The sequence below is a fragment of the Archocentrus centrarchus genome, chromosome 6 (assembly GCF_007364275.1).
Source record: "Archocentrus centrarchus isolate MPI-CPG fArcCen1 chromosome 6, fArcCen1, whole genome shotgun sequence".
Classification (NCBI taxonomy): Eukaryota; Metazoa; Chordata; class Actinopteri; order Cichliformes; family Cichlidae; genus Archocentrus; species Archocentrus centrarchus.
The window spans coordinates 28,921,947-29,043,388 of NC_044351.1; the positions used below are offsets into that span (position 1 = coordinate 28,921,947).

The 121,442-nt window shown below is 39.2% G+C and overlaps 1 protein-coding gene across 1 annotated transcript; it reads left to right on the plus strand.

The window, feature by feature from the left end:
- The first annotated feature begins 38,226 nt into the window (after positions 1–38,226).
- tmtc2b (transmembrane O-mannosyltransferase targeting cadherins 2b) lies at positions 38,227–121,212 on the plus strand. Its single transcript, XM_030732156.1, has 12 exons — positions 38,227–38,682; positions 73,944–74,520; positions 93,241–94,087; positions 95,768–95,882; positions 96,384–96,469; positions 98,413–98,597; positions 99,611–99,689; positions 102,489–102,610; positions 106,988–107,069; positions 109,578–109,692; positions 113,668–113,731; positions 118,577–121,212. The coding sequence occupies exons 1-12, from the start codon at positions 38,600–38,602 to the stop codon at positions 118,754–118,756; spliced, it is 2,535 nt and encodes an 844-aa protein (XP_030588016.1). The 5' UTR covers positions 38,227–38,599; the 3' UTR covers positions 118,757–121,212.
- Positions 121,213–121,442: the final 230 nt, after the last annotated feature.

Here is a 121,442-nt window from a genome sequence, read left to right on the forward strand (position 1 = left end):
CTGACTGAGCATGTGCTGCTTGCATTCAGAGATCACCTGAAACAGACTCTTTAAGCAAGCCAGTAAGCAGAGTCTAAAGAACGGTACTGTTATTTTCCCATTTGGACCTGAAAATCTTTTCCAGCCTGATTGAATTGCGATAAGAAGGATCTATTTGACTTTGATAAAATATTTTTCATTTAATATTTGAGAACTTGAGCCTTGCAGAATCATTTTCCCAGTTTCTTACCAACTGTGGTGTCTAAAATACACCCCGACTGCTTTATTTTTAGCCTTTCATAACCTGTGCATGTGAAAACATTATTTTTTTTTGGCCCAAGCTTTCACAAGTCGTGTTTTACAACCCACAGGAGTGAAATTCTGTACCCAAAGGAAGAAAAAAACCAACAATTTTCTGGCCAACACAACTTCAAGATAAATGCTACTTGCAGAAATGAAATGCAGGTGTTATTTCAATCATAGACCTGTTTTGCGATGTTGACTGAGATTTGTGTTAAAGTGCATTAAAGAAAGGGAATACACCCAAAATTAGAATTTTTCAGATATGCTCAGTGTGCATTTTGTGATGTTTGTCACACCTTTTTTTTTTTAATAGCGCTTTTTATTTTTTGTAGGTTGCCAGAAAAGCCAAAAAAGAAATGTGGTAGAAAGAAAACCAAACCAAACCAAACCAAATCTTGCTGAAGCAGCTTATTGTCATTATGTTTCCTATATTTTTCCCTCTTCTTTGCTACATCGTCAGTTTTGCATCGACAGTCATTTATTTTGGCCAACAGAATAAAATGGCTCAGCTGTAATTAACATTCTTACTGTATATTAACAACGGATCACATGACTATTTGCATTTGAAACTTCTAATGATGAACCTGAGAATAATACATCCTAAATTCAGACATGTTTTACCTCCTGTGTTTGAGCTGCAGCTATAAAATAAATGGAAGACAGTTTAAAGCTTTGATTTTTATGGTAAGAAGTACACAGTGTAACACAGTAACATCATTGTATATAGTAGCAATCTTTATGCGATAGTAAACAGTTCAGTTTGGAAACTCTTCCCAAACATATAGGCTAAAAGGCTAAAATGAGAATTGTTCATCTAATCTGGGTTTTCTGTCTTCGCCATTCCTTGTAAGGGATGGAAAGTAAAGCTGAAGTGCTTTAAATCACTGCAGGTTACAGCATTTGATGGTTATATAACTTTTTTTTTAAATGACAGAAACGTTATAAGGCAGATTTTAATCATTTTTGTAATGGATAGATATGTATTACACATTAAATGGTTACTTAATTAGTTACATATCGCTAGTTGGTTGGACCCCCTTTGCCCTCGGAGCTGCCTTCATTACTTGTAGCATAGTTTTAACAAGGTGCTGCAAATTTTGGTCCACATTAACATGATAGTGTCACGCAGTTGCTGCAGATTTATTGGCTGCATGCCCATGATGCAAATCATTTCTTTCACCACTTCCCAGAGGGGCTCCCGTGGATTGAGATCAGGTGACTGTGGAGGGCATTTGAGTACATTGAACTCACTGTCATGTTCATAAACCACTTTGAGATTATTTGAGTTTTGCAACATGGTGTTTTATACTGCTGGAAGCAGCCATCAGAAAAGATAGGTTGACTGTGGTCATAAAGGGATGGATGCGATCAGCAACAATACTCACTTGTGGTGTTTAAACAATGCTCAGTTGGTACTAAGGGACCCACAGTGTGCCAAAGAAAATATCTCCTGCACCATTACACCACCAGCAGCAACCTGAAACATGGATACTTTGTCTTCTCTGACCCATGGTATCAACAAGACATTTTCACCCAGAGAACAGCTGCTTGCTGGGTATTTTCTGTTTTTTGGACCATTCTCTGTAAACCCTTGCTATGTGGGAAAATCCCAGCAGATCAGCAGCTTCTGAAAGACTCAGATCAGCCCATCTGGAACCAACAACCATGCCACAGTCAGAGTCAGATAAATCACCTTTCTTCCCGATTTTGATGCTCAATTTGAACTTCAGCAGGTTGTGTTCACATTGTCTATATTCTTAAATGCACTGAGATGTTGCCATTTGATTTGCTAATTATATATTTCTGTTAACAAGCTGTTTAACAGATGCATCTATTGATGTGGCTGAAGAATGTATTTTTTAATTTGTATTTTCCAGAAATCTCCTACAGAATGCAAAAATAAACTAATTGTTTAGGTTTTTCTTTAGTAGGGATGAAATTATAGAAGAAGTCAGATTGTATAATACACTTTTGTTTTGTGGATGTCCTGCATCATGTCATACACCAAATGATTCTCAAAGTTCATCTAATTTATTTATAGTTTTGCATGTGTCAATGCAGAAAAAACACTTTCTTTCTCTTGTGAGATATTCCAGAATGAAATGGGTTTTAAAGCTCCCTGAATACATTTAATATCACCCTGAAGTTCAGCAGAATAACAGTGTGGTGAGAACTGTATTGTCCTCAAGGGATCACGGGCCTTCAGTTAAGAGCTACAACTCCTTTTCTACAGCCAGGTTCCTACTGATACTTTCCATTCTGGCTCTCTGTTAAAATGTGATCTTGTTCACATAGTGAAAGTCTGGAAAAAGGACAGCACACACAAATAGCAGAGCAACCTCAGAGAATTTGAGCTCTCTGTGGTGGGGGGGTGGGTGGATCAGGTTTATTATATCTTGAACCTTTGGAGACACAAAGAATTTACCTGTAGACATTTTCAGATAAAGCATGTAATGAGACATACAGACAGAGACGGAGAAACTGGACCTCCCACCGTTAATCACTGTGCTGAATGGGCACTGCCTTCTCGCTGGGTGGCACATCTTGTAAATGCCTGCTCTAACCAGAAGGCAAATACCACAGGAGTCAAACCACGTGCTTGGCTGGGCTCTCTGAAGGCCATGGCATTAGTCAGTTGGAGGGGCAAGCTAAAGAAGGTTTCACAACCTCACACAGGCCTGACCGGACAGGCTGATGCATAGCAGGTTGTTATTATAACTATCCTGTGGAAGGATTGAATATTTGGGCGACTTTCTCTGGTCTGTCAAATGTGAGTTCATTTAAATATGGCACTTTGATAAAGTACATGTTGCTTTAAAGTTGATGAAAGCACTTCCAAATATTAATTCAAGGATATCATTCAAACCAGAGCCGAATTTCATCTATGTTATCCATTATGCATCCCAATCCTACACTACAGACTTGATAAATTTCCCATTCATATATCATTGTTGATGGCAGCAAGGCATTCTGTGAAGTCAGCTTTTTTTCCAGGGAGATTTTTTACACCAGAAACATTCTGTTATTCACACAAGTCATGATTTAGGATAGTGTCAATTGGTCCAAGTGGAAACCTAAAAGATAATTTAGAACAATTGAGTATATTATGTTTTGGCTTAGGATAAAAACTGTAAATGTTAACTAGTGCTTATAATTCAAACTGTTCTTTTAGCTTGACTTTGCAGCAGTGGTATATGCAGTATTTTAGAGATGAGATGAGGATCTCTTCTTTCTTTCTTGTTTGTGACCTGGAGAAAGCTTCTTCTTGTACTGTTAAATCTCCAGTGAGCCAATCTCCTGCCAGTTTCACAAAATGTTACAGAGGAGCTGCAGGGTTGGAAAACGATGGCATACTTTTATTCATCAGATTCGGGTCACTGATTTGGATCAGACTGGAATCAGATGGTGAATATGCTTCATAATATTTTATTAATAACTAGTATTTTGCCAGAATTAAATCCTACCACCGTATTTATGAATTTCTTATTTCTTATCGCCACTGCAAGTTACTCATTCAATCAAGTACATATTGATTACATACTACCAAACAGAACTCAGCAGAAGTGAAGTTACATTTGTTTCCTATGGCAATGCCTTTAAACAGTTTATTTTAAGATATCTCCAAGACTTGTTTTAACCATTCATTCATAACCTATCCTTAGTAATACATATTCAAAATTAATAGGGTAGGTCAGATGTATTGCATATTTGAAGAGGGTAACACAGGCCAGCTTAAGTTTTGTGATATATGCACATTATCGATATTTTAATGATAAATTGCATTTTCAAGTCAATCATTTCTCAACATGTAAAAATGTAATTAATTGTTTTTGTTAATAAAAGCAAAAAATGACAGACATTTGTATATGTAGCTTGTACCTTGTCAGCATTTATTTGATTTAATTACAGAATAAGTTCTGAAGTGTTACTACCACTTTCATCCACGTGTACTACCCAGTACTTGAAAAATATCTAAGCCTTCCCTTCTTGTCAGTTATAACTACTTTGTCCTTCATTGTAATTTCTTTAAGCAGAGAACTTGTGCTATAAATTACAGGATGTGTTAGGAAGAATTAGCAATGTGCTCAGTGGTGTGGTGGTTAACACATTTGCCTGGCTTGAAACTGGGAGGAGATGAACACCCATTCTCAGAGGGTCACAAGCTAGTGTACTCCCAGCGCTGGTCACAAGCCTGGATAATTGGGAGGGTTGCATCAGGAAGAGCATCTGGTGTAAAAAATCTTTGCCAAATCAATCATGTGGATTCATCTGCTGTGTTGTTCCCTTGGGAAATAAGGGAGCAGTAAACTGAAGACTGATTTGAGCTCAAGAGTCAGATCTGGCTTGAGACAAGTATTCTTTTAACCTTAACTAGTATTGACTTCATGAATTTCTTCACAGATAAAATTTTAACTATTAAAGCAAAAATATTCACAGCCATCCCACAGCTGTGCCATTAATTCAATTCAATTTTATTTATATAGGTTAAAAACCCTACAATAATTACAGAGAAAACTCAACAGTCAAAACGACCCCCTATGAGCAAGCATTTGGCAACAGTGGGAAGGAAAAACTCCCTTTTAACAGGAAGAAACCTCCAGCAGAACCAGGCTCAGGGAGGGGCAGTCATCTACAGTGACCGGTTGGGGCTGAGGGACAACTCAGCAACTATGATAACTACTGCTATTTCCTAAATCTCCTTCTCTCCTTTCAATTTTTCTGAGTTAACTTCAATAACATTCCTCTATCAAATATTCCTACAGAGTTTCAGTCAGGAGTGCATCATAGTACTGAAACGAAACAGCACTAATGAAGGTTACAAATTATCTTCTTGCGTTACCCTACAAAAGTTACAGTGATTCTTCCCCATGCTGCGCTACAAGAGGTATATGAATGATGACATTGTCACTATCCACAATCCACTCTTTTGTGCATCCACTACACAAAGGTCAAGTCAACATAGCATAGGTCAGTCAGGGTGAAAGAAAAGGGGATGAGGACTTTGTTTAAGGTGAGATTCAATTACAATCAAGAAACAAAAGTCTAATCTAAATGGGCCAAAATTTTTTACAGTTTCAGCCAACACTAAGCTATTGTTAAATTGTTAAAATTTGAAATTATAAGTAAATCTTCTGCTGTATTTATGCCAGGCACCTGTGTTGAAATCTGTTGGCTATGAAGCCAAGTGGCTTCAAACACATAACACTTAAATGGTTTTGCCTCTCAGCCCTAAGAAGCATAGATTGTCTCAGTTTATTATATTCAAAGCATATATTGCTAAAAATACAATTCTTGGTCAACTTGGTGCAATAAATTCTGAATCCATCTAATGCTGAATGCTTGATGTGATTTACGCCTGTCAAAGTGTGAAGTGAAATGGGAGCTGTCACTTCTTGGTATCTCAAACCCAGACCACTTACTGCTGCTGCCATTCCTGCATGCAGTGAAATAAATCTAACTATAGTGCCTTTTTGGAGCCCACATTCTGGAACTGTTGCAAATGTTCTCATGAAAAGACAAAAGTATTCTGGTACTTGTTAGGGATTATTTGAATAGATTGCCATGTCTGTGTCAACACAGATTTACAGAGTTTCACAGTTTTTGCTCACTTCTTACAGTTAACTCATGGAAACTGTATTGTGTGAGTCATGGCGGTGAAATCATTTGTTCTACAGGAACACCAGACAAGGTGCAGCAAAACAGACTGTACACAGTTTGATTCAATAGTATGGTTACACAATTTGTGCAGTTTTGCCTCTGCACACCACTACAGTGGATTTTCAATCAAACAGCCAAGATGCAGTTCAAGGGCAGACTTTCAGCTTTAATTCAATGTGTTTAACAGTAAAAAGCTTGCATCAACTGTTTAGGAATTACAGCCATTTCATACAGTGGCCACCATTGTCAGAATCTTTGCTGTTTCATCTAGAATAGTGGTTCTGACACTCACTCGTCCTCTGCCTCCTTCCTTCCGCTTAGCGTACAGTCTCAGGGTGCTGGATTTGGGGTGAAACCCTCCATGCATGGTAAGGAGATTACTTGTCTTGACATCAGTGGCTTCTATTTCCTCCTTTGACCAGCTTATTATCCCAGCAGGGTATCTGACAACTGGCAGGGCATAGGTGTGGCTTGCCTTGATCTTGTTCTTCCCATTCAGTTGACTCTTCAGGACTGGCCTTACTCTCTCCAGCTACTTGGTGGTTGCAGCTTCCCTAGCAGCCTCTTCAGGGTTCCCATTTGCCTGTGGGATTCCAAGGTACTTGTAGCTGTCTTCGATATCTGCAGTGCTTTCTCCTGTTAGTGAAATCCCCCTCGGTTCTGACTACCTTCCCTCTCTTTGTTACCATCTGACTACACTACTCCGGTCCAAATGACATTCTAGTGTTATTGCTGTAGATCCTAGTGGTGTGGATCATTGAATCAATATCTCGTTCACTCCTGGCATACAGCTTGATGTCATCCATGTACAGGAGGTGGCTGATGGTTGCTCCATTTTGTAGTTGGTATCGGTAGCCAGTCTTGTTGATGATCTGGCTGAGGGGATTCAGGGCTATGCAGAACAGCAGTGGGGACAGAGCATCCCATTAGTAAATCCCGCACTTGATGGTGACAATTGTGCAGTTGTCACCATCAAGTGCAATTGGCTTGAAGTTGGCCTCTCGTGTTGTTCGCCACATTCCCATTGTGTTCTTGATGAAGGCTCTTAGGGTTCTGTTGACCTTATAGTATAGTTCTAGGCATTCCAGGATCCATGTGTCCAGGCATCAAGTCATAGGCTTTCTTGTAATCAGTCCAGTGCAGACTAACTGCACTCCCAAGTGCAGTCTCATAGTGCCACTGAGAAGACACCTTGGATGGTGTGGAGAACATCTGGTTTATTCTCCTGGCTTCTATCTATACCTTTTCAGATGGTTAGCCAAGGCTGTGTGTCTTTACTTGGCAGTTTCTAAGGCCTCAGGTATGGGCAGCTTGCTGTACTTCTTAGGCACCTCTGTCTTCATCACACCTTTCTGCAACTCTGCTAGCTGGCTAACTTCCCGCCATGCTCTTAGCCTCTAATCGTCTTTTCCATGGAGGGTACTGGTCCTTGTGGCTGTTCATCTTATGGCCAAGCATCTTGAGGATCAGCGCTGCTGATATAGATCAACTGAGTGGTTTCAATGATGGTTGAAGGTAGGGATTGTCCATAGTGCTGCATTAGCATGGCTTCAATCCTATATTTCTCACTCATATGGGTAGCATGGGGGGTTTAGCCTGGGGACCTTTACTGGATGCACGCCCTAGCCGGGATATGAACCTCTGACTTCTTGCTCCAAAGACGGTGATGTTTCCATTATACTATCCAGTCAAAACTAGAAAGTATTTCTTGAAAGTCATTTCTTAATCTGTAAAATGATCGCATAACAGCTAAATAATGGCTTCCCATCAGCTGTATCACTCTTTAAAACGAAAGTGCATTCATTTGGCATCAGTATGCAGTATGATTTTTTTTATATACCTATATCTATACAGAAATTGCAAGACTGCGTTAAATGGCATTAACTTGATTGATTACTGTACACAAATTGCCAATTGTTAATTTGACAGTCATGATTTTTCATGCTATGGTTTCAGCCCCCTTTGAAACCAAATATTCCTTCAAACAGTTTTTACTCATACTTTCACATTGGTCCAACATGCCAGATATTCTAAACATGTTGTGCATTTAGCCCTGACATAAAACAAATGAAACGAGTGTAATGGATGTCTGTGTAGGACAAATGCTGAGCACATACACATCACACCCTTCCAAGTAATCACCTCAAATGAAATCATTTTTAAATGATGATGGATGGCATGTTCTTGACTTTAGTTTCTGCTCCTTAAGGTTTGTTAATGGCAGCGTTTTGCTGGCTCCTCACAACATATTAATCATTTCTTAGTGTTGCTAGTACAGAGAATGCTTTGGAACTGGCTTTAACTAAGCTCTAGTTTTGGCAGAGGAAGTGAAAACTGTGAGAAAAGAATAGTAGGAATCATATTCTGATAGTGGCAGAGAAGGCAGCTTTGGCTTTAGCTGTCTTTATCCGGCAGTTTCTGTGAAAAATCCATTCCACCACAATTCTTTTGCAGCTAGAGTTGGAGCTCACTGGAAAGTTATTGAACTTGTTCTTTGTAATTCATCCACTCTATAGTAAGATATTTTCCCAATCCTGTATCAGGAAACATTTCTTTAACCCTAAGCCCCATTATTCCCACAATGTATCTCTGATTATGATCAGTCAACCTGTCTTTGGGTAGATTTTTACACCATTTACTTGAAATACTAGTTTGTAGTGACTTATTAACATAGTAATTTCCAAAAGTAGTTAGTTAAATTTAAAAATATTGACATAACTGTTCATTACATAATTGATTTTTTTATTTTTATTTTTTATAAAAGAAATTGATATTCTTAGGTACATTATAACACTTTTAAGTGTTTTTTTTTCTCATAGAGGCACAATAGTTAGATGACAAACCTTAAACTGTGTTGAAGGCTAGTGTGTTACACTGACTTCAGGCTTCAAACTACCTCAAACCATATTTATTGATGAATGGGGGGGAACTACTAATCAGTTTTGGTTCCATGTTCACAAATTTATTCTTCTGTTCAATTTATGACCTATTCATTGGGTCACACTTGAATCTACCCTTAGCTGAGTAGTACTTTATTTTCCTCATGTTGATCATAGAGCACACTGATAAAATTACTAGATTAACAATGCATTTGAAAGTGCACACATTTTTGTGGCTGATCGTGGAGAGCACAGCAGGTCATTTTGGGTTTATTCCATCTTGCCATATGTTTCCATTTTTTATTGTTTTGGTTTTGTAAAGCAAAGACTGCTCTCTCTCTCTCTCTCTCTCAAACACACACACAAGATAAGAGCCATCAAGCTGAGCAAGACACTATGAATCAAATGTGCTGTTTTTCAGGGTATGATATAGTATTGTTTAAATCTGCACACCACATGGTCAATAAATTCTCCTGGACTATACCTGGATAAAACAGCTGCGTTCTGCGTGTAATCTCTGTTTGAGGGGTCGGCTAGGAGCATAAGGATTGTTTTACAAATATCATGAAAATAACAAAAACCTGTTCTGTAATGCTCACATAAATGTTGTAATACTCATTTAGTCCTCCCAAAACAATCAATTTGATGATCCGTCTCAGGCTTCTTGTTGTTTGATTGGCCTAAGGCAGTGGTTCTCAAATCCAGGCCTCGTGGCCCAGTGTCCTGCAGGTTTTAGATGTGTCCCTGATTCAACACACCTGAATCAAATGGCTGAATTACCTCCTCAGTATGCAGTCAGGTTCTCCAGAGTCCTGCTAATGACTTCTATATTTGACTCAGGTGTGTTGAAGCAGAGACACATCTAAAACCTGCAGGACACTGGGCCACGAGGCCTGGATTTGAGAACCACTGGCCTAAGGTGACCTGAGGATAGATATGATGGATTGTGCAATTCAGTGTTAAAAACAATGACATTTAAAACCACGTGGGATCATTCTGTATTGTCGTGACAGCCAGTATTCAACTGAATTTTGCATTAATGTAAATAAATGTAAAGATGTTTGCTGCTGCCTTCTGTTTCTTTTTGGGTTTTTTTTACAAGGAATTAGTGCCAGATTGAAGACGAGGAAATTATGCTTGAAAAGTAAAAGTATGTAGAGTTACGTTTGGCTTTAACCAACCTTAGAAATGTATTAATGCAGTGAAGATTTGAAGTAGAACTGAAAGCTCAACAACAAGTGCATTGGAAGAACCCTCGTGTTCAGTGAGCGGAGATATTTAAAACAACATTAGCTCACATTTACAGAAGTAATATTATTTTCCCATGACAACTATACTTAAAGACATATAATTAAAGACCTAACTCTGGTTAGGAGGAGCTTTGAATAAGGAAACGTTCATAAGATGTTAAATGCTTGCATGCATGAGAATCACTACTTACCATTGTGGGATATTGTATTGCAGCTATCATGCAAGAGTCGATCATTAAAAACAAGTTTGGGGGCTTTTAAGATGTCAGTCACTGAAAGCAAAACCTCTGTAAGTAGGAAGCTAACAAGTTTCAGATGGTAACACTAAGACATTGTGGCTTTTCATGAAGTAGGGAATGTTTTGGCCGGCTATTATGATCGTGTGGGCCCACCATATGTATGACAAGCAGTTGTTGTCATACTTAAGGCCATCATTACCATCAGACTAGATCATTTAAAGTATGAATGTTCTTTGTTTTGACAGATTATAAAAGTGTCAGTGTCAAATGATCCATGCTCCAGACATGGAGACTTCTTCATTATTACAAAGAGAGCTACAAAAACATTAGCAGGAAAAAAGGAAGGAAGAAAGGAAGAAAAAAAAAAAAACAGCTGACATGCCAGTAGCTAATTAGCATAGCATATAAAATTTAGAACTGAAACAATGCTGGAGAAATACAATTTTATAAATGGGATTCTGGCTTTGTGACATAGTGGACTATCACTTTAGGCACTGTGGTACTGTAGGTGCAATCAGTGCGGTGTCTGACATACCAATATCCTTACGGTGTATTTAACTTTGAGAAGCGCTGTGGTTGCAGTATTTCCTCACATGAATAGAATTCACTATTCAAACCATTAATTATAATGAGTAATGTCTTTGTTTTTATGTTTTGAATTCTTGTTTTTGTAAGAATGAGGACATGCTGGGATAGATTTATTATTCTCAAAGTGTTTAGTTTGATCACGCAAGTGAGTTGCATCCTTTTTAATTTTCTCTTATTAATGCCCCTTTAAACTGTGACGATGATGGAATGTGTCAGTATCAAAGCAAAGGGGGAAATATGGCTTCTTTTAAGTTTACATCAGCTGTCATCTGTTCAAAACTTAAAGCCAAAGTCCACTGTAATAATGAATCACAGTGAACCTCTTTGTGTTTTATGGCCAGTGTTTATAATTAGCAGGTCGTTATGGGTAAACATCAAGATAAATGAAATGTGATACATCTGGGTGTGTAGTAAATTAAACTTGGTTCACAAGCAGCTCATCTGCTCAACCCTCAGACAAACACATATACAGGGTGAGGAGATCAAACAGTTCTTGGTGTCTGCTTTGCTTCAATACAGGCACCACAGTGGAGCATTTCACAGAGGACACCCAGCACACTCTGTCTAAATAGTCCCAGATGAAATTCACGTTCTGATTTATTTTTTCCATCACATCTGTCTCATCTACACGGATGCTCCATAGCAAATAGTCGTGGAAGCTTTTTTTTTTTTTTTTTTTTTTTTTTTTCTGGCACTTTCTGGGGAAAATGCAAAAAAGAAGGAACAGGCATTTTAAAAAATAATAAACTTTTAAGTCTTTTACTCATAAAGGTTCACTGTGAAATTAAACTCTCCCAAACACAGGAAATTGCACCATTTTAGGTGGATTAAGCATATATATACAGTTCTACTTGTGATGTATTGCACATGAAGCTAATGAGCGAGGGGGCTACTGATTATGAGTCATTGCGTTCGTTCTGCAAATACAATGATCTTACATTTGATATTTGTCTGAGCACCTCATCTCCTTCCAGATTTGTACTATTGTACTAAATGTTATAAGTGAGTGCCCTTCTTGCATTACTGAAAAATGTTGATGTTGAGCTGCTTAATTTTAAGCAAATACAAAAGTGAACAGTAGGATTAAAGCTTTAGAAAAAGTCTTAGCTAGCAAAGACTTTAGCCATGAATGAACTCAAGGCAACAAATATAGTACTAACTGATCAAAAAGCAAAAAACAATGGTATCTAAACAGGACTGCAACATCACTAGCAGCATCATAACTGCCTAAACATAACAAATTAAGGGGTATCAAATTTTACTGCCTTGAAAGTGTAGGCAGACAATTAGAAATATATGGTTGAGGTTTTGGACATGATTTAAACATCCATTAACATCTGTTTTATTGTATGCAAATCTCCAAACACACGTCACTGGTTTCTTGTCCCTAAGATTTCTGTCTTCCACTGTATTTCCTTGAACTGAGAAGTAAAAATTAATAAGAATCAACAAATGGTATGGAAAATAGTGTCAGAATCACTGTGATAGTCATTTCAATACCATTATTTCTTACCCATTTTTTTATTTTCTTTTTTTTTGTAAAACATGCACGGCATATTCAGAAACCACAAACACAACATATCTTCAGGCTTAATACCCAGCAATAGTATCCTGAGAGCTAACTCAAATCAAATCAGTACAATGCATACTTCGTAGACAGAAGACAGTTTCAAGCTGATTTTTGAAGCTGAATTTGGACAGGGTCATCATAAATCTAAAGACATTTTCTATTTTTAATCAAATCATTTTTCTTCCTTAAGCGTTTATGTGCTAGTGGGCCACTGAACTTTCGCAATTAAGTTTTCAACACTTAAATGAAAGCAAATTATCCAAAGTTGGTATTTGTGTAATATCTGGAACTGTTTTATGGACATCTTGAGTATAACACTGCAACCAGCTAGCTGTGTTTAAATAGAAATAGCCTACTTTACAGTTTAGAAGCATTTGGTTCTGCATAATATTAACTGTGTAGAACTTGTAAACTGTTTGCTTACGTGTGTCCTCCAATGCATCTTCTCAATCCCCTCCATCTAGGATGAATGTACCACTGCTGATTTGGAATAAGCAGTGAAGAACAGCAGAAAAAAGAACAGCAAGATTCCTACAAACAAGTTTTGACAAATAAGAACAACACACAACAAACACAACTGGGAATCACCACAGATTAAACTCTGGTGAGTCCTAGTAACAATGTCTTACAGACAGATCTGTGTATCCCTCTAGCAGCACAGTCTTAGGCACTTTGTGTAATATGTATGGACTATTGCTGGTACCGAAATATGGAAAAACAACATCTAATTGCCCTTACATTATTTAGTAAAGACCTTACAGTGTTAGAGAGAGAACCCTTTATCTCTGATGATCAGATCAAGCATTTGACTTGCTGGGGAGGAAAAAATCTGTTTTAACAGGAGAGACCTCTGGCAGAATGAGGCTCAGGTGAATGGAATCCTCTGTCATGGCTGATTTGCAGGATGCGGTGGAAGAGAAGACAGTAACGAGGAGCATAGAGAGACAACAAAAAGCAAACAGGGCAAAATCAGACAAGAGAGAACAAACAAAGTTAATGACCTATAAGAGTGCTGTTTAAATGCATGGGGAGTTAGAAGAGGGAACGGTTAGGGCAGCAGCCTGAGCCTATAGCCTTATAATTCAGGGTCATTCCATTTATCTCACCATAATCTTTATCAAAAAGGAAAGATCTGAGCTTAATTTTAAAAGTAGAGAAGGTGTCTGTCCTCCAAACCCAACCTGGGAGCTTGTTGCACAATGGCTGAAAGGACAGTTTCCCATTTTACTTCTGGAAACTCAAGCAATCCTAGTCTGATCATTAAGGACTTTATATGTGAGGAGAATTAATTTAATTTAAATTCTGGATTTGAATAGGCAGCCAATGAGGAGTAACTAATATGGCAACTTTACTAGTATAATATCTCATTCAAGTCTATATTAGCAATCACGCCACAGTAAACAGTATCATATACTGTGAGACCTCAACACTATTAACAAGATAATTGACAGCCAGCACTTTGAGTATGACATGGCTGTACATGTCCTCACTGATGAGATTAGGCAGGGGTCTCGAGTGGTCCTGAGATATTGTCTGTGGATAAATTATTAAAGCACATTTTGCAATTGTAGATTTCTTTGTTGCCAGTCATAATATTACTGGTGAAGCTTCAAATAAACTCAGCAAACTTTATTTTATTTAAGACAAAAGATTCATTTCAGCTGTACAGCTGTACAGCTTTGCTAGCATCAGAGCACTTTACTTTGGAAATGTCACCACTGTTCAGTTAACTTCTCTCCTTTATTGAAGATAAATTCTAATTGTGAAGCTTGAGACAAATTGTTTGTGCATCCAAGCAAATCCAATTAGGAACACATGACCTCCATATTGTAGATGACTTTGTGCAATTTAGCTTGTTTACCAGATGATGCTGTGGGGCTCCAGCAGTACTCTACCAGATGTTGTTCAATGAAGTGATTATTAAAACATAGTTTTCCACCAGGGTTTGTTGAATGTTTTTTTTTTTTATGTCATGTTTATTTTTCCCACAGAGAATCCATGATTTGCATCAATAGCATCCAGATACTTGTTTTTGTTTGATAATCTTGCAGTCATAATATACCCAGCTATGATCAGTATGTCATTTCAGTTTAGGAGAATGCTAGCTGAAATTCAGTCTTTATCTTCGAATTGTTAAGGGCCTTTATTGAACATATGGGGTTGAATCTTGATGACTTTACTGTTACATTGGCTTTACCTCTAGTGCCACCATGAGACTCACATTTGTGGTTTTGAGGGGAGTTTATCAAAATGTATTGAACAGATTGCACTATATAATTTCTTTAGCCTCATAGCATAATTGCCAAATTGAGATATCTGCCTAACTTTACTTTGCTAATACTGTAGATTCACTCTTGATAATTGCCTAAAAATGAGTTGGGCAATTATGCTAGGAGGCTAACGATTTGACAGACATACAGCCTCAGCTTTACAATTTGTAAATGTTAGCATGCTAGGAGTCTAAATGTCATGTCTGAACTCAAGTAAACAATGAATCATTATAAACATTGTAGTCTGCTAGTACGGCTGCAGGCTCTTTAAAGGAATCGCATGTCTTATTTGTTTTAAGTCATTTGTCAAGTAGAGAATCGTAAACTCACAGCTCGACAAAAAAAAAACCAAAAAAAAAAAAAACCAAGGAGATGTATCATCAGGACATTGCACCAGGTTATCATCCTTTAAAACCTGCCTCATGAATCAACATAACATTTATTGTTTCTCCTTGCGCAGTACATTCAGACTCGAATGCATATTTTTTCTGCACCTCGGATGATCAGGTCAGATTGTAAACAAATCACCTTCATATAAATGTTTAGATGTAGCATTTTATGTTGGAAATGATATCTAGAATGAGTCATTGTGCATTAATCAATGCTTTGACCTTTTCTCGAGTTATAGTCCAAATCACTGGAGAACAGCAAGCATCACAGGAAACCTATTACAGTTCAGAGCTTACTGCTTTTGAGGCCATTAGACCAGGCTGTGCTGCTTACGCAAAGGGAACTCTCTTTGTCATGTAATTACTTCATAAATGCTCACACCTGGGGCCTTCCTGTTTCCAAACCTGGTGGGGATAAAAGCTGAACCTCTTCTCATGTATACATGAAAATCACACAGTTCATCTCATGTTCTCTAAAAAGCATAGTCCATTTCTGTGTGGATGTATGAGTGGTAAATTATGGACATGATGTAATTCCAAATAGAAGTGATGGCTCCCATATGGCCTGTGATTTAAGGTTCCTTTTGCAGTCTGTTTGCTTTGTTTGCATGTCAGATGATCTCCTTATTTGAGATACTTGTTCTAGCAAAGCTGTGAAGATTACTCTGAATGAAATATCATTGTCAACAGCACATCAAAATCTCACTCAGTATATAGTATGATATATTGTCCATGCATTTACCTTTTAATGCAAAGGCACTTCAAAAGATAAAATTAAAAAGACTTAATTGCCAACATACCATAGCCAGTTGGTTCACTGAGACTACAAATAGAAACCAGAAAGCTCTTGGTACCAAAAATCTTTTCTGTTGCCATGTGACCATGGTGCAGGCGGCCCGGGTTCGCATCCGACCTCAGGAGCTTTCCTGGCTGTCTTCCCCATCTTTCTCTCCCCACTTTCCTGTTTCCTCACTGTTCAATATCCAATAAAGGCAGAAAATGCAAAAAAAAAAAAAAAAACTTTCCGTAATCTACTGGTTTTAGGAAACAGTGGACTTGCTTGACATAAAAGGGATATTTGCATTACGTCCAAAGGCAATACAGTTTAATCCAATTGAAGAAATTTCATTGCCTGTTTTTTTTTCATCCATCCTGTCGGGGTTTCATATCCTTGTTAGACTGTTGCTCCATCACATCCTGTTTTATTTTGTATTCATGATTCTCTTGCGTCCTATTTCCGCTGCAGCATGTGAATATATAATATATTATATTGTTTGTATTTCTCTTGGATGGGTGTTTCTGGAATGCAAATTTCATTATATGTTTACATATAATGGCAAATAAAGTCTTCTAATTCTAATATATTGTGTTTGTTTTTTCACTTATTACAAATGATGAAAAATATATGAAAATAGCACACAAATGGACAAGCCTTTCTTGAACTTGGCTCTTTTTTTTTTTTGGAAGTCTGTGACAGAGTTGAATAGCTTAGTTTTTGAAAGAATTGACTGGCGCCAGTTGGGATGCACATTCAGCCAACTGCATAAACACACATACACAAACATAGAGATAATGGAGAGGTAATACATCTGTCAGTATAACATTTACAGTAATTACAGAACACATTGTAAAGGCCTAATTACTGTAGAGAAAACATTCATCTCTGTGTGTCCTTTAAATGTCACGAGGCTTGTTGTGTCTGCTAGACACAGCCCTGCACCTAAAGTGCTGAATCCTGATGGTTTTTTTCCTGAGGTAGATCGAATGGGTCAGCTCACTTCAGGGTGCATTACATTAGCATGTAGTTTGCATACATTTACACCAGTTTAATCATAATCACCTGGGTCTCACTGATCAATAGCGCCTTTATACAAAGGACAAAAAGATTTGTCACGAATCATTGCTTCCTTTTGTTTTTACTATACCCACTGTCAGTATGCTATTGCTTCCTAATTTGAATTCATCTTTGTGTATTTTTCAGATCTCTCAATGAAAGTTCAATTTGCCCAAATGTTGGCTGATTCATTCTAAAATAAAATGTTTTAAAGAAAGAAAAGCTCTCAAATAGCCACAGCTAATTTCTTTACATTTTTGTTGTGTGTGGAATGTGGAACCAGAATGTAGACTTGGATGTCAGCGTGGATAAACAAAAAGTGACCTTTATTTTGGCAAAAACAGCAAATCCAAACAACTGAGGAAACACAGAACACACAGGCAGGCAAGTAGAATCAAACGGTATGATGGGACAAGGAACTGAGACAAAGTGAGGCATTAAATACACACAAGGCAATCAAAGGAACTGGACAGGAGGGTGACAAGACACAGCTTAAACTAATTAAACAAGACAAGGAAGTAAACCTGGACACAGGGCAAAATAACACATGACCATCAAAATAATACAGGAAGTAATTAAACAGGGAACACGGGGAAGGCAGGATAAATGAAAAGAAGGAATAACCTTAACCATGAACAGAAGCTAGATAGCAAAACTAGTAGAAATCAAAATGCAGGATTACTATCAAAACAAACTCAAAAAGCAAAAAAGATAAAACAAAAGCTCTGGAATAATACATGAAATGCAAACCTAAGAAACAAACCAAAGATATTTAATAATTAACAGAATTTGAAACTTAAAAACATAAACATAAAACAATGGGGAACAGACTCAGGACCGTGGCAATGTTGAGCCTGAGTTATCTATCATTTCCTGAATGTACTTTTAACATGTCTTTGTAGGTTCTGAATCATCCAGGTCATAGCAGTCTTAAGTGCGTGAGCTGAATGCAACAGGTTTTCCTGTTGTTCAGATTTACTAAGGAGACAGTTCATGTTTACTCTTACAGGCCAAATGCAGATGAACACTGAATGTTTTGTCTATCACGAGGCACCTCAAAAATATCAGGAATCGGCCTTTTTCAGTGCCAGGTCCCATATTCCCAAATTCGTTTGTTACGCTCTGGGCACCTTTTGATGTTTATCTTTTAACACACTTCTGCTTTCACAAAAGCTCCTGGCTTAGGTAGGCGTTTTATTTATATGACCCTTCAAACACTTTATTTTCAGCAAAAGTCTAAAATCGCTGAATGTGCTGTATTTTGATGCAAGCCAGGACCTACACCTGTTTGCGCTTCTGAAAATATGAAACGTTGGAGCGCAAACTGTCAAAGTGAAATGTAGTTTGCATGCAAGAGACTGTGAAACCAAGGTAAACGAATACCTGTCTGACACACACAAAGTCATAAGTTACTCAAAATCCAGCAGCCAATGCCGACCTGAGCTTACTGAGTCAAACTCCTATTTGAAGCTTAGAAATGTGATGTCTGGCTTTGCGGAACTTTCCACTCCTAAGTCATTTGACTGTTTATTGGCTGATCCCTCCTCTCTGGTTCACTCACAATAGTGTGTGTATGCATGTGTGCATTTTTGCATATAATCCAGACCTTTCATGTGTGTCGACAGATGAACCCAAGCTTTATAGAACGAGATATCTGTGACATCATGGATCTGGGCCTTGTACATGGGACTTGGGTGAGTGAGGTCAGTGCCTGTGAGATGGGCTTGTGTATTTGAGTGTGAAGATGGGCTGCAGATGGTGAGATTTATGGATGAACAGTGGCTTTGTAATGTGAATGTGTGGGATGTAAGAGAGATCAGTGATCTCGGTGCTGCTACCTCCACACTGCAAAGAGTGTGTCTCCATATAACCCCAAAAGGTTTACTTACCATGAAACTGATTGCTGTGCCCTTTTCTGGCACACACGAAACTGTAAAAAGACTTCTAACAATGAATGGGAAATAAATCCTTTCTGTTGTAAAGATTCATCCTAGTTTTTCAGCTGTGAATGTTACTGTCTCACTGTATAAGATGGGCATACTGTATCTGCCGTGAAGCCACGCACTCATTTGTGCACCAGTGTTTTAAATGCTCATGTCGGACATTTTTGGCCACTTGTTGGATTTAGAAATAACCATGTTTGGATGTGAGGGTGGAGTCCGTCCTGGTAGTTATTAACTAAGGGTGGCCAGATTGGCCAGCAAGATGCATCCACTGAGTGTATAGGTGCATCACAGATACCTGCAAATCACAGCTACACCTTACAAATAAAATTCAAGAATTTAACTAATCAAAAAAACCCAAACAAACAAACAAAAAAAAACTGGAAGGCTGACTTCTTTGAATACCTCATAGTATAATAAACTTCACAGCATTCTGTAATATATATAGAAATGTTCTGCTTGTCACCAGGCAAGTCAGGCAAATGCTAGGGGCGCCAGGCCAGTGGTGCCCCATGTAGTTTAAGGGCTGACAAAACTTAAACTACAGCAGTGGTGATGTGCAAAGGAGAGACATGACTTCTCTCAGAGGGCCCCACTTGACTCTACTCACTCCCATTGCAAATGGCGTGCATTATTCTGTTTAAATAATCCCGATGACAACAACGGAAGCCACTCAATGAAAATCACTTATTTTTTGGAGTGAAAACAAAAAAGAAAAAAAGAGGAATAGGACGGGGGGGGGGCAAGACAGTGGTGAGTGATAATAACCATTTGACATAATGCTCAATAACTAAATGCTGCTAGTTTAGTCTTAAATGTGGGGGAGAGACATTTGAATAATGTAACTTCCACCAGCATCCCATAATTTCTTTTATTTTGAACTTTAACAATAGCTATCTTAGCTAGCAGCCTAATGTGTCCAAACACTGGCAGTTGACTTGTTAGCTTATCTAGCAACTTCATAACGAGTCAACTTGGTCTAGGGCATTGTTACAGAAATAAATATGCTTTCTGCCATTTCTAGAGTAAAGTTTTGCTTGTGGTTTTATTAGACTGTTGTTGTTATTATTGGTGTTGTAGATTGTTTATAACATAATAGTGATGAATGGTGGTTGGAGGGGCCCTCTAATTATTTTTTTCCCTAAAGCCTCAACAGAATCGCCACTAGGTGTCTGATATGGGTTTTCCAATGAAAAAGTGCAATTACCTGTTTAGAATGGCTTAAAATGATGTTTGCCTCCTCCACCAATAAAAAAATTAGAATATTCAAATATGCAAATTTTTACATTTCAAAGGTTTAAATACTGGACAGGTAAATTCTAGTTAACTGAAAGCCCATTCCCAGTATTAGCTTCAATTCTCCACATTTCACTTGTGTATGCTGCTTCCTGAATATCAGAGCAAGTTGTGACATCATAAATGACACTTGAATACCATTCTCTAAAGTAAAGCTCAAACATCAATCAAAACATATTGTTTAAAAATATGCAGTACCAGTCAAAAGTTTGGACACACTCAGTGTGTCCAAACTTTTGACTGGTACTGTATCTCCTTCTGCTTTCCTGCCCTGTGGACAAACTATTAGTCTTCATCATCAAAAGATTTAGCCAGGAGCTAATAGGCTTCTCATGAACCTCAATCCACACTTTCTGGGATACTCCATAGGGGTGGAGTGTGCTCATTCCGGCCTGCCCACCACTTCTAAAGGAGAGAGGCTATACGAGGGGGAAAAGAAGCCTTGATCTGATTAAGCGCTTCAAGATGTTCACATGTTGGTTTAAAGCTGAGCGAAAGAGGGCTACTCAGGGCATTGCATTGTCACATCCTGTTGTTTATAATGCTGCTATCCCACTCCAAGGGCTTTGTGTGATGCTTACAAAAAGCATGCAGCTATACAATGGCCACTGTTATCGATTATCTCACAGCAATAAACAAATCGCTTCCTGCAGGGAGTAAAAGAAAAGTTTGAGTATTGGAATAGATGTTCTTAACAACTTGCACTGAAACCACAAAAGACTCTTCATGGGAACGTGAGGAACTTGCTGTACAAATACAAGGAAAGAATAGATTTACTTGCTGCCAGAGGTCTGGGTATCGTACTGGTAAAGGACAAGACTTTCACCTTCATTCATGGTCTTCAAGCAGTAAGTTATACATAAAAAACTAATGTGGCTGGGTTAGTTCATATTGGGCATGCAGACCTCTGTACTGTACTGCACATACATAGTGATGGATGTTGGCTTTGTCAAATTCACTAAAAAGATGGATTAGATTAGATTTCCCAAGACTCCACAGAAGCCCCCCCCCCCTTAAAAAAATACAATGATTTCTTTGTACTTATTTATCAAGGCATTATTGCGACCAACCTATATTTAGATGATGCTCAACAGCACAAAGTAATGAGAGAAATGGCAAGAAAAAAGAAACACAAGGTTATGAGAGGACAATGTATTGTAGCCTTCTGAGGAGATGGTTTGAATTCATGGCTAAAATGTGGACAATCTCCATCATCAGCATTTAACTTTTGCATTTGTCCCATTCATTATGTATCACCAAAATGATAGCAGCAGTATTGCCATGAAAGTGGCAGTATAAACAGTGGCAACCCTTACCTTACCACAATATTACATGGCATCATGCTACGCATTGTAGTAAAAATCATATGATATGTTAGTCTATGGTGTACTATAATATTATCACATTGGTTTTTCTTTTTACATATTATACAGACTTTCTGTATGCTACTACATAGCTACATAGTTATATTTCTACATGCATTGTATATTTTACTTGCACTCGGCACCCACTTCATTAGTTACACCCATTTAACTCCATGTTAACACAAATATCTAATAATCAATCGCACGACAGCAGCTCAGTGGATTTAGGCATGTAGATGTGGTCAAGATGACCTGCTGAAGTTCAAACTGAACATCAGAATGGGGAAGAAGAATAATTTATGTGACTTTGAATGTGGCATAGTTGTTGGTGCCAGATGGGTTTAACTGAGTATTTCAGAAGCTGCTGATCTACTGGGATTTTCTTGCACAACCGTCTCTAGGGTTTACAGAGAATGGCTGGAAAAAGAGAAAATATCCAGTGAACAGCAGTTCTCACAATTTGCACCGGGCTCATCAAAATTGTACAATAGAAAGCTGGAAAAATGTTGCCTGGTCTGTTAAGTCTTGATTTATGCCCTCATTCAAATGATAAGGTCAGAATTTGATGAAAACAACATGACAGTATGGACCCATCCTGCATTGACTCAGTGGTTCAGGCTGGCAGTGGTGGTGGTAGTGTAATGTGTGGGGGTTATTTTCCTAGAATACTTTGAACCCCTGAGCACCAACTGAGCAAAGCCTACCTGAGTATTGTTACTGACCATGTTCATCCCTTTATGACCACAGTGCACCCATCTTCTGATGGTTGCTTCCAGATGGATATCATGCCATTTTCAAAGCTCAGATCATCTCAAACTGGATTCATGACATGAGAGTGAGTTTACTATACTCAAATGGCCTCCACAGTCACCAGATCTCGCTCCAATAGCACCTCTGGGAGGTTGTGGAACAGGATATACAAATCACTGATGTGCAGCTGACAAATCTGCAGCAATTGAATGATACTATCATCTCAACATGGACCAGATCTCTGAGAAATGCTTCCAGCATCTTGTTGTCTTCTTGTCATGCTTCATACAAATTGACTTTGGGCAGCATTTTCTGTTTTTTCATAACTCTTCATAGCTCATCTCCCCATTACAACAGCAATTTGTTCAGCTGAACTTTGTGTAACCTGCACTAAATGATTGCGGGAAGGACAAAGGGTTGCTTAAAAAAATGCAACGCTGACCAACCCTCTAATCATCATCATCATCATCATAATAATTAACCTCCCATTGCTTTCAGAAAAGCACAGTCTGCAAGTCAAAGCCTACCATTAGTGTTCAAGGCAACACACCAAGTGATCACTTAGCAACACTCAGACATTTACAATTTGACATTTACAGCAGTTTCATTAATGACCACTTAGATTGCATGAGGACCATTGATTATGTTTCTCTATTACTCAGAAACACTGGCTAGAGTGTGGTTTGTTGCCTCTGTGCATTTGTATAAAGATGTTGACCATTTTGTGTCATTTTTAAGACAGTGTTTTAAATTGGGGGAGCGGAAACAGATATATTTTATCATATATATATATTATGATAAATGGAACTTTGTCCTCCCATAACCTTACAAATGTATCTTTGTCTATGTCAGAGTCGGAATTCAAATACAATAAGGGTATTTTGTAGGAAGTGAATCTACTTGGCATATAATTTGTAAGGGCACAGTGGTTCCAACTGAGTAGCAGGGAAATTCCCTGCTGAAAAATCCCCATTGACTGATTCACAAAAAACTCACAGCTGAGGACAAGCATTCACATTTCTTTATTAGAATTCAACATTAAAACACAGCAGTGTGATGGTTTTTAAAATTTTTAAAATCTGTATCATAGAAAAAAACCATAACAGTCAATTAAAAACATTGATAAACAGAATACAAACACACGTGCCCACATTTGATTGGTTATAACAAAGAAAAGAAACCTTTATTTGAATCACTTCCAGATGTCCAAAGCAAAAATGAGCTCAAATAAACACCGTGGACCTGCACATCACAATCTCCTTGAAAACTGAAATGTTGCGGAAAAATATCCAAACACGATCAAGCCACTGTTTATCACCAGTCAAAATATTTTCCTCGACATCCTCCACATCTGTCCCCACCCATGTCTGCTGCATGTGGCTGTTGTGTTGAAAAGATGTGCAGATTAAAGGGGCCATTAGAGCCTCAGTGACACTGTATCCTATATCACAGGGAAGTGTGGTGGAATTGCAGAGCAGAGGGTCCATGTAATCCAAGTTGATGATATAAACAGTTTGAAATATCACAGCACCCAAAGCACTGCACGGGACAAAAGACATCATTATGCGTGTGGAAAAATTTCACCCATGGTCATTACTTGTGTTATGAGGCCACTGAGCTGCAGTATCAGAGCACTCTGTAATTTCAGATTGGACTTGGAGCCATTTCCCTCCTCTTATTATTATTTCCAAGGTTTTGGCAATTAGCAAGTTTGTGACTACACTCTCAGAAACTCTTACTTATTCACTTCTGATTAACAGCAATGGGTGATTGGATTTACCACATCAGTAAGCTGGATGTAAACACAGCACAGTCTAATATCAGCTCTACAGGAATGTCCGTAGGCTGTATGAAAAAAAAAGTAGCAATCACTCCTCAGTACTTGTGATTTTTAAAAAAGTATTTGGTGTGCTAAATTATCAGCTGATGCTAGCAAGCATGGTTACATCCATGACACATTGCTCAAAAAATTTAAATAACACTTTGAAAACACATCAGATCTCAATATGGGGGGGGGGGGGGGGGGGGGGGGGGGGGTAATAATCCTGAACAGCTCTACTGATATGGACTGGCTAATGTGTTAGGAACAAAAGGAAGACACAACATTTTATGGAAATAAAATTTAACAACCTACAGAGGGCTGAATTCAAAGACACTCTGATAATCATAGTAAAATTAATGATGCTGCAGGCTAGTCCATTTTTCCAAAATGTAATTGCAGCAACGCAAAACAGTACTCAGCAGTTTGAATGACTCCCCCCACCCCCCATGTGCTTGTATGACTGACAATGTTTGGGCATGCTCCTAATGAGATGAAGGATGGTGTCCTAGGGGATCTCCTCCCAGCTCCAGACCAGAGCATACTGTATTTAAGCTCCTGGACAATCTGAGGTGCAAGCTGGCAGCGTCGGATGGACCAAAACATGGATCTGCCTCCCCAGACCATCGCTGACCCACTACCAAACCAGTCATGCTCTATGACGTTATAGGCAGCATAACATTCTCCACAGCTTCCCCAGACCCTTTCGTATGTCACATGTGCTCATGTGAAAAGCAACAGGGTGTCAGTGTTGGACCTACCGATTCTGGTATTCTATGGCAAATGCCAGTCGAGCCCCACAGTACGGACAGGGCCCTCTAGAGGATGTTGGGTGCTCAGACCACCCTCGTAGAGTCTTTTTCTGTTTGTTTGTTCAGTGACATTTGCATCCTGTTCCTCCTTGTACAAAGGAGCAGATATCACTCCTGTTGATGGCTTAAGGACCTTCTACAGCCCTGTCCAACTTTCCTACAGTAAATGCCTGTCTCCTGGAATCTCCTCCATGCTCTTGAGGTTGTGCTGGGAGATGGAGCAAACCTTCTGGCAATGGCACGTATTGATGAGCTATCCTGGAGGAGTTAGACTACCTATGCAATCTCTGTAGGCTCCAGGTATCACCTCATGCTACCAGTAGTGACACTGACCCGAGCCAAATGCAAATAAAGTTTCACCGCCTTACAGTTGTCATAAAAGAGGAAATTAGCCACAGAAACCAAAAACATTTTTGATATCAGACTACAAATGTGTTTATTTGTTTATTTTTATATGTGTTTATTAACACAGGAGTCTATAGGGATTGACTCACTTTTGGAGCCTGTCTCAAGTGGCTAGTTGAGGAACTGCATCATTTGGCACTTGCACGTTGGCTTCATTTTTCACCCTGGAGGTTGTTGCTTCGTGTGAATCTTTTTTAAGACAGATTACTTAGCAGTTGTTTTTGAAACTGGAAATAATGCTAATCAGCAGCAAACAACTTCTACTGCACCTCAGTCATTGTCACTGAAAAACAGTCTTCTGTTCATTCAGTTATATCTCTTTGACATGCCCAAATATTGAGACACAGAAAAAAAAAAAAGCATTCATCTAAAAGGATATAGATCATTCTTTTTTTTTTTTTTTTTTTTTTTCACTGACACATCAACTAAAATTGCCTCACAGTCAGAATCTATCTACATAAGGCAAGGCAGATGTTCTTGTGTACATGCAACATTTAAATCCAATTTCATTACATTTGATGGAAAATATGTCGAAGTTGCTTGTGGTATTGTGGTGTTTTGAGCATTCAGCCTTTGTTTAGTATCTGTCATCTTTTGGCCTTGCATTGCGTGAGCTGGCAAACATGAAAGCACTGAGAGCCTGAGTGCTTGTTGTCCTTAGCTTGTTTTAGAAAAAAAAATGCACTGTAGACTAGAGATTGGTTATTATAAGATTTGGATATTTTTGCACTGATGACTTATTTTTAAACTAAGGCAAAGGGAAAGAAAACGTTATTTATGTTTTGCAATGTCTTATTTTCAGTCTCAAGTTGCTGAAGTCATGTGATCTGTTACTACAGTACACAAAAGCTAACTGCAGCTGTAGTCACTGAGGACCACCCCTGCATATACAGTTTTGTCTTCTGTCATTTCATTGTCATTTTATTTTGACACTGCTCTGTGCCGTAATCTCTGAACAACAAATCCATGTCTTGTTTGATTACGTTTTAGGTAACAACCATTACACTGATAATCTATATTTATGGCAACATAAAAAAGACAAGATCTGTACAGAATATCATTAAATTGTAGTTTTAGCCAAACAACACATGAAACTTATTAAGTATTTAGTAGGAAAACAGCTGATTTTATGCATTTGATCCCAATTGTTTGTCTCTAAAGACATTCATCTTTGTGGCATCATACATGTAATGCACATTGTTACCAGAAAAAAAGATGCTGGTTTTCTCTGAAGTATAATAACACATAATCACCCAAACCACATTATATGGACAAATTACAGCTTAAGTGCATTTCTTTTAGTCCTAAACAGTGGGTACTGCATGTCTCCTTCCCATCAATCCTTCCTAATGTCCTGGTGTGTGGTACCACTTAAACACTGAAGCACCATGTGAATTTCTGGCTCTGAATACTATACTGGAGCTGAGAAGAAAATAAAGTGGTAGAAAGAAGGACAAAGGCACTGGAGGAATTGGAGTAGCTTGCCTTCCTTAGCTTATGTGTTGTCTTCACTAAAAGTATTCCAGTATGTAGAAAGCAAGACTGCGGCTGAACATTTTGTCAGCTGAGTGCTGTCTCCTGAGAGAAAGCATGAAAGTAAGTCAGAGCGACAGCAAGGCAGAGAAGAGAAATGGAGGCAGAGGAGGATAGAAAGAGAAATGGGGCGACAAGTGTGTTGGCAAAGCCGAGAGGAGCAAGACATTTGTATGCAAGGCTTTACTTTGGCACATTAACATTCAGTGACTAGTCATTCCCAACTATGTGTTCACTCCACTATAAATCATAGCACATATTTACAGCATAGGACCGTACTGACAGAGGTGGTGTTGCTGATGCAAGGCCTATCATGAGACCCCTCTGAGTGCTTCAAATTCTTATTTTATGTGCAAAGATGCAGTCTAAGCTGGATGGCTGTAATGATGACATTCAGAGGAACAGCTTGATAAAAATATTTGACTTACAACTGACAATAAATCCTTGTTTCCCAAGAACATTCCAGGAATTCATTTACCTGATTTTACTTGTGAGTGCTAGTAAATACTTTCGTGATATTGCCTGTCTGGCTGCTTATCGCTACTCTGAGCTAATATCAAATTCAGATAAAGCTGAAAAAAATAAACTTTGAGGTTAAGGACAGTTGCTGAATTTTATGGAAATTTTGTGGGGGAGAAGGTTTTCCTAGAAGTCAAAATGATCTTACATATGATGCAGATCTAGAGGTATAATATAAGCATACATTTTATCATGTGAATACTCAAATTTGAAGACATGAACACATGTGTTACAGTAAAAGACCATCTACTCTAAGGGAACAAAGTGAAATTATGCACAGCCTCCCAAACTAGACAACAAGCAACCAGGCTGATCTCGAGGCCTGCACAGAGGCAAAATAAAAGATGCCAAACAGGCAGCTGTCAGGCCAGCATGCTCCAAAAAGGCTGCATTTCTGAGGGCTACCCTAAACAATGCGGCCTCATCAAAAAATATCTTATACTGGGGACTGACTTGGACAGCTGACAATAAAAATCATGAGGCACTTTCAAAGAGTGAATAGTTGCCAGCACTACCTCGCCAGTTTGTGAAGGTTCAGCTTGGCTTCATATCTTCATACCTGACAATGGCAACTACACAAAGTACAAAGATTATTTGATATTATTTATTCTGGAAATTAATTAAATTAAGAAACATTACTTTTAAATTATGATGACTGATATGGGCCATCCCTCCATGAATCGCCACCTCATCATGATGGTTTGTGAGGCCCAATGATCACAGGGGCTACTGTATGTTGTCTGGGGGCTTTTGCTCCCTCGTAGGGTCTCCTAATGGAAACTGGTCCTTGGTGAGAGGTCAAACAAAGAGTGATTCCAACGACCTTAATGGCAGACACACCAAGGGAACAGTTTAACCTGCCCAGGATAGGGTTACCAGGACTCCATCCTGGGGAGGGTGCTCAAGGAAAAGCGCCTGGTGGCTAGGCTTTAGCCCGAAGAGGAGACATGGGCCCACCCTCCTGTAGGCCCACCACCTGCAGGAGGTGTCGTCAAGGTCAGGTGCAGTGTGTGTTGAGTGGCGGTCAAGGGTGGAAGCTCTGGCAGACGATCCTTGGCTATGCAGACTGGCATTTGGGACATAGAACATCACCTCTCTGGTGGCGAAGGAGCCTGAGCTAGTGTGTGAGGTTAAGTGATACTGGCTAGATATAGTAGGGCTCACCTCAGTGCACAGCCTGGGCTCTGGAACCAGTATCCTGGAGAGGGGCTAGGATGCTGGACAGACCTGGTGTACCTAAATGTATAGTGAGGCGGTGCTGGGAATGCCTGGCAGAGGCCCCAGCCCACAAGATCTTCAACTCCCACCTCCAGCAGAACTTCAATTTCAAGTGAGGTTGAGGAATGAATGAGCATTGAGTCTGAATGAACCATGTTCCACACCTCCACTACTGTTGAGGCTGCTGCATGGAGATGTGGCTGCAAGGTGGTTGGTGTCTGTAATTGTGGTAATCCCTGAACTAGATGGTGGACACCGGAGGTGAAGGTAGCCATCAAGCAGAAGAAGGAGTCCTATCGGGCTTGGTTAGAGTGTGGGTGGTGGTCCCTATCTTTAAAACGGGGGACTGGAGGGTGTGCTCCAATTATCGGGGGATCACACTCCTCAGTCTCCCCGGGAAGGTCTATGCCAGGGTGCCCAGACAGTTTATCTGTTAGTTGAACCTCGGATTCAAGAGGAACAATGCGGTTTTCATCCTGGTTGTAGAACGCTGAATCAGCTCTTTATCCTCTCAAGGATATTCAAGTGTGTGGGGGAGTTTGCTCATCCAGTCTACATGTGCTTTGTGGACCTGGAGAAGGAATTCAACTGCATCCCTCTGGGTATCCTCTGGGGGGGGGGGGGGGGGGGGGGGGGGTGCTACAGGAGTATGGGGTGTCTGGGCAGTGTTATGGGCCACTCAGTCTCTGTACAAGTGTATTGAGAGCTTGGTCCCCAAATAAGTCAGACTCATTTCTGGTGGGTGTTGGACCTCCAGGGCTGCCCTCTGTCACCAATTCTGTTCATAATTTATGTAGAAAAAAGTATGGCAGAAGTCTTTACTTTATTACATTTAGCAGGTGCCTTTATCCAAAGCGACTTACAATGATGACACAATAATACAAAAAGCCAAAACAAAAATAAAACATTAAAAGAGTTAAACATTAAAAAACAATGGCACATTAAAAATGTATGTCTATACACATCAAAAGTAATTGTCTTAGTTAGTGCAGGTATTCTCCAAAAAGCTCAGTTTTTAGGAGTTTTTTAAAAACGGCGAGGGACTGTCTTCTTCCTTGGTGGCCTCAGAATGTCATCTCTGCATTTTGCAGATGATGCAGTCCTGGTCAAGTGGCAGGCCTAAAAAAACTATCCAGGAAAGACCTGACAGACACAGATCCTGAGAGATATGTCTGACCCTTCAGTTGATTCACCTGCTGTTCACTATAGGCTCATTGGAAATGGTCATAGTGGAAGGGTGGCTCAAGAACCCATTCTTAAAGAAGGGAAACAGGGAGAAAAAGTTGAGGTATACCAAATTACACAAGAACTGAATAGAATACGTACATGTATGGAGGAGGTCAGGAGAAGTATAACAGTGAGTGTCTATATGTCCCTAGACATCTGTAAAACACAGTGGAGGCTCTATCACAGTTCAGGGGCTTGTAAATGGAATTTTTTTAAAACCACATTTTTTTCTTTTTCAAATGTCAAAAATGATGCTTCAAGATCCAAAATACATTTTGCTGCTTTAATTTCAAGGTCTTTATATTTTTCACAGTTTCATTTGATGCATGTACATTATGTGGCACAGTTTATGTTGTGGATGGAACTCAGATGCAGACTTGGCATAAAAGTTAACAGGTTTATTTACAATGAAGCAAAAGCAAGATTTTGACAGCTGAAGGATTTCCAGTTAGCAAATCCAAGGCTCCAATACTGACAGGTCCATGGATAAATATCTCCACAGGGGAAACTCTCTCTTGGTAACTCACTCAGAAGCAGTGCTGGATTCCTGCGCAGAGGAGCACAAACAGGTGAGGCAAAGGCACAGAGTAGGAGCAAGCGTACGTTCTGATAGAAGGAGCCAACTTCACTGTTTCCAAATTAACCATCAGGCATTGACTGAAGGTCTTCCTTCAGATGATTAACAGCAGGTGAGTTAATTAATCCCAGGTGTGCAGGACTGTAGGGCAGAAGAAGAGGTAGGACTCACCCCTGAAACACAAGGTGTGGTTAACTCAAACACCCACACTCATACACACATAGACAAAGGGAGAGGAGAGAGAGAAATGGGCAAAGAGAAAGCACAGGAGGACTGGAGGACCATGACATTAATAATGAGTAATACCTGCACTTTTCCTACCATGACTTGTTTCCAGATTTTTGGGCCAGTTTTTAAAATGTGTGTGTGTGTGTGTGTTTTTCTTGGTGCTATGTAAGTAATTGGTCAAATAATGTGTGGTATTCATGAACATGTTTCCTTTTTTTCCTTCTCTGTGTCAGCTAAAAAACTGTTCCCTTATTCAAACATCTGCCTAACTGCAGAAGAACCAAGAGACTCGTGACAACAACCCTGTAATTCTGCGTAAGTCTCAAGACATGACATCAGAAAACACAGAGTTCCTTGTCATTACCAAGACGTTTAGTCATAGTTAGGTCTCCTCTGGTGCGCATTTAGCAGATACAGAGAGCAAAGGGGGTTGCAGGAAGAAGAGACCTGAGCTGATGTTTAAGGATTCCTCGACTCGGCTTTCTTCGTCAATCCTCTGCTTAATGCATTAGCTCGGATCAGCTGTGGTTCTCATCAGAGGCACTCAGGCTGAGGACCAAATGTTACACTTGGAAAAAAAACTGAAGTAAACACACGCTCTTATAAACAGACACGCTGGTTTATGTGCATATCATATCTAGATACTCACAATGGAACAACACAACTATAGTCCTGGGATTCACAGTTTAGGTTGCTGGGACAGATTCAGCCGTGTCTTCAACGAAATCATTATAAACATCCTCTCATAATATATTTATAGGATTTGTGTGACAGATTCACTAGCAAATCTTAAAATGCTTGTTGCCTCTTATTAGGGTAGTCTTGCTTTTGGGTCAGTGTTATTCTTTATTTTCCTTCATTAAAAAAAAAAAAATCCCAGTGATCTTATAAGAAAAAAGATGTCTGGTATCAGATTTGGCTACAGATTATTTTCTATTTGCAGTGCCTGGATTGAAAGGTACAATTTTAAATAGGTCATAAAAAAGTATTGTACATGTTCAACATACTAGACACAAAAATGATAATAATAAAATCAAGTATACATACACACTCTAGCAAAACTCCCAACTACAAACAAATACATTGAAACTTCCAACCCCAATAACCAGAAAATCCCAAACCATAAAAATCTATGCATGTTTTCAGACTGTTGGGGAGTTTGTTCTACACCTTTAGAAAAAATAAGTGCCTTAATGTCCCTTTTAAAGGTATAGTAAATTATTTAATATTTTTAAAGAAAGTATATTGTACTCATGAATATATCTAGATTAGTGTGTAATTGCATTTTCCAACAAATGATGCATTCTCACAAATGTACATATAATTAATCTATTAAAAATATATATCAGCAGGTTTGTGGTTTGTGGAAACTGCCATGTTACCCCAAGATATTACAGTGGCTGGGAAGGACATGTTCCCTCCAACTATGTTTTATATCTGTGGTTAGAGACCAGCCACATAGGTAGTACTCCAAAGGTGAAATAGAAGCCGCAGGTGTTAGCCTGCCATGAAGTGACATTATACATTCATACCTGCACCTTCAGACTCAAGATATGAAGGCTCATACCTATGTTTTACAGTTGGAGAAGGGGTCCCCTTCATCAAAGAAGTGAAAATGTGAAGGAAAGAAGCAGTGCCACCAGTATCTTAATAAAACATCATCCTCTTTCTCCTCACCTCAAGCCCTATCTCCTGAACTGAAGTCAGGGCTCTAACACATGAAAACATGCATAAATTTGCTTATTTATTCCCAATATCGCTGCAATTGCTTATTGTCAGCAGATTAGACATGTAACCCCCCCCCCCCCCCCCCCCCCCCCCACACACACACACACACACACACACACACACACACACACCCCCACCCCCCCCATTATGCCGGCTAATGTTAGGCTTGAGTGTCCTAAAAATCTACTTTAAAAAGCAAGAAGGTCTTGGGTTTGATTCCACCTAACACAGGGCCTTTCTGTGTGGAGTTTGCATGTTTTCCCCGTGTTTGCACGGGTTTTGTCTGGATACTCTGGTTTCCTCCCACAGTCTGAAGACATGCACTTAAGTTAATTAGGGTTAGGTTAATTGGTGATTCTAAATTGCCCATAGGGTGTAAATGGTTGTCTGTCTTTCTGTGTTAGCCCTGTGACAGATTGGCAACCTGTCCAGAGTGTACCCTGCCTCTTGCCCTATGACAGCTGGGATTGGTTCCAGCCCCCCCTCCCCACAACCCTGAAAAGGATAAGTGGAAGAAGAAGGATGGATGGGTCTGTAAAGTGATCTCATTGCTTTTATAGTTGTCTCCCCAGCTTGAGGCCAGCAAAAGATGCTACAGTCAACATGAGAAAGTTTCATTGCATATAACATGGTCATGCAAATAAAATGGTGGTTTACTGTTCTACAACCCACTACTTGCTTTTTGTGTATAATTTTAAATATTCCTTATATTGCTTTAGTTCACTTATTTATTGAGACTTTTTAGAGGGCCACAGTGGAAGGTCCATTAAACTGTCTTAAAATCTGTTTCCAAGAAAATCATTGTGTCTGGTTGCTTGAGTATCTGAGGGACAATACCAAGAGAAAATAAAGATTACTAAAGCAGAGGGTCATTTCTGTACCACGGAAAGACATAAATGCCCTTTGTTCATTTTTGCAGCTCTTAAAGGTTAAACAGGATCCAGTTTGAATCCACAGCTATATTGTGCAGTGGAGTCAGTCCAGTACCAGTCATTATTGAGGCAGCTATAACAAAGGTTTCAGTGAATTTCTCTGGAGTGGAGATGTTGATTCATCCGTGGAAAGACCTTGCTGCGGGTAATTTCATTATGCAGATGAGAAGGAGTACCTCTGTGCCTGTGCTAAAAAGGACACAGGCAGCATGCTGCTGGCAGGACACATATGGGCTGGCACAGTAATCTGTATACCACTGCCACCACAGTGATCTCCTGATCAGTTGCAGTTATCCACTTTCCTTGGGTTGAGTTAACAGGAAAAATGGCATTCGCAAAAAAGCCGCAGCATTCCTCTGACAATGCTTATGTCTGTATGGCATAAACAGATGGAAGATCTTGGCTATGCTGAGCCTGGGCTTAACTTTACTTGAGGAACTATTGTTTTTCCTTTTTCTTGTTTTTTTTTTTTTTTTTTTAAAGCATAGCAGGCTGCTGCTGTTCTGGCATTTTACTCCTGTGGAGAATTTGGTTCCTAAACAAAAAGAAAGGGAAATTACAGAAGCCACCATTCATTGCTAATGATGAAAAAAAAATTAAAGCAGACATGTAATATTATGTGTTTCAAACAGACTGTTGAAACAAACCATGGAAATGCTGCATTTTGTCCCTGATTCTCTGGATTTCTGTTCTTGTAGACAGTTTTTATTGTTCTCCTTCCTTTATAGCTTTGCACCATAAAAAAAAAAAAAATCCCCCTCCTTCTTTCATGCTGGCATTTCAAACCATTTCTGTTGTTGTGGCAGATGTTTCTAAGCTTCAAGTGTGTGATAGGTTAACGATACAAATATATGCTATATTTTCTCCAGCTTTTGCGTTATCAATAGAAGTGGGTTGTGATATGCATGTACAAAAAAAAAAAAGTTTGTTTTTTTAAATCAGTTTTTCATTTGTAGCTTGTTTTAATTTCACATGGCAAATAACAAGAATCTGTCTCGGAACGCCTGGCTTTAAAGAAAAAAAAGTTCTCTTCTTTGCTAGAGATCAAGACTTTCCTTCTCTACTTAGACTTGAGAAAAAAAGAGGCGAACAGCATGCCTGACACTGCAGGAGGCATCAAGGTTCAAAGAAAGACGCAGAGTATGTGTATGGACTCCTAATTTGGCTGTGGTTACTTGATGTGAAAAAGTAGTGCAGATCTTTAAAAACAGTGAGAGAACCTTGGGTTATGCACCTCTGATTTGGGCATGTTCATCCTAAAGATAATAGAAAATGCTTGCTTCTCTGCTCACAATTTAATTGCTTTTTAAATTGGAAATGTTTCTGTCTATGTACCAGCCCCCCCCCCCCCCACCGAAATGTGCTGGAGAGAGAATCTATGTGGGAGAGAACTGTTATCGCCATATTTAGAAGAGGTTCAGTGTAATCTTCCTGCCATCACCCAACCAAGCACCTTGCAGTAAATCACCCAAGACCAGTACTCCATACAACACCATCCACTGCACAAAGTCCATCAAACTTCCTGTGTCACAGTTAATGAGCCTGCCACGTGGACAGACTTGCTAACTCCCCAGTGAAAAAGAGAACAACAAATTATATTAACTGAAACGCCACTCCTCTGCATTTGATGGACACCTTCCTTTTTTTTTTTTTTTTACTTCCACTCAGCATTATGTTTCCACTGAATGCACCATCAGCTCTCAAGTGAAAAGTAATTTGCTCAAGATAGTTTACTGCTGAGTAAGCAGTGTCAAGATGATATTCAGAGTTAATATCTCAAACTAATGATCTCATATATGCCTGAATGCTAAAAAGCTGAGGCATGAGATCCTTATAACAGGAAAATGCAGACAAAAATGGGGGTGTGCGTGAGGAATATTATTTGGGGACCAAAAAGTAAGGATTTTTTTTCTGTTTTCATTCCTACCCTGGTCAAGATAATATTCGCTGCATGCTGCTGATATTAAATGTTTTCTCATTTGATATTCAGCTGAATATGCATTCCTCCAAAACACCCACAAAGTGGATTAAGCTGCTTGGCTTCATGCAGAGCCATACTTAAGAGGGCCTGCATTTAGTACCACTTTCTGCTTTAACACACGCTCATTTGCTTCATTAGTTTTTTTTTTTCCATGCACGGGTGAGTTGCGGCTCAAACGTAGCTCTGAACCTACAATCATTCGTGTCCTTGTGATTCCTTTTACCGTCCAAGAACCATTCAGGGAGGTCTTCTTCTGTCACATACATCGGGCAACATTCCCGCTCCCACCACCCCTGCCAGGATACTCTTCTTGCGCTCATTCACCCACACACACATATGTTTTTACTTTGGTGAAACCTTTACATGTGTGAAGTTGAGAGCTTACCATCACAGTATATATATATATAGTTATTATGACTCCCTCACACAGAAGTTCAGACTTCTAACAGTAAATTCCATCTATAAAAATATTATGAATATATGAATCTGATCAATTTGATTCCCTAAATCAATCAAGGGGTCATTTCTATATGATATATTATTTATATATATTTCTTATTATATTTATATTTAACACATGTGCCAAAATGTATTGTTTCCTTGTCTTAAAGTAACTTTTGGGGCGTTTAGTGAATGTTTGGACAAGACAACAACAGAACTTGAAGATATCGCTCTGGGTATTTATGATGGGCATTCCTCACTTACTGGCATTCAAATCACAAAATCAATTACTATAAAATCAGTGTTTGCAAGTCTGTAAAACATGTGAAATAAAATGCTATTTTAATATAAATGCACATGTAATGAACAATAATTTAACAATCGCTATGGCCTTACAGAATTTTTCATTTTACTACTTCTTTGTTTGCTTCCCAGAGCTGTAGCCAAATGAGGCATGCAGCATAAATATTAAAAGGAAGAAGAAACATGCCTGACAGCTATTCAAATTACGATATTATTACTATCACTAATCACAGCCAGGTTTTTGTTACACTGAGACCTGCGATCTGTGCTTTGAGCCCGATTAAATTTTAAAAAATAATTAATTAAATAAAGCACAAATAATCGGTCAACAGAGAACTGTAGACTCTAAGCCAAAAAACAGAAACACTTTGATCAGTCTAATTAGTTCCTTAAATGTATTACATCACAGTGTCCTACTGCTGTCTGGTGAAAGGCTACATTGAAATGCTGCCCTGACAGATGGGCTTTGTCTACTGAAACAACCTTGAATCAATAGCACTGGGCCAGAATACTTACTTTGTCTGCAGCAGTTTTACAATTATTCTTTTCTTCTCTTCCTCCTTTGCTGCTGGTGTAATACATCCTTGTATTGTGCAATATCCTCTTTAAGGGAGTCCAAGAATCTTTTAATCGTCATGATGATAATTTAAATTTCAAGATGCAATGTATTGTTTTTGGAAATCTGGAAACATGTTTTTCATGTAAAACAGATAATAAGACCCAGTCCAGGAAAGTCTAATAATTACCAGACTCTGAAGTTACTTATCATGAAAAGCACCCAGTTTTGTTTTTTTTTTTTTTTTAATTTCTAAATTGGCAATTTTGTACAATCATTGGAAATTTTCTGTATTGAACCAAGGACAATACATTCAGTTGTACAGTTGTAGAGGCTGAAATAACTGAACTTGTTTAGTCTCCTCACCTCAGACACATTTTTGCCCTGTGGGCCCTCTAGTGGTCACTTTACAGGTCTTGTTGAGCTGAAAGGAGTTGCTGAAATCACCCTGTACTGTCTCGGCGTTGCAGCGTGATACGTAAGCATATAATCTACTTTTCACTTCAGAAGCAGGGAAAGATTTTCCCTTTATCGTATATTTAAGAAAGTCAGCCTTTTGGTTCAAAAGGACAAGATCTTGTCAGTGGACTGGTATAACTTGATATAATGTAGCTTTTAATAAGCAACTGCTAATTTTCCACGTATTTTCTCATAGAGCAGCAATTAAGGGAAGGACATAAAATGTTTGTGTCTGCTTTGGTTGCTGTTTCCTGTAACTGTGATATGGATAGTAAAAGTGAAGCCACATTTAAAGCTGAAGGGAATATTTCCTACAGCAAAGCAAGCTTTGGGTTTCTTTAATTATTCCTAAGTAAGCAATAAGAGATACATTCATCTAGTATTACATATTATTCCGGTTTGTAGATGGTAGATGATTATCGTCAGACCACTGATTACAGTGATATTCCTTTGGGATTAGTTTTGTGAAATTTAATATAATATTCGTTCATGAAGCATATACTCGAACTTCACTCTAAGGACCACCTTGACATTATGGACTACTGTTAGTGGTAGCAAGTGACCCCTATCACAGCTCTCAGCATCATGTAGTGTGATTTATCCCCCTATCTGGAGGAGGGGAGCCTGCGCATGCGCTTGATTTCTCACAAACCACATGCGTTCAGGATCACAGCTTCGTCAATTTTACAGAAATGTTAAAGTTTAGGGCGGAAGTGAAGCGGATTTAGCCTCCTTTTGAATAACAAATGATGTGACCTTTAATCTGTATTAGAAGACTGAATCTGGATTAAAAAAAAATCCTAAATGGGGACAGCTCGTAAAAGACTCATTGAAGAATATATAGCTTTGCTAAAATTAACCTGAAATGGGGTCAAAAGGCAGTTGTGTGTCTTCAGTCAAAAATTTATCCTGTGCTACTCTCATCTTGTTTTATCTATTACTCTACATCCTAATAATATATCACAAGACTTTTATTTTATAACGCAACCATCTCCTTTCCTTTTTTTTTCAATCTTTATATGCACGTAGACACCTGTTTTATCTTAATATAGCCCTGAAGGGTTTATTTTGAAAGTTGATCCGGATGTTAGATATTTCCCAGCTGTCTAACTTGACCTCTGTCTCAATCACGACGTTTAGCCAGCAGCGGCCGCTGAGCATCAGAGGCTGATCCTCCTCCGTGTCAGGGAGGCGTGCTGCGTGTGTTGTCACAGATTCACTAAACGCTGCTCGTGTTTTATTTCCTGCCCAACTCCCAGCGGGATAAAAAGCTCTCGGGCTCAGACCCAACATGGGTTAGAAAGAAAGCCACCTATGGATTATCCACTTTGTGCACTTCAGCGAGGATGATGGGGGGGAGAATGGACTTGTTTTCGCAGAGACATCCTGACAAAGACGGGGACTGAGAGGGAATAGAGACCGGGACTCGCTGCTTCTCTCTGTCTCGTTTTGTATTTTTTGTATTTAATTTAATTTAATTTTTTCTTATTGGCCAGTTTGTTTAGTTTGGTTTTTTGTTAGTATTTCCCCGCGCGTGTGCGAGGCAGAAATGTTTGCAGAATTGCTGTGCGGCGCCGTGGCTCTGGTCCTGTATGTCAACACTCTGGGCGCCGATTTCTGCTACGATGACAGGTACTTGAGTTAATGAATGACACCCAGACCCATGGTACTGTATCCACTTTACTTCCTCAGCTCTGTCGAGCTGTGAGGAAATAATGACGTACTCGTCGTTGTGTTCTTATAACTTCGAGTTCGGAACATTTCATTGCATCAGCATCACAGCAGAGTTGTTTGATTATCGCAACAAACAGTCCGCCTGAAGGCAGGTATCAGGTATCAGTAGTTTGCTCTGAGGAGATGCTGAGTGATAGAAATGTCCCACTGCTTTGAAAGTCACTGTCAGAGCCCACACTCCAGACACGTGTGCTTGTTTGTGACATGTGTGGCAGCTGTCTTGAAAGATAATTCCTTTGGGCTAATATTTCAACATTCCAGCATTTCCAGCTGATCTTTCTTGGATCACTGCTTGTTGTTTTCCATAAGTTGAAAAGTGTAGTCAGACGTAAATAGGCACCACGCCTGTACGCCTCAGTACTGTCTCCAGTCTCCAGAGTCTGGACTTGCTCAAAGTCCTGAGATGTGTTGAGGAATTAATTGATCCCAACAGGAGAAAATGTGTCTCATATCTGTGCAGCAGTTCCACACATGTCCAACTGTGCAGCCCGCTCAAACTCGGAGCAAAGCGTTTTCTTATTAATTTACTTAAAATAGGCAAAGTTGACACACATTTCACTGGTTTGTGGGCTCAGTCGCTGTAATGCAGGGAAATGCATTACTCATAGCTGGGCTTTTGATATTTGATGGCTGAATGCTTGTCAGTGCCTCCAGCTCCTTGCTCTCCATCCAAGCCTTGATGTAGGTCAGTTGCATGCACATTTTATTCTCCTATCACTATATCATCATCCCATCAATATTAATACAGCCAGTATTCATAGTTGTTAGTCTGAAATGCTTTTGCTCTGAGCAGAATATTGTGCAGTGCTGTGCATTTTTTACAGGTGTTTTACAACAACAACAAAAAAAAAAAAAAAACCCCACAGAGGTTGCATCTTAGTGTACAAACAGTACGGTGCATTAACACCCCACACATCAACTAGTGGTGTATTTCCTGCACATCTCTGCTTACTGCTCTGTATATAGAACATTTCCTGCTGAGCACATTCCCCCCGGTCTTTTTTTTTTTTTTTTTTTTTTGCTGAAAGTCTGATACTTTTTCTTTTACAGTTGTGTGTTGCTGTGGATTTTGCACTTTGTGCTTAGGTCAGGTGATTCACGCACTTATATGATAGAGAGGTGGAGAGGCTGCTGCTGCTGCTCCTGCAGCAGCTCCAGAGTCGACTCCTGTGTGGCTGTTGGATAGCCTCTCCAAGTTTTAATGTAAGATGGAAAGCCAAACCCTGATAATTCTGTAAGGAGATGTTAACATAATGTTATTTATTATCGCAGGAGTTTGGATCCAAGTTATTGCAGGCGTTTTTTGTGAACCAGATGAATGACAGAATTATCCCAGCCAGGGCTTTGCTCTGACGTATTCTGTCTCTGACATCTTGTTCCATTGCAGGCTATTTGTCATCCAGCGTTATCTGTTTTTAACACCATGTGTTCCAGGCTTGCAATTAGCAGCCGTCTCCTGTCCCCCTGGGCTCCACTGAGAGTGAGGCAGGGAGGAGAGAGGAAGGGTGGGTGCGGCAGTGCTGTATCATTTTAAGCAAAACAGCCCTGGACATACAAAGTGATCTGACTTCCTAATGCTGGGTTAGTGTTGGAAAAAAAAAAGTTGATGACTTTATGCTGTCATTATGGAAAATACTAAATTTGTATGGCAGTAAATCACACTATGAGCTTGCCATTACTAAATACCCTGAAGCCTTTAGAATGGATTTATTTAAATTGTGACATTAATTTATGCGTCATTCATTCAGATATTGTTTTTCATAAACTAAAAGGATACCAGAGTTACAGAATATAAGTTCTGCATGCTCAAACATCAAGATTTATGGCTTCCATTGAATTTTTTTTATGATAAACAGCTGAGAGGAATAAATATAGCTGCTTTTCACAATGCAACATTGATTCCTCTCTGTGAAAAGACAGATTGTGTTTCTTCTTTGCTCCTGGCTGTGAAACTAGTGCAGAGATTTAAATCAGCTTGTGATTTAAAGTTAAAATTCAAGCTTGCAGTGTGTGTAAAATGACTAGGAGGCACAAAGCTGCCATAGAAAAGACACCTGAGGATTTGTAGTTGATTGGGTCGTAATCGCTTTATGGCAGTGGAGTACTTTGTTTTTTTTGTTTTTTTTTTTAAAGTCATTCTTGTCATGGTAACGGGAGTGTCTCAGTTACATGCTTCTTATCACGTGTGTATTCAGTAGTTACACATTAATTCAAGGACGCTTTATGCCTGGTAACCAAGGCCACAACAAAGAAATGTCACATTTAAAAGATTTAAAAAAACAACCAAAAAAACCCAATAAAACTGTTTATGCATATTATTGGATCATTTTCCTCCAGGCTCTAAATAAAACAAAAAATTTAAAAATCCATGCAAGTCCGTTTTCTGACCCTGCACCGGGTCATGGCCTCTTCCTTGATAAAAATGACAGCCTGGAAGAGTGACCTGCTGTCCGGCGCCAAATTGCCAGAGGGGCTTTTCCTTTTCCTCCCCTCATCATTAGCACACACACAGGTTTGACACCTGCACGGGAAAATGGGAATCATACGTCATGTAGTTCATATCAGTACTGCTGTAATCTCCAGTTAAGGCCGAGCAAAGGAATGGGAGACCTCAGAAAAATGTCATATGTGAAATACTGGTGCAATATTCTATGACTTGCTGTAAGCCTGCACACTAGAAACTTGCGTTGTAATGAAAAATCTAGCAAAAACATGCCTGGTTTGATTGTAAATAACTATATTTTATTCAGTTTATAAAAATAAGTTAATCCACAGGTTAATCAAGTTGACTGTTTATAATGAAGTTGTTTTCTCCATTTAATAGCTGAAAGCACTGAACCGTTTTCAAAGTATTTTCACCTCACCCCCCCACACACTGGCTTTATGGATTATTGTTCACTGTCAGGAGCTTGATGGATGTGATGAACTGCACCCACCTCATTTTTCCACCCTCATGTTGTGGCGTAAGATTTGACTGTGTGAGGATGTGTGAAGGTTGTGGGTCACACTGAAGGACGCAGCCTCCCTGGGCGTGAGCAGTGATTTATAATGGTCAGATAGTTGGTAAAAGCAAGTCACCACACAGCTCCATGCCCTGAAAGTTTTATTAGAGAAGTTGGGATTGAGGGCAGAGCCAAAACGCCGTTTTGCTGATGCAGTTTATGTGAGGTTTGGTTGATGTTCATGATGTTTTGGGTGGTGACTCGTGTTGTCTAGTAAATAAGGTCAAGGAAAAGAAACAGTATTGCATTTTTGTTTTTTGATGATTTTTTTTAATATAAATTTTTCAAGTATCTTTTACTCCTATTGTGTGTCTTACATCTATGTGACTTCAAAAATGTGGAGGCAACCAAAAAAGCAGACCCTATATTTGCCTACTAGCTTTTATCTGGCCTGTGGTGTCAAAATCTCCGTGTGGCCTGTGTTTTGGCCTACCTGGCTCGATGTAGTCTTGTCCACAACCATTGCTGTCTCTTCTCTGGCACAGTGACACTGCAGTGATCTTGAACCCTACTCTCATAGCTTATACTGTAGGATTGGCTGCTTAGCGTTGCGGTTATCTTGAGGGCCCAAGGGCGGCAACCCAGCGGCCTGAATATCTCCACTTTTTTCCCAGTCAGGCTTTCTTTGCCTGCGCCCTGTAATTATCGTCCTGCCTGCAGAGAGGGACTCACGACATGGTTTCGTAGATGTAGATACAGTACGCTGCCGTTTCTTTCTGTCTTTTTTTTTTCCTCTGTCTGCCTTCCTTTCAGCTACCCCCCAAAAGCCTTTTAGGCCTCTAGCTTCTATCATCCAGTGTCTCCAGACGGTCGCGTTTGGTAAGCAGTTTAGGGTTTTTCTCTCCTCACCAGTTTGAAGGGGAGCATTTGAAGTGGATTCAAATGGAGGTTGTTGTGTTTGCTTGTAGTTGCCAGGACAGAGACATCAGAGTTCGTGCTGACAGAGACAGTACGGAATGAAGATGGCTTCATGACAAAATAATACAACTCGTTTACAGTAATTCAGTTTTTCAAAGGAGCTGTAGTCAGTGTTTAGAACAGATAGAATCTGTGGAATGCAACCAACGTGACAAATTTACACATAATTTATCACTTTCCACACAGCTTTCCAGCATTTTTCAACTCATTACCTCGCCCACCGATAGGTGGAGAGAGGTTATGTTTTCGGTCGCATTGGTCTGTCTGTCAGAAAAGTTGTTGGGGGTGGTACAAGGAACAACTGATTATATTTTGGTGGTGATCTGGATCATAATCTGTATTCAGGAATTTTTAAAAACATTCTTTACCATTGTAAGATAAGGACAGTAGCCACATATTTGAGGATTACTCAGACAATTATGAATAGAAAATTTCTGGCACAAGAACATATGAGTTTATTTTTAAATTCAAAGATCAAGGTGACCAAAAATCTTTACAAATAAAATAAAATCTCTGTCTCAAAAAGTTAAATCAAAATTGATGAAGTTTATGGAAATATTCCTTAGGAGCCCAAGAACATATGATTTCATTTTCAAAGGTCATGTTCACTGGCAAAATTTAAAAATTAATATTTCACAAAATTTTGTGAAATCTGTCAAATCTTTATTGCTCTTTTTTGAAATATAACTATTGAATTTATTATTGTTTTTAAAAGTTCTTCAGTGTAAACGCACAGAGACAAACTTTAACCAAGTTTTGTGTTCACAGTTTGTTTTCATTTACAGGACTGGTCTATTAAATGCAGTTAAAAAGGTGTTTGAATATGTGAATGTAATCTCCTGGCTGTTGTTCTTACTGTTTGTTCTTTAGATGGGGCGAAGTTCCACACTCAGCCAGGACTTTGGGTCAGAGAGGTTTTCTAACATGTGGTAACCGTTTCATAGGTCTATTTTAACCCAAGCTGGGATCCTTTACTAAATCTAACCAACTAGTTTTGTTGCCTAATCCTAACCAAACAGCGAATCATAGTCTCAAACAAACATGAACCCCAGTCTCCTGGGTGAAGGTCCTTCATATTTGACTTCCATGATGGTGAAGTTTTTTTTGCCTTTTAATGTATGATCCCTCACATATTTAATATCCCTCATCTTTTAGATGTCAGGACATGTTAACTTTAATCAGTTGGCAAGTTTAAAAAAAAACAAAGCAATGATATATAATAATAAAAACATAGATGACAGTGGTGTAATGGCTTTCTTCAGTGTGTAATGACTGTTGTCAACAGTAGGATTCTTGTTTCCTGCATTTCCCCCGTCAGACTCCCAGACTGAACAATCTGCTGGCAGGAGAGGAAGGAGATATATGCGAGGTATCCTGCCCAATCCTGGTGACTGCACATTTTCTCTAATAAATGTTCTCACATGAAAGAAAGAGAATGTTTCTGATTATCATTTACAGATTATAAACATTTACTGTGCTCCAGCGTGAGTATGTTTGAGCCTGTTTACATTTCATGTATGGGAGCCGCCAGTGTGCAATGAATGTGTCAAGTTCTTTGAAATCTTCATTAGTGTCTTTCTCATTTATTTTAAAATGCCTAAGTATCAGAAAGAGGAAAAGAAGAAAGCTGATTCTTCTTTTAGAATATGACTCCTTTACACCAGCCTGGAAAGATCAGTTCAGTTTTACAGATAGATTGGATCTCCATTTTCCTAAGTTCTCATTTTCCAACAGATAGCCAATGAGAGTAGAAACTGTTATTTTCTCTCTCACCACAATTGAAAGATAAGCTAGCCCAGCAGAAATTCATTTGTTTCTAAAAATACCATTAATGAGGGGTTCTGATATGTTTGTGAGTTTCTTTCCTTACCAACAAAACCCCACAGAATTGCTCAAAGCATGTGTCTTGGATGGAGTGAGTTCATATTTAGGTTAATAGGAAACAGCTGACTAGATATAGTGCGATGCTTCTCTCTCTCTTTCATGCTGTCATCAGGCCCAGAATATGACCATGCTGTGCTGCATCTTTCTTACTGCACTGAAACTCCTAAAGTTTGTTTAAAAATTGTTGACCCCTATGCTGCATTAACTGCAGCGAGGGCAGAAAGGAAAAAAAAAAAATCTGAAACACCATTCCTAGCTGGAAAATAGAGATTAAACTTGAAAATGTGTTTTACTGTTTGACCTCCTAACCTGTAAAAAGTGTGGAAACCCACACAAAACCCACACAAAGAATATTCTGGTGTTTGCTGAACCAGTAAAATAAGCTCATCAAACTGCCCTGTGGTTGTCATTGGGAAGGCAGCATCTGCTGATGCACTGAATGGTACAGCCACGCTGTCCCCTACAACTTTTGCAGTCTAAGGAACATTTTTCAGATACTTTATCCTCCACAATACTTTGTATAATTTCCTGTAAATCAGCCACTGACAGTTATTTAAGTACAAAGCAGGTTTCAACAAAGTTGAAATAAGAATGAATTTTAGTTATGACTCGATGGACTGCTATGAAAATAGTTTTTTGGATTCTCTGTGCTTAAATGATAAATTCAAATGATTTTTGCCAATCCTGAGTTTTCGTGTAGTTTCGCTATCAGGAGTTTTTATGAATAATATTTCCAATATCTTACAGTGGCACAGCAATCTGGTAGTTAGCACTGTCACCTCACAGCAAGGAGGACCTGGGTTCAAATCCATTAGCCAGCTGGAGTCTTTTTGTGTTGAGTTTGCCCCCCCCCCCCCCCCCACCCCCCCCCCCCCCCCACCCCCCCCACCCCCCATGACGGCATGGGTTCACTCCGGGTACTCGGGTTAATTGTTTATCCTAAGTTGCCCATAGGTAATAGACTGGTGATAGACTGGTGACCTGTCCAGGGTGTACCCTGCCAGCTGGGATAGGCTCCAGCCCAGCATTTAGTGCATAGCATTGCTGTGCTGTGAGTACAGCCTCAGAAATCAGCTAGCATAACTATAGAGTTTGAAATGTTTGTTAAAGCTATGATAACAAATGGGCCTTTAATTTCTCAGGCTATGAGGTCAGTCAACAACTGAAAAATCTAGTATTCATTATGAAACGTTAAGGCATGCAATGTGCTACAAACTAAATATTCTAAACCTATTTCTTAAATCTGACTAGTGTGTGCACAGCAACAGGCTGTAAGGCTAAGCTACAGCCATTTCTTAACCCAATATGTAATCCTGACTGACATTTTACACAGGGAACATGCTCTTTCCACTCTTCTGCCACACATAACCTCTAGGTCCAGATGGTGTCTAGACATTGGAGAAACATGATACATGCACTAGTCTTAAATACCTCTAATAGTTGATATGCTACTGATTACGTAGTACTACCTGTATGCAAAAATGCAGGGAAGGGTATAAAGCATGTAATTGTACACTTGAACAATTGCTTCACTTAACTGTCATTTGTGACATGCTTTTGAAGCGGTCCATCATTTTTACTGTGGGACTGAAGCTGATGAACAGACACCAAACCCACCATTTCTTGAAAGCCACTTCTGTGGTCTCACCAGGCCAGAGTGAGCTGCTTTAAAGCTGCATTAATCAGGCTCTGATGCACAGTAATCACCAAACTGGTATGCAGTGGGATGAGAAATGGGCCATATGTAGCTGTCTAGTATGCTGCCTGATGGCAGGGTTGAGGCATTAGAGATCTGTCTTTACATTACTACACAAGATGTTGACCTTAGTCCTCTTTGAGCATTCTCACTGCCTTGCCTGGCTGTTTAATTAAAAGTTGATAGGTTGTCTTGTTTAATATGCCCTGCACAGACAGTGTACTGCAGACAGAAACACACACATGTAATAATTGCCTTAAACAATGTGTAGTAGCACGCTAAATCCCACCCATGGTCAGTTTGTGTGGCAGACATTCAAGACCACAATTCAATAAAGTGACCCGCTGTCAAGAATCAGTGCACCAACTGATAAAGAGAAGTTATAGGTTTTGCTGCCATCATTATAAATAAGTCTCAGATGATTTGACTCTGTTGGGCTAAGTTGCTAATAAGTCTAGACAAGGGTTTGGATTTCCAGGGCTAATGCTGGCTGATGGCTCTTAAGCCATGGCCACTCTCAGGCTCTTGGCCCTCTTCATATTAATGGGATTAACAGCACTATGGATGAGGGCGTGTAAGCAGAGAACCCCAAGCCATTAGAAACAAAAACTCCCCTGTCCCCCATATCCAACAGGGATGCTATAGTTTGGCCTTTTCAGTAAGGAAGAGGAGAAGGCTTCTTTTCATTTTGCTTCACCATCTCCGTGGCAAGAAGGACTGGCTCATTTCGATAAGGTTGTGACACAAGTTGGCCAGTTCGGAGGCAATGCCTTTGTTCATTGTAAGAAGAAAGCTTTGTGTGCTCCCTCTGTTCTCCCTGGACCCAGTGAAGGCGACCATTTGTCGCCAAATAGAGGGGAATTAATCCCTGGTTGTGTTGTCCTGTTTATGAAGAACAAAGAATCAAGACCCCAGAGGTCACCGTTTGAACAGAGCAGAAAACTGCTGCAGCATTGTGCACCAAACCTGTCAGAACCAATTGGGCAAACTCATTATGGTTCATACATGCTCTCAAAGTTCTGGCAATTTTCAAGTCGCAAGACAGAGGAATGAGGTCAGAGGGTTCACAGTTGGTGATCTAAAAGAAGCCTAACTGTATTATGAATATGCCAGCGAAATTGTTCGGTATTGGGTGTCTCAGTTATACTGCTTTAAAATTCTGTCTCTCAATGAACTTGGCAACTTCCAGATTGAAAACTGGCCAAAGTTGGTGGAGGTTTGATTTGTTTATTTATTTTTTACATTTGTGAGCAAAGCAGTTATAGTCTTTTTCATGTGTAAACCATGTTTTAATACTGAATAAAGTTAAGTGTAAAGTTTAATAAAAGTTGATAGCCTAAATCTAGATGCCAGTGCTTTAACTGTTCTGGTTCTGAGAATGGAATTGATGTTTGTGAAGTAACCGTTGCTGCGTTCACACGGTGTGTTGCTGCAATGTTCTCACTGTATTATCCACTTGATAAAGTTTCTATCTCTCTGGTCCTCTAGGAGGACATTGCCATAGAAAGGTTATTGTTTTCAGAAATAGTACAACAACAGCAAAATGTGGAGATTTAAAACCAAACAAACAAAAAAAAAACCATCCAGACTAAATGAAGTCAACAAAGAGTGAAAACTTTCACTTATTTTAACATCACATGGTTGAGGATTTCTTTCTGTTTCTTGTCAAGTTCACGTTTACTCCTTTAAAGGAAACGAGTGTTAGACATTCACTGACTTGTATTATTATTGTGGTTTAAGTGGTTTTCACATATGATTACGTTATCTGGTGTTTCCTAAGTGTAGTAAGTGAGTCAGATGCAGTGCAGTAGAGCCTGTGGTCTGGCCAGTTGAGCTACTGTGGGTAACCTGCTGCTGCTGCTACTCCCCTTGGACCTTTAACACTGGAACTTAACTGAAGCATATATTCTGAAGTTGTGTTCTCTGCCATTGAGCTGAGGTTGTATAGAGGACAACTTATTGTACAGTTCAGCTGAGAAAAAGGAAATTGAGAAGGACTGGTTGTTTATGTATTGTTGCACTCTTTTTCTGTACATGTGGACAGACAAGCTGACAGAGCAAATTGGAGACTGAATTCTTGTGGACCTGGACAGTCCCACCAGTACGAGTTGCCTCCTCCCTCCCTCTTCCCTCACTTCCTACCTCTTACCAGACCACAGCAATGGAGGAAGCACATCTTTTCACAAGCTGCCTCTAATTGATACTGTTGAGCCCTGGGAACCCAGAGTGTGGTTTTAGTACTCTGAAAAAATGCGTGCAAAGCACAACAGCCTGCAGTATGCCACCCTCTGGGACACCACAGGTTATTTACAACCACATGACCAGTCTGTTCCAGGATCTCATATAGTTTAAGTAAATGAAAAAAAAAACAAAAAAAAAAAACACCACACTTGGATGTGACCCTTGCCAAGCCTTTCATCAAATAGCTTCACTGGGAGAGGGCAAGAGTTGAATCCAGTCCAGAGCTGTAATCTTAGCCTAAGGGGGCTATTCACTAAATAGTTGTGTGGGATATGAAAGCTCTATACAAGATACAGTAAATAAGTAGGTTCCTACTGCTGGTACTTTTTTTTTTTTGCTACTATTTCATTTCATACATTTCCTTTCCCCACCAGCTACACCTGCAAAATAATCAGTTTGTTCTTTTAAATAAAATCTTACTTTTGAATACAGATGTGGGGCCATCAGGGCCGTATTTTTGTGTTAAGAGGTGATATTACCAAATCCAATCAAATGTGGTGTGAATTGACTGCTTATAATGTAGCCTGTCGTGGCTTGGTGAGGCAGACGAGTCTGACATCTCTCCAGATGGAGAACAGCTTGTGTTGTATAGTATTTCACACACGGAGCCAAGTCCTGATTTCGCTGTTTCTCGCTCTCTCAATCCTCTCTCTCTCTTTGTCATAGTGAATACAGTCAAACCAGTGACTGATTGATGGGATCATGATTGTTTACAGTGTTGATTTCAGTGGTTTATTTTAGCTTATAGCTCTGACCCTCTGCATTTGTTGCTGCAGCATTTCTCTTCGTTTTTGACCTTTTACATGTGTGGCTTCCCTTTTTAGTTGTTCTGCCAAGTAAGGTCTTCATCTGTATCAGGAGGTGGATTCACACAGTTGGCACAGGTTTATTTCCTAGTCAGAAGAGAAGAATTAGGTTAGTTTAGGAAAAGGTGTCCAAGACAGCTTTTTCTTTCTCCAACCACAGATAATGAGCTCTCAATAGTATGGCATTAAATGGAAGTCTGATTCTTGATTGTGTAAGTGTGGCGCTACAGTAAGTATCCATTCGGTGTTGTGTGGAGGTCTTTTCCTGATTATGAACTTTACCTGCACAGTGCCTGACAAACTTCACCTGATGAAATGTTAAGAGTGCCCAAAACTGAACCCCTAAGTGGCTCCTCCAGAAGAGTCCAGCATTTACAGCAGACACACTTCTTGCCACCACATGGTAGAAACATACTGGCTCTTTTAATTAGGAAGCAGTTTAAGGGAAAATCCATCCTCAGCTCTGCTGGCTTGCAAGCTTTGTTTTCATTAGTGAGAGTGACTGCTGGGGTCCCAGATGAAGAACCGAAGCAGACACGTGTGTTCAAACAAATGGTCACTCAAACACCTCCAAGCTTCTCTCTTTGCCAACATTTTTTTAACCTTAGCAAGTTTTGTAAGCCTCGTGGTTCGGATTAATGTTATATTTTTCAGAAACTTACTGCACTATCTTGGAAAAAGACAAATCACGCCCCAAGAAGAATGAGAGTTTTAATAAGAAATGTCTTGAGGCAAGTCCATTTCTGTCTGGGAAGAAGTGAAAAATCTTATCCTGTTGGCAGAGTTCCTCTACACGTGTAAAGAAAAATACATTATCAGCACTAAACATACGATAAAATGACTTGTACAGCACTTTAACTTCCTCCACCGCTCATTTAGTTTTACCCCGAAACATTTCCTAATTCAGTGTGCCCATCACTCCCCTTGACTGATGGGATTGGTGACTCTTACACAATACAGCTAAAATAAATCAGGCAGGTACACTAACTTCCCCTTGGCCCCTTTTCTTTGAGGAGAATAGACCTCGATTGTTGTCTCTGTTTTGTAACCATCTAAACAACACATTCTGAAGCTCTTATGCACTCAGTTTCCTCAGGAACTAACATCTAGGCCCAGCAGCTCATTGAGAAATTATTGATTTTTTTGAGAAGAAAAAAAAAATCCTCCCACAGTTTTCCCGTGAGCACACGGATGGATGGCGCTTATTAAGTGAATAAGGATTTAATTTATTTCTTCCTACAGCCATTGCAGATCCTATTCATTGAAGTGTAACGCTGCGATGGAAAATGAATGTCTTAAATGTCTGTTGTCTGCCGTGCCGCAGCAGCATACATCTCTGTTTAACTTGTTGGGTCTGGTCATTCTGTTACATTTTTTTTTAATGACTTGATTCAAAGAGTTGCACTAACGTGAGAGGGTAAAATAATCTTTTTTGTGTTTTGTGTGTGATCTATTGCATGTAGCGAACAATTGTAGGTCAAATTTATAAAGGGGATTACTGTGTATACTTTACTGTTTGAGATGTTTGGCGGTAAATCCTGCGGATGAATGATGGATACCAGTTGTCACTATGAACAGATGAGTTGGCAGGAACACATGCTGGCATGTTTGCCTGCTCAATGAGCTTTTAATTTGCGGTAACGACTTGACATCGGCAAATTATGGGTATTAGGAAATCAGAAGATCAGATCTCTGTGAAGGAGTGAAACAACTGCTTCATAAACCTGTTATAAGAGTGCAGACAAATTGCTTGTCTTACTTGCTTGCTGCTTTGTTTTTAATTCTATTTGAAATTTTTTTAGGGCGAGGGGTTCTTAAAAGCCCTAAACATTGTTTATAGGACCAGCTTTTCTTGGAGAGAGCTACTTTTATAAGTACACAAAATAATGTATCAGGGGAAGAAAAACTGACATAAAGCATTAGTCAGTAAAATTTCCACTTTTTCTACTGAGCCACAGTTATTAAACACAATTTACAGTTGCCTTCATGACTAGTTTATAGTATTTATTTGTTTAACACGTATAATTATCCCTAATTCTCAGTTTGGCTATTGTTACACATTTGTATTTTTTTCAGTGTAATTGGCTGTTGTTTTCATAGGCACTTTGTGTTTTTCACTGAATTACAAACTTGGCTTTCACTCAGTGCAATTACAATATTCCCTTTGAGAGCCGTGATTAAGCTATACTTGGGCTCCACACAAGGCAAGCCTTCTTCTTGCAGTAATTCAAAAAATCTAGAATTTACATCGAAATAGAAAATATTTAGGGTAGAAATATGAACAAAAAACACTTCCCGAACACATTACTCATGCTTTGTGATCTAGTCATACTTACTCAATGTTGCCAAAGCCTAATTGTTTTAAAATACACTGAGTATTGTTGGAAAGGACACACTGCCATAATCGCACTATCATCATTATAAATGATCTCATGGCATTTAATAAGAAGACCTCTGGTTTTCTTCAAGAAATGGGCTGTTCTGTTTCACATAATGTTCACTATATGACTGATAGAAAAAATGGCAATTTACGAATTATTGCCTTTTTATTCTAGTTTTCACAGTATTGCCTCTAAAAGTAAACACAAACAAATCTTATTCCATTCAAATATATTTAAACATTGTCAGCAGCTGAAAGGTCACTAAAAGCAAAGTGTGTAAAATCAAAAATCTAAAAAAATGGTTAATTTGTACCTACAAGTCTGGTCGACTCAGCATAGAACGATTGTGATTGGCCTGTTTGGTAACATCAATTCTTCTTGTGCATTTTCAGCTACCTTTTTTACCCAGTTTTTTTTTTTTAATTAATTTAGTGTGAGAGTAACAATCATCCTCTCAATATCTCAAAAATAATCATAGCATCAATCTAAGGATTCACAAATGTCTGCAAATGCCTGGATGGAGATTGCTGAAGCTATCCAAATGGAAAAACTACAGGGAAAAATCTCTGATTAACCTTCTAGTCTGTGGTCACTGAACTGTTGGACTTCCTTTAATGTAAACCCATCTTTTTTTTTTTTTTTTGTGAAGGCCTTTTTTTTTTATGCAGGTGCTATAGTTTTGAGTTCTTGCATACAGGAAAAAAAAATCAACATCAGGCTTTTCTATATTCATGATTCTTAGAGTTGAAAAAGAAAGCCTTGAAGGTAAGGTGCATTTGATCTTGATCACAGATTTCATCATAGACTTGATGAGTGAGATAAAAGTATATCAGAACTTCAGAACTGGTCAAACATCGTGTTCTTATTTAAAACTTTGATCAAAGAATCGAAGTGTTCAGTCCCAGTTGGAGATGAAATGATGAAGCCCAGCTCTCCTCTGTGCATATGCGCAATGTTTTGACCACAACACAGTTACACTGTCTGACAGCTCTAAACCTTGAAGCAGAGGTCACTTGCATATTCATAAACTTCAGCGCAGATGATGTGGATGCTGAGCTCTAAATATTTTCACGTGGAAAGATATTGTGGTGTGTTGAAGATAAACAGCAGCGCAAATGATTTCAGGGTCAGCTGTTCTCTATATAAACAGCTCATGGCAGATTTTGTATCATGCCAATGAAAAACTCATTACAGCATGACAAGACGACGTAAAATATGGAGCAGATGAGAGAATCCACCTTGTCAGTGCAACAGAAACCACAATGATGCAAGTTTAGCTGTGTGTGGTGCAACCGCTGTCTGATCTGAATCAATTTTCTTGCCATCTTTGTGCATCTGGAAAATTTCCCTTAGCTTATTACAAGGAAACTTCTCAAAGATTTCACGTACAGAGCTGTGTTCCTTATTTATTTTTTTTTTACTTTTCTGTTTTTTCTTTTGTTTTTCGTGGAATGCACATTAGTGTTCACTATCTCCCCTAACAGGTCGGCCACTCTTTATTAGCAGAGAACATTGTGTTGTTTTTGAAGTGGAAAATATGAAATAACACCTGATGCCTCATGGTGTTTGTTAAACTGATGCAGCTGAATAAACACCTGCCTCAATCTTTTAGAAAGGACAACTAAATCTCATTTAAATTGTTCATAACTGGATGCACTGCTGTGGAAAAAATATCCTGGCATCACACCAGCAGCAAACAGTGCTTCCTTATGTATGCCTGCAGTGATTGAGAGGACGTATTTACTGTGTTGTTTTCAGCAGCATTGCTCTGTGTTATAGGCTCAGTTGGTGATGTGTTTATAGGTGTTGGGACTGTGTTTATGTGTTCAGGATTTAAAGTTGTTTATTTGGGACCCATTTCTGCAGCTTACAGTAGGTCCATTCAAACAATTTAGACCTTTATGAGAGGACAGAAAAATAATAAAAGCTCAGCGTTCAGCAGTGTTTACCTCGAGAGTTTTGGTATAGCCAAATCTTCTACTGTTTTTCACAAACACATGAAATGACTGAGTGTGACTCAGAAGGAAGTAAAGGTATCTGTTAATTTTTACTGAATGCTCTGTGATTGTGGCAAGCTGTGAATATGGCTGCCATTGACTACTTAAGTAATTTTTTGAGGTTATCTGAGAGACAGAAGAATAAATATACATAGATTAGTGTGTTACTACTCTTTCCAACAAACTGATGTATTCTCATAACTTTGAATTAATCCATTAAAAATACATAAGAGCAGGAGATGTCAGGAGATAACAGCTACAGCCCTAAAGCATAGTTGAGTTTATTTATTGGAGGGAAAAGGGGAACCCATGACCCAACAGAAGATCAATACTACATGACGAAGCTGTGGAAATGTTGCTGCAGCTCTTTGTTCTCACTCAGCCTTCGTTATCATCCAGCCATTTTGCAATATTACAGTTGGAATGCAGTTACAAAAAAAAAAAAAAAAGAACAACAAACCATATGTCAGTGACACAGGCAATTTGTTTTTACTGGCCATGAGTTTGACTGTGTGGTTTTTCAATTCTAAGGCAGAGAATAATTCTTTTAACTGCCCACCATTGTAAGCGATATCAAGGACATAAAATGCAATGTGGATCCCCAAAATAGCCTTTTAATATTCAGTACCATGACATCTCACCACAAATAAAGGGAGACATCACACGAAATCCCACATTAAAGGTTATTAAAAGCATTTGAAATTTAAGTCCGTCTTTACTGTTAGAAATAGTTGAGCTCATGTCTTTGGGTTGTAGACTCGTGTGGAGGAATGTTGTGTCCATCCACTTTCCACCATATACTGACATCTGCCTTAGGGCAAGGTCTAAATAATTTGTTGGTATAACATGAATAATACAAACAAAGGACACTAAGGCAGAGATGTTGTGGGTATGTTTTCTTTTTAGTCCTTTGGGTTCACCTTGATTTGCTCTTACATCTATTTGTAGGTACAGTGCACCATGCAGTGCTGAATTTGGCAACATCATCTTCTCAGTCAACATTTCTCAGCCAAGAGAGGGGATAGGTCAATTGAACGTGCACTTTTCAAGTCATAAAAATCCATATAAAAGTATTTTTCTTCTGGGTTTTGAGAGAATTCTTCAGCCTCAGGAATGGCAGCTGGAGGGAGGGAATAATAGCTCACTTTGCACCTCATAAAGTCCAGTGAGCGGACCTCAAGTGCCGCTGCTGAAGACCTTTTGCTGAAGGTCTCACTTGATGCCCTCAAAGCAATCCTTGATGATTTTAGAGGTGTAGAGGGAGAGGAGTGGTGTGGATTTTGTCTGCCTCCACACCACTGATATGTGTGTTTAGTCCTTCTCTAAATGTGCTTCACCTTAAAACACACTTTTATAATTATAAGAATGATGAGACACAGTTTAACAGTCGTTTCCTTCTGGATCATGTCCACAGCTGCCACAAATGCAAGAGTGTGGCCTAAACCCTTGGCTACTGAGCTGAACAAAATGTGTGTGCTGTGTGGCATTTTAACCCAGTTTGCATGACTTGAATTTTTAATATCTGCTGAGCTCCAGGAATGTGCTCTTTTACTGGAATAACAGACTCGGTAGAAAGCAGGGCCTCATTGCATTTGCTGCAATTGATTTTATTGTTTGCAGAGCTTCACTAACACCCACTAATATTTTTGGAACAAAAGAAGACTGAGCTAGAGCTGAATTTCAGTGAATGAATTATGAGCAGATACACTGATACATGAACACTTTGTTTGGTCCTTGTTCTCAACAGATGTGTACAAATTGGAGTCTTTTGTTAAACTGGCTAAACTCTTGGCAATACTAGGATTGATCAGGATTGATCTGAGTTGTAGTGAACACCAGAGACCAGAATTAGCTCAGATTCATGACCTTGATGTCAGTTGCTTAAGTTTCATTGTTGCAAGATCCTAGCTTATATTGCTGAAAACCTGTTGACAAAAAATGAAATTTGTTCCTTAAGAAGAGTAAGAGTTTATAGCCATGCCACAAGGATGGGTTCCAAGTTATTTGCAATAATGTTTATAAATGCAGACTAGCGATAAAATCCATAAGGTTGTCCATAGAAGAGACAAACTTTCTTCTTAACAGAATTTTGAAAAGGGAAAAAAAAAAAAACTAGTGGGTGCTTGAATTACAACTAATTGTGTTCTTAGTCCATAATGAACTTCTGTCGAGAACACGGATCATGTTTGCTGTTTGCAGTGCCATTAATGAACACCAGCTGGGATTATTAAAATATTCAAAAGGCAAACTATTTATAAATGGCTGTATTCACAAATGCTGCCATTAACATTACAACATGGGGCGCATAGAGCCATTTATAAATTCACACTTGCAGTCACAAAGTGGGTATTGTTGGGCACAATAATTCAGCCCCCCAGCCCCACCGTAAGCAGCTCAGTTTCCCTGGCTGAGAGAGGGTTCTTTGGATGTAAAACATAAAGAACTAGTTAGCTACTGACTCCTGCCTTGGTGGCAGGAGCCACCAAAATCCCCACTCGCCCAGCAGGCAGTCTTTGTCCTTCAAGTTTGGATCTTCTACCAGAGGCCTGGGAGCTTGAGGGTCCTGCACAGTACCTTGGCTCTTCCTAGGACTGCACTCTTCTGGACAGAGATCTCGGATGTCATTCCTGGAATCTGCTGGAGCCACTCTCCGAGTTTGGGGGTCACTGCCCTGAGAGTTCCGATTACCATGACAAATTAAAAAAATAACATGCACATGGCAATGCCTGTGTGGATATAAAATAATCTTAAAATGAAAAATGTATTTGTCCGCCCCTGGGTCATAAGTTAAGATCTAAAAGGGAGGTGATGTAGAGAATGTAGCATGTAGCCAAAAATGTTTGACCTAACCATAATTCTGGATTATTTATGGCTCGCTATGTAGTAGGCTGAAATGAATCCACCCTCCCACTCTTAATTCATCTACTTGTTTTAGGTCAACAAGGCATAAAATCTTTTCCTCTGAAAAAGCCTTTCCTCCTATGAACTCTGTTAGTAGGGATCATGTACACTGGCAGGATCATATAATTAAATCCCGCTGCTTTGTTTACATCTTATCACCATTTTCCAGACCTCAAGGTAGCTTTTAGTTGTCCATCTAAATGTCCAAAAGTTTTTTGATTTAAAACATCCCAAATTCAGTCACTTTCCCACTAAAAAACATATTTTGTTCCACTTCTCATCTATTATACGCTATAGCATCACATGAGTAAGGATACAAGTTTATCCATACAATAGGCTTGAATATTTAACCACTACAAATCTGCTCTTGTGAGTCAGAGCCAGTATAATTTCTCAGCACCTCACCGTTTTGGTCAGTACCACACGATGATTGTGCACTTTCTGTCAACATGTTATTTTTTGAGATTATGGCTTCCCCGCTACTTCATGAGGAAATTGAGTTGACACAGTGAATTTCTTTCCATTTAAGCAACCTTAATACTTAATGCTGTTTTGTCTGCCCCTGGGGCCCGCTGAATGCGCTTTGCACTTTTTTCTGAGCTGGCACAGATTCTCATTACCTCTGGAAAAACTTCCCGTGCTCATGTAAAACAGTGTAACCTGAAGCTTGAAATATTTTGTGGGAGACTTAACATCGCCCACAATCTGGCGTAGGTGATCCTGCTTCCCAAGGCAAGTTGCATAGAAAGAAAACAGCCCGGGAGAGGATGTAAAAAGAAACAGCATGCGCTACTTTTTAACACCTTTAAAATCTGAGGTGAGAGTAATATCTTCTGTTTTCTAAAAATACTTAGGAGGAGCTATTTATATTTCCAGGTCATAAGCTTTCCAGTTACTTTGGCCTATATGGCCTGTCATACGTAGAAAATATCAGGAAATAGACCTCACCAGGTGTAAGTACTCTTTTTACTCCAGGCGGGGTTACCTGGGGAGGACCACTTGCTCCCTTTAAATTGGCTGCACTATTCTAGCAGTTGACCATTACACAGACTTTATGCTGACGTCAGTAAGCAATGTTTTTAGGAAACATTTTAAGAATCGAGTATTCCCAAAATAAACACTGACGGCACAGACCCATCAATAGAAGGGAATTGCAAAATGTTTACAAGGCATCATCTATTGTGTGCTGAAGGAAGTTATTTCTTACTCCCTGGTGAGAGAATCTATTTCCACCAGCGACTTGTCTCGCTGGAGCCACCCGAACAGAAAATCAAATCCCAGCCCACTGTATAATGGGCCTTTGAATCCTTGAGGACTGGTGATAGCGATTGCCTGAGTTCACTGGAAAGCAGTAAGAATTAAAAAATGTGTGTTTGTTTGGGTGTTCTGTTTGCGCTGTGTGTGTGAGAGACAGAGAACTTATGTGAGTAAACACTTGTGTGTGTTTTTTTTTTTTTTTTTATGAGCTCTTCTGAGTGATTTCCCAGTGAGGGTGTATTTTACAGCTGGATTCCTCCAAGATGAGTCTGACTTTTTGATTGAGCAGCCCCATGGCGGCCTCCCAGTCTCTAGTCTAATGAGCATCGTGTCTAACAGGTGGTCCATCACGGCACGGAGAAAAGAGGAATTAGCTGGTAATGCTTATTTGCTGTGTGTGGAGCGGGTTATTTATATTCCAGTAGCTCTACTTTTTTCTCCATCCAGTAAGAAAATAAAATCGTCAATATGATATTTCTTGGACCAGCTGTTGGCAGTCTGTCTGTGTCCTATACTATAAATGCTCAAACAGTTTAAGAAAACCTTAAAGGTGATATTAACTGATGTTGGGCTATTGACCACTGTGTGAATTGGGACATGAGCAAGCTGCTTTGTTTCATCTCACTTTGGAGGGATTATAAGCAGCTAATTTTTTACAGCTGCAATTAAAAGTGTTGCTGGAAATGTGGTACAAGTGTTAATAGTTTTCAGTTGCATTTCCAGTTTATTCTGTTGTACTCAACATTGTTTTATTTCATAGTATGTGCAAAGCATTTGTATGATATCATGCAGTAATTGCGTTACACCAAGAGGGTACTAATTACTAGCATACAGTACATAAAGCTGTTTTCTGTACATAAAGTGCAAATGTTTAATGTTGTTTCTACATATTAATGCATTTGAAGGATAAAAAAAAAAAAAAAAAATCACACACACAACAAGCAGTGTTGTTTTTTTTAGGATTTGCTTTTACAGATTCATGTAGTCACGGACCACAATCATTTAATCATGCCCAGAATATGCAGGGTAACAGAAACGAAAGCATGTGTTTAGCAGGCCTTTTGTTTTGCGGTGAGATCATTAAATGATGGTGTGTTAGAATGCGCTCAGGGTGGGGTAGAGTTACATGCCCCCCTTTCTCCGGTGTTGCTGCTGCAGAGGACTTTTAACGCTATCTGATTTGAAAGCTTGTGAATAATTCTCATGGGATTGTGGTTTGTAGGTCATTGTGCCATTATGGTTTGTTCCTGGTCTGTCTGAGGCAGGATGCATGCATGTGCCTGAGTGCGTGTCTGGATGTGTGTGGGTGGGGGGAGGGGGAACGGGAGGGGGGGAAAAGGCACGGATGCTTCATCTCCTTGTCTGGTTGAAGCATCGTAGCTTCTCCATACGTGGACACATCCAAACCCCCCCCCCGCCACAGGCTTGACCCACAAATCCTTCCCTCCAGGCAACAAAGGGATCATGGGGGAAATAGACTAATCTACTCCTGCGAATTTACTTATTCACTGTTTACCACACAAACCCTTGCATCAGCTTTATGTTAGTGCGAATAAACCGTTTCAAAAGTTGTTTTTATTTACAGTTAATTCTTCACCCAAGGCTGCACTCTCTGCATTTTGTCCTTTGTCTGCAGGGTGAAGAAACAAAATGCTGCAGTTCCAATCTGAGAGGCTTTGTTTTCTTTATTTGGGATACTTGAGAAGGAACACTGGGCTTGTAAGGGGCCACCTGCAATAACAAATTACTCCCCAGTGTCTAGGAAACATCCAAAAGCAGCACTCTGGATGATTTTTTGTCCTGATTTATTAATATTCTGCGTATGCCTGAGTGTTCTGCATGAAATATAGCTAGAGGTGTTGCGAGATGAAAATATACCTTTTGTGAACAGCTTCCCAGCCAGTTATATTCAGTAGCACATACCAGAAATGACAGTTTGTTACTTGGACTTGGAGAGCAACTTTCACCTCAGAATGGTATTTCTGGCCCGCTCAGCTCCGGCATCTTTGATCTCGTCTTTTGGTTTATATCTGGATGTCGTACGAGGTGGGAGTGAAGTGATAGTGAGTGAAGGAGGCTGAATAAGGATGAACATGTCACCTCGCCTTGTGTAGAGGATTTCGGGGTAGCTGGCTCTGCTGTGTTGTTTAAATGTTCCTGTCTTGATGGTGTGATACGGCATCTCCCAGGCTAATTCAGACAGTCCAGAGAGAAATAAGCCGTGCAGCAAAGGTTAGCACTCTGGAGTGACTGGAAGCAGATACACTGAAATCTCCTTGGCTGGGGTGACTTTATTGTTCTTCCCCAGAAATTCCCAGACGGTTGGAAATTAGCCTGTGTGTTGTTTGCACAAACTCTAAAATTATTGTTTCCCCTTCACATTTGGCTCAGTGATGAAAGATTGTGTGATATTCTGTAGGGTGATATTTATCTTTGAGGGAAGAGCTTTGATTCTGCACCACAGGAAGAACATGTGGGCAGTTTTTTTTATGTTGCACGCAGCTGGATAGCGTTTGACTCATTTCCAAACTAGATCCCAGATGCTGGACATGGGTGGTCACGCCCTTAGCAATGTTTCACAATCCCTGTTTACTGCCTATTGTTTGTAAACCAAATATTGTTTTTGTTTGTAGTTAACTGGTTGCCCACATAATTGAACAGTAAACTGTCGTATAGATATTTCCCTTCCAAAGGATGATGTCCCACTGATGGTCTCATCTCCTCTCAACACCTCTGTTTTTTTTCCATTTCACTAGCCAGATGGGTCTCATTTGAGTGTGGAACAATGCAGTGTGGATGTGGAAACATACTTTACCATACTGCTCCTAAAATTGGATTTTTTTATGATAAACCATCTCCACTTTACTAAATCTATTGTTGTAATAGGCTTTTTTGGTCCTCTTGCAAAAATTACCCTGAGATATTTTTAGTCCAAGGAGAAGGTGCTCCTCAAATTTTAAGCTTGCTTTCTTGCAAGAAGTAAAATATGAGATGCCTCAATAATATCAGAACCTTCTTCTGTAGCTGTGGGCTTGACAGAGCAGCTCTAAAGGCACTTCAGGGCTGCACTTCCTTAACCAGTTTGCACTTTATGAGGTTATAAATATTAGGTATTATAATTTTCTGTAACAATGATAATTCTTACCTGCTTGACAATAAAATCACCTCATAGAGATCTTTTGAAATTTGCATTGGTTAAACAGAACTAAGGACTTTTACAGTTGCCTAAGATTATTGGATGCACTTGAAAAACAAACAAAAATTGCTTTAATCATAATATTAAGGTACCATGAAGGAAGACAACACTCCCATGTGTTTTTGTGCTTAATATTGTTTCATAAATTGTTTCAAAAAAAGCCAATGTTGCCGTTTTATTATTAAACATATAGGCAGGTATTTTTTTACATATATTTTATTTTCTAAGAATCACTGTTTCCACTGTTTTTGTCTGACTTAAACATCAATTCTGATTTATCTCCAAGTAATATTACATGACATATAGCCTTGGCCGATTTATTTGCTCTTAATTGGCTGATGTCCATGAAAAATTCACACATGGTGGCCTTTTTATAACTCAGAGGCCTCTTGCACAAGCTTGAGCTTCCCTGCTCTCTCAGTGCTCTGTATGAAATGAATGACCCTCTGGTGACTTGTTGATCTTGTTACTCAGAGTGTGAACGCACAGTTAGACTGACTTGTTCTTTTTTTTTTTTTTCAATCAAATGAAATTATGAGAGTAGCATAGACTTTAAAAAATGGAGCTTTTACAGCTGCATAAAATTAAATATTTTACAGCACTGAAACACACTACCCTGTCCAAGACCAAAAAGTGTTTTCCATGTTATAGTTTATTTAACCTTATCTGAGTTGAATTCAAATGGCTTGCTGTATGGAAACAGGAGTACTGTTGAGCTTCCTGAGCACGTCCAGGCTACTCTCAGGCATCCATCACACTCTGTAATAAGCTGCTGAGTGCTGCATGAAGTGTGCGTGTGTATTTGCGATTCATGCTCAGCGCTGATGGATACCCACTGACACTTGTAAGATATGGCCTGAACATCCAGGACAAGGACTGCAGGATTTTATGAGCAGCATCACCAGGCCGCTGCTCTCTGAACTCCATCTCATCTGCTGTTAGCAGCAGATAATGCAGCTCTAAAGCCTCTTGTGTAAGTGACCTGATCACCAAAGGCAGGGCGGGGCGGGGGTTGGGGTGGGGTGGGGGGATGTTGATGGGACAGCGAATGACGCAAGTGTCCTCCCATTCTTCCTTCCATTCTGCTCCGTTTTCTGATCCTGACCACTTGAGAGGGCAGCTGGTCTTTGCCGTTGACCCTAATTCCTTAAGGAAAGGTTTCCTGAGAAGAGACACTACTTGCTCCCTTCCCCCTTTTGGTGAATGACCTGGAAACGGTATAGAGAGCAGCTGACGCAGACGGAAGCTGCAGACGAAGCACTGAAGTGCCTGAACTGCCTCTCTGGCTTTATGATGTGATGAAGGACATTGTTCCATCTGTTTCCTGCTCCTGAGAGCTGCAGCATTTGCAGTCAGATCAGGATGAAGACAAATGAATAAACGGAAGGATGAGTCATGACTTTATTGTCATGTTATGACAAGTGTTTCTGCTTGAGCGTGTGAGGCTGGAAATATCGACAATGTGTTAAATAAGTTTGAACGTGGTTGTTTGTCAGGAGTCTCTACAAACAAATCAAACAAACAATAGGCAGTGTTGCTGACAACATGTCTCTCTATAACTAGTTTTCCGTTGTTTGCTTCATGAATAAACATGCTAATTAAAATCGTTGCACATGACTACTTGTTGTTCTCCCTTCGGAAAGCCATTTGCTTGTTAGGTAGGTCTTCTTCTTTCAGCTCGTCATCTACCTCTGCACTCAGACCCATCTGTCTCCTTTCTCTTGGTCTGTTCTCTTGTCTGTCTTCCTCCAGCACCTGTCAAATCTATTGTCCTTCCCAGCAGAAGAGTAAACCCAGACAGGCATGCTCCTGTGACCTGTTGAATGGCCCTCTCCCAACAGGGCAGGTTCCTTTGTTCCTTGAGCCTTTCTTACCAGGTCTTGAAGCAATCAGCAAGGGGGCATCCGTCTTCCCATTGAGGGAGGCGTGGTTCTCGCTGCTCGCTGGGTGTGATTACGGACCACACATGGTCGTGCTCCAGTAACTCACCAAGACCTGGAGCCTTGGTTTGTGGGCACAAACTCCAACTCTTCCTCCTCTCCCTCCAGCCAGTCTCATAAAGCACTCTTCTTCTCAGCCTTTGTCTGGACTCTTTCACTTAACTTGAGCTGTGCTGGGGCCTTTGTCCTCCTATCTGGGGGCCCAGTGCCTCTGCATCCACTCCCTCCGCTTTGTTCGATCCACCTACAATATGTCACCAACAAGTATTTCAGAAATGCAGTGAATGCCTGTCTTTCTGTCACACTGAACAGCGCCTAAGTAAAGAAGGGGAGAAAAGAGGTTTTTAGTTTCATGTTGCTCTGGAGGTTTTTGCTGATGATTTGGGCAGTTTGTTGAGCTGAGCTAATAGTGTTGATAAATTATTTGGGACACAGTCAATAAAAAAAACTATAGCATTCCTTTCTCTTTCTTATCCTTACTGTTTTTGATTTTTTTTTTTGAGTGGTTAAATTAACAATTTCCTTAGTTGTTCATTTAATGCTAGTGAATTAGGAAATTAAAATCTCATGCGCAGCTGCATATCAGACAAGGCAGTGGTCCCCAACAGTTACGTTACTCTCATCACAGACCCCATAAATCCCAGAAAGAGCTTTTTTTTGATCAAACCTGTAGACATATTTATCGTACTTGGGTGAATTAAAGAGCCAGTCTGTGTCTGCGTACTTAACATCTGTCCTCATGTCTCCACGTTCACTACCACGTCTGACTTTGCAAGCATAAATTTTTATGTGCAAACCTTAAGTTTCCTTTTTTTATTTTTGTATCTAAAGAGTGGAGCCTTTTGATGTTTGACACAAATGACATGAAGGTTTCTTTCATTATATTAAGCCTTGCTGATTTAGAAAACTTCTGTCAAAGTTTGTTAGTAATGGTTACCACCCTGATGCTTTATTAGCATGAGGCATACAGGATGTTAATGATGTCAATTTATTTATGTTATCCTTATTTTAGCAGGATTTCTCTGTGGCCATTTTCTGCATCTGATGGAATCTTTCAGCAGTTTTGCCCTGGTTTACAACCATACAAATGGTAATGATTTGTTGGTACTGCCAGTCTGGCTGAAGAATAAAACATAACCTACAGTTGTTCGTTCCATCAGACCTCCACACCACACAGTACTTTGTTGTTCAGCAGCTACCCAGAATTACGCTACAGGAAAAACATCAAAGGGAACTGGCTACTGGTGGAAGAGACCTTGAAAAACTATATTCTTGTTTAACCCATTCAGGTCAGAGTGCTGTCTGCCGTATTTAACACAGTCCAAGATATATTTGAGGTATCCGTGGCTTTAAAACTCCAAAGAGCTTGGTTAGATTCTTTTCATAAGACTTTTGACATTCATGTAACACTTTCAGTTTGCTTCACTGACTAACATTTCATTGCCACTAACTGTGTGTAACATCAGACCCGTTTGCTAGGTTGCCCTCAATCAGTGTAGGTAGTTTTTCAGTCGGGGAAGTATTCAAATTAAGCAACTCCCCCTGTGGAGTCACATGACTGTTTTTTTTTTTTTTTCACACAGGCTCTTTATCAGCCAGATCTACCCTCAGTACAGAGACTATAGATTGCTGTTGTGTATACCTGCTCTCGGAAAGGGAGACCCAGGCAAACACATTGATTTCTGCTCACTTTGATTCTGTTTAGTTCAAAGCGCAGTGATCCAAAGCTAATGATCCAAGCTAATGATACAGCCTCAACAACATCAACTTTTATTTTATTATTAATATTATTTTTTTGTGTTTTGTATTTTATAGTCTGGGAGTTCCTATCTTCAACAGCTGGTTTTAGAATATCCAGTAGTGCTGACTGTTGCGGAGCAGCGGGGCATCTTAGTTTGGAATTCAATTTAGCCCGACAAAGGGAACTGAAGAAAATTGCCTCTGACTGTTATTGACTTGGAGAAAAAGATTAGCTGTGGAAAGTCTTTTGTGGAGCAGTGACGGGAGTGACAATACAATACAGAGAAGACATGAGGAAGACACAGGAGGAAACAGTACTGTTAATAGAGTAGGTTTCCTATTTTTTTTGTTATTTCAAAACAAAAAGGTCCTCTCTTAGATTATTATGCTTAATTTTATGGGTGTTTCTCTGTTTCCTCTTGTAATATAAATGTAGCCATATTCTTTCCTTTGTCATTCGGAAAGGATTCATCCAAACATTTTCTTACCACCTTTCCAATTCTGGGCTATACTGGAGCTCATCCCAGTTGACAATGGGGCAAGAGGCAGGGTACAACCCAAATCAGTCTGTCACCCAGCTCACACAAAGAAACAGACAACCATACTCTTACACTCTCACATACGAAGTATACATGGATTCATATAATCAGTTGAATATAGTGAATATCCTCCGTGATAGTTGTACATTCATGCATCGGACTGAAATAAATTTTAAAAAAGGAGCTGTGTGTGATAAGAGTAGACATTGCACAAGTTCTTCAGTAATGTCTGAAGGCATGGGTTAACTGTGTCCCATCAGTCTGTTTACTTGTGTTGATGGATGCATTTAAGATTCTACACTTTCTATGTGGAAAACTAAATGAGGAAATTCAAGGTCTGTAAAAAGCACAGGCCTGGTTAAGGAGGCAGTGTGGTTTGTGCGATTTGGTGGCTGTAAAATTTCAAATGCGTAAATGAGCCTCTCACAAAAATGCAAATTGACACCATGTGGAAGACAAAGCATTTAAAAACACATAAGAGGCTATTTAGGCTTTTTGTGGACATGTTTATGGGTTTACAGTGCGATGCAGTCTCACGCAATGGAAAGCGACGCTGGAGATATTTACAGTGAGTTCCTGTTGTATTAATACGGGACTTCAGGCCATGGAGATGAGCCTGATTTCACCTTAGTCATTTTTTCCATCTTCCATATTCATGCACAAAACTTGTTTATCAAGTGGAAGCTGACACTTTTGTTGATCTTTCATCTCTTTTTTTGCAACACAACCATAGCATTAACCCCAACGACCTGATTTTTCATTTCCAGTTGAAGTTGAAATTAATAACAGATTTCTGTTCCACCTAAACCTAACTTCATCACTGTGTACAGGCTCTCACTGACACTAGCTATCTGACACTAAGCAAACACCAATGGAGCAGCAATATCAGCACTCACAGTCCAGTCTGTCATTGAAAAGCCCATCCCTCCACATTAACACTGACAGCCGCCTCATTACTATCACGTGGCTGTCGATTTGGGCTCTCCATCTCTTTGTGAGTCTGCTACATATGCCTTCAATTAGCACTGAAGTCTAAATGGGAGAGCTAAAAAAGGCTGGGTTGAGAGCAATGTGAGAACACTGGCCTGTTGTGATGGTATCTAATAAAATTACTCAGCACTGCATTCTTGAATGCCGCCATTCATCAATGCAAGGATTCTTTGTATATATGAGGTTACCCTAATTCACCAATTCAGTGCTGTTTTTAAGTTGTTGTCTAGTGGTTGACAGGGAGACGCTGCAGAATAACTAATATAATCATAGTTTATATAAAGTTAAAGACAGTATGGTCCTCCCTTCCCTTGTTATGTCAGATTTGTCTGTGTTTGACTGATTGCACAACGCTTCTAGAAAACAGCCACTAATCACTATGCCCAGAGAAGGATGGCCTCCTTGAGGATGCTTGCACTAAAGGAGATTCTTCATATTTAAACATATATATCCATGAGATCTGAGCAAAGGCACAGCTGTTTCAAATGCTGAAGATATAAGATGTTAGGGGCACTAAAGATGTCTTCTCCTTTCTGCTCTGTTGGCATTCTCAAAGGCCCTTCCTGCACTTAAGCCCTCCTGCCATAAACATCGGTGAACAGAGGTCTCTGCAGTGATGCTGGTGATTCATGCTCAACCTTCAGGGCTGCTGGGTCTTGTAAAATCCCTCCATGTAAAAGGGGTTTGGGAAGTATGATGGCAAAATGCTAGAAAGATGAGCCTTTCACTCACGTGTTGCTTTTCTTCATACATGTCTGAACTCTAGCTTGCACTGAATTTTCCATCCTGCTGTTCTTGTTCCATCCATCTAATATGGGTTGTAGTGAACCCTTCCATGGTTCATCATCCACCAGACCCAAACCAGAATGTCTAACCCGCCCATTAATGGCTGAAGGGGTCTTATATGCAATACGGCCACAAACCAAGGAAGAGTAGCTTTTGCACTCCTTCACTCTTTCTCAGTGTGAAAGAGACGCACCCTGAACATGAGAGAAGGAACAAGTCAAACAAATTTATTACCATGTGCCCAAGAAGGTCAGAGCGCACAAAAGCCTCCTGTTGTGAGGAAGAGTGCTGTGAAGTGGCCCCCTCCGAGCAGAGCCTGGGTGACTACCACGGCATTAGACATGGGTCAGCGTGGGGGAAAATGGAGTTAGAATAGTCTGAGGATAACAGCTTTAGTCTTGTTGGGCTGTGACATTTATTTTAAAACACTAAATGGAACTTAACATAATGGAAACGTTTCCAGATTTTGTCTTAAATTGGTAAAAGGCCTAAGGAGACACCAAGTGATTTGAATATTTCAGATTAGCATTAGCCCTTCGAACATGTTAACATGCTAAAGTCAGCATTTATGCAAAACAAGCAGTTTCTTACAGAACACCGGACACAAAAGAGAAAAGAGTTAGTGCCTGAGAAAGACAGGGATATGTGTGAGGGAGAGGAGCTCTTTGCTGTTTCTCACAGCCCTGCACATGCTGACAGATTTATTAGATACAATAATCAGAGTGTATATCACTCTGCTCCGCATGGGCAGCTCCCATAATTGTCTCTTGCACCTGGAATCAGCTATAAACATCACACAACTTTACACTTGGCTTGAAAATGTGACATTTAGATGATTTATTTAGAATACTGTGAGTTTGGACAGTGAACCATTTTCTCTTTTGAAGATCATCAACAACATTCTTTACAACAGAAAGACAATATTTTATTCTGAAGAAGTGTGTTTCCATGAACTGAAGTTTTTCAGGAGAAATTAATCGACTTCCAGATTTTTTTTTCTTTAATCAAATAGCTTTGTGAAGAGGCTCAAATATACCCTTGGCAACTTTACGCCATGGGATTCAGTACTAGACTGCCGGGATTCCGGATTCTGTCAGTCCAGTTGGCCGAAGAGAAGTGTGATTCACTGGTTGGTTGGATGTTTTGCTGGCTGTCTTAGCTCTGGTGATCAGCATTCAGTTCACACCCTAGTGTGGCCATCCTGTACAGCACAGAAAGGCTGATCAGAAATGCTAGGCAGCAGGCGCGGGCACTCGGTGAGCTCTCTGCAATATTGGACTAGCCTGCTCTACTCCAGACTCAGTGTCCCAGTGTTTGCTTGTCTACTGTGCCATGAAATGGAGTGAGGGTCTGCGATTGTGCCAGTGGAGCAATGCAAATATATCTGAGGGAAGAGCTCGGGAGGGTTAGGAGTGCTGCTGGGTGATTTGCTCCTCTCTGAAGACCACTTAGATTCCTTTGAGTGAGCCCGTGGTTTTTGTTTCTCTTTGTGTGTTGATGTGTGTGTGTGTGTGTATGTGTGTCTGCACACAATGTGGTATATTACACATATTTTTGCACTTTAAACTACAATTGTAGCAACCTATCCATGGTTATGGAGTGTATGACTATTAGAAAGAAACAAAGCGAACATAAATCCAAGAAAACAGGCAGCATAAAACTGGGTACACTAAAAATGTAGTTTAACACTTCAGTATATAGTATTCTATGGTACTAGGCACATACAGATTACATGCACATAGAAAGAATATTAATTGGCAGAATTGTTTTTCAGGAGTAAGAGCAGATTGAGCCATCATTTCGTTTGTCCCCAACCTTCACGTTGATTGCCTACTCGGCCACCATCTCATCCATTTTTGCTCTCACCCCTGTCATCAATTAAAGTGATTGAAGGAGGCATCAGAGATCCACAGTAAGGAATAATAGTGCACTGCTCTTCTCCTAAATTGCTCCTAATGCTGGTAAAAAAGAAACTGGTTTCCGTTGAGTCACTGCACAATTTATAAAATTTGATCTTGTTTGAAGAGAATTAATATAGAGACGTGAAATGTGCCTCACCTCAGAATATTTATTGGTTTTTTTTTGTTTGTTTTGTTTTTTCCAGACCAATGAAATGAAAACTAATAAGACTGAAATATTCATAATGTTCACTCAGGCTGTTTTAAGAAATTTTATTATAAACATGCTAATCACGTGTCAAGTGGAAGAAAGAAGCTATTCATTCTCGACAATAGGGATTTTATGGTGGCCTCAGTAGCGTGTTTGCTTCAGCAGATGGCTCTGGCTCTGTTTGTCTTCTTGAACCTTCCTCTTTTTTTTTTCATGCAAAGTATGTCAAAACAGTCGCTGACTCTTTCATACTGGAGTGGTAACTAAATTTTAGCTTTAAGGTAAAAAAAGAAAAAAAATGTGGGGATCTAAAAAGCAAATCAAACCAAATAACTTTGGCCTGTCAGCTTTTTATATACATCTCCAATTATCCGAGCTAAGTCGTGGTACTGTTTATTTATTTATTTAATTATTTGTTATTCTAGTAAATAAAATTTTAAAAAATATACTTTTATATATGGGTAACATACGAGTGGTAGAGGTATGCTGTTAACCTGGTAGCATGCTCAGGAAAAGAAAAACTGGACAAAGAGCTTTCAGGAAACACTGAATGGCCTATCCCTGTTTCTCTTTGGGCAGACTAAAAATACTACTGGGCTTCTTTTAGATATTGAATCTCCATGATGACATATAGTTGGCAGAACTTCGCTCACTTTCCCCAACTCTAACCACGCTTGATTTTCTTTACACATGCTGTCACAAATGAAAATCTTTATAGCTCTTTTATTTTAAAAGACTGACTTTCTCTTCAGTGTACCAATATCCAGATTGAGAGCTGTTTAGTCCCATCCTCATCACGAACTTTGAACTAATGTTTCAGGTTCAACTAGGATCCAATAATCAGGTTCAACTGGGACCTGACTCATACAAAGAAGCCTCCTACTAGTAGAATTTAGTGTTTGGATATTTATATGCTTCCTGTTTACTTCTTGAATGCACATTTTATTCTTTATAGCCATATAAAGCATTAGTTACTTAACAACAATCCTCTGCTTTACTCTTGTGTTATTTATTTCTGGACAGAAGCTCAGTCTACATGCATTCTGTGGTGAGGATGGTTTGCCTGTTTTTATGTAATTTTCCTTAAGGCTTTGGAGGATTTGCAAAGAGGGGTTTTAGTCTGGTCATGCAGCTGTATTTCCCTCATAGCATCATCTCAAATTCATTGAGTACTTGTAAAGGGAAAATCCTGATGATGACATGTCCTTGGTTTTCAATCTCTTTTCTAATATCCAGGCTCATCTCCCATGTGCTGCCACTGCTTAGTCTCTGAACCATAAACGGCCAATCAATCTTCAATTTTAGATGGCGTTTTAACATGGAATCCAGTAGTCATTAGATCTGGCTATTTTTCTTCATCCTACTACTTCTGCATTCATATTATAAAATGAAACCATTCCAGTGGAAAAGAGGCTAGCTCTCTCATTTATTTTGGGTTTATAATTGCATCAAGTGGTCTTAGAAGACATCTACCAAGGCCAGTAGTCCACTCATCTTTAATATGCAATCTGTAACCAAATCCATGGTAATAATCTGTATATATTTCCAAAACACTTTGGGTCTGCATCAAAATTTGGTTCTTCCCTTGCCCATGATCCACCTCTTGAACATATTTCATGAAATTGAGCCTTTAGTTTCTACAACAAACCCGCAACAAAACATAACCTACTGTATGCTCAGGTAGTGACAAAAGTAAGGCTGTTTTTTCTTTCTAATTTGACATTGAGCAAAGAATGTCTGACAAAAACAGAAAGACTGACTGCACGGTCAGTGTCCCAGCTTGGCTTTCAGAAATGGTGTTATGGAAATTATCATTTTTGTAAAGCTATGAGGGGGGAGTTAGTCAGGCACGTGATACAAACAGACACCATGCTGTCTTTGTTTTCTCTGTTCAGCGGGATCACACACAATCTTGTTTTGGTGACCTTACGCTATTCTAAAAATATTGGGTTTAGGAAATGTTTTTAACATCTTTCAGGTTTCTGGTTTCACCACAGTTACTCTCCTTAGGTGAAGCGTGCGTAGCAGAACGCATCCTCTAGGCTCGGAAGCCTTACACAACAGCCGTTTTCTTCTTGTTAAATATTTCATGCTGTGTAAGTAAACATGCCGTTATGTAAATAATCAAAAACGTTGCTCATATGAGAAAAACAAATCTCAACAGGGATAAAACTGCAGTTTCTGACGTCACCCTCTGTTTCAGTCTGCATTCTGACAAGAAAACAAATGTGACAGATTAAAGCACGTGAATGAGATCCAGGCAAATTGTGGAGGGATTGTGGATGGGAGCCAGAAGCAGATGATTGAGAAAGAGTAATGGGAGATGGAGAAGGTTTTCTGGGGCTTCTCTTGTTAGTAGCCACACGATCTGTCCATTCCTTTGGGAGTCACTGTACAGGCTGGCGGTTGAAGGAGGAATGTGCTCTCAGCTGGAAAAGGCTTGCAGTGCACAGAGAGGTCCTTCCTGCTGCCAGCTCTGCTGAGGAATGGGCCCAGCCAGCAACAGAAACTCAACCTTCCTCTTCAGCTGGCCTCTTAGCTGGTATAGTAATAGGGTTTGATGATGATGATGATGATGATGATGATGATGATGATGATGATGACAAAAAAGCAGTGGGTTTATAATTAGAAATAAACTGAGGGAAACTGACCATTATCCATAATGCAAATGTGTTAATTCAGTTGTAGGTGTCTATCATTCTTCACTGTGTAGTTGTTGCAGAGTGGATTGAGATGACACACACACACACACACGCATTTCTCGATTCCCTACTCATTGACGATGGTGTCTTAGGTGCTCACTTGCCTCTGTGACACATGAGAAGGAGACAATCTGAGAAGTGAGTCCTGGCACGGTGACTGAGGAAGCCAAGGCCATAAATGCAGCAGGTCTTTGACTGCCTCACACTGGCTTCTGTCTGTGCTTTGCTGCCAGAAAAATCTGGTGTGGTTTTGAGGCAATATATAATGTATCTGGCCCCTTTGGTTCCACCACACTGTGCAATGGAGAAAAGAGTACACGCTATCCAAAATGGCTTTGAGATGTAATTGAACCATAATGCCTCTTATGTGAGCATTTTGCAGAGGGATGAAGATCTCACTTGACAAATGGGCCAGATAAAATAAACTGGCATATCTGAGTCATGAAGTGGAGAGTTGGGCTACTGATTCTTGAGCCTGCTGGTGGAGGTTTAGAGCCTCCTTCAGTCTGACTGGAGAAGGTTGAAAACCCGATCATTTGTCTGCTGACATCCAAGGCACTTCTATTATATCCCTGTTGATTCTTTCCATGCCCTTTCCAACATCCTCTGGCCTGGTAGTGTTTATTTCCCTTAGATCCATCATAAGTGGGGCTATTTCTACTCACCATTTTCACAGAGGATTGGTGATGGATCATTTTGCGATTTGATGAATGCTGAAATCCCCATTGAACCACACCAAACATCTCATGAGCTTTCTGCTTTTGAGAGATGGCAGTTATTTGGTGGGCTTTTGCCAAGGTAAAGTGTTCTGCTTAAAGTCTCAGAGTGGCTGAGGAAGTAGTTCATTACTTTTGAGAGAACTGCTTTTATATTTCATTCGTTTTTCTTAGATTTGTGTTTATTTAAATCATATATTTAAAAAAAAAAAAAAACTGCTTGCCATGCGCTGTTGAAGACGCCATCTCACCTTCTCCCATCTGTCTTCTAACTAATTGTGCGTTAATTGTGACTACCGTGAGGACGGATTACAACCGGGTGCATTTGGCTTGTTATCGCTTGTCATGTACCATCTATCATGCTTGCAATTACAACCTGTTTTTTTTTTTTTTATTGTAACCACTGTCTCTCTGGAGATGGTTGTTAAATCATCAGCAACCAGATAAAAACAAAAAAATGCAGCAGAGGTCTGACGCTCTGTCAGACACCTTGTAGCGTGATAGAATAGAAAGGAAATCAGTTTACATCTATGTAAGGACTCCTGTAGGGAGAAACATGCCTTCCTTTCCCCCTTCCTTGACCCCTGTTGGCTGTGGCCACAACCACTGACGCACAGCTTGTGGCTAATGTAGCAGCATTAGGATAGGTCATGTAGGTTCAACCCTGTCAGGAGAAGTCTAACTGGTCTTTTATTTGGTGGCCGTGCCTGCCAGTAGAGGCCAAAATTACACATTTAATGTTTTTAATTGTGTTTAGTCATGGACACTTACCTCACTTTTTTCAGATGTGTTCCTTTGTTCTCTGCGGCAGACAGATTGAGCTGCCAAGTTAATTGTCATCTCAGGCCACCTTATTTCTTAACTTCAGAAAATTGCTCACTGTGTGCTTGTATTTGTTGGTTTGGGTGTGGTTCTCTTGCTTAATCCCAAAGTGGTGGTGGCAAAGCTGCCCAGAACTTACAGTTCACCCTATGATTTTCTGTGTGTGAATGCCACATGACCACACTTTCAGGCTAAAGCTGAAGGCAAATGCAAAATTTCATTTCACCACAACCTTTTCTTTCTCCTTAGTCCACAATGTGAAAGAATAGCCGCGCAGCTTCATTGAAGGATTTTCTGTGCCTTGCCAGTAGAAACTATATACCATGAATACTGTGTTCACTTGCTGCACTTGTTGAATGTCAAAGACCAGTAGTCAGGCACTGAAGCAATGTGCAATTATCAAATTGACAAAAATGTCAACATACAGTACTGCATCAAATATTGATTTGATATGTCCATATACAGTAACTTATATAGACTGGATATCTTGTAATCAGTTGTAAGTTCTTTTCTGACCTTTCTTTTTCTCTTTACAGCCGTGCAATTAAGACCAATCAGGACCTGCTTCCAGAGACGCCCTGGACAAACATCTTCTACGATGACTTCTGGGGCACCTTACTCACACACAGCGGCAGCCATAAGTCTTACCGACCCCTGTGCACCCTCTCCTTCCGCCTTAATCATGCTGTGGGTGGGCTGGAGCCTTGGGGATACCACCTGGTTAATGTGGTCCTCCATGGGGCTGTGACAGGCCTGTTTACCTCACTTGCTCGCCTGCTGCTCGGAGGTGGATTTTGGAGCCTGCTGGCTGGCCTGCTCTTCGCCTCTCACCCAATTCACACCGAGGCAGTGGCGGGCGTTGTCGGCCGAGCTGATGAAGGTGCTGCCCTTTTCTTCTTATTGTCGCTGCTGTGTTACATGCGTCACTGTAGCCTGCGGGGCCGTGCTGGGTCCTGGCGGCTCGTGGCCTGGTTCCTTGGTAGCTTGGGTTGTGCTGCTTGCAGCATGCTCTGGAAGGAACTCGGAGTAACCGTTCTGGCTGTATCAGCGCTGTACGATGTCTGCATTTTCCACAGGCTCAAACTGCGACAGATCGTCACGCTCCTTTACAAGGTAAACTGTTCTCAGCTTGTGTTTTTTTTCTGCACAACTCAATGTGCCAAGCATTTGGTAAGCAGTATTGAAAAGTTGATTTCTGTAGGTTATGTTAGAAATTTCTGCATGCAAATCAATGTGAGCTTTTTAAAATTAAAGTCCATGCTTCACCTGAAGTGTGTGTCTATGTATTCAGATGGCTTTCAATGATAGAAAGAGAAGGAAATGGAAATATTTTTCAGGAGAAACAGCTGAGATAATAAAAAGTGATGGTCATTTTATATTTTCTTGTCGCTTTTGAAGCATTCAACCAGTTTCCCCCAACAGCTCTTGTCAGAACTATTTACAGCTTTCTGTTCAGTCGATGTGACATCCCTGAATCCCCAGCCATCATCACAAATTCAACCAGACATGTGCACAGTCGTGACAAAAGGGCTTCAGAGCAGCCAATGAGAGGGTAACTCTCTAGCATATTCCAGCAAAAAAACAGCACTTTTAGAAATATTATGTGGCAAAGAGGGGTCGTGGTCAGCGAGGATAGACAAAAGAAGAAAATATTAAATTGAAAATTAGATATTTCTCCCTGTCACCTCTATCCTCTCCCTTTTAGTGCTCAGCATAGTGTAGAAATGATGGTTGAGGGACTCTAGCTTCATCTCCAAGCTGTCCTCTCATGATTTAAGCCTTATCTGACTTGTGTTGTCTGGAATATTGCCCATCCATTGCAGCAGTCAGACAGACCTTCTAATGGCTTGTCAGGCATGGCTAGACCAGAGAGGAAACAGAGCCAAAAGGGCAGCAGGAGATGATGCCTCAAAGCTGACAGTTTTTCTACTTTTGATTGAAAATCCAAAAACCCTGCTGATTCAATTGTCTTTGCCCAAAAAAAAAAAAAAAAAAAGCACAGAGCTGGCCCTATAGAGTTCTTTCATGGTTTGCCATCATGGTCAACTAAATTGGCAAGTATCACCACAGCTCATCCAGTGTAGCTTCTGTAGCTTGGTGTGTTGCCAAAATGGTATACATAAAATTGCTTCTTAAGTCCATAAACAGTTTAAAACAGAATAAAAGTATCATACTGTAATACAACAGAGAAATAATTAAATATACTTTTAAAAAAGTTGTTTTTTTTTTCTTAAAGCACCCTCTAAACTTAAATCCTTGTAGTGTTTCAAATGTTCAAATCACCTTTCTTTAAAGCAGTGTCATTGTTGTTCAGTCAAAACTATGATAAAATATCATAACTTCAAAGTTTGTAGGGTAGAATTTAGTAGGGTCTTTTCAGTATTACACACTAACCCAAACAGGCTACCTCTGTGTTACACACTCACAAGATAAAATCACGTTCAACAACTTCTAAGTAAGTCAAAAGGACTTAAACACTAAAAAAATAAATTAACAAATGTGACAAACTAGATATTTGGAACATGGAGAGAAGTGAGGTTGCAGCTCAGTCATAGTGAGTTACTTTGCACTGAGACAAATAAGGAGCTGTGGGTTGTCAGGCACAGTTGGAAAACAAAGTTTTTTTGAGACAAGACTGCAAAAAAAGGATATTTTTTGGAAGTGAGTTTGCCATACATGGCTTGATTTTCCTAACTTTAGCTGACAACCATCATTATCATAGCATATCATTTAGTCACACCACAGACAACATAAAAGCAAGAACAGCCAGAGATCTGTCATCATCACTTCAATCATGTTAACTTGGGAGGTTTCTTTCTTATATGAATGTCTGTGATGAAATATCATAGTACTCTGTTCTCATGAGTATGTATGTATGTGAGTATTGTGACCCAATCTCTTACCCAAATGGCAAACAGTTCATTATTGCACCATGTACATTTGTCTCTCTCTGTCTCAGTAGAGCGAGGCAGTCACTTTGAGTAATGGTAAGCAGGGAGGAGTTATTCCTCAGGGCAAGTTGAGCCTTCAACTGCCCATATGAAATTTACATTGTACACAGTGTTGCAAATGATGATCACAGTGAAAATAAATACATTTCGCCCTTTAAATTGAGGCTCGAGATTTATCAGGTGCTGAAAAACTGGCTGCTAATTCCCCACAGTGGCACCGTAACATTAATATTCTGTGATAAGAGGGAAACGAGGGATAAAAGCAGGGAAAAAGGATCTGTCACCTTGTCCTCGCTTTTTCCATGTTTGATTTCAAGAAACCATTCCTCATTCGGGTTAAAGAGGCTGGCTTGTTGAATGACTGACAGACCATAATGGGCACTATACATTTTATCGCCAAGCTCCACTCAGCTGGAGTCATTTGACATTTAGTGTTGCTTATCTGATTGTGGTGCACAGTCAATTACATTAGAGTTTTATATCTGCTGCAAATCTCCCTTTGTGTCATTGTGGCTTCTGTGTGCAGTTTAAAGAATGTAGGCAGTCGAGACTGAGAGCGTCACTGTAATTCCATGTAGATTCATAACTCATTTTATCGAGACTTTGACTGCAGACTCTGCATACAAATCAGAGGCAAGAGGTAATGCATGGGTATTATCTTGACTGAATTTTTTTTTAATGTGTTGAAATTTGCATAACATCGTGGGACAGGAGAGTGATGTGCATGTGATGCGATATGTAAAACTAAAACTAGTTGTACTGTACCTTTTTCTTTAAGATCCCACAATGTACTCCCTTTGTGTCCCCAGATTGTGTCCCAGCCCCAAATAAAACACAGTTCTACTAGACCTCATACTCTGGTGTATTATCCTGTTCAAGGCAAGCTGTTCCAGTGTCTTTAGATTTAAATCCAAACAAACTTCTGCTGGCCACACCCATTGCTATGATCCCCTGGGTATGGAAAAAGGGGTTATGCAAATAATTAACTCAATTGCTGTTCGTTATCCAGTTTCATTCTAGAAAACAGGCTGTGGCTTCTAAAGTTGGAAGACCATCTGGTTGCAGGGGGCTATAGAAACAGAAATACTTTGATAGACGTCGCTGTACAATTTAACAGCTATTATTTTACACCTACGAAGCGCAATTGACATGCACTTTTAATATTTACTGCAAAATTTAAAAATTAAAATCAATTGTGCAAAGAGAGATAACTTAAAATATTCAAATTTAAATTAGATCCGGCCATATTGTTCATGGAACTGATTTGTTTGGTAATTCTACAGGCGCCTCTTTCTGCTTTTGTGCTTACATGGATGCAGTTACACCCCACTTAATTAAACTAGCATGTCCCTGATATTAGAAATTCCATAAAGAGATCTTCATATTTTCCACTACATTGTAAATATCAAATATTTTACACATGTTGCATTCTGTGTAAAATGCAAGTGTAGGACTCTCTGCTTGTGTTGCACACTCCTCTGAAAGAACAAAAAACGAAAGAGAGTTGAGGGAAACAATATGATTAGACAGCAATTAAATAAACACATGTTGCATGAGCGGTGATGCCAGATTCAAAGGTTTTGGCATCTTCAGGCATCCCCCTCCCTCCATCACCCACACCCCCCAGAACCCAAAGTTGGCTGAGAAAAATCAATGCATGGATGGATACATAACTTCAAGTTTGACATGTACCTTTGAGAAATCTTACCCTCCCCCACTTATTTTTCCTCCCTTCAGTCATTAGTCTGTGTTTAGTGTTGAATTTACCAACACTTACTCTGTTAATAATTGGCACTTCTGCCTTCTGCTTACAATGCCTTCTAATTGGTTCTTTAGACATGTGATGTGTCTATATAGATGTGTGTGTGTGTTTCGACACACTCATCCATATATAAAAACATCTGTCATTAAATTATTTACTCAAGCTGACCTTTACAATGCTGATGCTCACCAGTTGCTTTGTGCCTGATTAAAGCTTTTATGGCCATGTGTTGCTATGTATCCTGCTACTCCAAAGGCAATGACTTTATAGCATTCAAATGTAACATAGTTGGCAATGGTGTAACCACAATTTATGTGGAAAAATGTGCTTTTTATGAGACTGTTTCCTGCACAGCATTAGTTAATAGGCTCATTTTCAAAAAGAGATACTGAAACACAATTATGTGTCCCAATTTAGCTGAGGAAGGAATGCTTAATGATGAATGTTTTAATGTAATCTAATGAATTTATTCCATAGCATAATCCAATAAACTGTTTGTTCGTGGGACCTGGTGCTCTTTCTTTGTTAGCTGACAAATAAAATGAATGTTTAGACAATTGAAGATGGTGAAACTGGCCTGATTGCAAGTTCTAACAATGGGAGAAATAAGACATGCTAGGCCATGTATTTATGTTTGGGGTTTATTTTCACCACTACTTTTCCCTTTAAGAAATGCTTTTTTTTTTTTTTTTGTAAATGTGTGAGGGCCCATCTTTCTTTTGTTTGAATCATCGTGTCCACATAATGCTATACTCTTCTATCTTATTTAACTAGAAAAAAGAAAGTATTAATGTTTTTCACCTTCTGGAAAATGGCTAATATGCTGTATAAGTACTGTATGTGCCAGAGTCCTTAAGGGGCTCACACTGCTGATATGACTGTGCCATGAGAAATCCTTTAAAGATACAGTGCTGAAATTTTATGCTTTGAAAGTATAAACTGGATAAAGAGCGTCTTGGTGATGCCATGTCAATGTCAATATTGCACAAGCTACAGCAACTCCCAAGTGCACAAGAGTTCAAATACATCTTCAAAGAAACTTGAGACATTCCTCTGCAATCACTTTTGATCACTTTCAAGATCTGACGAAGGAACCACTGGAAATTAATTTCTAAATCTGGGATGAGACCCACGTGGCCCTTAGTGAATGTCAGACGCATAAATATTATCTTTTCTCACCTCCTCTTTTCTGTTCACACTTGTGCAGTTAGTGCACATGCATGAGGTGTGTGCGTGGGTGGAATGTGTCTGAAGAGTAACAGCTGCCCTGGGCTGAGAGCTCAGGTGTTGTGGAGCTGGTGGGTCTAGCAAGTCTTGACCTAATGACGATGGAGGAAACTGTAAGGGCACATGGGAGATGGGACGTCCATACAAACATATGTACATGTGCAGCACATGTTTACATGCCAATTTGTGTGTATAGAGTCAGTATACAAATGTGACATCCATACATACCCTTGCTGTGCATTAGAAACACAGCCCACCCCATACATTTTTACCTGGGGCTCCACAGATGCTCTTCCATGCTCTAATGGCTCCTGTCACAGCGTGATAGATGAAGCCTGGTGGGCTCAGCTAGTGCCCCCTGCCCTCACCCACCTGCTTCTCAGATGGGGAAATGAATTCCCGCTTCTGGTCTCGATAGGGAGATGGGTAGTTGGAATCATGCATAATGTAAACACATTACAGTAATAGAAAAACGAGATTAGTGCTTAGGTTGTATAATTTATGAGGTTAGTTGGAAATTTGGGGGAAATGTTATTTTAGTAAAGAAATTAACCTTTTTTTTTTTTTTAAAGATTGTTGTAATTAAAATTCTGTACCCACTATTATATTAATTTAGCTCAACAAAGGGAATTAGTTAGCTCAATAGTTAACCAGCAGAAATGTCAAGAAAAAATCCAGACCATAACCCCTTGGAAAACACATCCTTTACTTTTAATTCTATTTGTTTGAAATAGGTTAGCGGGGCTAATATTGTTAGCTTCGACCTGAAGTCCTCTGCATCCTTAAATTTCAGAACGATTTCTATTCAGTTAAGCACTTGCTGAAGTTGCATATTGGTTCTGTAAACAGTAGGAGTTGGATAGATCTTCTAATGCAACTCAGGAAAGTAAATAAACTTAATGAAATGTCAGCGTTCTTCTTAGAAAAAAAAATACTGTTTGCTGTTACTTCATCTTTTTAACTCCAAAAAACAGGCTCACATGCTAGCAGTGCAACATGAGAGAAATTCCACACGGGGATCACTGAAGAGGTCTTTCAGCGCTTGAATATCTTCACTTTTGTTTAAACTGAGGCAGGTACTACCACAGTGATGGAACCTGACTAGCTGGCTTTGGCTCAGTGTACCGATCATTAAACATAAGTGAACCTGACAGGCCGGCCTGTCACCAGCGACAGCCAATACTGCAGCCCTGACTCGGCTGACAAAACAAAAAAACAAAAGATTCCTGCTGGTATAAAAACAGATGCAAAATAGTGCATGAGACTTTAAATAGTTCACACTGTCCCTTGCCTTGGTTCTTGCTGCAAACCATTCGTTCTTTTTGTAGCCAGCATGTCTGAGAATCAATAGTGGTGTGTTTATGTAAGACCTCAGTTCTGAAATGTCCCACAGCACCAGTGTCCTACACTATCCTTCAACCCCATTCATTGCTTGTCTTAATGGAGATGTGTATAGATTTACTGTTATTTCTGTTTTTCCAAAATCATTAATATTTCACAAGGGTTAATTTAGTCACCCAGAAATATTAAAGCTATAAAAAGACTCACAGTAATGTAATCAACTTCAGTGTATTTGTTCACTTTTTTATGTATAGGCAGCATTAAACCGAGCTTGCCACTTCCTTAGAGCATAGAATAAGGCCAACTGATATTTTAAACATTAAAGTTTTGCAAACTATAGTTTAAAACATCAGTACAACTGAAATATAGTTTGGACCTTTGTTTCTAACTGTGGCTCCTATTTATGGATCCTTTTATGGTCTCAATAAATAAGCTGGCATGTAAAATCAGTCAGCCAAAACTGCATTTGGTCTAGACTTCCAGCAGCAATACCGATATAAATGGACTACTATAACCCTCTGTAAGGCCTTATATAGACATTTCATCTAATTTATTTTCTTCTGTCTGCCTCTCTTTGAAACACCTGACCTAGTGTGTTTTAATTTAATTAAGTAAAACTGAAAATGGTCACCAGAAATTATACCTCTTGGTTATACATACATTTGTTTCTATAGCACCTCTCGAGACAAATGTCACAAAGTGCTTCACAGCATAACAGGAAAAAAAAAATACAGTTGTTTAAAAAAACACTTTGTTTTCAGAGTTTTTGTGTGTTATTGCTATCCAAATCACAGTCAAAATATAAAAACTGGAATGGCTCAGAATGAAATAGCAGGTTTACAGTACACTTGGGAAATTTTCTCAGGTTAGTTGTTTGTATTCTTAGTACAGCTTTTAGGAAATCTAATCAAAACAAGTGTAATCAGATATCCAGTAAACTCTAAACTGCTGCCATAAATAAAATCATTTAGATGCATACCCTTGGCAACCTGCCACTGTACACAAACCAAAGAAGGAGAAACAAATGAAATGAAGTCCAAATCTATGATTATCAGTGTAGGCGTGCCAAGTAAGATGGGCAAGAATTGATGAGAAATGGTGTATGTGCATGAGAGGGAGAGCTGAAATGTGTTAAAAGGGGAGTGATGGTAATGGATGGGACAGCCAAGGGACAGACGGAGAGAGAAAGACAGAGGGTCTGCTCAAGATAATTTAGGAGATAGAGGTGAGGTGCTTCTGTCGGATAGCCTCCATCAACCGTCAACTACTGGATCCTATTTAGGAATACACAGCGTAGAATAGACCCAGATACCACACTGGTGATATTGAACTCATCAAATCAGTCAGTCATGAAGGATCCCCCTGGGCATCTGCAGAGATGCTAAGCCTTAAAGTAGAAACTGTATTGATGTTAATTATGGTTATGTTAATAAAAACATATCATCTGATGTACACAAGCATGGAATGGGAATAAAAAGAAGCCCTTGACATTTGGTTGAGAGCTGTCACCCAAACACAGCAGGTTACATTTTTAGAATAAAGAGGAATTAAATCTCTTTGCTAGTTTGTAAAATAAAATATGACATAGAACCCACAGAACTCATAAATTTATCTCTGTGTGTAAGAGCAGTCTATACTAATATATGTAGTTAACTGTAATGTAATGCAAATCAGATTCATTTATGATTAGTAAATTTAGTTGTCACAGTCACACTAGGGAAAACTGTCATATATTTGCAGAAAGAGGACCCAAATGCAGACTCCTAAGACAACAGGAAAAACTGAAAACGCACCTTTATTTAAACTGTAAACTGGTGGAAAAACAGAGAGCAAAAACAGACACTGACAAGACCTGAGGCGAAGACACCACTACATATACAAACACAATGCAATGCAATTAGGTGAAGTGAGGCACAGGTGAACAGATTCCAGGTAATGAGACAAGGAGGAAAGATAACTAAATACAAAGCACAAGAGGCAAATGAGTACCAAAATAAAACAGGAAGTAACTAACAAGATATAAGATGATGAACTTATGAAGTCTGAAGAATAAATTCCTGAACAGACTGCTTCAGTTTTTCACTCCCAAACCACTTCAATAAACTTTACTCTTTATTTGCATCTCTTTTTTTCTATTTACGTGTCAGTTAGGATGTATTGTTCTACTCTCAGATCATATGCTCACCAATTAGTTTCTTCCAATGTGCTGAATCTGTGATTAAGCACATGCAGATTGTTGGACATGCTAATGCAGCCAAGTGTTGCTCTTCAGCTGTTTTCCCCTCGTGTTTTGCTGTACTCTCTAATAATCTGCCACTCTTTCTTGTTTAAACTTGCTGAGTTGCAGTTTTTTTTTTGGTTTTTTTTTGTCCTTAAACAGTCAACCGTGTGGTGTAGATGGAATCTGGCCCACACCCAGTTTGAATTTCTGTGCAGTGACACACTGGATTGATTATTGCGGCGGCAAAGCCAAGGCACATTGGACAATCTATCAGCTGTAAACATGGACTCAGATTGGGAGAAGAATCCCCGACAATGTGATTCGTATTGAGGGTTCAATGGATTACATTTTTTAAAAACACATTATATAGTGTAGATGTAGCTTGTTGGTGTATCATAAAAATTTTGCTCAATGGTAAATTTGTACACTTAACTAAATAATTAATTTTAAAAAAGGCTAATATGTTGCATCTTAACATCCTGTTAGAGGTAAAAAGAGATACACAACCTGCTCGGTTTCTGTGCCAGCACATCTGGGAGTTTTTCTGTCAATTCCCAGACTCAGTGGTAATCTCAGAGCATACCGCTACACTGAGATACAGTATATACTGGAGACCTACAGAAAGATGTCCTGAATACTAAAGGTTTTTTCATTTCCTGTTTGATCCCGTTCTTGGTAATTTTGATCTATAATTCACTCTCTAGAGCCCCTTCTGTGCTTGGCCATTTTTGATTTAATGTCTTTGAAAACTAAAAATTAAAGTAATTGCATGGTTCTGTGGTGACTTTTATGATTCAGCATGGATTTTATCACAATGATACATTCTGTGAAGCTTGTGAAACAATGAGCTAAAACTCTCAATTAAGCCCTGTAGGGGAGTTTTTTTTATTTATTATTTACCATATTCTGGTGGTTACACTCCTCACAGCCTCCCTTCTGCACTTTATCATGTATTGTTTCCACATATTGTTTCCATAAATGTGTCCAACTTTCCTACTTTAGAGAAGCCTATGGATGAATCTTGCTGCTGTTTGATGCCACAGGTATTTAATGTTTGCAGAGAAGCTTCTAAAAACAGCTGCAAGCGACAAACTAACTTAAGCTAGTATTTTTGTAAAATCAATTTGTATTTATTACTTGTGAGTCTCATGAAGCTGTCCTATCACAAACTCTGCCTTTCACCGTGAGAGCGTTCAGTGTAAAGCTGTATTTTAGAAGCATTTCAGTGTTGAGCAAAGAGTACAAACGTGAAAGGTGATTTTTGGAGAGGTCTGTGTGCACTGATGACAATGAGGTTTGTGTCTTTTATGCCCTCTTTGATGTTTGTGGATCATTGTTGGGTCTGACATGTTGAAATGGGTCGATTTTAATTTTGTTTTTTTTCCTGTTTGTTTGTTTATTGCATTTTTTTTTTTTTTATAAAAGAGCACTTTGAAATGGGACTGTGACAGACTGAGAGCATGTGTCTCATGCCAATATTTTTTTTTCTAATTTTAGGACATTCTCCCAGACAATCTTGGGTCTCATTGACATGTGTGTAGAAATGTTCTTACCCTGTGCAAAAATAAGTGCACACACAAAATTAATAAATCAGATTTAAGAAATGTGTGCACCGTGGAATTTTAGTAAATCAGAATTATTCTGGCCAACAAGCTTCTGCATTCCACATACTATCTGCATGTTCCTACACCCCCATTTCTCTATGTAAGGAAACATGTTTACTGCACAGTGAAGTGGAGAAAGTGGTGGTGATGTAGGAAGAGAGATGCCTGCACCACTAAAGCCTAAAAGAAGGAGAAAGTCTGACTGAAAAATAATTAAGCAGTTCTTGGGGAGGAAGAAAGACGAGGCAAACCTTCCCAAAGTGTTTCCATGGGAGTGAGGACAGTTTAAAATAAATAATAAATAAAAATAAATTATTAAATATATTTTAAAAAGGTTCTGAGGTTCTAAGAGGCACACTGTGGCTCAACTACAAAAAAAGAAAAGTTTTAATATAAAGAAAGACTTAGAGACATTAGAGAAATTGCCATTTTTTTGGCTTATGGTGTTTTCTAATTGTTTACAGTTTTCCAAAAGGAAATAAAAAAAATAATAATGATGATGAGGAGACACAAATCCCTTGGGGTTGTTTCAGGGAATCTGCCAAATGAAATAAGTGGAGTCAACTGCTGTGGTGACCCCTTGTGATACCATAACAGTAGGATTTCATTTGTGAGCAGGGTGCTTATTCCAGCATAAAGGTGACTCATTCAACAGAAACAAGTGCATGTGGATTACTGTATTGTTTTTGTAATGTAATGTTTTTGGGGTTTTTTTGTTCCTGGGGTCCCTGTATAAGCTAAAGCAGCTTCTTGGGAGTTCCCCCCTTTTCACAAATCTTACAGACGTGGTGTTGTGCACATGTATCTGTCTTAAAGGTTTGTGAATAAAACAGAATAAAAAAAGCAAAAGCATGTCTGAAAAGGGCTATACTTCAGTTCAGTTCAATTTTATTTATATAGCGCCAAATCACAACAGTCACCTCAAGGCACTTTATATTGTATGGTAAAGACCCTACAATGGCTCAGAATTGTAGGGTCACGCAAACACTAGTCACTCATCGTCAGAACGATTATTAAAAAAAAACTTCTGATGATTCAGCTTGATCTATTTTTTCTTTTAACTTAACTGCTTTTATTTGGCATTTGTGTCAGCTGCTCATCATTGTCTCACACCACAAGTCATCTTTTTTTAACATTTACTGGGCTTCTCTCGTGCTCGTTACTAGCCAGTATAAACAGCAACAAATGGCATGCTGTCACTACTTCTGTGGTCAACTGTAATGGGATACACCAGAGAGCGGTTCAAAAAGTGGTTGACGGAAGAAAGAATGCAATTGGAGCAATTTTCTACAACCAGCATCTGACATTCCTCTGACAGTCTATCTGCTTAGCTTTGGACCCCTGCTCTGGCTTTGTGTCATTCATTCATGCACTGTAGGAGATTACTGCCTCTCTAAACCCAACAGTACAATGGCTCTGATCTCCCAAATGCATAGTAATGAGAGGGAATCCAAGCATGTACAGAACAAATGTAGTCTGGACTCAACTGGCAACATGCTTTAGAAACAGTAAATTTTCTCTCTTTTTTTTTTTTCCAGTTATCTTTGAAGTTCTTGAGAACTCATATGCAGCGTGGGGTACACCCACAATGTCTTCCTCCTACATAAAAAATTCCCCCCCTTCGAGCTTGAATCAGCATCTTGTCACAGCAAATTTGCAGTAGCGGTCACATAGTCTAGCTGGCCCTTACAGTACAAATAAATACGGGAAACGAAAGCCCAGAAATCGTGAACAGTCGGTTTATTTTTCAAACCATTTCTGTGGTTTCGCTCAATAAATGTCTCCTCTGAAATGTTAAGGGTTTGAGTCCACTTTGGTTTTCCATTGTCATTATGTTCTTATTGTTTGGGCAGCCTGACCCTTTTGCCTTTTCCAAAGCTTGTACCGAGTAGTATGTAAGGTGCTTTTAGAATTGTTTTCCATTTCTTTGTTTTTCACTTGAAATCTGATGTGTGACCTTGATGTGGCTATGTGATCCAGTAAATAACTTGGGAAAAACCTCAGAAATGCAAAATGGGTGAGGTTGGTGAATGAGCTGGACTTTTGATTTTTTTTTTTTTTTTTCTTTCTACTCAAGTTTCATTGAGAATTTGGCAAAGTGAATCATTTCCCATTGATTGTCATTTTTTGTTATGATCATTTTCTCGGGCAGTTTAGCATCCTCCTACATACACAGCACATTCCTCCTTTTACTGCAAGCTATATGTTTCAATTTCATTCTGTCTAAAGGCTCCCTCTGGTTGGACAAACTGAGGTTTGTTTTGCTGTGCCATTACAGATCTATAAACGTCTGATTGCCACTGATGACAGACTAAATGTACTCTGATTATGTTAGTTGGAGAGGAAGACTCTATCTGACCTCTGGTTAGAGCATGAAAAGATGACGTTTTAGCCTGATTCAGACATTAAAAATAAGTGTCTTTAAAGAGGTCGAGTTAAAGTAAAACAGAGCGAGGCAGGCTGGAATGTTCACTCAAAGGTTTTGAGAGAAATGGATCCCATGTTGCTACAGTGATTATGGTTAATAAAGGCTGACCAAGAGAGCATGAACTGGCATATTTTGTGATGTATTGGGTGGAAATATTCTTGCTCACATTTGTTTGCTTTCACCATGTAAATTCCAACTTTTTCCACAGCAGGCGATAATACAGGACTTGCATATTTTCATATTTGTAAGCCTTTGATGTGAACAGACGCCCCGTAGTGTTGGAGGGTGCCCCTTTGTAGATCTCCTTCCCACTTTTTCTTACGTCCTTCTTCCTCACACACATATTCTTTTAAATAAAAAAAAAAAAGAAGTGACCACAGTTGTGAAGAAGTTTTTATTAGTTACATGTAATCACCAAAGTAAAATCCTATCTCCCTCCTAAGGTCCTCAAAAAATGTAGATTGGTAGATTGAACTACTGCAATTCTCTGTATTTAAGTGCTGAACAGTCATGTCTTCATTGCTCACAGTTAGTCTAAAATGCTGCTGCACATCTTTTACCAGGTATTAGAAGGCATGATCACATCACTCCAGTTGTAGCAGGTTTAAACTGGCTCCCTATCTGTTTTCAAATTGATTTTAAGACTCTTACTTACTTTTAAAGTTTAAAATGGTATGGCACCCAGCTATGTAACTAAGCTGCTTAACCTTCTTAACCTGCACTGAGATCATCTAGCTAGATGGTCTTAGTGCGAGGTCTCGATTTTAAGCGTAGAGGAGTTCGGGCTCTCACAGTCTTTTAATTCAATTCGAGTCCCATCAAATTTTTTTATGTTAAATTTATTGTTTGTTTGTTTTTATGTTTTACTTTATTGATACATGGTCTTATCTTACTTTTAAATAACTTCTAAAGCATTTTGGTCAATCTTGTTGCTTTTAAATGTGCTATAGAAATAAATTTCACATAGAGACTGCCATCTGACATCTCCAAGACATTTTTGCTCATCTCTGCCCTTTTTCTGGAACTTTGTTGCTTCTAAAGACAGATCCCATCTTTATGCTACGTCTGTCCACCAGACTGTGCAGCTGACTGGAGGTTTTTCTGATGTGTTCATTCAGGATAAATGTTTCAGTCATGAGTAGTTCGAAGAAGGTCCACTGTCGAGTTTGACTTCATTACCTCTTGCACCATGTGGGCCATGTTTCTGCAGTAGTTTGTTTGACTTTAGGCAAACTCTGAAATTTATTGTGGGGTATCTATCCTGAACTCATGACAGCACCTATGCAGCTTATCTAGACATGATCACTTATTGCATATATTTTAGATGATTTGTAGTCAGATTTCCTAGATTTTTTTTGTACATGCTTTAAATTATTCATTAATAGATGTGTTGGATCGTCTATATCTATCCTATCAATCTTTATATATATATATATATATATATATATATATATATATATATATATATATATATAGTGGTCTTACTGAAATTAAGTCTTCAGCGTCATCTAACTAGCTTCTCATATAACTTTAAACAAGTTAAAAAAAAATGTTTTTCTTCAATATGGAATAAAATAAAACTGCAACAGTTCAGTACGTGTGAGAGAATTTGTGAGAACCTAATTGTGCTTTATCTTCAGTCATCTGTTGGTGATCCATAATACAGTATTAGGAAATGGACAGGCTCTTATCTTGCCTTACTTGCTAACACTCAGGTTTTACACCCAAAGCTTCTGTCTTACAGAAGGAGACCACAACAGCTGGCGCAGTAGAAAGATAGATGATGAATTTGTGGTTCATCAACCACAAGCTTGATTAGTTGATCCAGCAGTTAAAGATCAAAGGCACAAGCAAAGTATATATCCATCCATCAAGCCTGTAGAAAGCTTTATGCAGACTTTTAAGGGGCTCATACTTTCTGTGAGTGTGTGTGCGCAGGCATGTGTGCGTGTGATGCTGGTAATACTCACTGATTGGTACCCTGAGCTCATTTTTTCTTCCATTACAAGTCTATCAGTGTGAGGCAGGATCTTGATAAAAGGCGTTCTCCAGACAATTGATCTCAGTAATGATGAAGAGGTGGGGATAGGTCAGACATGTCACTTCTTTCACAGGATTTTCTCTTAGGTGCTCGCTGAAGTGAAAGCCAGTCACAGCGTTGCATTTTGATGGGCTAGGTAGATGTGTTGTGTGATTGATTGTTTTGTTTTGTTTTTTTTCTTTTTATTCACTTGAACAATAGTGTGGTGCCCATTTGCCAAGTACACAAAAAGGCTTGTGTGTACCTAGAGAAAAGAACGTTTTCTCCAAACAAATTAATTAAATTTCTCCCTGAGGTCTTTCCACTTTATTTCGCCTCAAATCTTCATCTGCAACACTAAACGGATGTTTAAAAAGGAAAAAAAAAAAAAACTTTTTAGATTGAGTTTTCTTCTCAGTCAAATTAACCTAATCAAAGTGGAGACAAGAAAAAAAAAGCAGGCACAGGCGCAAATAGGGATTCTGTAATTGGCCTGTTTTGCATTTTATCTCCAAGGATATTTTATTCACACGCATGCCTTAGAAAGCCTAAATTGTTTCAGTTCTCAACTGATTGCAGCTAAAACTCAAAAGAGAAGAAAAAATACTGGCCCTATGCCTCCTACAGGGTTGTACTCAACCACTTATTTTAGATTAAACTGGTTTATTGACAAAAAACACAAAGCCGGAACGCCTTGGTTTTCCTGCATGAAAGAGCCATAACACCCTGGGAGCCGTTGCCGAGCTAGTAATTGAACTTATGCCTGTGAACGATAAACATTTTAACTGGAGGCATATTATGGAGGATGCACGTGTTTATTTATTCAAGGGATAATAGAGATGGGGTTCATGTCCTTCTGTAACATGTCCTCCAGAACATCTTGGGAGCATTTTCCTTTTTTATTTTATTTTTTATTTCTTGCTGCCTATATATTTTTCAAAAGTCAAGGCATTTGCTAAATTATACCAAGAGGAGGAATAGAGTTTCAAATGTGTACTGAGGTGAAATCAAAAGACTGTTTTATGTTTTCAGTGCTGCCTAAAGACTTCAACTTGCATAGAAGAAGCGAAATCTCAGTGTGCAAGTGCAGCACAAGAATGTAAATAAAACATCACCTCAGCCTACAGCATTGGCATATGGACGTGGTTAAGGAGGTGGTGTCTGAGTTTTTTCCCACTTTGTCTTAGATGAGTTAGGATTACATATCTGTCACAGTGCCAGGTATGGATGAGTGGGAGCAGTTCCAAGATAATGCCAGTAGCAGCAGTTCAGGGCTTTCACAGGTGCATACACACTGAACTGAAACATACTTGCCAATTCATTGTCCAATAGACGGCCCAAGTCAGTCATTAACAACACAGAAACCACCTCAGAGGACATCCAGATGTTGTCTGAACTTAGCACTGCACCCCATAACACTCAGATTTGAATGATCTGCTTTCATCAAAAATAGATGGACCTTTTCTTCCTGTATTTCCTGCAGTGCTTTAAGTTAGCAGCTTGGTGGTGTCTTGTAAGGCCATGCTCGAACCAGAGTCGCCTCGAGAGCCTCTTGAAGATCCTCATAAATCCCAGTTGGATCTCCCTGAAGCCGTCATTGAGATGTATTAACACTGCTCAGCAAGACTCTGGTAAAGTCGGCTCAAAGTACAGCCCCTGGGCCTCAAAGACCATTTCAGTCCACTTCATTTCTTCGTAGGGTTTCTGCTCACCTGCTTAGATTCCAAAGTGGACACATGGCTTCTGTGATTTCAGGGATGATTAAAAGTGCTGGGCATATGAAGAGTTCAAATGAAGTTCAGATGACAGCTTTTAAATCTGGGCTGTGGGGCAACCATTTTGAAGCACTGCTGTATGCATAAATGCTTCTGATATTTCACGGGGAGATCTATTATTTTGCCGCTTCTCTTACTTTACTTTTACTTTTTTAGTGTTACCTAAAGCCAGTAGGCATATAATTTGTTCACACTTGCAGTGTGCCATTTGCTAGGAACTTATCATGAGACAGACTGGTTATTCAGACTGGTATCAACATGTACATTTTTGACCTCATGATTTATAAATTGTAGTCTATATTTGATGAGACAACTCCACTATTAAGAGTTTGATATTTTGGGACTTCTTGCAGAGAGACAGAGCAATACCACCTTCATGTCTTTGCAATAAATATGAATCAATGCTGTAGCTTCATATTTACATATTTGGGTATCTGTCTCAAGTCATTATGGGTTTTTTTTTGGCTTGAGCAACTCTGGTTAATCCAGCAATGAGCAGATGGTAGATGGTTTATTTCTGCTTTACTAGACCTTTTAACTGGCATTGTTTACCGAAGCGTAGGCATAGTTTTGTATTCATTTACCTAGCTTTTCAACATAAAATCTAAGCTAGATTGATTTTGTTTCACTTGAATGGTTCATTCATTAGATCCCAGCACAATACTTTATTTTATTAATTTCCCTAATTTAACAGCATCTAATGAAAATTTCTCATCCTCTGTCTTCAGCCTAACATCTTCCCTGCATTTTCACAGGGAGCTGACCGTAGCACTTTTCAACAGTTGCTCAAATTAATGAGAAACTGTGATCTGGATCTGACCTTTTGTTGCCAAGCGCCTGAACGACTTATCAAACAGTGCCATATCCTGGCATATCTTCACAAAATACTGAATCACTGGGGGTTGTTGTCAGGCTTCCCCTGAACAGTTTGACAGAGCTGACCTTATGCAAGAGCTTTTTTTTTCATGCTTGTGATATTCCCCCCAAACTGTTATAAATAATATATCCAATATTCAACTGCAAGTCTGTTTCTTGTTGCAGAAACAAGGTGAAAGGAGCCATGTGGAAATAGATTCATTAAACTCTTCACTGAACATTTAAGTATCACAGCAGTGGGAGTTGTTGCAAAGTACTTCTGTTGGTTTGCTTTCTATGACCATGCTTTGTTAGATTCACCTTCTCTATCTTGATGCACTGAATGTAATATTTTTTGTATACAGATCATTTGCGTGATGATGTCTGCTGTGCTTAAAGCCTAATTTCCTGTTGCCTCTGTGTGGCAGCGGCAACTCTTTGTATTAGCAGTGATCATTAGCAGACAACAGCTGTCCCCAGAGGTTACTGAAGCCTTTCTTCACAGATACGATCTGAAATGACAATGGACAGGCGAGGAAATCAATAGTACAACCCCCAAAGCAGTGGTGGCATGATGTCTATGATCGCAGATGAGACATCGTTGTGCCCTTTGGCATCTGGAGATGTGATGGAGAAAGATCACATTCAAATCCAAAGAATGCGGGTTCAGGGTTGCCTCGGGTTTAAGCTTAAATAATTGGATCACATCAGTGAAAACATCAAGGACTATGATTTATATTGTCCTTGTACTTTTTTATATGATTTATATTACAATGGCTGAGACTCTTTCTACAAACTAAAACTCAATAGTTAATGTTTTGATGATCAGTATTATTTCCTTTTGTGGTAGAAAATAATATTTTCCCCTTTATTAATTCCAGTTATAATACAGGTTTATACTGCAGGACACAAATGGACACTCTTGTGTTGCTAGTTTTTTTTTTAAGTTAGACATTCCAACATTAACACATTAAGAAAGGTTTTTTTTGTTTTTTTTTTTTTTTTTGTTTGTTTTTTGGTCCTTACGTTGGAATGGGATTGTGGAGAATCCTGTCACTATTCAGTGCTGTTCCAGCAAAGTATTAAACAACAGAACACCATAAATATTGCATAAGTACTTCCACAAAACATTAAATATTAAGTCTATAATACGATGAATGGAGTTCATGTGGCTGTGTTTATTATATATCTGTGGAAGCCATGAATAGAAAGATGGGATGTAAGGTCACCTTCATTTTGAACAGTTGATGAGCTGGGACTGTGTTAATGTTCTGGCTTTAATATAAAAAAAATATGTGGTGGGGGGTTTTTGTTGGGTTTTTTTCCTTTGTGGGTGTAAAGTTCAAAGAGTTGGTAACAAAAGAGAAAAAGGTGTCACAAAACTTAATTGTTTTTATGTCACAGTTTTCCATAAAAGATCACACTGGCCACAACTGAAGGTTTTGATTAAACACATTTCAAAGCTACGCTATTTGGTCAGCACCTTGGAAAGGGTTGTTGAATCATTCACTTCCTGGTGGCTCTCTGTACTCTTGAGGTCACAAAGTAGCAATATTTGTAGTATATTTTATCAAGCAGTAGTTCCTTTGCTTTCCTTTCCTTTGGATTGAAGGTATAATCCCTGCTTTTTTGTTTTCTTTTTCTTTCAGAGAAAGAACGCCCACCTGCTGCTGAATGTGGTTTTGCTGGCAGCATGGGGTGCCTTCTTACTGGCCTGCCGCTTCTACTGGATGGGCAACAAACCCCCAAACTTCTCCAACTCTGACAACCCAGCGGCTGACTCCCCCTCACACCTCACCAGGACCCTAACCTTTTCCTACCTCCCTGCTGTTAACTTCTGGCTCCTCCTCTGCCCAGACACACTCAGTTTTGATTGGTCAATGGATGCCGTGCCTCTGATCAGGGGCCTTGCTGACTGGAGGAACTTTTATACAACAGTCTTCTATGTTGGACTGTTGTTGCTAGCTTGGTTCGGCTTGTGCACACATCGTACAACCAGGGGCAAGGACACTAATGGCAAAGTGCATCATTACACTAATGGCAGAAATGGGAGCAGTAATGGACACAGTTACAATTATAACAATCATGAACACTTGAACAATTCCAATACAGATGCTCACATAAATAGTGCACAAAATGGCACCAAAAAGCACTACGAGAGCAGGACTCCGCTACCTACCACTGAAAATATTGTGGTGTTCTCACTAGGCCTGTTGGCTATCCCTTTTCTACCTGCCACAAACGTGTTTTTCTATGTGGGATTTGTGATAGCTGAGAGAGTACTGTACATTCCCAGTATGGGCTTTTGCCTGCTGGTTGCAGTGGGGATCAGGTCCCTCTACATCCGACTACGACGCAGGTCATCCAGGTCAATGTTGGTGTACTCCAGTGCAGCCCTGGTTCTACTTTTTGGTGTCAAAACTGTTTTGAGGAACCGGGACTGGCAGAATGAAGAAATGCTCTACAAGTCAGGGATTTATGTCAATCCTGCTAAAGGTAAGGCTCATCTTAGATGTGTGCTTTTATATTCATATGGACACTACTTCTCGAACATGTGCTTATATAAACTCTTACACAATTTTATACCCAACCATCATCCCAGCAAATATTTAGGGTAGGTTTTGAATTTGATTATGTGTACTGTCTCTCAGCCTACTGCCATCTTGAATAATTCAAAGGAAATCTGTTTCAAAGTGTCTCCTCTTCATCACACAGCCTTACCACAGAATATACTCAAGTGCTCACAAGTTGATCTCAGTGCACAAGAACCAAGTTAGATAGGTATAAATTTTAATTCTCAATACCAAGTATACTCATGAGTCTACTATTATTCTAAGGAATACAACAGAGTTGTACTTCTTCATCGGAAATTTTCTTATACTCGGCATCCAATCTGTTTAATGACATCAGATGCCCTGTCTTACTTGGAAGGGCACCATCTGTGATTGGCACATTCAGTAGAAGATCAAATATTCTAAAGCCTCATATTGAAGGTCATCAGACACCGATTCCTTACCGAACCGAAGTTCCTGGAGCTGCCGAACAGAGAAGCAGGACAGGGCCTCACAAAGCAACAGAAGGGCATGTTGTGTTAGCTAATTTCCCTTTCAGATTCTGCAGTGGCGCTGAGGCATAACAGCTGTTTGTTTTGGCAGGCCATCAGCAGAACATAGTAGCAGCAATGTCCCTGACTCACATTCAATAAAGTTAATATGAGATTTCAAAAGAGCCCAGTCTCATATACACATGCACTCATTCAATTGTTTGAACTGTGAAATTTTAGAATACACACGAATACAAAGTCTTACAGCTCTTAATCGCTGCTGTAAGACTTTTTTTTTTTTTTTCCCCCTGTTATACTAAATACTCTTGTGATTTTTCCAGTTTAAAAAACCCACACTGCTTAAAAGCTAACTGCATATTTTGGTTGTCACTACTTGTTAAAAGCAGTGTGACACAGGATTTTATCTTCATATTCAATATGAGTAGTAGAGATGATAGAAGGAATATCTCAAGGTTTAAAAATACTGCTTTTATATGTGTGCATCAATTCACAGCAGCATGTAAGTCATTAGGCCTATCTCTTGAGTCATAATGATTTGTTAATGTTAATATTGTACAGTCTAAAAATGCTTTCTTAAGCAAGTTAATGTTGAAGAGATGTTACTGTTATAAACTGCCATTGAGCATAAAATCCCATTATTGTACCTTTTTTCTATTCATATATATTATGTAGTTAATGTTCTCTGAATTTATTTTCACACCCCAGAGCATCTGCACAATATGTGCAAAACCTCTTGGCAACCTTACATCACCTGTCAGTTACTGCTCTTTGCTATTAACTGCCATTAGCTGCTCGATAGCACCGCGGTGGTCTTCTTTTCATACACGCACTCACTGGAAAAACTGGTGGTTTACACACAAAGCTCCCCTAGTGTGCCATCTCTGTCTGTCTCGGTGTGCCAGCTGCAGCAACACAACGTTCTCTTCAGAGGTTAAAAGGCACTGAAGCCATGGCAGCATGAGGCTGTGAATAACAAAAGAAAATTATTACTTGCCATAGAAATCTTCCTCCTGCTGCTATAATTTATGAGCTTTTTTAAAATTCTGAAAGTTTTTTTTTTTCTTTATTCCTTTGATTAACCTTTTCTTTTGTGATCCTTTGTGACCCGGCAGCATGGGGCAACCTCGGAAATGTCTTGAAGAGCCAGGGAAAGATGGAGAAGGCTGAACAGGCTTACAGAAATGCCCTGTATTACCGCAGCAACATGGCTGACATGCTGTATAACCTGTGAGTTTGGTTTGTCTTTTAATCATGTATTCTTGTGCATTATATTTTCTTTAAAGATCAAAGGTTAATTGGCCCCTGATTCCCTTTTTTTTCGGGGGGGTGGGGTGGGGTGGGGGGTTGATCTTACTGTGCATGTATAACCACTTCATTGTCTTAAGAATGTGAATGAACAATTGAACAAGCTCTCCTGTTTCATGTGTACATTGATCAGAGCTGCTCTCTCAGAGGAAGTGCCGTCTTGTTTTCAATTCCCCCGGGTGCTGTCTCCCTGACAGCATTATTAATGATGCTGTTTTAGTCTGAGGGGAAAACACAAAACACAGGCCAATACTCACAGTATGATCAAATATCTGTCATTTGCGAAACTGTTTGCTTTAAATTTATCAGCTGGCACATGATCTTGTTTAATCATAACAGAGGCTTTTAACTGAGAAGATCTCCTCTTTTTGAGTTTTTGCAGCTCTAAATCGTCAGAACTGTCGTGCCTTTTGTCTCTTCCAGCGGTTTGCTGCTACAGGAGAGCAATAAGTTCTCAGAGGCACTCCACTACTATAAGCTGGCCATTGGGAGCCGGCCAACTCTGGCTTGTAAGTACAGCTCTTCTTTTTTTTTTTTTTATTGACAATTTCCAGCTCTTGTGGTTGTGGTTGTGCTGTGTCCAGGCAACAGTGAGCGCTGGCTGTGGTTATGTGAAGGGAGGAGAATAGGTGGCAAAGGCCAGTGTGTGTACAGCTGAATTAAACCTTCAGCACAGCTGTGTGACTGGCCTTCAAAGCCTGTTATGTCCACAGATAAAGCATTGTAGATTAAGTAATTTATTATGATTTAGGCCATGGCGCTTATGTTTATTTTATTTGTGTGTCCACTAAATTTATTTATTTTTTTCCTTTGATTGGCCTCTTCTTTGCTTCTTCTCCCCATCACAAGTTCTTCACGATATTTTATTTTTTTAGACTCACATTTTCGTTCTTTTTTCAGCAGGTTTGCTCCCTGATTAGTGCAAATCACTCACATTCTTACCTGATCATGAAATAAATTAGCTCCCCATTGTTCTTTGCATCAGTCAATGACAGATAAACAGACAATCTTGAAGGTCTCTTCCTTTATTCCCCAGATTAATTATACACCTAATCAAGATCACAGTTAGACTAGAAAATTTCCATTCAGCATGCAATTATCCAATCTGTTAAAGGTGATAACAAGGCTAATTAATTACCCTAAGCAGCAGACATTTTGAAGCCAGAATGAGAATGTGACAGTCAATGTGTGTTTTTTCAAGGTTACACCATTACACACTGCATAATTGGGAGCTAACTGGGGCAAACTGTCGCATTTTAAATTCAGCATGCACAGTTATCCCATTCTTTGATAAGGCACTATTGATTTGTGTCGCTTTTTTTAGATAATCAATTTTCAGAGGGCAGATGAAATGGGAAAAGTTTTACTTAACTGGCTCTGTGTTTTTCTTATTTCATTTCAATTCAATTCAATTTTATTTGTATGGCACCAAATCACAACAGCAGTCACCTCAAGGTGTTTTAATGTATTTATTGTAAGACCCTGCAATAGTCAGAGAAAACCCCAACAAAGTGTGGAAGAGAACCAAAGATTAATAATAACTAATGATTAAATAGAGGTTGGTATATAAATGCATAGAGAGTGAAAAGAGGTGAGTGAAGAAGAAACAGTCTGTCTTGTCCTCCACTGTCTGCAGATTCTTTTATTGGGAAAGAAAAGGGTTTGGATATTGACCATCAAATGTTCAATTCCATGAAGGATAGGCAAAATTGTAAGGTGAAAGTACGAGGAGTAAAATACTGTAAGCTTTCAAGACAATAGAGGCACTTATAGAGGGGGAAAAGCTGAAAAAGAGTTTCATTCTCAGCTCCGCCGCTGTGACTTGATGTGTAGAGATTGATCTCCTGTTTCTAGTTAATTTATTCCAACAGTCAGACTTGATAAGGAGTTGTTTAGAGACGAAGGTCTACAGAGACTAATTACCCTTCAGCTACATATTGATCATTAGATGCCATCTTTGACCGTTCAAGAAAAAGTTTAACATACATTCAAAGCATCCCACGGGATGTGCGCAGATATCAAACATACAGCAAAGCTGGAAGAGGATCAACAGTGATTTAATGAAATTCATATAAAACTGATTTTTCAGCTCTTTGCCCCTGTTGCTTCAGATCAGCAAGAGACACTTTTAGAGCATTTGGAGTAAACAGTTGTACACAGAGAATCGCAAAAACAAGGACTTTGCTGGGAGAAGGAATCTTGGATCCTAGTTAAATTGAACACACCAAAATCTTAAGATGAAGTTTGCACATATGGAGGATGTTGTGGTTTGTTATCACTATGACTGGGCACTGCCAGTGAAAGTGAGCCAGTGACTGTGAAAAATGAATGTCTGATGCTAATTTATTGTTGTAAGCACAGTTATCACTTAGCAAAGCAAGACATTTTAATGATTTAGTGAAGTGGCATAAACACTGGAGTCTAAGCTGTTTCTGTTTGATTCACCCAACAGCAGCCTACTTGAACACAGGCATAATCCTGATGAATCAGGGTCGCCTAGATGAGGCCAAACGCACTTTCCTGACCTGTGCTGATATCCCAGATGAGAATTTGAAGGACCCCCATGCCCACAAGAGCTCAGTCACAAGCTGCCTGTACAACCTGGGCAAACTGCTGCATGAGCAGGGACACCAGGAGGTAATGACAGAAATACACATCTCATACGCTAAGAAAATATTATAGCATTTGCATATTGTAATATAGGTTATAGACACCATAAAATGCACCTAGTGGAGACAAGAATACATTTTTTTTCTTTTTGTGAACTACATTTTTCCCCCTCAAAATAGAAGGAAATGTCTTGATTGCATTTGCAGTAATATAAATCCTTTTTGTGTCCCATTTATGTTTCTTTTTTTTAATATTTGTCTAGCAAACAGATCCATTGCTACCATGGGAGCTGAAACGGTTCTTCTCTGCATACCATACATGTTGGAAAATTTCATACCATAGTGAATTGAGATGAAATGCAGGCAGTTACCCAAGCAGCCATTTGGGAAAACTGGGAAGAAAAAAAAAAATCCTTACTTTTATATAGACATGTTACAAAATGTTCTCAGTCATAGGGGACAAAGGATGTGTGCAAATATTCCTCAGGCTGTTTCTAACAAATTTACTCTTTCATGCCCCTAAAGACCTCCGGTGCTGGCTAAAGTAGCTGGTTTTCCAGTGCATTTATATAGAAAATAAGCACCGATGTTGATTCAATCAGGAATGAAGCAGTGGTACTGCAGATTCAATAAAGGCTTTTATAAATTGTCGGCATGCTGGAGGAACAGAGCATTCCCACTTCCTCTGACCTCTAACCACAACGTTTGCTTCAGCAATAAAGTACTTTCAGGTCCTTCTGCCATTTAAACTCAGAGAGTCTGAGGTGACCTGCCGGACCAACACGCTATACATGCTAAAGTCAACAAGCGACACTGCTCTAGTCATCTTAACAGCCGTGACACTGAGGATAGACCCTTTGTGCTCAGCTCTGTATGAACCAGCCTTCTGGCGACCCCCAATTCCACGCTGTGTATTCATATTGTCAGGGCCCTGGCTGCATGGGAGGAATGACTAGTTATCCCAGAGCCAGTTTCTCTTGCGGGGTCTCCCCGCTCTCTAATGCAAACATCCCCAACCTTCTTATTTTTTTTTATCCACAGGAGGCCCTCTCTGTGTTTAAAGAAGCAATACAGAAAATGCCAAGACAGTTTGCACCACAGAGCCTCTACAACATGATGGGTAAGAGCTAGTGGTGTTTCAGGACCATAAACATAATAAGTGTTGTTTTTACTGTGAAATAAATAGAAACTGTGGTATTTTGGAGGTATTGTGAGCTATTCATCACACATTTCTGCTCTGTGTGGTTGTTGTAAGCACTTCAAATAAAATGTGTTTTCTTCTGTATAAGAAAAGTAAAGAAGACAATGCTTGTTGCTTACTGCGTATTGCTTTTATTTGTTCCTCACGTAAGAATGATTGGTTAAAATCACTACAGCTGTGCTAGAGCATGGTTGAGGTTACGTGAGGACTATAATATCCTATAAAAAATAAATAAGTAAATAAAAACTTGGAAAAATGAAATATTTGTAAGCCACTCTTTCTTAAAAAATTTGTAATACAAAGCTAAATCCAGGATTTATGTTGCTGTTGGTTATGCTAAACCAGGACTAAGACCCATTTTTCTCTTTTCTTTTTTTTTGATTAAAAAATAAAAGTTAGCTAAACACATGTGCAACCAGTTTTACTCATTGAAATTAATGAAGCCAATGTTTGAGACAAATAATTTGATTGATGCAGTTAGACAGGGTTTTGAGTAGACAGTAGGAAGCTTTACAATATCATGTTAAACAGATGCTTTTCTCTACAAGATCAACCCAGCTTGTTACTGTACATTACAGCTGTAGAACAGCTGCTTTCAGGCTCATTATAGCTGTTCACTCCATTGCTTTTCCTTTTTTTTCCCCCTGTACCCTTCCTGCTTATTTTCTCTCTCTCTCTCACTCACACACACACACACACACACACACACACACACACACACACACACACACAAAACCTGGAGCAATAAGTAATCCAGGCTTGCTAGTACCACAGTTTTGCTTATATGTTGGCACAATGCAATGTGACAGAGCTCCTGAGATTATGTCAAAATGTTGATGAAAGCTTCAGGCCCCATTAAGGCGCAGCATTGCGCCTGTAATGGAGGCACCGAGCCAGAGATCTGCGATTTCTGCAGCTTAGCGTTGTTTCCTCACTGAACTGATTTGGCACACCTGCTCATATCTATTTTCAGTTTCACTCACTGCACTGCTCTCATGCTGTTTGTCAGACGCCAAGGAGCAGAAGCTTTCATCAGAGACGGACCTGGGTGGTAATCTGTACCCTGCTGGTCTCACTCCAGCAGTTTCTGGTTGGCTGAGGAATGTTCCACTCTGAAGAGCTGGTTTTCAGCTCCTTGGATTCGATGTCACTTCTAATTGCATGTTAATGTTTGCGCTAATCTCAGAGGTACAGAGGTCTACTGCCAGGAAATGGAGTCAAGTAATTTGGCTGCTTTTAAACCAATCAATAGAGGAAGAGGTCATGTCAAAACAGACCAATAGATGCATTTTTAAACAGCTTAGCGCCTTGGATTTGCTATAAATCACTGCAGTTTAGATAATCCTCTATATAAACACACTGATTATTCATTAAACTCAAAGCTAAATAATTCAATATTCTTAAAAATAACATGCAGCACTCTCAAGAAGACATAACCAATGTAGGAATTTTCATACAAAGCTTTTCATTGTGACAGAATGGAAAAGGAAAGATTGGTATAATGCTTGCTAATCCACTGTGTAGCTCTAGTTGATGGGAGATGGTTAGCTGAGAAGAACATTTTTATTATGCAGCTCCAGTAGCATGGATTTCCAACACTGAAACATGCAAGTAAGTAAGAGTAAGCAGAAGCTACTTTCGGCTGCTCCCTCATTCACAAGGGGTTGTCACAGTGGGTAGCTTCACATGGGCAAATATGTAAATCACTGCACGATATAATGGTAGAATATACATTATATTTACATGTTTTATGATAACAATGATACATGTTCTTAAGCCTTGTGCTTCTTTTTACAGTAAATATTTAAATTGAATTCCTTTTACGTGTGAGAGATGTGTGTGTGAAAGTGGTGTCATTAGGCAGTGTTATCACTCATAAGACGCGGTGTGTTTTCATAACACTAAAAGGCTGAGGTTAGGCATGTGTCACCTGTTGCTTATCACTGTCTTTTCAGCAAAGCGATTAATCCCAATCCCCACTGAATTAAAATTTCAGTCTGCTCTTATCTAAACAACCCTTCCAGTCATTTGGCAGTTCGTAAGACTTGGTGTGGATTGAAATATAAACCGTATTACAAGTCATATTTTAACAAGTGGGATTTATTCACACTCTCCCCCTATATGCATCACATGTTGATTTTAACTGCGTTGTGTTACCAGCCTATGTTGTCAGTTTTTTCCAACAACACAAGCGTTGCCGGATAGCTTTGTTATTTCAGGTGTTAGCAGGCAGAGGGTCCGATGTGGCAGTGGGGGAGGTATCGGATGATGTCTGGCACATCAGGAAGAGTGAAGGAGTACAACAGGAGAAATATTCTCCTATTGTTCTATAAGCCACATGGTGAATTTCTTCTATATTGAAATAAATGTCAATAATCAAGCACTTGGCTGAATAGAATTTGAGGGTTTGCTTTTGGAAAAACCCTAAAATAAGAGCTTTAATCATTTCTTCAGTATGAGCTTGACATGTTTGAACAAAGCATAAGAATTGCAGCATCTTCCAAAGCATTTTATCACCTCGTATGTTTCAAGTATGAGAAACTGATGAAGAAGAAAATCATTAGGATTGTGATGAGTTTGGTACCAAACTGGATTATAGTGTAGACCCGCTGCTACCCTGTAATAAAAATATCCTCAAAAGAATAAAAGAAAACAGAGTGATGACTTAACCTCTAACACTTTGATCCCTCAATCGACCCTTTCTTTGCCCCCTCACAGGAGAGGCCTACATGAGACTGAATAAGCTGACCGAGGCTGCATACTGGTACCGAGAATCCCTGCGAGCCAAGCCAGACCACATTCCTGCACACCTCACTTATGGGAAACTTCTCGCAATGACGGTAAAACTGTTTTTATTGTGATCTTCTCTTATCTTTCCTTTCATTACATTTCCTCTATTAAGTCCTAGCGAATGTTCTGCAGTACCCTGCAACCAACTATATTATTTAAAGGGGCTTCACACATTTAGGGTTTGGTTTTAATCATATTCATTTCTACTTTTCCTGTTTCATAATACTGATGTCATCAAGGTAATTTTAGCTTCTCCTTAAAGTTTCATAGAGTGTCTTATTTACAGAATTAGGGGCATAAACTTTGATAAAAATGAGCATTTACCAGGCATCTGCTTTGATGACTTCCACATGTCTCATCTTACATCAGCTTTTTGATTCTGGAAGTCATTTATCACTCTCTTCTTTGCCTAATCTAAATTTTTCCAATTACACGAGATGGCCACATTGTGTTGTGTAAGATGCTTCAGGGAATTTTTCGTCTCGAGTTTGTCATGCCTCCACATCTCTTTAATTTGTTACTAGAGCTAGAAGCTACTAAAACAGTAGCTTAGAAAGCTGCATTCTTAATCAAGGTTTGCAATACTGCCCAGAGAGCACTAGAATCTGTAAACACTGTAGGGAAGCAAATCTAATACTGCCCTGCAGCTTCCAGGTCAGCGATTAAAAGTGACAGCTCTCCTGCGTTTTACGAACCAAAGAAAAAGTCGTCTATGCAGAGGCATCTCAGGGGCGTTAGAGTTAGTCGTGTGGCGGGGTCATACAGTCATCCGTTGTAGATCGCAACTAGATATTTGTACTCGGGAAAGAGCTGAGCAAAAACGCAGTCAGAGCTGAAAAGGACTGTCGGAAGAGAAATAAACAAATCAGATGAAGGGTTGTACAGAAGGTCAAAAGAAGGGTGGAGGCCTTCTATTCAGCAGACACTCCTTTCTTCCACTGTCTGGGCCCTAATGAAAGGATGTGCTCAAAGGCCTGGAGTGGTGATATCTGGATTTCCACAGAAAGGCTACACTCTTCCTGGCCCTGTCCCTTTTCATTTCCCTTATGGAAACAGAGTTCTTTTCAAATTGTTTAATTTATGGTTTTTCCTAAATTATCAGTTTGTGAATATCCCCACTGATAGGTATAGGAATGTAACAGGCAAACTCATTTTTCAGAATTTTTAGAAGTAATTTTAGCCTTTTTTTTGTGTCAACACATATAAAACCCCTACCTTGGGAAATAAACTTGAAGTCATTTTTATATCAGTATGGCACTGGCAACTGCCAGTAGCTAGTGAGCATAGCATAGCACAGGAATTGGAAAGAAAAGCTTGGCTCTAAGGATCACTAATTAACACATTATTTTTGGGCTGTTTAATCCATACAAAAACTGAGGTGTAAAAACCACACTTTGTGGTGTTATGAGGTTTTTATGTGCCAAAAGTTATTGAACCCAGCCAGGAAATAGTTTGGCACATACCCCTAAAAAAAGAATGTGTCTTTTTTGTGTGTGTTTTATATAGTTTGTGGGCTTGGACAGGCCAAATGCTTCTACATTTTTTCAGTCTTCAGCAAACCCACAAACTGTCTTTAATCTGAATTGCTGAAGTGCTGTACAATTGTGGATCAGTATTGTTAGCACGTCCTTTCTTCACCGGTGGTAAATCATTTTGTGCCTAAACTAAAACAAGTTCCAGCCCCATATTAGATTGATTTGCCATTACGTCCCCTGATTGGTTGCCAGCTGAAAGAACAGATCAGCAGGCAACACAGGTAAAACTCATTCATTAAGCTGACATGAGTCCTCTGAAAAATTAAACGAAACCAAGTCCCATCAGCAAGGACAGTCTCAAGGAATAACCCAGTATTTTAGAGGAGAGTATTAAGACTTGGTGAAGCTGATTGAGGAAAGAAGTCAGTGAGCTGTGAGGAGAAACTCATTTTATTTAGGAAAGTGTTATTGATTTGGGGGGAAAGTAGAGTTCAAACCTGCAGGGATAAATCTCTGTAGATCTCTGACCATGATCGATGGCTTAGGGGTCTTGAACTCTTGTGATCCCTTGAGTGCAAATGAAAGTGCTATCAAAGAAGGGAGCTAAGTTACTTCAATAGGCTTACAATAACTCTGTTCTTTAAAGGCATTTCTGAAACATTTTATTGAAACGTGTCAGAAAAAGTTTTACCCATGAACACAGGCTGTCATTTAATAAGTACTGACCCCAGCATTTAAGTATGATCAAAAGCAGTGCAGGAAATTTACCAGCCCACCATCTTTCTGTCATCCCCAACCTCTGCCCTCCCTGTGCAACAACTGTGAGTGATGAAGACACTTCAGATGCTGTCAGGGACTTTGAGGTTCAGATCCCTCTGGGAGAGGCTGCAAAATAAGGTTTAGCAGCAGGGTCAGAGAAGGGTGAGGGTGGGTGGTGGAGCTAGCCTTTCTGTGGCTGCTGAGGCGCAGAGAGCAAAGAGATGGTGTGGATGGTGAGAAGGACAAACAAGGGAAAAAAGGGAGAGTTAATCACAGAGATAAGTATTGCCTTCCCACCCCCCTGCTGACCCCCCCCCCCCCCCCCACACACACACACACACACACACACACTGAACACAGTGCTTGTCAGAGATATGATTGTAATGTTTGCAATATTGGATTCAGTCATTCACTCGTCATTTCCACAACTAATATAATGCAGGTTTCATTCATAATCACCTCAACACCCACAGAGCCAGAGCTACATCTGCAGTTTGTCTGATGTTATCAGGAGATTTGAGGTGTGACGCATGCACAAATGAGCTCAGTGATTGTGTGACAAAAAGGAAGAATATTACACAATAAGTTGCCTTGCATAATAAGTAGATGTGATTAGATTTTTTTTTCCATTTTTTGCATTTTCCATCCTTTTTTAAGTTTACAAGGAAGGCGCATTGCCACATCGCATTATATGCAAAGGAAGCATCATGTTAGTGTTGTTATTGTGTACATGTTAGTATGCTGATGATAGCTTTTAGGACAGAGACGTTCTGATGGAAAAATATAACCTGTGGACATTTTTGAGGTCCTAACCAACATATACTGTAGGTTATACTGGGAATAGTCTCTATTAATATTCTTAATGTGTCACAATCCAAATCTTTCATCCAGTTACAACTGCAACTTATTTCAGTCTGTGAAAGCTTAAGCTGTTGAGGTTTTAAAAAAATAACTGTAGGCCTCTGTTATAAAAGCAGCTGGCAGTCAAATATATACGTTCCTACATCTGTGAATATGAGTGTAAAAATACACTGAAGTGATGCTTTTCAGACTGGATCTTGGACACAATCAGCTCTGTTAAACATATACTTAGCACAGGCTTGATTTTTGGCAGCATCAATGGAAACCACACTCAGATATTTACATTAGAAATTTCTGTATTTGTTGAATCTACCGCTAACTGAAAATGAAGTCACTCGACTAAGTATGCCGTCCTTAACACGATATACTGTGCTACTCTATGCTGAATAGATTTGAGCCCATTCTTCTGTATGACTAAACTGAAGTTTTTGGTAAATGTCACACTCATTCTTAGTATTTTTACTGGCTTTGCAGTCTTTATATAATCCAGTAAATGCTTTGGTTTATTAGACTGGCACAACTCCAACTTAAAAGCATGTATTATTCATGAAAAGGCTTTATCTCTCTCCTGTCTAAATTGTGTACTGATGGTTGCATTATTAATGCATCGGTTTTTATTGATGAGTGCACATGGTTAATTGTTGATCAGATGACATCTGGTGCCCAACTGAGAGCAGTGATGTGTCAAAGTCCCAGTTGGCACTTCTATTGGCCAGCTGCTCGGTTCTGTTAGAGCTGTGATTGGTTACATGTCACAGTCTAAAGGGCCTGAGGAAGGTTTTGCGGTCCACGGGGCTTCAGTGTGTGTTCTTATCATATTATGCTCACTCCCCTCCGGTATGGATTCTTTCTGGAACAACATTGTACACACATACACATACACCTGTACTTGAGGCTAAAAGCCTTGTTTTCTCTTCCCTCTTCTCTTCTCTCCACCACCCTGCTGCACTTCCTGATTCCCATGCAACACTTATTGTCTTGTTTAATAGTGGTCAGGCCACACACACTGGCAATCTGCAGCTATGCTCTGGAAGTTTTATTTGCAAGATAATGTGTTTAATAAATGAGATTTTACCCTTTCTACCCTGCTGTGCTAACCATGACAGTGTCTGCTTTTATGAGACGACACATGAGCCTGAAAGAATAACAACAGTGGTCCGTGTGTTTCGTGTCTATTTATTAAGATTTATTGTTAAAGTACATCTGTGGTTGGGAGAGGGACATTAGGTATACACAAAGGTATTTTGGCTGTTGAGTGTGTTGTTTTTATAATGAGTACTTTGAGGAGCAGTTGAAACAATAATGACACTGTGTTTAATCCATCTCTCACAGGGGCAGAAAACAGAAGCAGAGAGGTACTTCCTGAAGGCCATCCAACTCGATCCCACAAAAGGCAACTGCTACATGCATTACGGTAAGCACAGATTTATATTTTCCTTTCAGTCTGACTTATGCCACATTTTTTCTTACATTTCAAGTATTTGATTTGGCAATTTCACACATACATTCTGCACTTGTGCAAAGACAGAAACTTGTGCACCTTAGCAAGTTGTTCATACACCAGTTTTGGCTGACCTTTCAGCCATTTCTTTTTTTAAAATATCCATAATATCAATATGTACGTGGGTCACAGGAAGAGAGGTCGATTTCCTCAGATTGTTCACTGATTTGATGGAAGTATGGAATGTGACAATTTTAGCATCTGCCTCTTCTGGCTCAAGCATGCCATTAATCTGCAGCCTTACCTCCTAGATTGGATTTCTGTCATAGTACCTTTGAGTTTGAATAAACTGTCAAGTTAATTACTTTCTTCCTCTTTTGTGAAAGTTTAATTTTCCTTTGTTGTTTACTTGTTCATTATCGCTTCCCTGAAAAGGCATCAATTCTAGTTATCATATGTTTTTTTTTTTCTCTTTTTGTATTAGGAAAGGCAGACTTCTAGAATATATTATCCACCTATAAATGGGATGAATTGTGCTGCAAGAGCTGCTGAGTTTTGAGTTTAATTTTTGTAGAGCTTCAGTCAGCATCATTAGCAGTATAATGTCTAATTTTGGGTTTTTGAATTTTAACAAAAAAAGTAATAAAAATAAAGAAGTAAGCAACATAAGAAAATGAATAATTTTCAGCTGGTTATTGCATTCATCTATCTCCTCTGCTATTTATTAAGGTAAATGAATTATTTTAATTGCAAAATTTGCACGTTTTGTATGTGCATGGGAATGGCAGTACTGGGTGATATTTTCTCTATAGGTTTAGAATTGCATCTCCAACTACTTATTAATTAAAAATGCTAAATTTATGTGTTATTAATTTCTATTCTCTCTTTTCTTAAATGTGAGAAGCCCTGAAGAAATCCTGATTTATTTATGTATTTTATTTTATTAATTTTTTTTTTCCAGCCTCATTGTCACAGGAAAATCTAATGTGGTGATCCCCAGGGATCATTTCTTGGTCCCATTATTCTCCATCTATATGCTTACAGTAGGCAAGATAATTTGTAATACAGTGTTAATTTTGAGCGTTACGCAGATGATACTCAAGGGTAATAACACAAGTACAGACTCAGATCTTATGGCTTATGTCTCTCTAATGTTGAGTTTGATGTCCCAAAACCTACTTAAGCTAAATGATTCCAGACCTGCTGTACTTTTATTCAGCCCCCCAAACCTGAACTGTTGCTTTAAAAAAAAAAAAAAAAAAAAACTATAGGAAATCTGTCCTCCAAAAATAGGAAGTCCACTCTCAATCTGGGCATGATCTTTGACTCAGTTTTGTTATGACTTCAGAATCGTACAGCTGTGCTTTCCCTAGTTAAGAAATGGGTTTTAATTTGATCTACTCGGGTCTCCACCAAAAGTCCATCTCCTGCCTCCAGCTCATTAAAAACTCAGCAGCCAGACTTTTAACAAAACCAAAATGACAAGACCACATTATTGCTATCCTTGCTATGCTACATGGACTGCCTGTTATACATAGAATTAATTTTAAACTTTATTGCTTACTTTTAAAGCCTTGGACTTGGTTCTGCCTAGATTGTAGATTTTATAAGACCTCATGAACCAAACGACTGCTTGCCTTTCTCAGGTCAGACCCTTCTAACTGTATTATACTGTGTTTTTTATTTGTTTCTGTTTTATATGCATTTACTTTCCTTTTGATTTTTGATTGTGATCTATTTTAATGTATTACATAAATTACTTTTTAATTATATTTTGAAAAGTGCTAAAAAATAAATGCACTTTTTTTTATTGTTGTTTTTCAAAGTCCATGTTATTTGTTGATAAATTTGTCTCTCTCTTTTTCACTGGCAGATTTACTTTGATGTATCATAAGTGCTTCAAAACTGCAGACATGGAGGTTTTAACACACAGTTGTGGCCTAAAGACTCACTTTAATTATAGCTCTCACTTTAGGCCTGTACAAGATGCTACAGTTTCATCCAGTTATTAAATGACTATGCTTGGGTTCACTTAGTGGTTTAGCATCGTGGTACGGTGATGGAGCTCACCAAAATCAACAGGGTATTAATTCCTCTCTAAACCTGACTCTTACCAAGGAGTCCACCCCACACTTCATGGCCTTGTCAAGTTTCTATAATCCCCTCTCATTAAGCTGCTCCACAGAGGTTAACTGCAAGGCAGGCACACCCGTAATAAGGCATAAACCTCCTGCTGAAAACATTTTCATCCTAAATGAACAGATTTATCAATGTTGATAATCTGAACAAATGAGTCTGAAAGACAGCCAAGAAAAGATCCACTGTATGCTGCACTTGTATTTAGTGCTTCATCCTTTTTGTCACAGGAGCTCTCGCTCTACCTAGGCCAAAAGCAACACTACTAGACTGCGTATCCCTCTGTGCCCCTGTGGGGATCCCATAGTGTTTTAATAGTGGTACTGTTCTCTCCTGCCCTGCCAGGTCAGTTTTTGTTGGAAGAGTCGCGTCTGCTTGAAGCAGCAGAGATGGCAAAGACAGCTGCACGCCTTGACAGTGGGGAATTTGATGTGGTCTTCAATGCAGCCCACATGCTCAGGTAAGTGTTTGATTGGAGTGTTATTTTTTTTTTCTTTTTTGTCATGTTTGATGATTTCCTCAGTCCAAGAGTATGCACAAAGACACTGCATGTATTTTATTCTGTCTAGATGAGATGGGTGGGCCACAGTTTTCTATGGCTGAGTAGAAAGAAGGCTGTGTATGAGAGAGGGAGGTTTGCTGTCTGCACGTTTTATCCAGGGGCTTACACTATTCCTTAGCCTCTGTGATTTACTTGGCTGTACTTTGTAATCCTCTTCCCTTGCTGCAGTGCCAGCCCTAGAATTGCTGGTTTATCTTAGTGCGTGGTGCAGCTATATATCTCAGAATGCTGTCTCTCAAACTACATATACCACTCTGTCTCAGTCTTCCACCACTGGCCTGTGCTCACACTTCAAAGCACGCTTCCAAATTAGTGCAAAGTTCAGCTGTTGAACCTAAGCAGGAAAGCCCACAAAACTGGTGCTTGTGAATGGGAGCCATGTGTGGGATTGTATAAATACAGCTATGTGCCAACTTACTGAATGCTTCCCCTCTCACTGACTAAACCTCCAACTTTATATTACCCAGTGTAGAGATTTCCTTGTTTAATTAGTCATCATGGGTAACTCTGTGCATATTTGTCAAAACTACAACTGCCATCTGAAAAGAGAGCCATATCTCTAAGACAAATGCTTCTCTTGACTCGCCAGAGATCTGTAAAGTTACTGTGCTTTTGCCTAAGAGCCCATCAGTGCACTCCCACTCAGCTTCGTTCAGCATACCTCTTCTGATTGTGTAGGATCTTCACCACCAACAGTTTTCAGCATAGAGAGCCTCTTCCAGGGTCCAGACTCCTGGCAGCTAAGAGAGCGTCAAGCAGCGCTTGGGTTGAACTCATCTCCGCCTGCTTGGCATGGGGTCTCACTCCCTCCACAGCTCATGTTCTTTATGTGTTTGTCTTGGAAGTAGATGTGGAAAGCCCATCGGTTGGTGGGGACACAAGTGAATCTGCACAGGAGAGGGGAAGATATTAAAAGGGGGAGCAGAAGCTCTCAAAATTGCAAATGTCGTTTATTGCCCCTTTGGGATTTTGGTTTTTGACTATTTTGCTTTCAAACTAATAATTTTCATGTGCCTCATTTTAAGAGTTCTTTTATTTTTTCACTGTGAATGTAGGACAGGAAAGTTGGGCAATAGTAAGGCCAAGAGGTACATGCTTGTACTTCCCATGAGCATGTCAGATGCTACTGAAAGTGAAAAATTACACTGTGAAGTTGTAGAGTAAAGTAGAATCTCTAGATTTCCAAAGGCAGCCCTGGGAAAAGCAAACATTATAAAACACACAAGCACATGCACTCATCCACTCATAGTTTACCTCGTAGATTCCCAACTAAGCCATCTGTCCTTGGTAATAATATCATAGACCACATCTGAAAGATTACTTAGTATATTGCTGTCATGTCATAATATTTAGCATGCCAATTTCTACATTTTTGGTATGTATACATGGTGATATAACAGATATAAACTTATTTGAGTGGCAATAAAAAGAAACTGGCAGTAAGTCATGGCTTGATCAGGGTGTACTACACATCTACTCAACAAAAACCTAAACACACAAACCCAAAAGGTTAAAATGACCTATCCCTTAACATGCTCGTGCACTCCAGGAGGAATGGGACAATATCCCACATTGGCAAATCTGGTGATATCTATGCACCGCAGATGCATTACGCCAACGGTGGACACACTCGGTACTGAGTTCTGTGAACTCTGATCGCTGACCATGCTGTGTTCACTTTGTGATAACACATGGACTGTTGCATAAAGATCTGAAACACTGGTTGCTATTGCCTGAAATGATACTGAGTGTATACACAAATTGCTGCGCTTATATATTGTTCATTAGTTATGAGATGACCTGTGCTTGTCAATAGTCAACAAGGCATTAAGATCACTAGTTTCTCAGATGATTTTAAATATGGTCAAGACTGGTTCCTTCCTCAAGTTTTTTTTTTAATCAATGCCTTATTTTTTCACCAGTATTTGTCTTAGTTCCTGTGCTGGTATGGTCTTACACTGGCTTTTCCACCAGTCGTTTAAATAGTTCATTGTCTTCAGCGCTCTCTCACAACCCGCAGTCAGACAGCTCGAGGAGGTTCTGTTGCTCTGCTGGTTACAGTGTGGCAGCTTTCCAGTTGTCCTCTCTTAATGTGTTTATAAATGTGATAATGATATTATGGAATTAGATTTGTGCATTTTTCTTCTGAGAAGGTTCTGCTCTCTAAATATTATGCTGGCAAACAAACATATGCTTGTGGTTGGATGTGAAAGCCACATTTATAATCTCAGGACAAATTCAGCAACTCAAGTTGGTATTTAGATCCCTGCTGGAATGTAAAATGCTTCTTTCTGAAGCAAAAAAAAAAGGGAGAAACCGAGCCCTAGCTTATTCTTTTGTATATCTGAATATGTAAGCAAACAAAATGTATAACTTCTTTAAGATCAAATTGCAACACTTTGGCAGTATCACTCAGTCGAGCCACTGTGGTCATAGACTGAAATATCTCTACAACTAGAATAAAGTTTCATACATGAACCGCTATTGACTTTTTTCTACATGTAAACACTCACTGCAATTGCAATGGGTGTTAGAATGTTAGCATTTAGCTAGAACCACCACTGTGGCTAAGTATAGCCTCTCAAAGCTACAAGCATGGCTGCACTGTTTTTTCTGTAAACTCTTGGTTAAAATGGCATGTATATTTCTGGAGTTTTTGCTTTTTGCAGTAATTAGTTTTAAATATCAGCTCCTTGTGTTATTGTTTGTATTCAGCTGTTGTTGAATTCAAAAGTCTCTCTTTCTGCTCTTTTTAAAACAAACAGGAAAAATTAAAAATTAGTCCCCACGTTCTACAGTTTTTGTTTCTTTAACATATGTATTGACATTTTTTTTTTTCTAATTTAGAATTATAAATTTGCTCCTCCATCTGTTAAAATTAAAGGATTAAGATTTTACAAAACGTGCCATGTGTGTACACAGGTTGTTTAGCCTTTTTCTCTGGAACCTCACAGATGATGATCTCATAATATAGTACGACAGCCTAAATGAAAGCACGGTTCCAAAAGCCTCACTAGCTTTGATCATTACAACTTAAGGGGCTCCACAGCCGGCCGTTGTTGACTCTGCCCTTGACTTTGTCAAAGTTAAATTGTTTTTAATTAGGCAATTGCTACCATAAGTCCACAGCCTGAAGATGTGGATCATAAAGGTGATTTCTGATATACCAGAGAATGAATAACAGGAAGTGTTTTGTGACTGAGGAGCCACTGGTTTATGAATAATAGTACAGTAGGCAGAACAGTGGGTTATGAAGGAACATAATGCAGCACAGCCACATTGTAACTGTAGCTTTTCTGTCCTCGGGAACAGTGTGGTTCTGGTTCCTGGGACTCATGCCGACAAGCCATCTGCCCAAAATTCCTTTTTGTCACAATGTGGCATACACAGCATGTTTTGGGAGATTTGATCTGTACTCTCTGCTGTCCTGTTTTGTTTTTTGGGGTTTTATTGATGGTGTGATTAAGTTTGTGTTTTCATGGTGTTTTTTCACAATTTAACTGTCTCAATATCTGTCAAGTGTGGCAATCCACATTTTTCCAGACTAAATGTACACAGATATGTACAGTGAATATTCCAGATGAGCCTTGGTTTCTTGGTATGTAATAACCTAAATGTCCTGACCTCAAGGTTCAGTCAGAACAGAAAGTGCTTGCTGTGCACTGCTCAGCGCAGATGTTATCGAGTGAAAGATGCTATCGAAGAAGAAACCTACAGGCGATTGGATTGGCTTTTCTCATCTCTCATGCTGTTCCTCCCCGTTATTTTCACACTGACCCCTGAGCACCAGTAAACACAAGGGGTTCAAGGCCTCATCCGAAGCCAGGAGCAATAAAAATGAGTAATGACCGCCTCTCTGTTTTCCTTTTGCAGACAAGCCAGCCTAAATGAGGCAGCGGAGAAGTATTACGGACAAGCAGCAAGCCTGAGACCCAATGTGAGTAAAACCACAACTAGCTAATCTTCCCAGTTACTATTTACTCTGATGGACACTGTGCAATCACAGTCTGGGTGGCTTTCCAGTTTTATTACTCTCTGATCTGCTTTTGCACAACGGTCTGCATTGTCAATGGATCTCAGACAGATGAATGCTAGGTTTTTACTAAACCCAGAGATTTTCTTGTGCAGCATCCATCACCAACTTCAAAGGAGAAGCTGGGGTAAGCAGACTGAAAAGAATAATGATAATAACACTGAGTCCGGAGACTATGACATCTTGAAAATGAATGGGATCCAGTCTTTGAGAGCTCTGACAGGAAAGGTCAAGTTGTTTAAGTGAGGGTCAGAGAAGGAGCAAAGTATGTTTGGCATGTGGTCACCCTGTTTGTTCCTGTGTCTTGATTAAAAGAAATCAGTTTGGGATTAATGATCAACTATTTCTGGACAATGATATACAGACAAAGCAAAGTTTTGGTTTAGGAGCACATAAACCCTCGTATAATGCAAACAAATAATGAGAAATGGGGTAAATAAAACTTGAGTATACCAGAGGAAGCCTTAAAGTTGAGCTCTAATGCCATGTGTTACTCTCAGTACCAAGCACCTTTTGCTTTCACTTTTTAACATCTAATTACACTCAGATGGAAAATTTAAAAAAAAAAAAAGGATTTTTTCCTGTTGTAGTTCAAATGCATACACAAAGAAATCCAAAGAGTTGAACTGCTCAGATCCCTGATCGTTCCAACTAACTTTTTTTTGGATGTCTACATGATTACTGTCAAATGACTCCACCCAAAATGCACAAACTTAATTGATTAGATTTTTACAAGCCATTCATCATGTTCCACATTGTCTACTATAGAGTGAGGTAAAGCAAACTGTGGAGCAAGGAGGAGATGTGAGGCACATTTAATCTATTAATGATCTTGTTTGATCTAAATGACAACAAAGGGAAATAATATCCTTTTAATAATAATTCATATATAGATTTTTATTATTATTATAGTTTTTAATTAATCCTATTGATTGTATACACAGAATATACTACAGTATTGAGTCATTTCAGGAATTGATACCAAAATAAAATGTAAAAAAAAAACAAGTGTATAAAATACACAATGTCTTTTCTAGCACTAACTATTCTTGTAAAATTAATAAAGTAAAAATAATCTGTTTCTCAGGTATGTAATTATACATTTTAATATTAAGTGGTTTATTGCAATTTTTAATGAGACAGGATAATTTGAGTGCGTATAGATGAGAAATCCACATTTGCAAAAGCGTGCGTGTGTTTATATCATAATTGGGTTCTGAATGGTTTAATCGTGGTAATGTTTCAGGAGTACAAACTCTATTGATATCTCATCCAAACACTTCTTTTTTTGTGATTTAATAATTTTGAACAGAAAAAAAAACCTCGTATTACCTCAGTCTCATATCAGGTTCTTGTAATTAATCCATTAGGGATTCCCACATGCACAGCTACAGACAGTTTAGATTTAACAAGTTGGCTTCAAACAGTTTTGAGGGTGTTTTGAAGAAAACCTCATTGTTGTGTCACTGTTGAACAGTTCTTCTATAAATTACTGTCTTGGGATGTTTGTGTTCTGCACAGTTCTTGTATTATTTGATGTCCACATCCAAACACAGAGAGTGTTTTGCCCGTATTTGGTCCATTTTGTTTCAGTACCTTTTGTTATTTATGTTGCCTTACAGCTGAGGCATAATTATAATTTAGCATCTTCATCCATCTTCTTTACCTTTATCCTTTGTTCTTTCCGATGTGATTTGACTTAAGCCATGTACGCTGTCCATCTTCATTTGTCATTTCATGCTTTACCGCGGCTCTTCACTCTCCAAAGGCCCTGGAGTTTTATATTGGGCACATGTGTCTGCTTGCTTTGAGTGAGAGAGGACAGTTCCCTCCATTCAAAGGATTTAGTCCTTCAGGCCTACAATTCCCTCTATCTAGACAAACTAAATCCTGTTGGATGCTTGCTTAGCATCAGTTGCTCTCCATAACCTATGACATCTGCCCTTTCAAAGTTTCCAATTTTATACGGATATTCTTTGCTTAAATGCCTGTTTAAAGTCATTACAGCCAGGTCATTCACCACCTGGCTTTACACGGAGCATTCACAACCTCTATAGCATATGTTGCTTTACAGTCTAGGCTAATATACTCTGCATCTGGACATGCCTCTGCTCCTACATGCCAATTTCAGCAAGGGTGGGGAGGCAGAGGGGTTGCAGAGCAGCAGGAAATGAGAAAAAAAGAAAAGCTTTTGACAAGGCAGTGTTCTGCAGTGTGTTGCAAGAGCTAGGAAGAATACTGAAACAGGGATATAAATCACAATGGCTTAGATATATGAAGTAGGGGGAGAAGGAAAGACTTTTAGTAGAATTTAGATTTGCGTCTGCAGGGTAGACTTTAGGAGGGAAACAAAATTCAGAAAGAAAAGTTCTGCATGGGTGAAAAGAGCAATCTTTGAACCTATGCTGCAGCTGTACTAAGAAGAAAACCAGGACTCAGTGGATTTTCTACCCAGGAGTCACTGCTCATTGTTTCATATGTTACAGCACTCATCAGTATGTGTCCCGGGGAGTGGTAAAAAGTGTGAATACAAGCTTTGTTAGCTTTCTGAAAAACATTTACATGTATTCTCCACCATCTCATCTGTCCAAGCCCTGGACAGTTTGTTTTTGGAATCCTGTTAAAGGCTTGCTGCCCACTTGCTTCTCCTACAATCCAAGTCATCTCTAAAGAGAAAATGTATTGTTATTCTCTCACTCAGCGATTACAAAGACTTTTTATGAGTTGTCTTACACTGTGAACTCACTCATGTATTAGAAAGAGACCAAGGCAATGAAAACGTGTTTTTTTGTTAACAGACGATATTCCTCACAAGCTTCACAAAATTACATTAAAGCTAATGTGCCAGTATATATCTACTTGTTCTCAATAAAAAGTGGATGTATTATTTATGTGTGGTCCTTTCACTGTGACTTTCAACTATCCATCTCTATAAGAAAAATACTTTGCCTTACAATTTTCTGACTAGTAAAATACCCTAATTTGCAAATTGACACCCAAATGTTATTTTATGGTTTGACCCCCACACTGATGGGGTCAAACAGAAGGGGATTTAGAGCATAACCAGCCTCAGAATTACCTCAGCCATTAAATTCAAGAATCCTGGCTCCTAGGAGAGAAAATTTGGTTTTGCCAGGAGGAACAGTAGAGGCGCTGGTCATGCCAGTCCTTACTTTGGGCCGGGCATGTTTTACATTTTATGTGTTTAGGGGGAAAAAATGGGGGATAGTGGGATTATACTATAGTTGGAGTTTTTTATGAAACCATTTTAATTCTGTTAAAGAGAACAGCAGCACTATGGGACACATTATTCCCATTAAAATGGGAATCATCCATGAAGCATAACTCATCCTACCAAAGCACTGGAAAAACAGTGAAATGTTTTGTAAGTGAACAGCCCTGCAAAACGGGACGATTCACATAGTTCCTCGAGGTGGGGAATATGTATGGATACTGTTCAGTTTTTAATCTAGGGTTGCTTGACACTGTGAAAGACAAACATAGTTTACATTTCAAAGTTACTTATATGTTGATTTCGTGTGTATGTTTATCGCAAATATAGATTGTAGTGAATCACATTTTTACCTGTTCTGTTTTTTCTCTAGTATAGATTTCTCATATAGAAAACACTCTTCAATGTAAACGTTCTCTCTTTCAATAAGTGTTTCTTTGAGAATTACTTTTGATTAGTTAACAGGCAACAAAAAAATAAAATAATATAAATAATAATAAAAAAATGTCAAAACAATGTCATAATCAACATTTTAAGTGACAATGATGTATGGGATGATAATTACAGCAAAAAGTTACAAACACTGCATGGCTGTCATTTCACAGAGGCTGTTTTAACATTTTGTATACTAGGAACTGCAATTATAGAAAAACTACAATAGTCCAAAGCAGTAGCTTCACTACATGATTAGACATCTTTTCCACATTTCAGCCTAAAATAGTGATCAGATGTGGCCCTTCCCTAGACCTGGATACACCATGGCTTTGACATGATTGCACACCAGACACATTTCCTGTAGTTAGGTCCTCATGACTCACTCGTTGCACTGATGATGATTTCGCCCCTTGGCACCAACAGGAATAAACAGTATATTCATCTCGACCCACTTCAAAGTCGCGGTTGCTCCCTCTGACATCTATGGCCACAGACGAGACACAGAGGCACGCAAAGCATCATGGTTACCAAACTCCAAACAGGTTCTGGGCGATCTGACAAACAGGAACCAATAATGTGTTATGGTCTGATATATAGTATCATGTGATGAGAAAAGGTTCTGCTACAGTGACTGCTTTATTTAAAGGATAAAATACCAGCTTTGTTCAGTCATCACCTCTAGCATTTTCTCTTGCTTTTGTTAGAGGAGCTTTCAGAAAGTTACTTTGGTGCAATTATATAAAATACTTTTGGTCAATTTCCATTTCCCATTAAATTATGTACAAGAAGTGTGAATAGATGGACTTCATGTGCATTATTTTTCAGCCCACTGACATGCTAAAATTTGAATTTTTTATTAAGACATGTCTCTAGTCAAAACAGACCATAACTGTTCCTATGTGTATGTTACAGTAACTCCATCTTGCTTTGTCCCAGGCAGCTGTGTTTATACAACTGTGCTGCTCAATAACAGTTTATAAACTGTTGCATTGTTATTCCTGAATGTAATTCTGAGTGCATCTTTTAAGCTTAATCTTTGAATCAAATTGATCTTACCTTTTTTTTTTTTTTTTTAATTTCAGTACCCCGCAGCCTTGATGAATCTCGGGGCAATCCTCCACCTCAATGGGAAGCTGCAAGAAGCTGAAGCCAATTACCTCCGAGCACTTCAACTAAAACCAGATGATGCCATCACCCAGTCCAATTTGCGTAAGCTGTGGAACATCATGGAGAAACAGGGCCTGAGGACCACAAGCCCCTGAGCTCAAGAGGCCCGCCTACCCGCCATCTGCACACCAGACCCGGGGAAAGGACAGCCTACACACTCCTCATTCACTCTTCTCGTCCAAGAAAGATGGAAGAGACTCAGGGAGGATGTTTGCTCAGAGAGGCCATGACTGTGCCACATAGCCTTTCTAATGACTCCTGAGCTCTGCATACACCTCAGGCCAGCAACTTTCCTTGGAATCATTGCTCACACTTTGGCAGGCACTAGGTATTTGTACTTTCTTCAAAATTAAAGTTTTCACAGAATACTTTTTTTTTTTTCCTTTCTTTTATAACAAGAGCACTTGAAGTAAGACCAGGTACATCCTTTAACATTTCTGATCAATCATACTTAATAAGAGAGAAACACGCACATCCACAAAAATTAAACTGGGTGCTGGATCCGAACAGAACTCAGTGAAAAAGGAGGAGGTCTGCACACCAACAAGCTCCTGGAAATATTTTAATCCATCGGTATTTCAGAAAGTAACGTTTTCGGGCTGCAATGCCCTTCTTCAGACTTCAATCATACTTACCTAAAACAAGCAAATTCTGTTCAAAAGTGTCTTTAAAAGAATTGTCAAATTGGGCAAACTAATAGAGAATAAAGAATCTTATAATGCTGCACTTGGGGAGAGGGGTGGGGGGTGGTTTCCATCACATTGCATTAGAGTTCTTGGTTTCGCCAGATGCTCCACTTTGATAATGAGGAAAATAAGGTTATATGAAGAATTAACAACATTCAAAATAGCAGGAATAATTAAGTTAAGCTTATATGCTTAAAATCTCCAGCTTGGGTACTGATTCACAATCTCAATGAGTCACTTTGATTTGTTCATTAGATTATACACACTTCATACTGAAGATTTATAGATGAGCACTATTATTGCAGACATTTGTAGCACTTGTCCTGATATTTGGCGCTAACTTGAAAAAGGGAATTTAATTTGTTAGCCATTGCAGCGCAACAGTAGCTTCTGCAGAGGTCCAGCTTTGCAAAACGCAGCATGTTTTGGCAGGTAAACTCAAAAAAGTGAAGGAAAATTTGCATTGTAATGACTTCAAAGGTTTAATATCTTTTTTCATGAGTGTAGCACGTGTTGTTTTTATCAGTACAGATCTTCTCTGCATTGGTTAAGAAGTCACCATGGCAGTTAAGAAGCTATAAATAGAAATATTAAGCTACCTTCCCGTGGAAGTAACAGAAAATTAAAAAAAAAAATAGGCAGGTACTGTAGATTCAGGTACACCACCTTCCTACATGCCCGAAGCTTTTATATGAGAGTGTGTAAGGACCTGAAGCAGATGAAGGAGTTCTTCTAACCAAATACAAAAAACTATGCTGATGCACACCTTTTAACCACAGAGCAATGCACAGTCATGGTGCGTTTGAGGGAAATACTTTAATGCCTTTATGTTGATATAAGTAATTTCAGTGTGTTTGTATAAATTAATTCTAATATATACCTACATTGTGTATAGTATACAGAAAATCATGCAGCAAAAAAGTAGCCAGATGCAAAGTTGACTCTGCGTTACTGAGCAAGTTTGGCTTATTACAATACAGTATTTCTCACATTGCCAGTTTCAGTCTGTCAGTCTCATTTGTACATATTCTGTGTAATTTGTTTATTTTGTTTATTGTCAGCAAGTGAAACACACCTTCCCAGAAATAACAGCATGCACCATATTTGTAATAATTTGTTTGTTATTGGCCACAAACTTTACAGCTGTGTCCTTGGTTTATTTCATTTTAAGTTATTGCTCTGTGTTGACTAGCAACAGAACCAGCTGGTACTGTGTTTTTATATGTAAAATGAAGGAAATGAGGTAGAAGGGAAAATAAGGTTATTATGTGTACTTCGGTGGTCATTATGGAGTAAAATATCCAGTTGCGTGGCCCATCATAGGTAAATACAGAGCAGCATCTACAATGGAAGGTAAAGTTTTTGAGTGTACGTCACTTGTTGCAGTCATAGTGCTATAATAATGTCGTTCTGTTTTTAACTATGATGGTGATAGTGAAATGTCAAGTAAGAGTCTGTTCACATTCATTCCCAACCCCATATATCACACACCCCAGACATATTGTGCTATTATCACATGTATATATATATATAGTGTTAATGAAGAAACACTGACAGCTTGTTTTGTGAAGGTGTTCAAAAAAAAAAAAAAAAAAGTGTTTCACTCTGTGTCTCTGCTCAGGGATCTCAAGTGGTGGGCTATTGCAGAAAATTGTTCACGGAGCGTTTACTAAATTAAAATTTATTTTTGAAAGTTGTTGTATTTGTATAAATTATCAAGCTTTGTAGCCCCCCTTTTTTTTTCCTCTCTTTTTTTGTAATATAAAATGTAAAATGTGGCAGAGTAGACTTTTCTTCCTGGTGTTGTTTTCGTTTGTTTTGTTTGTGTTTTTTTTTGTTTGTTTGTTTTTCTCCACAATAAATTTATGGTGTTCTGCTTTGACCGGTTCCTGTGCAGCTGTTATTGCTGATGATGTAGATCACATGTTAAATTTTTTTTGGATTCAAATTCAAATTCAAAAAACACAAAGCTTAATCACACTTAGTAGCAACAGCTGAAGTTCTACAGTACATCATATTTCCTTTCTATTAAGATTTAATGGGGTGATCTTCCATGGTGTGGAGCAGGTTTTACAGGATATATAAAATTGCCCCC

Bases quoted from the DNA above. Each gene is read 5' to 3' on its own strand.
- tmtc2b (XM_030732156.1), top strand. From the start codon at position 38,600: ATGTTTGCAGAATTGCTGTGCGGCGCCGTGGCTCTGGTCCTGTATGTC. The intron at 95,883-96,383 runs GTGAGTTTGGTT...TGTCTCTTCCAG, and splicing joins GCTGACATGCTGTATAACCT to CGGTTTGCTGCTACAGGAGA. The intron at 96,470-98,412 runs GTAAGTACAGCT...TTCACCCAACAG, and splicing joins GAGCCGGCCAACTCTGGCTT to CAGCCTACTTGAACACAGGC.